Raw genomic sequence first — 144179 nt, forward strand, 5'->3', positions numbered from 1 at the left:
TTAATTCCTTTGTTTTTCAGATAAAAAAACAACAAAGAACATAAGTGTAATAAGGTAATTTGCCTGCTTTTGTAAAGCCAGGTGGTGTCAGGGAAAGAAGGAGGACTTATATTTATTAATTCTCCATCCTAGTTGTAAGAAATACTCTTTGATATTCCCTGTGATATGCACCCAAATTCTTCACTTAATATACTTGTAGAAAATTTAGTGTGAACTGTCTCAGGCAAGACTCCAAAAGAGGGAATTCCAGCAGGCCACTGGAGTTTTGCAATTCAACTTCATAATGGTTTATTTATCAAATAAGTTTTCATCAGGAACTAGCTATAGATTTAGTCACCAAAAGGTCTTTCCTACAGAGTTTCTAATAAGGTCATAAAAATCCATGTGTTTTATTTCACGTGTTGAATTGAATCAACTTTATTGAAAATTACACTTCAGTCTCTTATTCTGCAGAAAGCAAGATCTCATCAATAGGCTTATCACAAAAAAGAAAATCTATTTCTTAAGATATCTCCACAATTGAAGTCTCTGCCTTGCTACTCTTTTCAAAATGGTCTACATATACTTAGGATGAACTCTGTTTTCTCTTCTGTTTTCTAATTTCAATACCAAATGTACTTCCCAAGTAATGTACTGGTCTCACCATTAAGATACGAAGTTGATAGCATGGACCAGTGGTTGCCAGTGCAGGTTGATGATCAGTATGACCAAGACGACATTTACAAATACACATTTCAGAGCTCTAAAGTCAGGTCTGCTATATCAGAATTCTCAGGGGATGTGATTTAAGGAAAAAAAATATATATCTTTAAAATGTATCCACCACCACCACCTCCCAGGATTTCTGAACATAAACTAGATTTGGCAAACATGGATAAGAACTTACTCTGTTCTTCTCCAGAGAACAAAACTAGAGAGATTGTTATATGTTGATAGATTAAGCTTAAACTCTAGAGAAAAAACAGAAAGAAAATTTTCTAGTAGAAATGTAATGAAGTGGGTTCTGTTTAATGTCTCTAAACTCTAACAAAATATATTGTTAGAAACTGGATTGTTTAATCAATGTTTGGAGAACAATCCTCTAGATCTTCTATAGCAAAAAATTCCCTTAATTTAATTATAAGAGTTTATGATTTTAATCAAAGTATTAGAATTAATTATATTAAGTACCATTGAAAGAAATTAATAGTATCCATTAATACTTTGTTTTACAAATCCATACTTCATTAATAATTCATTTTGCTAAAAATTATTTTTATAAAATATAGTTCCTAAATAAACTCCTAAGGATTTATTTCCTAAAATATGAAAATTCAAGGTGATAAAATTTATAGTAAAACCTGGATATGCTATGAATATTTCCAGTATGAAGAACTATTTTGCTCATTTTTTATATAGCAGACATTTATTTATCATTTCTAGATACCAGATACTAAGCTGGGCACTGGAAATACAAAGAAAGCTAATTTTTTTGTAGCTTTAGGAGCCTTCAGATTAGCAATTTGTATTCATCTTTTAAATTTTTTCTCCGTGATCTGGTTTTCTATTTATATGTTACTAATTTTTTCAGTATAACTTATGGTAGGCATATCAAATCCCCAAACTTTTGTAGGGGGAAGGATATAAAGTGTAATAAAATGCTTTAAAGGATTATAGATTACAAAATAAAATACTTAGCATATAAATTCTATATTTAATTGTTAATTCATTATTTGTGCTGCTCAAGCAGACAGTGTGGTAATTTGTCTATAAAAAATATGTTGATCAATTTTGTGAAAAAGCCTGGCATACAATTTGTTTAAATTTTATGACACTATAAACTGATTTAGGATTTAAAAAAATGAGTTGAGGAATAAATGTGATAAGCATGAACAACTCTGACTGGTAAAGACCGCCTCACATCACAGTAAGAATAGTAAAAGTTGGAAGATACCAAGATTGCTGAGAAGCCCTGTGTGAGACGGAGTTTTAGGAAAATCATTAAGAAAAACACATAGTCGACACAGTAGGTTTACAGTCTTGTTTGGAGTTAGAAGAACAAGGATGGTACATTTCCATGTGACTGGAGTTGATGGTGCAATATTAACTAATAGAACCCCCAGCACTTCACTTGTGTTTCTTTTAGGTTCCTCATTCTAAGCAAAGTCAAATAAAGTTTTTATCTATTATCATTAAAAAAGTTAGTTTGCATTGTTTACCTTAAGTAATGGTCAAGATCCAAAACAGTCTGGACAGAATGAAAGAGTAAGTGAAAATCAGTGGAACTTGATATAGAGTCCGGAAATCAGTTTTAAAAAAATCACCTGTGAGAGTTGCCTGGTATTTAGTTGGTTTGTACAGAGGTGAGTTTACTGGTTCTTTATGGCAGGATTCCAGTTTCACTGGTGAGGCATCTTTTTTGATTGATAAGTGCTTCTGACCTCCCCACTGTTAAATGTTTTGACTATCTCCTCTGTAGGGAAGTATAAATGAGGATTGTTAGTTATTATAAAATTAGTGTTTGTCTCTGGAACTCCGTTTCTTTCAAGAGCTCTACAAGCATAGAGTACATGCAATAAATATAGTAGCAGAGCAAATGGAAATGATTGGGTATTTTCTTGTCTTCCAGTTTGATATGACTGAACAGTTTGATAAGGCTTCTGAAAAGGGTCATATGATTTCAGGTTCCATATAGAGTTTGGAACAAAGAAGATTAAAGTACCATCATACTTCAGAGTGTATTTTCCCCAGCTCACACTGAATCTGGAGAATTTGTTTACTAGTGTCTCTACTGGCACACTGCTGGGAGAGGCTAAAAGCTATGACATAGGAGTATTTGAGTATTCAGGAAGGAAAAAGAGGAATTCCCCTCCGCCCATAAGAATAAGAAGACTTAACAGAAATAAAACAGAAATATAAAAGGTAAAATTTTCCCCAGAGAAGTGGATGTAAGATAATACTAAACAATAGATGGTGTGAAATTTGAGGGTGAGAAAGTGAGTTCTTAGTCACAGATACAATTCAAGGGGGTGCTAGATGAACACTGATTCATCTAGTAATAAGGAGAATATGTGTTAAGAACTGAACTATGTGATTTCTCAGCTGTCATTCAAACCTGAGATTGTTTCATTCTCTAATTGGTTAAAGCAGTGGTTCTCAACTGGGGGTAGTTTTTCCCCTCTAGGGGACACTTGGCAAGTCTAGAATACATTTTTGTTTGTCGTAAGTAGGGTGGTTCTAGTGGCATCTAGTGGGTACAAAATAAGTATGCTGCTAAATATCCTACATTGCACAAAATGGTGTTCCACAACAAAGAATTATCCAATCAAAAATGTCAATATGGCTGGGTTGGGAAATACTAAGCTAAATTAACAGAAAACTGTTTGCATTTAGTAAAGTATAACCTATTCCATGTTTATGGGATACTGAAGTCTCAGAAATGTCAGTATTGGTTACAAAAAAAAGAGATATACTCTCAACTTACTGCTTTTGTAACACAGTGTTGTTTTTCATATTTTCTAAGACAAATTAATTTATATACAAATTATGGGCTTCACTTTGTATCATTTTTTCTCCTTTATACCTTACTTGGCATATGTTCCTTATATTTCTTGGCTGTCCTGTTTTGTCCTTCTGTTTAAGTTCCATTTCTACCACTGAATTAAGAGTTTTCCAATTCTCCTTCCTATAGTGACAGTGGTACTTTGCTTTCCCCACAATGCTGGCCATATTCCAATTGAGTAATTATATTTTACATTTCAGGGTTTATCTTGTAGTTTTCTGAACTGTTGGGCAATTTTCTTACATGTTTGAAGTATGTAATCTTTAGTTATGGCAACATTTCAAGTGACAGAAACAAAAAGGAAGACCAATGCTCATGTGGTGCATCTACTATTACTATTTTCTCTTTTAATTTCTGAGGCATTGGGGTTTTTTTTAAAGGAGGGGTATTGATAGCAGAGATTTATCATTTCTGTATATCACTCTTTACCTTCCTTATTGATAATATTTTGGTGTTACTTATATCAATTTAACAAATGAATATACAGCTTTTTACGTGACAGATGTTTTAGGCACTTTAAAAACATTAACTTATTTAACCTTTATAACAAAACATGATGTGTAGGTATTATTATTATCTCATTCTACCAATGACGAAATAAAGGCACAAAGAAATTAAATAACTTGTCCAAAGACATTCAGCCAATAAGTTAGATAGCTGATTTCAAACCCAGGTAGTCTAGTTCCACAATCCACATTTTTAAACACTAAGCTATGCTGCTTCTCCAAATTATATATATATATGATATGCGTAATATATTTCATATATAATATACTTACAATAGTATAGTATAGTATACATACAGTATACTCACAAATAGATATATACACACGTGTATATACACATATATACACATTACTGTAAATAAAATACTTAGAACAGAATTGTACAAATTTCAAATTATAGTTATGAGCTTATTTTTTATGCACAATATTAGATGATAAGTGCAGTTATTATTTCCCTCTTTGGAGTTGAAATAATAGGTTCAGAGCAGTTAAAAAACTTTCCTCAAATGACACAACCAATCAGTGGAAGAAATGTGATGTGAACCCATGAGTTTGGCTCTAGTCTACAATCTGAAGCAGTGCAGTTCCCTACTAAACACTTATTAAATGTCTTTCCCACACTGAGTAATTTTTTAGTGTAATCTCTAATTGGGTATCGTTCTTAGGCATCATAAATTGTTTTCCAGTTTCCCACTCCACTTCAAGTACTAAGTATGAAAGGTGTATACAGGTAGGTTTCTTAGCCTTACAGCATATATACCCTTCTTATGTTAGCTGAGGATGTGTTTCTTTTTTGGACATTATTCCATGTCTCTTTGAATTCCAGGTAAAATTCCAGCAATGCAAACATATCTGAAAAATATTTTTTAAATCATCTTGCTATTTTAGCCATGGTTTCTCTGTCTTGTTAGGTCTTCAGTGTTATCCTATCAATTGCGGCTTGTGTAAAAATTGAAGGTCCTATTTCTAATAATTTAAGATTTAAAATAATGTTTTTAACTTTTTAATACAACAATATCTGTTGCACTCTTCTTCAAAATATCTACTATAGGAAAAGTAAAACTCAATGTCAACAAAAAGTGTAACTAAGTCAATTATTCTATACCAATAGGATGGATTAGACTGCTACTGTTAAGATATTTATGAAGAATATCTAGTGGCATGGGAAACATGTATGTTACATTACCACCTAAAAGATAAAATATAATATCTACTCTTTAAAAATAAGCAAAGCAGAAAAGAATAAAAGAAAATATATTAAAATGTACTTTCTAAACATGTTACTGGAAAACTTGGTTATTTTTCGTTGTAGATCTTAATGCTTCATTTTCGGAGTTGAAACATTTTTCTCTCTAGTTGACTAAGTTTTTAGATTAATTCTGATTTTTAAAAATTCTTAGAAGATATTTATTTGATTGTTTATGGATAGAATCTATTATGTTTTCTAAGTATATTTACTTTTATGCAAAAGAACAAGTACAAAATATTTTAATTTACTGAAAAATTATTGAGAAATTGGTATATGTGCAAACCCTATACTGGGGATAAAATAATAGCAAGATATGGTCTCTGCTCTCTAGGAACTCAAAGAAAGATGTAAATGGCTCCAGAACTTGGTAGCTTGTTAGAGTTTTATGGAAGAGGTACAAATAAAAGACTATAGGAGCTTAGGTAAATATAGTTCTGGACTATGGGGATCTGAGGAGCCTTCCATGAAATATGACATTTAGGCAGAACTTTGATGATGAGGACCTTACATACAGAGAAGAGGATTTTAAAAAGTAACAAGGGGGGAGGAGCTTCAAGATGGTGGAGGAGTAAGACGTGGAGATCACCTTCCTCCCCACAAATACCTCAGAAATACATCTACATGTGGAACAACTCCTACAGAACACCTACTGAACGCTGTCAGAAGACCTCAGACCTCCCAAAAGGCAAGAAACTCCCCACGTACCTGGGTAGGGTAAAAGAAAAAAGAAAAAACAGAGACAAAAGCATAGGGATGGGACCTGCACCTCTGGGAGGCAGCTGTGAAGGAGGAAAGGTTTCCACACACTAGGAAGGCCCTTCACGGGCAGAGACTGCAGGTGGCGGAGGGGGGAAGCTTCGGAGCCACGGAGGAGAGCGCAGCCACAGGGGTGCGGAGGGCAAAGCGGAGAGATTCCCACACGGAGGATCGGTGCCGAGCAGCACTCATCAGCCCAAGAGGCTTGTCTGCTCACCCGCCGGGGCGGGCGGGGGCTGGGAGCTGAGGCTCGGGCTTCGGTCGGATCGCAGGGAGAGGACTGGGGTTGGCGGCGTGAACACAGCCTGAAGGGGGCTAGTGCGCCACGGCTAGCCGGGAGGGAGTCCGGGAAAAAGTCTGGAGCTGCTGAAGAGGCAAGAGACTTTTTCTTGCCTCTTTGTTTCCTGGTGCGTGAGGAGAGGGGATTAAGAGCGCTGCTTAAAGGAGCTCCAGAGACGGGCGCGAGCCGCGGCTATCAGCGTGGACCCGAGAAACGGGCATGAGACGCTAAGGCTGCTGCTGCCGCCACCAAGAAGCCTGTGTGCGAGCACAGGGCACTCTCCACACCGCCCCTCCCGGGAGCCTGTGCAGCCCGCCACTGCCAGGGTCCCATGATGCAGGGACAACATCCCCGGGAGAACACACGGCGCGCCTCAGGCTGTTGCAATGTCATGCTGGCCTCTGCCACCGCAGGCTCGCCCCGCATCCGTACCCCTCCCTCCCCCCGCCCGAGTGAGCCAGAGCCCCCAAATCAGCTGCTCCTTTAACCCCGTCCTGTCTGAGTGAAGAACAGACACCCTCAGGCGACCTACACACAGAGATGGGGCCAAATCCAAAGTGGAACCCCAGGAGCTGTGTGAACAAAGAAGAGAAAGGGAAATCTCTCCCAGCAGCCTCAGGAGCAGCAGATTAAATCTCCACAATCAACTTGATGTAACCTGCATCTGTGGAATACCTGAATAGGCAACGAATCATCCCAAATTGAGGAGACATTAGCAGAGAGGCTAATGTCTCCTCAATTTAGCCCCACCCATTAGCAGAGAGGCTGCCTAAAATCATAATAAGGTCACAAACACCCCAAAACACACCACCAGATGTGGACTTGCCCACCAGAAAGACAAGATCCAAGCTCATCCACCAGAATACAGGAACTAGTCCCCTCCACCAGGAAGCCTACACAACCCACTGAAACAACCTTAGCCACTGGGGACAGACACCAAAAACAACAGGAACTACGAACCTGCAGTCTGCAAAAAGGAGACCCCAAACACAGTATGTTAAGCAAAATGAGAAGAAAGACAAATACACAGCAGATGAAGGAGCAGGGTAAAAACCCACCAGACCAAACAAATGAAGAGGAAATGGGCAGTCTACCTGAAAAAGAATTCAGAATAATGATAGTAAAGATGATGTAAAATCTTGGAAACAGAATGGAGAAAATACAAAAAGCGTTTAACAAGGACCTAGAAGAACTAAAGAGCAAACAAACAGTGATGAACAGCACAATAAATGAAATTAAAAATTCTCTAGAAGGGATCAATAGCAGAATAAATGAGGCAGAAGAACGGATAAGTGACCTGGAAAGTAAAATAGTGGAAATAACTACTGCAGAGCAGAATAAAGAAAAAAGAATGAAAGAATTGAAGACATTCTCAGAGACATCTGGGACAACATTAAACACACCAACATTCGAATTATAAAGGTCTCAGAAGAAAAAGAGAAAAAGAAAGGGGCTGAGAAAATATTTGAAGAGATTATAGTTGAAAACTTCCCTAATATGGGAAAGGAAATAGTTAATCAAGTCCAGGAAGCACAGAGAGTCCCATACAGGAAAATCCAAGGAGAAACACGCCAAAACACATATTAATCAAGCTATCAAAAATTAAATACAAAGAAAAAATATTAAAAGCAGCAAGGGAAACAAATAACATACAAGGGAATCCCCATAAGGTTAACAGCTGATCTTTCAGCAGAAACTCTGCAAGCTAGACGGGAGTGGCAGGACATATTTAAAGTGATGAAAGGGAAAAACCTAAAACCAAGATTCCTCTACCCAGCAAGGATCTCATTCAGATTTGACGGAGAAAATAAAACCTTTACAGACAAGCAAAAGCTAAGAGAATTCAGCACCACCAAACCAGCTTTACAATAAATGCTAAAGGAAGGAACTTCTCTAGGCAGGAAACACAAGAGAAGGAAAAGGCCTACAAAAACAACCCCAAAACATTTAAGAAAATGGTAATAGGAACATACATATCAATAATTACCTTAAATGTAAATGGATTAAATGCTCCAAACAAAAGACAGAGACTGGCTGAATGGATACAAAAAAACGACCCATATATATGCTGCCTACAAGAGACCCACTTCAGACCTAGGGACACATACAGACTGAAAGTGAGGGGATGGAAAAAGATATTCCATGCAAATGGAAATCAAAAGAAAGCTGGAGTAGCAATTCTCATATCACCCAAAATAGACTTTAAAACAAAGACTATTACAAGACACAAAGAAGGACACTACATAATGATCAAGGGATCAATCCAAGAAGAAGATACAACAATTATAAATGTATATGCACCCAACACAGAAGCACCTCAACACTTAAGGCAAATGTTAACAGCTATAAAAGAGGAAATCGACAGTAACACAGTAATAGTGGGAGACTTTAACAGCTCACTTACACCAAAGGACAGATCATCCAGACAGAAAATTAATAAGGAAACACAAGCTTTAAATGACACAATAGAATAGATAGATTTAATTGATATTTATAGGACATTCTATCTGAAAACAGCATATTACACTTTCTTCTCAAGTGCTCATGGAACATTCTCCAGGATAGATCATATCTTGGGTCACAAATCAAGCCTTGGTAAATTTAAGAAAATTGAAATCATATCAAGTATCTTTTCCAACCACAATGCTATGAGACTAGATATCAATTACAGGAAAAAAATCTGTAAAAAATACAAACACATGGAGGCTAAACATTACACTACTTAATAACCAAGAGATCACTGAGGAAATCAAAGAGGAAATCAAAAAATACCTGGAAACAAATGACAATGAAAACACGACGACCCAAAACCTATGGGATGCAACAAAAGCAGTTCTAAGAGGGAAGTTTATAGCAATACAATCCTACCTTAAGAAACAAGAATCATCTCAAATAAACAACCTAACCTTACACCTAAAGCAAGTAGAGAAAGTAGAACAAAAAAAAAAAACAACCCAAAGTTAGCAGAAGGAAAGAAATCATAGAGATCAGATCAGAAATAAATGAAAAATAAATGAAGGAAACGATAGCAAAGATCAATAAAACTAAATGCTGGTTCTTTGAGGAGATAAACAAAATTGATAAACCATTACCAGACTCATCAAGAAAAAAAGGAAGAAGACTCAAATCAATAAAATTAGAAATGAAAAAGGAGAAGTAAAAACTGACACTGCAGAAATACAAAGGATTATGAGAGATTACTACAAGCAACTCTATGCCAATAAAATGGGCAACTTGGAAGAAATGGACAAATTCTTAGAAATGCACAACCTTCCAAGACTGAACCAGGAATAAATAGAAAATATGAACAGACCAACCACAAGCACTGAAATTGAAACTGTGATTAAAAATCTTCCAACAAACAAAAGCCCAGGACCAGATGGCTTCACAGGCGAATTCTATCAAATATTTAGAGAAGAACTAACACCTATCCTTCTCAAACTCTTCCAAAATATAGCAGAGGGAGGAACACTCCCCACCTCATTCTATGAGGCCTCCATCACCCTGATACCAAAATGGGACAAAGATGTCACAAGAAAGAAAACTACAGGCCAATATCACTGATGAACATAGATGCAAAAATCCTCAACAAAATACTAGCAAACAGAATCCAACAGCACATTAAAAGTATCATACACCATGATCAAGTGGGGTTTATCCCAGGAATGCAAGGATTCTTCAATATATGCAAATCAATCCATATTATACACCATATTAACAAATTGAAGGAGAAAAAACATATGATCATTTCAATAGATGCAGAGAAAGCTTTTGACAATATTCAATACCCATTTATGAAAAAAACCCTCCAGAAAGTAGGCATAGAGGGAACTTTCCTCAACATAATAAAGGCCATATATGACAAACCCACAGCCAACATCATCCACAATGGTGAAAAACTGAAATCATTTCCACTAAGATCAGGAACAAGACAAGGTTGCCTACTCTCAGCACTATTATTCAACATAGTTTTGGAAGTCTTAGCCACAGCAATCAGAGAAGAAAAAGAAATAAAAGGAAACCAAATGGCAAAAGAAGAAGTAAAGCTGTCACTGTTTGCAGATGAGATGATACTATACATAGAGAATCCTAAAGATGCTACCAGAAAACTAGTAGAGCTAATCAAAGAATTTGGTAAAGTAGCAGGATACAAAATTAATGCACAGAAATCTCTTGCATTCCTATACACTAATGATGAAAAATCTGAAAGAGAAATTAAGGAAATACTCCCATTTACCATTGAAACAAAAGGAATGAAATACCTAGGAATAAACCTACCTAAGGAGACAAAAGACCTGTATGCAGAAAATTATAAGACACTGATGAAAGAAATTAAAGATGATACAAATAGATGGAGAGATATACCATGTTCTTCGATTGGAAGAATCAAGATTGTGAAAATGACTATACTACCCAAAGCAATCTACAGATTCAATGCAATCCCTATCAAATTACCAATGGCATTTTTCACAGAACTAGAGCAAAAAGTTTCACAGTTTGTATGGAAACACAAAAGACCCCAAATAGCCAAAGCAATCCTGAGAAAGAAAAACGGAGCTGGAGGAATCAGGCTCCTGGACTTCAGACTATACTACAAAGCTACAGTTATCAAGACAGTATGGTCCTGGCACAAAAACAGAAATATAGATTAATGGAACAGGATAGAAAGCCCAGAGATAAACCCACACACATATGGTCACCTTATCTTTGATAAAGGAGGCAAGAATATACAATGGAGAAAAGACAGCCTCTTCAATAAGTGGTGCTGGGAAAACTGAACAGCTACATGTAAAGAATGAATTTAGAACACTCACTAACACCATACACAAAAATAAACTCAAAATGGATTAAAGACCTAAATGTAAGGGAGACACTGTAAAACTCTTAGAGGAAAACATAGGCAGAACACTCTATGACATAAATCACAGAAAGATCCTTTTTGATCCCCCTCTAGAGAAATGGAAATAAAAACAAAAATAAACAAATGGGACCTAATGAAACTTAAAAACTTTTGCACAGCAAAGGAAACCATAAAGAAGACAAAAAGACAACCCTCAGAATGGGAGAAAATATTTGCAAATGAAGGAACTGGTAAAGGATTAATCTCCAAAATTTAGAAGTAGCTCCTGCAGCTCAATATCAAAAAACAAACAACCCAATCCAAAAATGGGCAGAAGACCTACATAGACATTTCTCCAAAGAAGGTATACAGATTGCCAACAAACACATGAAAGAATGCTCAACATCATTATTCATTAGAGAAATGCAAACCAAAACTACAATGAGATATCATCTCACGCCAGTCAGAATGGCCATCATCAAAAAGTCTACAAAGAATAAATGCTGGCGAGGGTGTGGAGGTAAGGGAACCCTCTTGCACTGTTGGTGGGAATGTACGTTGATACAGCCACTATGGAGAATAGTATGGAGGTTCCTTATAAAACTAAAAATAGAAGTACCATACGACCCAGCAATCCCACTACTGGGCATAAACCCAGAGAAAACCATAATTCAAAAAGAGTCACGTACCACTATGTTCATTGCAGCACTATTTACAGTAGCCAGAATATGGAAGCAACCTAAGTGTCCATCGACAGATGAATGGATAAAAAAGATGTGGCACATACATACAATGGAATATTACTCAGTCATAAAAAGAAATGAAATTGAGTTATTTGTAGTGAGGTGGATGGACCTAGAGTCTGTCATACAGAGTGAAGTAAGTGAGAAAGAGCAAAACAAATACCGTAGGCTAACACATACATATGGAATCTAAAAAAATAAATGGTTCTGATGAACCTAGGGGCAGGATACGAATAAAGACACAGACGTAAAGAACAAACTCGAGGACACTGGCAGGGGGGGCGGGGGGAGGGGAAGCTGGGATGAAGTGAGAGAGTGGCATGGACATATACACACTACCAAATGTAAAATAGCTAGCTAGTGGGAAGCAGCCGCATAGCACAGGGAGATCAGCTCGGTGCTTTGTGACCACCTAGAGGGGTGGGATAGGGAGGGTTGGAGGGAGGGAGATGCAAGAGGGAAGAGATATGGGGATATATGTATATGTATAACTGATTCACTTTGTTATAAAGCAGAAACTAACACACCATTGTAAAGCAATTATACTCCAATAAAGATGTTAAAAAAAAAAAAGTAACAAGAAATCTAACTTATTATAGTTTGAAAATTTTCATATACCAAACACCAAAGAGCCATTTTCAATGTCAACTCTACATAACTCTTCTAACATCTTGGTACCTTTTTATTTTGCTGTATAGGTACTGTTTGAAAAATTACTGTATTTTGTCCCACTACTTTCCATGTAAGCCTGAGTGACAGGATAGGAACATAGTCCTCATATCCATGAGCTACTCATTCTTCAACTCTCATTATTCTCTGAACCTGGAATTTTTATTTGCTAGTGAGGGACCCAAAAGGTGAAAGGGGGTCTAAGTAATAATAATATGGTTTTTGGAAAACTCCTCATCCAGTGTTATTAGTCACTTCTATTAGTCTTCTTTGCTATAAATTAGTAATAACAATAAGTGAAAAGTTCATCTTGCTACAACTCCAAAATTGGTTAGAGTTCAAGATAATGTCTTTGTTTAAATGTGCCAGTTATACTAAAGCAAACAACAATAGCAGAATGTGTACTGGATGAATGAACTAAAGAAGAACTAAAATGAATGCATTGTGGATTTGGACTTGAGTTCTATTTTTGAACTGTTTCCCTAAAATCTTCTTCCCTTAGAAATCCTAATTAAGCATTTCCACTTAAGTTGGTCTTTGACAGCATGGTTATTAGGAGAAGGGTTCTTAATTCTTCTTATGAGTTACATCTAAAATAGTTTCCCTTGAAGATGAAATCAGAGCATGAAATGAACTGCTTAGGTTACTGATATCTGCCATCACCTAAATCTCAGAGCAGCACAACCTAAATCTTCAAAGGCTCAGCTGACATTTTCATGCCATTTTTATTTCAGCCAGACCAGATTTGAAAGTATTTCAAGAGCAAATGCAGTCTAGTCATATTCCTATTTCTCTCAAAAAATACCACAGAATTGGAACAGTAATTCACATACCCTCTCTCAAAGTGTTTAAAACTTGAAGATAGTCCACCACCTAAATCACTGGGCAGTTTTTACCAGTTTTTATTGCAGTCATATTCCTTTAAACTTCTTTGCTGGATGTTCATTCTGTTCATATACTTACTGCCTTGTCATTTTGACTGCTCCTGGCTAATGTTCTCTATCTCAAAAAACATGGTCTGGAGGAAATTGGCTTCTGGCTTTTATCATAATAGCACAAATGGCAAGTCTCCAGGTGCCTTAAAGTGCCATAACACAGAGAATATTTGCATATTTAGTCTTACATGGTAAGCAACAAGGGTACCTGCCATTGTTAGAACACAGCTCAGAAAGCTGGCAAGAGAATTGCCCATTCTGAAATGTTCATGATATTAAATTACTCGATCTAATATATGGTTGAATTATTTTCTAAGAAATAGGAAAGTGTTAGTCTAAATTATGGAAATATTCTACATATTCACTTGGTATACTTGTTTAAAGCAAAATTATTCCCTTTGGTGTCATTTAGCAATGTTTTAATTTATCTTTTCCTCATACATTTTTTTTTACCCCTAGAAATCCATACACTACCTATAATGCAATACTGTGCTATGTCATATAATATGTTAGAACAGTTGTTTCTGAAAATACAGAGAAGACAGGAAATAGACAATTGTATGAAATATATATGATTATCAAAATCATCTTTATGAATAACCATGCAATTAAAATGTGTAGAGTTTCTGTAAGTATTCTGATTGCTAATATGCTCTATGGTAAAGTCCCCTCACATGAGAAGGTAAAAATAAAATCATTTTTCTCTAAGAAGAGACGCTTTAAAATCTCCTGTTTCTAAGATCAAGGCTACTCTATCATTTATAAAACCACTACAACTTTTTCCATTTCCAACATCAGTAGAAACAAGATAGTCAAAGCAAAAGAAACTGATTTCACAGTTATTGTTTTTCTCTGATTTGATTTAGCTTGTGGTTTTCATACCTATAATTTTAAGAACTACAGGATTTAAAAATTGTAGGCACACACAAGAAATGTAACATTGAACATCAGTAAATGACAGTCTTATGTTCATACGTTTTTGCCATATCATTGTCTACCTGCTACATTAAAGACAATTCCAGAATTTTTAATATAGTAATAAGTCAATCATAGCTTTTGGACTTAGAAATGAAAATACCATGCTGGAGAAAAATTTCCAACTCTTTCAGTAAGAATTAATATAAATGAGGAAATCTTATGTCCTTTGTCAATGATGATTTTTAGGTTTAAATAGCCATGTTAAATGTATTTTGAAAGTAAATTTACTGAACTTAAGAATATTTTCGAATCTTCCAGTTTATAATAAAATTCTGGCATATTATTTAGACAGCTAAAATAAAGAATGAGAAGTTTCTAACAAATATCTCAAAACTCTTATATATAGTTGCTTCCCTTTTTTCTATTATCTTCCTTTAATAGCCTTTTCCCCTTAGATCTGAAATTCAGAGCATGGAGCTAGAAGGAAATTCACTGTGGTCTTAGTATGAGAACCAAAGGACTTGCTGAAACCCTGAGGTAATATTGGGAAGTGAATCACTGTGCACTGATTTCAGGCTGAATGGCATATGTCTTTGTGCAGAGTGCTTATATAAACCTTACCTTAAGAGGCAAAGAAATCAGGATTATGTGAGTTGGGCCTTCAGAAGAGAGACTAAATGGAGCTTATTCAAATCCTCAGGTTTGATTTGTACTGGAAGCATCTGATGGAAGGAAAAAAAAGCAGACATTGTGAATGAGAGTAGGACTGGAAACTAATGGTTGTAACTATGAGAACCATTTATCTTGATATTTTAGTGTTTAAATTTTATAGCAATAAATAAAGTAAAAACATAAAAAAAAAAAGACTGTACTTTTTTATTGACTTGAATACCAATCAGGGAAAATAAAATGTCTCTGAGTTTAAAAAGAAAGTGGATTTGGTTTTGCTGATCACTGCTGGTAGTAAGCAACCAGCTAGATGTCTCAAATCTCACTTTCAAAAAGCCTATTTTCTATTGGTGATGATAAATTTGTCCCTTGCTTATACTTATCAGTGGGTGTTCAGTTGTTATAGCAGATTGGAAGTGATTCAGTTCATTTCTTGGATATTTTCAAAAGCAGGGAAGGATTTCACACTCTGTAGAGTGCTGCTTCACCACCAGTAAAGAATATCACAGTTTATGGGAGTGATAATTAAAGCCAATAATAACCTACAAGTCTCCTTGCCTCTACAGTGTTGGAAGTAATACTTTGTCATTGTGTACCTGTCTGGCTGAGGATGCTCTCACTGCCTCCTGAATCACGCTGAAATTGCAATTCAAATGGGAACTGCTAAAATCATATCGCTAAGCTTTCATGTGGAGAGTTAAAATATGCAAATACATGTTGCAATGATGAAGGTAGTGTATAAAGGTAATATATTATACAGGAAAAATAATGAGAGCTTATTTCAAGGTATGATATATCATCTTGTGTACAAGCGAGTAAAAAAAAAGTATTTGTAATCAATAGATGAAAGAGAAAAAACTCACAAAGAAAAATGCCTAGTATACTCCAAATATTGTGGAAATAATGTATAACCCATGCCAAATAGATAGTCTTTGACTGTGATGGGTATTTACTCTTCATTTCCCTTATAAATAAGTGAAAGAACCATGCTTTGTGTTATTAAGAAAAAAACTAGATGAGGTATTCCAAATATGATTCAGAGAAAAGAATAGCATTGTCCAAACAGTAAGTGGGCAGAGAAGTCGTGATGGTTTGGAATGCTTCAGTCATAGAAATAATAGAATCAGAATCCATCAGGAAGTTAACTCCATGTGGTCAGTTGATATGTTTTTGACTCTCATGTATTCAATCTCAAATTTCACACTTTTGTAAAGAAGGGATCAGAAATGTTTCCAGAAGAAAGTATTTTTTATTTTGTACTGTGCAATGGGTTTGAAATGACTGTGTGAGGGAGGTGAGGTAAGAGGAGAGTGGATCAATTTATAAAGCTTTGAGCAGATTGGATTGTAAAAGTTATCTTGATAATTTCTTGTCTCTGAAAGTGCAGCCTTTGAGAGAAACATACATTGGGATTGATCAAACTTCTACATAAATCTTTGTGTTAAAACGGTCATTTACCCAAATATGGTATGCTACTTAAATATTATCCTCGGAATGAATTAATATTAATATAGTGGGGTTCAAATTCAGTATCCACCATAAATATCTGTTCAACCTTGGGAAAGTCACAACTTCTTAGCCTCAATTTCCACATTTGTAAATGAACATCATAATAATAATCATCATAATTTCTAAAACAAAGGATGATTATAAGCATTATATTATTTAGTATATATAACAAGGCCTTGTAATGCTAAGTGTTACACCAAATATTACCTTTACATAACAATTATTATAATTGAGTAAAAACCTCACTTAAATAACCATACCAATGTATTTCTCATGCAGTTATGACAACAGTCATTTATTAATTTGAGAAGCACTTATTGTGTATTTATATGCCAATCATCATCCCAGCCTACTGAGATATTAAAATGAATAAAAATATAGTTCCATCTTTTATTATTTAGCCTAAGCCTAGGCTATCACAATGCAGAAAGCCAAGTTAAAGAAGCTTAAAGAAGATGGAAGCTTGTTTCTCTCTTGTGTAACAATTCTAAGATAGCAGAGAGATCTGTTCCACATTGTTATTCAGAAACCCAGTTTCTTTTCATTTTTTTCGCCATCCCCAACTACATTAGGGGTAGCCACCACATCTAGATTGTAGCTGTGGGAAGTCAAGAGAGATTATGTAAGAGGCATGCCCATTCTCTTAAGGGACCTTGAGTGAAGTGCACTCTTCATATCTGCTTGCCTCCCATCTGCGAAAACTTAGCAAACATGACAACTCTAGTTGCAAGGGAGACTGGAAATGTAATATAGATAGGCAGCCAAGTTTCTAGCTATTGCCAAGGAAGATGGGAAAAAGGGATTTTGTCTGACAGCTAGCAGTCTCTAACAAATAACCTTCTGAAACTCACTGTCTGCTGGAGGAGAACGATAATTACAATGCAGTGTGAAACAGTGGATACAATTATATGCATATAGTTAATTTAAGCAAGTCAGAGAAAGCCTTAATCATCTAAGTATTTTGTTAAATCTCAGTTTTTCTAAATTTGGTCCTTGGCCCAATGGGAACCTCTGACAACGTTTTCACCTGTGTGCAGTGAGATGAAGAAAATACAATTCATGAAAAAAACACTCTCAAATATAAACTATTTTTATTAAAAAGCTATTTTTATCTTAAATTTATACTCTTCTTAAATTTTGCTGCTAAAATACCCTCTCATGAAATAAGATCAGAAACAACTTTTGTTCGATTTTGAATGTCTTTAACTTTCAGCCTTCCCTTTCCACCAACATCCCCCTTCACCCAAAGTGCATTTGTATATTGAGCTTCAGACTGTGAAATACAGGGAAAATACAGTGTTCTGTGAATGTCTGAGAACCACTTGTCTTTTCTGTATCACTTTATAAAATATTGTATTTTTGACTGATTGAAAGAAAATATATATTTTGGCACAATATTACTAGAAAATAATTTTTAAAACATTATATCATGTGTCTCATAAAAATATAAAATAAACACTCATCAACAATTCATTTAGCTCATTAATTAGTGAGGAAACCAATATGATGTTAAAACCAATGCAAAGGAGAATTCAAAGAACACACATGTTCAGGCAATCCAGAATGCTGAAATGAATTTATGAGTAGACACAAAATTGGTCAATATCCACAAGGCAATGATCAGTTGCATCTTCACAGACACAATAACATTTATGTATGTTTCTATGGACAATAATAATTTGCATTACAAACATATTTTTATAATTTATAAAACTGCAAATAGCTTAAAAGACAATGGAAAGTGGAGAACTCAGAAGAGCACTGTGGACAAGACACCTAGTGATCATTCTTGCCCATTTGCAAGTTATTCACAATATTGCTTGACAATATTAAGGAGTTTTGATGCTTTTTTTCTTCTTGTTTTGACATATATCATGTCAAAATTTAATAATGTAAACTTATTGTGAAAACATTTGAATCCCTGTTTGAGGAGTAAATAACTACATGTTGTTTATTACAATATTCAGTATATTGTTGATGCCCACAAATTACTATTATCAGTAGTATTTGTTGTACATATACACATTTTTAAATTAGAATAAGACTAGTATTCTAGTATGATTCAGTAATTAATCAATACAAAGCTTGTGAAATAGCACTTTTATGAGAAATAAGTGTATTTTTGAAAGCAAAAACTTAGTAATGAGTGACATTATTTCCATTTTTGCAAATATCTTCTTAATGTATGCCTTAGTAAAAGACAGTCAGATTCTCATATCATCTTCTGTGTTATTGTTTGGTTCAATCATATGAAGAAAACTCCACCACACATTATTATGCAGTTAGAAAAGGGAGGATCTCTGAAACCCTGAAGAAGTCTTGGGACTGTTCCCACTGGGGTTATTGAATCTCATTTTTAGAACTGCTACACTAGTCCATATGCTCACACTCTTCTAGACAATACTAGCTTCTGTCTTCACCCTCAGCTAAAGATCTTTATTCCTATTTTATTGAAATTTACCTGCACTTTTCCCCGTATACTCTTCCTCTCCCCCTTTCCTTCACATGAAGTATCTGTGCTCCTTCATAATGGCGGTCTGCTTGCTTGGGCCCTTATTTTCACATCTGCTCACTATTCAAGGACATTGCTGCAGCAGTTCTCCTCTCTATGTCTAGCATCATCAATTATTTCCTCTAATACCTCACTCTCATCAACATATAGTCATAGTGTTGATCTTCCAGTAAAGTCAAATGAAACGAAATGAAGTAAATCTGTCTTGAGTCTACATTCCTGTCTACTTACTGTTCTATTTCTTTGTTAATTCTTAGAGCAAAGACTAGAACTTGTAGAACTTGCTTATATTCACTACCTCCAATTCCTCTCCTTTTATTTTCATGTGAACCCCCTGCAATAAATCATTTTTTCCTACTTCTCCACAAAAATGCTACTGTCATGGTCAACAGTGACCTCCTCTTTGCTAAATTTGATGTTGATTCTCTATACCATCTTACTTGACTTAGAAACAACATTTGATGGTTGGCCACTTGCAACTCCTTCAATCATTTTCTTCATTTGGATTTCAGGATTCCCTTCTGGTATTTTTCTTCTTGACTTGCCACTTATACCCAGTCTCTTTGCTGACTCTCATCATCTCTCCTACTTACATATTTAGAGAAATATGTAAAGAAACCTCAGTTCTCAGATTTCTTCTGTTCTGAATTTATATCCACGCCCCTGGTAATATCAAATTTTATCTCCTCTGAACCTCAGAATCAAATATCCAAATATAATCCACAAATCTACTGGATTGCCTAATAAGTATCTAAAAATTTCACATATCAAAAACCATACTAATAATTCCCCCTCCAATTATTCTTTCTGATTTTCCCCATCTTGAGAAATGCCACTTCATCTTTCAGTTATTCAGACCAAAATCTGTACCTTACTGTAAGGTTGCAAATAAGAATCTAGAATATGAGATATCAGAGAAGTCAAAAGTATAACCAAAGGAAAAAAATCAATAATGCCCAAAATATTATTCCATGTATTAGTTTTCTAGGTTGCATAACGAAGTGCCAAAAATTAGGTGGTTTAAAAAATAGAAAGTTACTATTCACAGTTTTGAAGCCAGAAGACTAAAATCAGGGTATCAGCAGGGTCATACTCCCTTAGAAGATTCTAAGGAAGTATCTATATTAGGCCTCTCTTCTAGCTTCTGGTAGCCTTTGTCATTCCTCCCTTGTAAATTTGGCTGTCTTTTGCATCTCCTCACATGGCATTCTCTCTGTGTATGCATGTCTGTGTCTAACTTTCTCATCAGTCATAAAAGGACATCAGTCATATTGGAGTAGTTTCAACCCTACTCCAGTACAACCTCTTCTTAATTAATTACATCTGTAATGACTCTATTTCTAAATAAGGTCACATTTGAGGTACTGGTGATTAGGACTTCAGCATATGAATTTTGAGGAGGAAACGATTCAACCTTTAACATCCTACAAAGTAGAATTCAAGAAAGATATAAAATTATGAGAAAATAAATTTGTATTCATAATCCATAATGAATCAGTGATAATTATGTGTCAATATAGCTGCAACATAAATAAAACAAAATATTTTAGCATACAAGAAAAATTCAAAGAAATATAAATTAATTGGGAGATTTTTAGCAAATATCTTTCAGTCTATGACAAATCAGGCAATCAAAATAAATAGAGAAATATACTTAGATAATATAAAAATAAAGTTAAGTAGTAGATATATAGCAAATTACTTCACTAACAAATGAAATAAACTTATTTTGTTTTTAGGATCTACTGAATATTTTAAAAACATAGATCATATATTTGGCCAAATAATAATATGTATATGATGCTAGTATGTTCTAGGCTCTGTTCAAGTAATAATTCTGTGCTATTCACAATGTTACATAGAGCAAGAAGTTTACAAAAGTTTAAAGTTTAAAAACTGCCATCAGTATATTTTTAAAAAATAGGTTGAAGGGAAGTAGGTTGAAGGGTAAAAACATATGAGCTATGAATTCACAAATGAACTCATATCTTAAAATTGCAGTACTTTATTATTCACCAATAAAATAGACACAATCTAAGCATTAAACTCAAGAAGTAAATAATAAATGTAACTGCAAAAATATGTAATACAAATAATTAACCAGAAAGCAGACAATATATAGAACAAAGGCATAAAGTAAAATGGACTAATACCTGGAAATATGCTTTAAAAGAAAAGAAACAGATAAAAAGTAAATTTGTGAACAAATATTGACTATATTTAAATAATTATTTTAAACATTTTGCGTTTATTATCTTTCTAATTGATCTTGAATAAATTCAATTTATCAATCTAAACTTCTCATTATACTCATCGTTTATTCATTCACAAATTAAATTCAATGAGTCCTCTGGAAAACATAAATAACTAAAATAGACTCTGTATTCAACTTAAAGGGACCTATAATCTTGAAGAAAATTACTTCTACAAAAGACCGTGGATGCAGAGGATTCTTTAGGTGAGTTTTTTCACACTTTCAAACATGATTATCAGCCTATAACATGTTTCAGGGAATGAAGAAAATAAGGAAAGACAGACAGAGAGCCCTCTATTTAGCTATATTAATCTTTATACAAAGTTTGAAAACATAGAACCAAAAATATCAGTGACTAATGTCACTCAATGTAAATGTGGACGTTCTAAATAAACTATCAGCAAGCCAAAGTCTGCATTATATTTAATATACATGTAACTTTGTCCTACATTTTTTTTAAAAATTTTGCCTGCCTTGTATCCCTTACCACTACCTCTGTTAACAGTACTCTGTTTTTGTTTTATAAAAAAAATCTTTTACATTGTCATGTGTACTTTTTTGAAGCTGTAGACCAGAACTCCCTACTCTTTTGTCACAAGAGTGAAAAAATGAAGAAATCTGGCTTATCAGTCTATTTTATTCTTCCCAGTTATACATTTTCATTACATGTCAATAAATTTCCTTCCCTTTTTAATAATCTCTTACATGTGAGTTTCTGTTACATGAAACCAAAGCTAAAAATATATAAAACAATTAAAATCCACCACAAAAAAATAAGATTTATCTAGGAATTTAATGATAGTTTATTAATTAATCATTATTAATCATTTATCATATCAATAAGAAAATATTACCTCAAGAGAACCTGAATGCCATTTAATAATCCTTAATAATATTAACAAATAAAAAAAAACCATAAATGCAGGTGAATTTCCTAAAATTGTGTAAAATAATGTACTTTAAATCAAGAGCCAACATGAAACTTAATGATGATACACAAAAAAATCATACTCATTAAAACCAGGAGGAAAGCAAAGATGTCTGCAATTGCTCTTATTCATTAATATGATTCTGGATATTTCTGGCCAATGCATGAATAAATGAAACAGAAATAAGAGATAAAACTCTTAAAAAGGAAAGTATAAAAATTTTCAAATGACACAGTTATATATCTAGAAGCCCTAGAGAATCAACTGAGAACTATCAGATTTAATAAGAAAGTTTATTAACAGCTAGTTATATGATAAATATACTTGTCATAATATCTCTAATCATCTGAATTGGTAATAGATGTCTGTGGAAGGTAGTAGTGGGGTGTGTGTGGACAAAGCCTTCACTTTAATATCCAAATAATATGCCATGAGAAACCATCATTCATGTTGAAGGGAGTCAACTCCACCACCCCAGTATTCCTGAGAATTCCCCAGGATGGGTGTCTTTACATCCCACAAAACTATCCTTCTGAAGTGTCTCCACTTAACTCTTTTGTTTCTGTAAGTAGTTATCCAAGTTGCTGCAGCTCTTCCTACTCTATTATGCTTCAAAATATTCTCTTAATTCCCCAAATTACACCTAAAACAAACCTATCTTGTTTAAAAAAAATTATCAGATGTTTGAAGACAACATAAAGGAATTACAATCCATAGAATGAAATCTAAAAAGCAGATAACCAGGTCTCATTTTTCCTGTAGTCCACTGGCTAGAACCCACCTAGAGGTCCCTTTTCCTTGGATTTAGCCTGAACAATATTCTCCTTTTTAAAATCTGTCTCTATAGAGTCATAGATTAGAAGAACTCAACTTCCAACAAGGTGCCCTGTCTCCGGACAAATGAAAAAGAATGAAGGAAAAGAAAAGAAAAAACATATATAGCTAATAACCTTATCAGAGATGCCCCTGTGTCTTGAATGAATATCTAGTTCATTATTAAACAAAATGCTTAATATCTCAGTCCAGAAGCATCACTCTTTGGACACCATCCCCATATTCAGACTTCCTTTATATTTTCATGAATAAAAAGGCTTGATAGTATGGTTACTGAAAAGAAGAAGGGAGAAGATGCCTTAAAAAAAAAAAAAAAAAAAGGCTAGTTTCTACCTTCAAAGCCACGGGAAAAGAAAGTGCAGGCAATTTCAGAATAGCATTTTGCCTTGACTACTATCCATCAAGTAAGTATTCAGAGCTGTTGGGTTTAATCTCAGGTTACTCAAACTTAACATTTTGAAACAGCAAAATTCTATCATCCTCCCTAACCTATAAATGCAAATTCTATCCTTCCATTAGTTCTGGAAAAATACTATGGAGTTATTTTTGACTCCACTCTATAGTTTACCACCACATCTAATTCATTATCAAAACTTGTTGCTTCTATATTCAATATATCCAGAATCAATCATTTGCCACCACAACTACTACTATATCACAGATCCAAGCTGCAATTAGCTCTTGACTGCATTATTGCAATAGCCCCTAACTGATATTCATTCATTTAGGCGTGTACCCACAGCACTGATGACTGCTTACAAGAAAGGTTATATATCTCTTTTAATCAAACAATCAAATAAATGGTTTTCTATGTCACTTAAAATAAAAGCCAAGTTCCATACAATGGTCTAAAAGTCCTATAATATGTGGCACCATCTTCACTTCTCTGATGTCATCTTCTACCATTTCCCTTCTTATACAAGCCCTCTTTTCATTTCTTATATACACTGAATCTGCTTTTCCTGGAACATCTTTCCCTTACATATCTGCAGGCTCATTCTAGCACTTCCATGATCAGTAGCACTCCTTCTCCCCTTTAGCCTGTTCCTCACCATTTTCTTTATCCATTTATCACCATTTTACAGAGTATATATATATATTATTTTTTTGTTTGTTTTGTTTACTTTTAGTATTAGGTTGTCTTGTCCCTACTAGAATATAAGCTCTATGAGGACTGAAATACTAGGGTGTAGTGCAGTATCTAATGTTTTATCCTCAGTGATCATTTGTGTATAAATGAATAAATATATCACACATGTCACATTAGTATACAATACAAGCCAAAAAAATCAGTTGTAAAAATTCTACAAGGAGAAATGAAGTTCAAAAACTAATAATATAGCAGTGTGTACATGTCAGTCCCAAAACTCCCAATCGATCCTCCCACCCTCCCCCACCCCAAAACCATAAGTTTGTTCTCTAAGTCTGTGAGAGTTTCTGTTTTGTAAATAAGTTCTTTTGTATCATTTTTTTCAGATTCTGCATATAAGTGATATCATATGATATATGTCTTTCTCTGTCTGACTTAACTTCACTAGTATGATAGTCTCCATGTCCATCCATGTTGCTGTAGATGGCATTTGTTTTCACGTCTTTTTAATGGCTGAGTAATATTCCATTGTATATATGTACCATATCTTCTTTATCCATTCATCTGTTGATGGACATTTAGGTTGTTTCCATGTCTTGGCTATTGTAAACAGCATTGCAATGAACATTGGGGTGCAAGTATCTTTTGGAATTATGGTTTTCTCCAGGTATATGCCCAGGAGTGGGATTGCTGGGTCATATGGTAGTTCTATGTTTAGTTTTTTAAGGAACCTCCATACTGTTCTCCATAGTGGCTGTACCAGTTTATATTCCCACCAACAGTGTAGAAGGGTTTCCTTTTCTCCACACCCCCTCCAGCATTTATTGTTTGTGGATTTTTTGATGATAGCCATTCTGACTGGTGTGAGGTTGTATCTCATTGTAGTTTTGATATGCATTCTCCAATAATTAGCAATGTTGAGCATCTTTTCATATGCCTCTTGGCCATCTGTATATCTTCTTTGGAGAAATGCCTATTTAGGTCTTCTGCCCATTTTCTGACTGGGTTTTTTATTTTTTGATATTGAGCTGCTTGAGCTCTTTGTAAATGTTGGAGATTAATCCCTTGTTGGTTGCAATTGTTTGCAAATATTTTCTCCCATTCTATGGGTTGTCTTTTCATTTTGTTTATGGTTTCCTTTGCTGTGCAAAAGCTTTTGAGTTTAATTAGGTCCCATTTGTTTATTTTTGGTTTTATTTCCATTATTCTAGGAGACGGATGGAAAAAGATATTGCTGCAATTTATGTCAGAGTGTTCTGCCTATATTTTCCTCTGAGAGTTTTATAGTATCTGGTCTTACCTTTAGGTCTTTAAGCAATTTTGAGTTTATTTTTGACATGTACACACTGCTATATTTAAAATAGATAACCAGAAAGGACCTACTGTATAGCACAGGGAACTCTGCTCAGTACTCTGTAATAACCTAAATGGGAAAAGAATTTGAAAAAGAATAGATACATGTATATGTATAACTAAATCACTCTGCTGTACACCTAAAACCAATACAACATTGTTAATCAACTATACTCCAATGTAAAATAAAAATTAAAATTAAATAAATGAATTAAAGAAAGTAAGCAAAAAAGGAAAAAAGGGAAGAACAAAACAATCCAGAAATAAGTAAGGGACACCTTAATCAGAATACAAATCAAAATCAGTATTCTAGAATATAGCCTCAGCAACAAATAAAGTAACAGGAAAAGTATAGATCTGATCAACAAAAACACAATCTGGTTCATTGAAATCTCATAAAATAGTCAAATAATTGGCAATTCACAAAGAGGAGAGTCACAAATAAATATTAGGAATGAGAAAGTGAATCTCACTATAGAAATAGTAGAAATTTTTAAACTTAAATACTATATGCAAGTATATACAAAAATTTTGAAAAATCTAGATTAAAGGATGATTTTCATATAGATATGCAAGAGATATAGGAAAATAATAAGTGAAGAGGTTTGAATGCTGTCAAAGAAAATGAGAATGTAGACTGAGAGCTATTCTGCAGTCAGAGGGGTAGAAACTCCAGAGGGGAGTGCTCGTCAGCTTTACTGTCAGGGAAAATTCAAGTAAGCAAGGGTTCCATGAATGACTGGATTTGGCAGTTTGGAGTTATTTGATCGTAATATCTAATACCCCTCTGTGTTGTCAGTAATTGTGGGTTTCTGAGGGTGTACAAACTTAAGCCTAAGTAGACCCCTGCTGTGCCTTAGGAGGAATTGCCTTACAAAATGTGTGGCCTTAGTGCTACTGGTGGTGGTGTCTGGCTGTAAGGTCACTGACCTCAAATTTTTTTAAAAAATGCTTTATAGAAAAAAAAGCAATAACTGCTATATAGTTTATATCAATCTAGGTTAAAGAATAAAATGCTAATAAAGTATCTCATAAACACGTAAAAGCATTCAAAAGATTCACACCTGAGTATCCACACTGCATAAGTTCCAATAAAATCCACTCTTCCTCATTCTCAGAAATATACTAGTGGGCATTATATTTCTTACCATCTTACAATGAAGATGTAATCCTTATGAATATAAGGATTATTTTCAGTTCATCAAAAATTAACACCTCCTCTGAAAGTATAAATTCAGTGACAGCATCAAAAGCTCCTTAAAAATGTGATATAACTACTCTATTTAAAAAGTTCTATTTTACTTTAAATATTTCCAATCCTTATTATTGATTTCATTTCCAGCTGTCGTTTCATATTCGATATCTGTTTATTTTTTTCAGATTTATAAAATTGTGTTGCAAAATGCATCTTTATCCTAAATAAATTGTTGAAGATCCAATTATTTTAGAATTAATACTACCCTAAATCAACAGTTTATAAAGGCAAAATCCAAACATTAGAAATATAATTACATATAGACAAATAATTGACACACTGTATTGTATTGGGTTCACACGTGTGAATATAAGTCATATTGGAAGAAAGACTTCTCCGTTAGTAGACTTTTTATTTTACTAGATCTTTTTCCTGGAAATCACCCATGACTATGGTACAATCCTTATCCTCTTGGAAATTCCACCACAATGTCTTTTATTATTTTTATTTTTTTAGGTATATCTAGAGGAATGTATTTAGAAGGATTCTTTCTATTACCTATATCCATTCCCTAGACATCTAACATGAGTGTCTTCAATCTTTTAGGATTTGTGCTATTCACCTAGTTTACAAAATCATTATGTTAGCTTCTTTGAAACGATTCTTTCAGATTACCTCAGACGAAAAGAGTTCAAAGTAAAAATACATTAGATTATAAAGAATATCAGAAAATTGCAAGAGAGTGAAAGCCAACATTCAGTATGAATCAGGATCTAATAGGAAATCTAGTGGTTGGACAGTGGTAACCCAACAGCATTTCTGACAGTTGGCCTTGAAAGATGGAATTTCAACAGATGTTACTGAGATGGAGAAGGCATCCCACATATTAGGTATAATTGACCTTGGGACACACATAAGAAGAGAAAATAAAATCACTTCTGAGCTCTTGGACCTTGGGACTGGGTAGTATTTCCAAACATGAAAGTCAAAAAGAAAGAATACAGTTTTGAACAGAATGTAGTGAGACTGGATTTGATCATGCAGCATTTTTTTTCCTTTGATGTGGGGAAAAAGTGGAATTCCTGCAAGAAATCAGCATAATCTGTTAGTAACAGAACACTAGAATTCCTTTACAAGGAGTACAGCCGTCCTACACACTTACATTTACTCCCATTTCCTTCCCTTTGGTGCTTTTTCTCTGCACGGGGAAATTCATACCTTTTCTTCGTGAGCTTTTCACGCAATATTCTTTAGGATATGCTTCTGAAGACTTTCAAAATTATATTATCCTCTTGATGGAAACTATAAATCTGTGAACTCATAGATTGAGGAAGAGCTAAAATATTCTCAAAATCTAAATATTTTCTTCTCCTATAATTTCTCTGTTTTTTTCCAATTTATCAGTAGCTATTTCTAGAGCCAATACAACTTCTTATTTTTAAATCTGTACTACTTTAGCAAGAACCATATCTTATTTTATTTATTGACATCTTGAAATAAGAGGACAATAAGCATTCTTTCCTTGAATTAACTCAAGTTCTTAATCTATATATTATTTTCTTAAAGAACTCTAACTTCAGTCTTCCTTAAATATTTGATCATGTTCAAAAACAGTACCTATCATTTACTGAGTGGTTTCTGTTACAGGGATATTATGAGCTAAATTGTGGACACCCCAAATTCATATCTTATAGCCCTAACTGCTAGACCTGAGAAAGTGACCTTATTTGGAAATAGGGTTGTTGCAGATGTAATTAGTTTAGAAAGGGTCATTAAGATGGGCCTTAATTCCAATGTAAATGTGTTCTTATAAAAATAAAATAGGATACAGAGAGAATGCCAGGTGAAGAGGAAAGCAGAGAAGTACATGCCAAGGAATACTAAAAATTGCCAGAAAACCAGCAGAATCTAGGGGAGAGGAATGGAACAGATTCTCCCTCAGCACCCTCAGAAGGGACTGTCTTTATGACTATAACACAGAAACTCTGCCTAGTTTCCAGCTTGCTGCCCTGCAAAATTCAGACTCAAGACTGCAACATCAACTCTTACCACAGTCTCCAGCCTGCCAGCCAGCCCTACATATTTTGAACGGCTAGCCTTTAGAACTGTGTGAGTGAATTCCTCAAAATAAGTATTATCTCTTCGATAGATAAATAGATTCTAGACAGATAGCAATATATCTGTATCTATATCTATCTATATCTATATCCATGTATCTATATGAGAGAGGTCCTGTTGGTTCTGTTTCTCTGGAGAACCCAGAGTAATACAAAGAAATTATGCAATAGCCTAATAAGGAAGTTATAATTACTCTCATTTTACATATAATTCTACTGATAAATTTAGTAACTTGCTCATCACATAGCTTACAGGTGACAAACCCAAGTCTCTGACTCCATAGGGCATTATTTTAAGCATTGTGATATTCAGTAATATCTTAATTCAAATTGTTCTCTGTTTCTTCATGTGACGTTAGGGAGGATATTTCCCTGTTATTCTTTTAGTATATTGAGAAAAAACTGTAACTGCATCTTTCAGAACGCATACATACACTTCCAAGAATGTAGAAATTGAGAAGATGTAGTGCCTTGAAAAATATTTCAGATATTTGGTCAAACCACTAAGATCATTAAAGTTAGCCCTACTGTGAACTCCTACCTGATCCTCACACATGCAAAGAAATGCTCCTGTTGAATGTATGAAATTTAATCACAAACTCATTTCAGAAATTCTACAGACTAGCCACATACCTCCAGGTGAGTCTCATAACTTTAGTGGTTTCTGTTTCTTACATTCAATTTAGAAATATTCTCCCTTTTATATACCTAAAATATACACTTATGCTCTGTACAGCCTTTGTAACTGCAAATAACATCATAAGATCACCTTGGCCTTCCAGGGCTAATGTATGTAGAAATGCTAAGAGGCAGTTCTTCTGAGGATGAACTGGCAAAAATTCCAGATGCACAAGATGGTATTACTGTCTTGAGAATAAGTCACTGGAGCATTCACAAAGTGATAGCTAGTGCTAACAAAGCAATTTGAAAGAAACTTTAAAATAAATGTTTGAAATATTCAAAGATAAAAATGAAGAACTAAATCCATAACATAAGAAGAGAGCACTTTGAAAATTGTTGCTTTAAAAAACCCCAACAAAACAGATTTTAGAAACTGAATGAATATAATTTAAAATAAAATTATATAAAATGAAAAACAGTTGTATCATGATGATACTTTTGAGGCTTCTCTCCAATAATAACTGGTACAAAAGCTCCAGGATTCTGAATATGTAATTGTATGTGTGTGTGTGTGTGTGTGTGATTGAAAATTATACTTTGAGTAGCATAGTTTAGTTAAATAAGGGTAATCACTTTAAAAATCATTAATTTCCATCTCCCTTCTAAAGTGAGGAAAAATGTAATTTCAGGTTGCAGAAACTATGTAAGACATAAACGCTGACTAAAATTTAGTGTGGATATAATTATTAAAGATAACCACCTATTTTGATTTCCAGATTTTTAGTTTTGGGATTATGATTTCCATAAAGAGATACATTTTGAGGAAGCTTGCTGAGCTATGATTCACTATTTGGAAGTAGTAGTCACGTTGTCTTTATAAATGGAAGATATGTTTTTTGACCTTAGGCTTATTAGATAGATATCAAGGCCTAACCTGGTCACACTCTTCCCTCCTGTGGATCTCTGTTGCCTGGAAATAATTCTGGTAATCACCTTGATTTACAGCAAGCTACTCAGCCTACTAAATATACATCTTACTTCTTTATGTACATCCTACTATCTAGAATAAAGCCTTGTTAGTTTTTTCCTACTTAATATATGTGATTTTCATTTTATTTATTGAACATTTAAACATATTATACATGAAAATAAAATGGAGAAAATCACACTACCTCTGCTTAATAATTTCTAGTGAAATATATTTGCAGCATCTAAGAAAAGCATTGATTACAAAATGTAGCAAGGATTAAATGATTTTTCCCTAGATTTATTTTCTACCCTCGGTCGCTGATCATATTTCCTTCAGTGATTTTAATTAGTCTTTTCCTTAGGCATGTGGCTAGGAAAGCTTTCTATAAAATAAAAGAAGTAACACCTATAGAATAAGTTAGTAGAAATAACTTGGGCTGCATTCTGTTCTTCAAATCTCTAAGGATCACTTCAAGGGAGAATTGCTAACTAACAATACCGTAATCACTAATGGAGTGACAGACTGGGTACCCCAGGCTAATCAGTAGATCAGAATATAATCACATGATTTTAAATACTACATCAGATACTTTTCTGATACTTAAATGATCTTTGTGGCTTTGGCTTGAAAGCTATTTAGATGTATGATGAAGACTATCCTCTAAAGAAATAAAAATTAAAATTGGGAATCATTAGTACCATGCCTTAGACTGTCATTGCTGTCTATACTTTCTTATTCGTTTCCCATCTTATATCCCTCCTCCCACATAATGGCTTCACTTTAATTCTCAGATCTACAAATTTCTAGCAAGGAGTCATGTTAAACAAAAATGAATGAATTATATGTCCATGCTTCATCTTGATTGATTTTTCACTTAATGAGTGGAATTTAAAGATAATTTGAAAAAAAAAAAAAAACAAAACAGGAGAGTGTTAACAGTTGTAACATTTTTTAGTTCTACTTGCAGCTTTTAAGTTTCATCTTTCAAATAAAACTTAAGAATGCTATTTATTTAAATACCAGCCATCTTTTGAACATTTAGGTAGACTATAAACTTGATGCCCAGCAGAACTTCTTAGGAGATCTCTCTCTGTATATATCGTTTTCTCTCTCTCTCTCATTTTCAATAATTTATTAGATGCCAACCTTAAACAACTAAGGCTAAGTCCATGTAAAAATTTCAGGAATTTTGGTGGAACAAGACAGGCAGAAGGTTGCACCATTATTACTGAGATATATGGTCACCAACAGCTGTCTTCTTTTGAAACTCAATCTATTTGGGGGTTTTCTGTATGGTAACTAACTAACTAACTATATATAAAAATCATATATAATATCATATACTTATACATAAATATATACTATATAAATAAAATATTATATATGTATACATATATATGTATAAAATGAGTTTGATGAGAAACATATATAAACCTTACAATATAAAATACATTGTACTCTATAGGCAACCATAATATTACTTTTATTTTTACTTACATACTTTATATTTTATCAAGTGCATTCAATATTTTTGAAAGCAATTCTTCCCTTCTTTTAAGATGTCCAGCATTTCGAGCTCAAGATTTAACTGATTGTACTATTTCTGTTTGCATATTTTTGTGGAAAGGGTCAAAAATTATTAATGCACTTCTCAGTCTTTTCTCCTCTCTTTGCTCACATGAGGTTCTGAGTGAGCAGAACCAACCAAGTTGGTTCCCCATACTTGCAGGATGAGGATTGTGGTAGGGCAAAATGGTAGAAAGAACAAAGGCAACTCAGATTATCACAGGAAAATGGACAGAGTGAAGGATGAACCGTTTTCCCTCCAGCATAGCAGAGGGCATAGCATAAGTTAGAGAAAGAAATTGCGAAGAGATATGGGAAAGTGAGCTCAACTGAGGGTGAGAGGCTCTCAGCAACTTTAGAAAAGACAGAGTTTTTAATAAGAATTTCTCTGGACAGTATGCTTAGATGTCCTCCAATGTTATTGAGATAAGGTGCAATGATTGACATTTCTTCAGCTCTAAGCATGGCTCACATGGGCCACGGTTTTGATAAAGTGACATATTCTACTCAGGTAGAGTGGTTAGATTACCAGCCACCCCAGCCCTCCCCAAGACAGTAAACAGGTCTTGTAAGGTATGGCAATATAAATTTGAAATAGTACATCAAAACTACATTATAATAACTTATTTGCAAAAGAAAAAGATGACAGTTCTAGAAATAATTTTAATACTTGGTATTGTTTATTAATTTTTATTAAATGATATTGTTTATATTTTAGCATTTGCTGGCTCTATTAAATAATTCTCAAGACAAGAATAGGGGAGCATGCCTCAGGAAGAAATTAATAATATAATGTAGCAAAATTTTGGATATGGAGATGGATTTAAAGCAATTCAGGATATACTGAGTAATACTTAAATCCCCTCACCTTGCAAATTATACAGTTTTAATATGAGTATATTGGTTTCCTTCAGGTATGTTAGGTCAGAAAAGAACATGAAATCTTTTTTTATTATTTATTGAGTAATTCGAGGGAAGAAAGCAGGCAGAATTGTTGGTATTGTTGGTGTGGCAAGCACCACCAAACTAGGCTTTTTTTTTTTTTTTTTTGGCTGTGTTGGGTCTTCATTGCTGCGTGCGGGCTTTCTCTAGTTGTGGCGAGAGGGGGCTACTCTTCGTTGCCGAGCATGGGTTTCTCATTGTGGTGGCTTCTCTTGTTGCGGAGCACAGGCTCTAGGCACACAGGCTTCAGCAGTTGTGGCACGCAGGCTCAGTAGTTATGGCTCGCAGGCTCTAGAGCACAGGCTCAGCAGTTGTGGCGCACAGGCTTAGTTGCTCCATGGCATGTGGGATCTTCCCAGACCAGGGCTTGAACCTGTGTCTCCTGCATTGGCAGGCAGATTCTTAACAACTGTGCTACCAGGGAAGCCCCAAACTAGGCATTTTAATTTTGCTGATGGGACCACCAGAAAGCTAATTTATGATGAAATGAAACTTGCTTTTTAGGTCTAAGTAAATTTGCTTTTCAAATCATTAGTGACCAAAATATACAAGTCACATTAATTTATTTATGACTTTAGGTTTAAAATATCATTGCAGAGGTGAGTGCATATTTTTATTTAAGTTATAATAAGGTCAGATTTTAATGACTGAAAAAAAATCATATTATACCATTATTGATGCCCTATGCATTGAAATCTCTCCTTTTCATTTAATAATTGGTAGAATAATATTTAGTATATTTTGAATTATAAGCCAAATTCACTTGAACTTGGAGATGTTTATTTGTTCACCCCCTTTGGCAAAAGAAATCCAGCATGCTGAGTTTGTCTGGTGATCATGTGGGGAGAATTGCCACCGAAACTTAGGCTGTTCAAACTACCTCCCAACAGCATTTAGAGTAATCATTGCTAGCAAGGTATTGAAACAGATCTTAGTCCTATAAACAGTGTTCAAAGCCAATGCCTTGCTCTGGAACGCAGTTTCTGCCACATAAATCATAGATGCCATAAAAATCACTTGACAGGAGAGGTGAAATTGATAGGTGATTACTACTGAAAGTGATTGACAGCAAGACAATGCAAAACATCTCTGACTGAGGGAAATGTGGCCCATAGGGGACTGCTTTTTCAACCCACAAGAAACGGTTTCTACTAGAATAAATAGGAAAATGCTCTTAGGTTAGACATTTCTCCTAAAATGACTGATTATGAGAAAGAAAAAAGAAGCAGAACTCCACATATTGAGGAATAAAGGTGACCTGACTTTTGCTTCCTATAAGGTAATGATTCCCAGACTTGTACATACATCACAGTGATTAGTGATGCTTATGAAAAATGGAGATTCCTCATCCTCACTGCAGACCTAGAGAATTATAACCTCAAGGATGGAGCTGTGGTCTCAGCACTTTTAAAAAAGTCTCACAGATGATTATCATAAAGAGTCAAGTTTGGGAACCACAACTAAGGAATAATTTTACCATAGTCCCTTAAAAATATTTAGCTTCTACCCAACATAAAGTCTATTTTTATCATCTTCATGTCCTGTATACCACTGATTTTACATTACTATATATTTACACTGTACTAAATTGTTTTTTATATTATCATGATTAAAACTTTCTAATCTCTAGAACAGATTGAGCAATATCACTGCCTTTTTCTTGTAACTTCAAATAGTATCTATTATCTAAAGACTGAGATTCAATCTCTTTCGATCAAATTCGAAGTATTTGATGATTTCACCCCATTCTTTATTTCAACACTTATTTATTGTAGCAGATTCTCAGCACTCCATGACCATGCCAAGCATTTCCAGACAATGAGGCTGGGATGGCAAGAGTATCAGTTTCATTATTTTTGTAAACAATAGTATTCCAGAAAGAGGAGTCAACAGAGATATTTAAAGTTATCCAGGGATTTAAACTAGCAAGATAGGAACAGACAAACAAACAACAACAAAAAAGTCAAGGAATTAAGAGTATCCAGTATGCTGGGGAGTGGATATTTGGAACAGTGGATCAAAATAGTTAGGATTAATTGAAAGGATTATAAAACTAGGAGGGAATGATAGGCTGCAGTGACAGGAAACAAATAGAGGGACCAGAGGACCGATGAGGAAACAATGCAAGTTCACTGGAAGAATGGAAACAACTGAACATCTGGATGGACAAAAACACCAAAGAGAGATATTATCAATTTTGTTATAGAAAATTTCTGGAATTGTCCAAAATCAGCCTAAATCGGTGGGTTCTTGCTATGGTGGAAATAAAGATCATTGGCTTTGAAATGATACAACTACTCTTAGATAAAAATGTTGAATTATTTATACATCAGGATGTTACCAAGAGTTTGGGTAATAGGGTAAACAGTGAATAAGGGACTAAAATGTTCTTGAGAAAATTGGGGAGTGTGTGGAAGAAAGTGACAAAAATAGAGAAGGAGGTATAAAAATCACATTATATGGACTTCAAATAAGTAGAAATTTTTGAATGTGGTAGAATGATTTTCTGGAATGAAAAGAGGCAATGAAGATAATTCCAGCATTTTGTCCTGGCCCTAACATGGTATGAGTGCAAAAGCTAATTCCTTATAATTAATAAGGTTTAATATGTCAACAAATATAAACTAATCATTTATTACATGTTTAAAACTATGATATATTTTTTAAGTGAAGTGGGGTGGGTAGGTACACAGATTAATAAAATGCACTTCTTACCCTTAAGATGAGCTAACAATCTAGTAAGGGAGACAGATCTGCACACACAATTATGTATGAACAAGAGAAGGAGATCAAAGCAGTTAAAAATATTGAATGAATTCTAAATAAGGACAATTTTGCATCAGGATTTCAAATATTGAATCTGCTCATTATGGTGTAAAGAACTCATTTTTAAATCCAGTTCAGGGGCTTCCCTGGTGGCGCGGTGGTTGAGAGTCTGCCTGCCAATGCAGGGGACACGGGTTCGTGCCCCGGTCTGGGCAGATCCCACATGCCGCAGAGCAACTAGGCCCGTGAGCCACAACTACTGAGCCTGCGCGTCTGGAGCTTGTACTCCGCAACAAGAGAGGCCGCGATAGTGAGAGGCCCGCACACCGCAATGAAGAGTGGCCCCCGCTCGCCGCAACTAGAGAAAGCCCTCGCACAGAAACGAAGACCCAACACAGCCACAAATAAATAAATAAATAAATAAAAAATTTTAAATCCAGTTCATTGATATAGGGAATGATTTGGTCCCCTGGGCTGGAATGTGAGAAGAAAAACTATAAATTTGTAACTCACTTCTATTATTATTTAAATGAAAATACTAAAGCCTTAAGTTGATGCTGGAAGTGAAGTTAGTATTTTTCTTGATAGAAAGTGAATCATCTCATGGGAGAACACCAAAGAAGTGCAGAGCAAGAGGCTGAATGGATCCTCAACTTGCCTGATTTATTGTATTAAAGAGAAGTTCATGAAGAAATGTATAATTTTTACTTGTTTAGAGTTAAGAGAAAAAGATAACTCTGCATTTGTCAAAATTATTTTATACTACTTATAATTTGTTTTACTACATATGTAACTATTTGCCAAAAAAAAAAAAAAAAAAAACTTTGTTGATGCTATGGGCTAGCAAGTGTCCAAAAATGTAATTAATGTGACATCTGAATGTGACTCATCAGGCTTGGATCCCCTCTTTCATTAATTACTTCATTCAACACTTAAACAGTCCTGTTTTTATTAAAGTTCAGTGGTAGAAACAAACTACAAAATCACACAAACAAAAGTCAAATAGTAATTATGTCAAGCTAATCCTGAAGAATTAGTGCTTGAGCTGATATTCTGAAGGATGAGAAGGAACTAAGTAAAAAAAGGAGAAGAAACATAACAAGGTGTAAGTTTCTGTAGTATGAGAACTTATTGGCAAGTTCACAGAACTGGAAGAAGACCACCATTACTGGACACAGGGAGAGAGAGGGACCTTAGTATGAAAGGAAGATAAACATGAAGTAGTGGGACAAACTACACAGGATTTTTTGGCCATGTTTAAGACATTTTACTGCATATTTGGAAAGAAAAGAAACCATAAATATCAGTTAGCACTGACCTCAATAAATATGCATAACAAACAAGCACAAAGATCTCAGCAGCATACAATGGTTAAGATTCTTTAGCTCACAAAACAAAAACAAAAAAAAAACAAAAATTTGAGGTGGGAGCGGGGCTTGAGGGGGGCAGTTTAGATCTGCTCCTCATGTATCTTATTCTCCTTTTAGCCATGGGCTAGCCTGGACAACTATTTTTAGTGATGGCAGAGGCACTAAAAGTCAGGTGGAAAATCCCGAGGCCTCTGAAGACCTGGTCTTGGAACTGGATCCCTTCCACTTCCAGTTTCACCTATTGGCCAAAGCAAGTCATATGGCTGGATCTAAAGTCAAGGAGTGGGGAAATATATTCCAATCCTCTACTGGGGATGGAAAAACAGTGAAAAATTCTGAGTATTAATCTAATGTACCTTATTATGGAACTAAGGAAAAGGTTAAGTGTGCACACACATGTGTGTGTGTGTGTGTGTGTGTGTGTGTAAGAGAAAGAAGGTAGAGAGAGGAGAGAAAGATAAGGTAAATAATATTACCTTTTAAAAAGATTTTTATTTAATATGGAGAAATAAGGTCTATCTATGTATCTATGCAAGTACGTATGTTGTGTGTATCTATCACTTGTCTATTCCTGACTATCTCTATCTATCTATCTATTTATCTATCTATCTACCTACCTATCTACCTATTTATCTACCTATCTATCTATATATCCATCTATGTAGAGAGGTCTCTGTAGTATTCCTTGTAAGAAACAATGGTTCCTTAGACTTGGATGAGAGAGGTGGTGAAAAAGAACAGTGGATAAATTTGGAAGGTATTTAAGAGACACAATCAAAAAGACAATGATGCCTTGATTACAGGGATAGAGTGAGAGAGGTTAGTGAAGACAGTGGTAAGGTTTCTGGATTGATAAATTGAATGCATGATGATGCCATTCATTGGAAAGGAAGCAGCAGAAAGGACCGGATTTAAAAACCTGGATCATGGTTTGGGAATATACAATCAAAGGTGGTTTTGACACATCCAAAAAGAGATATTCATCAGAAAATTGAACTTTTAAGATCTGACTCTTAGAGGGAGATCCCTCTAAGATTAGATGACATTACCTAGGAGGAACATCGAGAAACACTGATGACCTCGGTCTTCATAAAAAGTCCAAGTAGAGGAAGGTCAGTCTGCCTGGGGAGTGCCAAGAAGTAGATAGAAAGGTAAGAGGAAACCCAGGGAATGGTTGTGTCATGGAGCCAAGTGAGGAGTGTGCTTCAAACAAGAAGCAAGTAAACAAGAGTCAAATGCTGCTTTGAGATCCAATAAAATGAACATGGAAAAGTTTCCATTCAATACACTCATTTCTGACATAAAGTATTTTAACAAAAAATGTGATTTGGTTTAAAATTGGGATGTAGGGTGGTAGCTTTTAGGTGAAAAGTATTCACGCAAGGGTTTGTGTGCTTTTACTTTTACATGGTACTTAATTTTTCTAGAAAAATCACCAATGACCCCCTCACACACCCCCCCACACACGCCAAAACAACCAACCAACACCAACTACAAAAATAAACAAATATATGGTTATAGGACTATGCATCTCATATCCCTGGGATTTTGTCCTTCTTGCCTCTCTAATTCCTTCCTATGTAAAAGTAAACACTCTTCAAACTCTTGCTAGAGCTAAAAATAATATGTGCACATAAAAAGTGCAGGGTAATGTCTTAAGGGAATGTGGTACTTCTCTAAGAGCAATTATAGCAAATAGCAGCATGCCAACAGGAGCTGTTGAAAGTTATGTTGCTGATCTGCTCTTGGACGGCAGCGTATTGGATATCACTTGTGTGTGTGGCAAAAATAATACCTTAATAAAACACATCAGGCACATGTGAAGCACTAGGCTGAAGTGTGATATGTTTAAAATTATATATTTTAAGTTTTTTGTGTACTGAGTGTGGGGAGTACTACAATTAATTCAGGGGTCAACTTTCTGTTTGGAATGTCTCTACTTCACATTATGTCTTAAACAGACTGCTGCCAAATTAATGTTTGAAGTAAGAAATATGTTGAAATTCAAATGAATGTGAAACCTTTGTTTTTGACTACAGAGAAGCTACCCTGATCCATTTAATACTAATGACGTTAAGTGCTGATTATGAGTACCAGAAATGTTCAGTAGAGTGATTTTTATGTTCTTGTATGATTTAGATTCACATTGAATACTAAAACAGGGAAATGGGGTGCCAGCTTTTTCCTCAGGAGAAACTGTTATCAAAGTCAACACTTCTCAGAAAATAGTAAGTACACTGGCAAACAAGCTGACACAAACCTTTACAATTGTTTTAGAAACTGATATATTTGAATGCTCAAAACTTTGTGTGATAGAACATATGGAGCAATTCAAAGAAATTGGTAAAAAAAAAAAAAAAAGCCCACAAAACTGTATTTTTACACCTATGATAGTAGCATATTGTATTGTGAAATATAAATTAGATTCTTTAAAATGATATCCAAGGACATTCAAGATGGCTGAGGTGTAGGTGGACATGGAGTTCATCTCTCTCCATGGATGTATCAGGAATACATCTACAGATGCAACAATTCTCACAGAACACCAGATGAAAACTAGAAGAAGACCTTGGACACCAGGTAAAAAGGACACCTTGGACACCAGGTATAAATATCCCTGCATAACTGGGTAGGATGGAAAAAAGAAGGGAGAAGAGAAGGAGAGGAAGCAGGATGGGATCTGCACCCTGGGGCGGGGGAGCTGAAGCAGAGGAGAGATTCCCAAATTCAGGGAAACCCCCTCTCTGATGGGGAAATCGATTGGAACAGAAGGAAGCATTTGAGGCTGTCAGAAGAGGGTGAAGCAGCCGATCTGTGGCAGACAGGACAGAATGAGAAATACACAGACGGTCCATACTGCGGCCCTACGTGCTCCGGACCGAGACGTGTGTTCTCAGGTGTGCGAGGGGGGCTGGGGGCTGGTGAGTGTGGAATGGAGAACTGGCTCGAGCAAGAACTGCTGTTGGCTGTGGGGAGACGGACTGAGTGGATGGGAGGGAGGAAAACTGCAGCAGGGAGTGCCTATGGAGGAAGACCGGACTGCCATGGAAGCAGGGCTCTACTGCTGAGTCACACACAGGGGGAGGAACCACTATTGTAACCTCTCTCTCCCCACACACTGGCGCCTGCCGACAACAATAAAAGAAGCCTGCTCTGGGCTGGCTCTCGCGTGCTGGTTGCCAGATGCCAGAAAAGGCCCTCACTAGGGCCGTATCTCTTGCGCCCATGGCTGCCGGCTTCCCTGTGCATCTGGCGCCACCGGGGCTCCCACAAAACAAGTAGTCATACCACCTCTGCACCTGGTCCTCACAGGGGCGACCCAAGAGCTCCAAGGCAGCCTCAGGACCAGACTCCTGTGGGTGGACCACATGCAGAGGTGGGGATAAAACCAAAGCTGAACCCCAGGGACGGGACGACTAAGGAAGAAGCCCAGAAAATATTTCCATCAGCTGTACAAGCTGCAGATTAAATCCCCACGATCAGCTAGGTAGACCCTGTGTCTATGGAACATCTGAGTAGACACTGAGTGTACCCACAAATGAAAACGGTCTAGCTCTGGTGGCTGTGGACTTTGGGGGCAGCATACACAGCAATTGGGTTAGATCAGAGTCTGAGTGGACCCCACAGGGACCACGGCAGGTCCAGAGACCACTCCAGAGGCAGAGGAGGGCCTCTTGAGGAGGTGGAAGTGGCCTGTGGCTCATGGTGTGTGCAACGACACTTAAAGCAGAGACTGCAGGGAAACATAATTATTACTATTATTATATTATGTAATTATTACTACTCTGTTTTGATTGAATCAGTTGTTGGTTCTGGCTTTTTTTTTTTTTGCTTTCTTTTTCTTTCTTTTTTGTTTGTTTTTTGTTGTTGTTTTAGTTTTTTTTATGTAGTCGTTTGGGATCTGTGTTTTATAACATGTTTTTAATTTTTTTAATATATTTCCATTTCTACTTTGCTTTTCTGTTGTCCTGTGTCTTTTCCCTTTTTATTTTATTTTTATTATTTTTAAATCATTTTTATCGGTTTGTTCTGTTTCCTTCCATTATTCTTCAGTTGGCACACTGCTTTGGTTTTGTTTTTAGGTTATGTGTTTTTGTTAATTTTAATCCTAATTGTTTGATTTCGTTTTTGAGGTCTTCTATTTGTCTGGTTGTTCTCTTGCTTTTTGTTTTATTTGGTTGTGTTTTTGTTTCTTTTACATGTGTGTGTATTTCCTTGTTTCTGTTTTTGTTTGTTTGATTTTGTTTTTATGATTTCTCTGGGGTTTTGTTTGTCTTTTTTTCCCTTAATATATTTTATATTTTACTATTTTTTTTTACATTTCTATTTCTACATTCTTTTCTGTTGTTCTTTCTTCGACCCCCTTTTACCTTTTTTTTGGGGGGGGTTGTTTTGTTTCTTTGCTTCATTCTTCATTTGGCACTCTGCTTTCGTTTTGTTTTTTGGTTTTGTGTTTTTGTCAGCTTTCTTTTTAACTGCTGGATTTCGTTCTTGGGTTCTTTCATTTTTCTGGTTGTCCTCTTGCTTTTTGATTTATTTGGCTCTGCTTTTGTTTCTTTTGTGTGTGTGCATGTTTCCTTGTTCCTGTTTCTGTTTGTTTGATTTTACTTTTTGCCATTTGTCTGGGGTTTTGTTAGTCTTTTTCTTTTTTTTTCTTTTTTTTTTTTAACTCCCCTTTATTGCAGGGATGAGTGACTTACGGGGTCTTAGTCCCTCGACCAGAAGTTGGGCCTGAGGCTCTGGGGTGGGAGCACTGAGTCCAGGACTCTGGATTACTAGAGAATTCCTGGCCTAAGGGAAGAATAATTGCTGAGAGCTCTCACAGAGGCCTCTATCTGAATCTGAGACCCGGCTCTACCCAACTGCCAGCAGCTCCAGGTGCTGGACGCCTCACACCAAACAACAAAAAAGACAGGAACACAAACCTACCCATCAGCACACAGACAATCTAAAGTCATACTAAGCTCACAGACACCCCAAAACACACCACATGACATGGTCCTGCTCATCAGAGGGAAAAGACTCAGCTCCACCCACCAGAATGCAGGTACCAGTCCCTCTGATCAGGAAGCCTACGAAAGCCACTGGACAAACATCACTAGCTGGGGCAGAGAACAGAAGCAAGAGGAACTACGACCCTGCAGCCTGGGAAAAGGAGACCTCAAATACGGTAAATTAGACAAAATGAGAAGAGAGAGAAATATCTTGCAGGCAAAGGAGCAAGATAAAAACATAAAAGACAAAGTAAATGAAGAGGAAAAAGGCAAACTACTCGAAAAAGAATTCAGAGTAATGATAGTAAAGAAGTTCCAAAATCTTGAAAATAGAATAGAGATAATACAAGAAACTTTTAACAAGGACCTACAAGAATTAAAGAGCAAACAAACAGTAATGAAAAACAAAATAACTGAAATTAAAAATACTCTAGAAGGAATCAAGAGCAGAATAACTAAGGCAGAAGAACGGATATGTGAGCTGGAAGATAGAATGTTGGGAAAAAAATACCACAGAGCAGAATAAAGAAAAAAGAATGAAAAGAATGGAAGACAGTCTCAGAGAACTATGGGACAACATTAAGTGCACCAACATTTGAATTACAGGCGTCCCAGAAAAAGAAGAAAAGAGAAAGCTTTGAGAAAATATTTGAAGAGACTATACTCGAAAACTTCCCCAACATGGAAAAGGATATACTCAATCAAATCCAGGAAGTGCAGAGAGTCCCATACAGGATAAACCAAAGGAGAAACACACCAAGACACATAATAATCAAACTAACAAAAATTAAATACAAAGAAAAAATATTAAAAGCAGGAAGGGAAAAGCAACAAATAACATAAAAGGGAATCCCCATAAGGTTAAGAGAGGATCTTTCAGCAGGAACTCTACAGGCCAGAAGGGAGGGGCAAGATATATTTAAAGTGATGAAAAGGAAAAATCTACAACCAAGATTCCTCTACCCAGCAAGGATCTCATTAAGATTCGACAGAGAAATCAAAACATTTACAGACAAGCAAAAGTTAAGAGAATTCAGCACCACCAAACCAGCTTTACAACAAATGCTAAAGGAACTTCTCTAGACAGGAAACACAAAAGAAGGAAAAGACTTACAAAAACAAAAACAATACAATTAAGAAAATGGTAATAGGAACACACATATCAATAATTACCTTAAATGTAAATGGATTAAATGCCCCAAACAGAAGAAAAAGACTGGTGGAATGGATAAAAAACAAGACCCATGTACATGCTGTCTAAAAGAGACCCACTTCAGACCTAGGGACACATACAGACTGAAAGTGAGGGGATGGAAAAAGATATTCCATGAAAATGGAAATCAAAAGAAAGCTGGAGTAGGAATACTTATATCAGACAAAACAGACTTTAAAATAAAGACTACTACAAGAGACAAGGAAGGACACTATATAATGATCAAGGGATCAATCTAAGAAGAAGATGCAACAATTGTAAATATCCATGCATCAAACATAGGAGCACCTCAATACATAAGGCAAATGCTAATAGCCATAAAAGGGGAAATCGACAGTAACACAAAAATAGTTGGTGACTTTAACACTCCACTTACACCAATGGACAAATCACCCAAAATGAAAATAAATAAGTTAACACAAGCTTTAAATGCCACATTAGATGAGATGGACTTAATTGATATTTATAGGACATTCCATCCCAAAACAACAGAATACAATTTCTTCTCAAGTGCACACGGAATATTGTCCAGGATAGATCACATCTTGGGTCACAAATCAAGCCTTAGTAAATTTAAGAAAATTGAAATCATATCAAGCAACATTTCCGACCACAATGCTATGAGACTAGATATCAATTACAGGAAAAAATCTGTAAAAAATACAAACACATGGAGGCTAAACAATACGCTACTAAACAACCCAGAGATCACTGAAGAAATCAAAGAGGAAATCAGAATATACTGAGAGACAAATGACAACAAAAACACAACGTTCCAAAACCTATGGGATGCAGCAAAGCAGTTCTAAGAGGGAAGTTTATAGCAATACAAGCCTATTTCAAGAAACAAGAAAAATCTCAAATAAACAACCTAACCTTACACCTAAAGCAATTAGAGAAAGAAGAACAAAAAACACCCCAAAGTTAGCAAAAGGAAGAAAATCATAAAGATCAGCTCAGAAATAAATGGAAAAGAAATGAAGAAAACAATAGCAAAGATCAATAAAATTAAAAGCTGGTTCTTTGAGAAGATAAACAAAATTGATAAACTATTAGCCAGACTTATCAGGTAAAAAAGGGGAAATCAACAGAATTAGAAATGAAAAAGGAGAAGTAACAACTGACACCACAGAAATACAAAGGAACATGGGAGATTACTACAAGCAACTATATGCCAATAAAATGGACAAACTGGAAGAAATGGACAAATCCTCAGAAAAGCACAACCGTCCAAGAGTGAACCAAGAAGAAATAGAAAATATAAACAGACCAATCACAAGCACTGACATTGAAACTGTGATTAAAAATATTCCAACAAAAAAAAGCCCAGGACCAGATGTCTTCAGAGGTTAATTCTATCAAACATCTAGAGAAGAGCTAACACCTAAGCTTCTCAAACTCTTCCAAAATATAGCAGAGGGAGGAACACTCCCAAACTCATTCTATGAGGCCACCATTAACCTGATACCAAAACCAGACAAAGATGTCACAAAAAAAGAAAATTACAGGCCAATATCTCTGATGAACATAGATGCAAAAATCCTCAACAAAATACCACTAAACAGAAACCAAGAGCACATTAAAAAAAGGATCATACACCATGATCAAGTGGGGTTTATCCCAGGAATGCAAGGATTCTTCAATATACGCAAATCAATTAATGTGATACACCACAGTAACAAACTGAAGAATAAAAACCATATGATCATCTCAATAGATGTAGAAAAAGCTTTTGACAAAATTCAACACCGATTTATGATAAAAACTCTACAGAAAGTGCGCAGAGAGGGAATCTACCTCAACATAATAAAAGCTATATATGACAAACCCATGGCCAACATCATTCTCAATGGTGAAAAACTGAAAGCATTTCCTCTAAGATATTATTCAACATAGTTTTGGAAGTTTTAGCCATGGCAATCAGAGAAGAAAAAGAAATAAAATGAATCCAAATTGGAAAAGAAGAAGTAAAACTGTCGCTGTTTGCAGAAGACATGGTACTATACATAGAAAATCCTAAAGATGCCAAGAGAAAACTACTATAGCTAATCAATGAATTTGGTAAAGTTGCAGGATACAAAATTAATGCACAGAAATCTCTTGCATTCCTATACAATGATGATGAAAACCCAGAAAGAGAAATTAAGGAAACACTCCCATTTTCCATTGCAACAAAAAGAATAAAATACCTAGGAATAAACCTACTTAAGGAGTCAAAAGACCTGCATGCAGAAAACTGTAAGACACAGATGAAAGAAATCAAAGATAATACAAAGAGATGGAAAGATATCCCATGTTCTTGGATTGGAAGAATCAACATTGTGAAAATAACTCTACTACCCAAAGCAATGTACAGATTAAATGCAATCCCTATCAAACTATCAATGGCATTTTTCACAGAACTAGAACAAAAAATTTCACAATTTGTATGGAAACACAAAAGACCCCTAATAGCCAAAGCAACATTGAGAAGGAAAAAAGGAGCTGGAGGAATCAAGCTCCCTGACTTCAGACTATATTACAAAGCTACAGTAATCAAGAGAGTATGGTATTGGCACAAAAACGGAAATATAGATCAATGGAACAGGATAGAAAATCCAGAGATAAATCCCCACACATAGTGTCACCTTATGTTTGACAAAGGAGGCAAGAATATACAATGGAGAAAAGACAGCCTCTTCAATAACTGGTGCTGGGAAAACTGGACAGCTACATGTAAAAAATGAAATTAGAACCCTTCCTAACACCATACACAAAAATAAACTCAAAATGGATTAAAGACCTAAATGTAAGGCCAGACACTATAAAACTCTTAGAGGAAAACATAGCCAGAACACTCTATGACATATATCACAGCAAGATCCTTTTTGTCCCACCTCCTAGAGAAATGGAAATAAAATAAAACATAAACAAATGGAACCTAATGAAACTTAAAATCTTTTGCACAGCAAAGGAAACTATAAACAAGATGAAAAGAGAACCCTCAGAATGGGAGAAAGTATCTGCAAACGAAACAACTGACAAAGGATTAATCTCCAAAATATACAAGCCCCTCATGCAGCTCAATATCAAAAAGAGCAGGCAACCCAATCCAAAAACGGGCTGAAGACCTAAACACACATTTCTCCAAAGAAGACATACAGATTCCCAACAAATACATGAAAGGTTGCTCAACACCACTAGAGAAATGCAAGTCAAAACCACACTGAGGTATCACCTCACACCATCAGAACGGCCATCATCAAAAAACGTACAAACAATTAATGCTGGAGAGGGTGTGGAGAAAAGGGAACCTTTCTGCACTGTTGGTGGGAATGTAAATTGATACAGCCACTATGGAGAATAGTATGGAGGTTCCTTAAAAAGCTAAAAATAGAACTGCCATACTACCCAGCAATCCCACTACTGGGCATATACCCTGAGAAAACCGTAATTCAAAAAGAGTCATGTACCACAATGTTCACTGCAGCAGTATTTACAGTAGCCAGGACATGGAAGGAGCCTAAGTTTCCATCAACAGATGAATGGATAAAGAAGGTGTGGCACATATATACAATGGAATATTACTCAGCCATAAAAAGGAACGAAACTGAGTTATTTGCAATGAGGTGGATGGATCGAGAGTCTGTCATACACACTGAAGTATGTCAGAAAGAGAAAAGCAAATACTGTATGTTAATGCACATATATGGAATCTAAAAAAACGGTACTGATGAACCTAGTGGCAGGGCAGCAATAAGGACACAGATGTAGAGAATGGACTTGAGGATGCAGTGGGGGAAGGGGAAGCTGGGATGAAGTGAGAAAGTAGCACTGACATATACACACTACCAAATGTAAAATGGACGGCTAGTGGGAAGCTGCTGTGTAGCACAGGGAGATCAGCTCGCTTTGTGATGACCTAGAAGGGTGGGATAGGGAGGGTGGGAGGGAGGCTCAAGAGAGAGGGGATATGGGGACATATGTATACATATAGCTCATTCACTTTGTTGTACAGTAGAATCTAACACAACATCATAAAGCAGTCATACTCCAATAAAGATATAAAAAGTAAATAAGTAAAAATAAAAATGAAAGTTAAAAAGATATCCACAATAAAAAAGAGCTACGTTTGAGTACTAAAAGACATTTTTTTCACACTACTGCCCCAGAATCTATATTACTGACTATAATAAAATAAGTGACAAGTAAGTTGTTGCTGAATAAATTTCACAAAATTATTTCCCAACACAGAGAAAATAAAACAAGAGACTTCAGTGTTTCATTCCATGTTCATTTAAACCTGCCTCATGGCAGGTAGACAATACTTTAGTCACGAACATTGATCAGTAACATGCTTAGAAGCTGAAGAACTTCCGTTCCACTTATGGAGAGTCTGCAGACAATGTTTTCAGGTAAATTTTTAATTTTGAACTTTAATCTCTTAAAATGCTTCAACCATATAGACTTGTTTTAGGTGACTAATAATTGCAGCAGTTTACCATATAATCTGTTGTGATTTTCTTTATTTTTGTTGCTGTTTCCATTTCATGTGTAGGGTAGAAAGGAACTTGATTATATAATTCTATTATAACAGATGGGTACAATTGCTAATTTTAATATGAAGTGCCTTCTTTAAGGTAGTTATGTGGTTCCCTGGTTCAGCAGTCAATTCAGAAACCTGAATAAGAGCATTTATAACATTGTTATATTTATGTCATCTTTGGCCATTTTCTTCCATTCTCTCAATCTATATGTTTTGCATTTGCATCATGATAATAAACGATGGCTTCAGATTCTTTCTTCTCACAACCTAAGAAGTGTTAAAAAATCTGTCATGTAAAACACTAATTCTGATTACACTAGGAGAACCTAAAGTTATTGGTATGTTAATTGAATGTGGTTTGGGGAAAAGTGTCATCTGCATTACAGCATTCATTTGCATATTAATAACAAAACTTTGTTCAGCAGAGACATTTTCTGATTAAAGCACTAACGTAAGAGCTTGCTTAGAGATTATAGGATCTCAAATTGTGAACTGAAATAGTCATAATTTCTAAAGAAAAGGACTTCTTAGACAAGCTATTTTCATAAAGGAGCAAGGAAACAGATTGAAACTACTGATACCATATCTATATGCACCAAAGAGCAAAGAAAGCAATGTTCTAAGGCATGTCACTGAAAATTTCTGGTTCTTTTGAAAAAAAATTCTCCTAATGATATTTTAAAGCTTTATGGTGGCCAGGTGAAGTTTTCAGAGCACTGTATGGAGGGCTCTTATGAGAGCTTTTATCTCAAGAGATTGGCATTAGGTTGGGAATCTTGGAACACATACCCAGTCTGGTCAGCACTGACTCTGAGACTTTGAATCAGTGATATCAAATACTTGGAAATACATAAACTGCTTCATATGTCTGGAAATCTTACCAATCCATATGTCTGGAGCCTACTGACAGTCTTTCCTCTAGATTCTATTTTGGAGAGCTCCATTTCCAATTTTCTTAGTCAACTTTGTTTAACTTAGATTTTAAAATAAATGTGTAAAGTTATGTAGACTACCAATAACTTCTGCAAAACTTTTACGAAAGCTGTTTTCTAAAAAGATTGCCTTTTTTAAGAAAGACCATTATTTAATCCAGCTGATTCAGACTCCGCTTTGCAATTATGTTGATTCTTTGGCTGAATACAAACTCATCTTATCTCATGAAGATCATAATTTTGTATAACTACACTGTAGTTTTGTAATTTGTATTACATAACGTTCCTTGTGCCTTGATATCCATTCATTTTTTATATTCATTATTTGATTTTTCTTTCAGGAAAAGGGAAAAAGGTTGAACTCAATTTACAAAAGTTTGTAATGGTAAATATAATATATGGTCAACAGCAGAAACTATTTACTAGTACCCTGTGAGGTTTTGTTAGGTGTCATTTTATTTGTGGCTTAGATTTTTCTACTCAAGTTACCTTTCTTTCAACACAGGCATAAGATATAAAAAGCTAAATTGTCACTTTCTCCAATTCATAATTAGGTTCTAAAAAAGATGATACTACTGACCAACAATTAGTTATGGCAATGTATTTGCCCTTAATCTTTTGGTCTCTCTTACTATTCTTACTTGTCACTGGCAGAATTCTACCAGTTAAGTCAAGAAGAAGAAATTAAACTGAGACACTTAACTTGACTTCATTAAAGCACTGAGCTAAGTAGTCATAGAAATAGATAATACATTAGACTTGGAACCATATTATACTACACTTAAAAATTATATCCAGAGAGGACCTTCAAGATGGCAAGAGACCATTGTTTTGGGGTGCGCGAGGAGGGGGGATTCAGAGCACTGCCTAAACAAGCTTCAGAGATGGGCGTGAGCCACGGCTATCAGCACGGACAACAGAAATGGGCATGAAATGCTAAGGCTGCTGCTGCAGCCACCAAGGAGCCTGTGTGCAAGCACAGGTCACTTTCCACACCTCCCCTCCCGGGAGCCTGTGCAGCCCGCCACTGCCAGGGTCCCATGATCCAGGGACAACTTCCCTGGGAGAACACACGGTGCGCCTCAGGCTGTTACAAAGTCACACCAGACTCTGCTCCACAGGCTCACTTGGCATTCCGTACCCCTCCCTCCCCCTGGCCTGAGTGAGCCAGAGCCCCCTAATCAGCTGCTCCTTTAACCCCGTCCTGTCTGGGCGGGGAACAGACGCCCTCAGGCGACCTACACGCAGAGGCGGGGCCAAATCCAAAGCTGAACCCCAGGAGCTGAGCGAACAAAGAAGAGAAAGGGAAATTTCTCCCAGCAGCCTCAGGAGCAGCGGATTAAATCTCCACAATCAACTTGATGTACCCTGCATCTCTGGAATACCTGAATAGACAACGAATCATCCCAAAATTGAGGCAGTGGACTTTGGGAGCAACTGTAGACTTGGGGTTTGCTATCTGCATCTAATTTGTTTCTGGTTTTATGTTTGTCGTAGTTTAGTATTTAGAGTTTATTATCATTGGTAGATTTCTTTATTGACTAGGTTGCTCTCTTCCTTTTTTTTATGTTTTTATGTTTTCATTTTAATAATATTTTAAAATTTTTATTTTAATAACTTTATTCTATTCTATTTATTTATTTATTTATTTATTTATTTATTTATTTAATTTATTTATTTTCTCCCTTTTCTTCTGAGTCATGTAGCTGACAGAGTCTTGGTGCTCCAGCCAGGTGTCAGGCCTGAGCCTCTGAGGTGGGAGAGCCGAGTTCAGGACACTGGACCACTAGAGACATCACAGCCCCAATTAATATTATTGGGTGAGAGTTCTCCCAGAGATCTCCATGTCAACGCTAAGACCCAGCTCCACTCAATGACCAGCAAGCACTAGTGCTGGATGCCCCATGCCAAGAAACTAGCAAGACAGGAACAAAACCCCACCCATTAGCAGAGAGGCTGCCTAAAATCATAACAAGTTCACAGACACCCCAAAACACACCACCAGATGCGATCCTGCCCACCAGAAAGGGAAGATCCAGCCTCATCCACCAGAACATAGGCACCAGTCCCCTCCACCAGGAAGCCTACACAACTCGCTGAACCAACCTCACCCACTGGGGGCAGACACTAAAAACAATGGGAACTACGAACCTGCAGCCTGTGAAAAGGAGACTCCCAAGCACAGTAAGTTAAGGAAAATGAGAAGAGAGAGAAATATGCAGCAGATGATGGAGAAAAACAAAAACCCACCAGACCAAACAAATGCAGAGGAAATAGGCAGTCTACCTGAAAAAGAATTCAGAGTAATGATAGTAAAGATGATCCAAAATCTTAGACATAGAATGAAGAAAATAGAAGAAACATTAAACAAAGACCTAGAAGAACTAAAGAACAAACAAACAATGATGAACAACACAATAAATGAAATTAAAAATTCTCTAGAAGGAATCAATAGCAGAATAAGTGAGGCAGATGAATGGATAAGTGACCTGGAAGATAAAATAGTGGAAATAACTACTGCAGAGTAGAATAAAGAAAAAAAGAATGAAAAGAATGGAGGACAGTACCAGATACCTCTGGGACAACATTAAATTCACCAACATTCAAATTATAGGGGTCCCAGAAGAAGAAGAGGAAAAGAAAGGGACTGAGAAAATATTTGAAGAGATTATAGTTGAAAACTTCCCTAATATGGGAAAAGAAATAGTCAATCAAGTCCAGGAAATGCAGAGAGTCCCATACAGGATAAATCCAAGGAGAAACATGCCAAGACACATATTAATCACACTATCGAAAATTAAATACAAAGAAAAAATATTAAAAGCAGAAAGGGAAAAGCAACATATACCATACAAGGGAATCCCCATAAGATTAACAGCTGATCTTTCAGCAGAAACTCTGCAAGCCAGAAGGGAGTGGCAGGACATATATAAAGTGATGAAAGGGAAAAACCTACATCCAACATTCCTCTACCCAGCAAGGATCTCATTCAAATTCAATGGAGAAATTAAAAGCTTTACAGACAAGCAAAAGCTAAGAGAATTCAGCACCACCTAACCAGCTTTACAACAAATTCTAAAGGAACTTCTCTAGGCAGGAAACACAAGAGAAGGAAAAGACCTACAAAAACAAACCCAAAACAATTAATAAAATGGTAATAGGAACATACATATCGATAACAACCTTGAATGTAAATGGATTAAATGTTCCAACCAAAACACACAGAATGACTGAATGGATACAAAAACAAGATCCATATATATGCTGTCTACAAGAGACCCACTACAGACCTAGGGACACATACAGACTGAAAGTGAGGGGATGGAAAAAGATATTCCATGCAAATGGAAATCAAAAGAAAGATGGAGTAGCAAATCTCATGTCAGACAAAATAGACTTTAAAATAAAGACTATTACAAGAGATAAAGAAGGACACTACCTAATGATCAAGGGATCAATCCAAGAGGAAGATATAACAACTGTAAGTATTTATGCACCCAACATAGGAGCACCTCAACATAAGGCAAATGCTAACAGCAATAAAAGGGGAAATCGATGGTAACACATTAATAGTAGGGGACTTTAACACCCCACTCACACCAATGGACAGGTCATCCAAAAAGAAAATAAATAATGAAAGACAAGCTTTAAATGATATGTTACACAAGATGGGCTTAATTGATATTTATAGGAAATCTCATCCAAACACAATAGAATACACTTTCCTTTCAAGTGCTCATGGAACATTGTCCAGGATAGATCATATCTTGGGTCACAAATCAAGCCTTGGTAAATTTAAGAAAATTGAAATGATATCAAGTATATTTTCTGACCACAATGCTATGAGACTAGATATGAATTACAGGAAAAAAAATGTAAAAAATACAAACACATGGAGGCTAAACAGTACACTATTAAATAACCAAGATATCACTGAAGAAATCAAAGAGGAAATTAAAAACACTTAGAAACAAATGACAGTGAAAACACGATAACTCAAAACCTATGGGATGCAGCAAAAGCAGTTGTAAGAGGGAAGTTTATCGAAATAAACTCCTACCTCAAGAAACAAGAAAAATATCAAATAAACAACCTGACCTTAAACCTAAAGCAATTAGAGAAAGAAGAACAAGAAAATCCCAAAGTTAGCAGAAGGAAAGTAATCATGAAAATCAGATCAGAAATAAATGAAAAAGAAATGAAGGAAACAATAGCAAAGATCAATAAAACTAAAAGCTGGTTCTTTGAGAAGATAAACAAAGCTGACAAACCGTTAGCCAGACTCATCAAGAAAAAAAAGGAAAAGACTCAAATCAACAGAATTAGAAATGAAAAGAAATGACAAGTGACACTGCAGAAATACAAAGGGTCATGAGAGATTACTACAAGCAACTATATGCCAAAAAAATGGACAATCTGGAAGAAATGGACAAATTCTTAGAAAAACACAACCTTCCGTGACTGAACCAGGAAGAAATAGTAAATGTGAACAGACAAATCACAAGCACTGAAATCTAAACTGTGATTAAAAATCTTCCAACAAACAAAAGCCCAGGACCAGATGGTTTCATAGGCAAATTCTATCAAACATTTAGAGAAGAGCTAACACCTGTCCTTCTCAAACTCTTCCAAAATATAGCAGAGGGAGGAACACTGAAACTCATTCTACAAGGCCACGATCACCCCAATACCAAAACCAGACAAAGATGTCACAAAAAAAAAGGAAAATTACAGGCCACTATCTCTTATAAACATAGATGCAAAAATCCTCACCAAAATACTAGCAAACAGAATCCAACAGCACATTAAAAGGATCATACACCATGATCAAGTGAGGTCTACCCTAGGAATGCAAGGATTCTTCAATATACGCAAATCAGTCAATGTGAAACACCATATTAACAAAGTGAAGGATAAAAACCATGTGATAATCTCAATAATGCAAAGAAGCTTGTGACATAATTTAACCTCCATTTATGATAAAAACCCTCCAGAAAGTAGGCATAAAGGGAACTTACCTCAACATAATAAAGGCCATATATGACAAACCCACAGCCGACATCATTGTCAATGGTGAAAAACTGAAACCGTTTCCTCTAAGATCAGGAACAAGACAAGGTTGCCAACTCTCACCACTATTATTCAACATAATTTTGGAAGCTTTAGTCATAGCAATCAGAGAAGGAAAAGAAATAAAAGGAAACGAAATCAGAAAAAGAGGAAGTAAAACAGTCACTGTTTGCAGATGACATGATACAGTACAGTGATAGTCCTAAAGATGCCACCAGAAAATTACTAGAGCTAATCAATGGATTTGGTAAAGTAGTAGGATACAAAATTAATGCACAGAAATCTCTTGCATTCCTATACACTAATGATGAAAAATCTGAAAAATAAAATAAGGAAACACTCCCATTTATCATTGCAACATAAAGAATAAAATACCTAGGAATAAACCTACCTAAGGAAACAAAAGACCTGTATGCAGAAAACTATAAGACACTGATGAAAGAAATTAAAGATGATACAAACAGATGGAGAGATATACCATGGTCTTGGATTAGAAGAATCAACATTGTGAAAACGACTATACTACCCAAAGCAATGTACAGATTCAATGCAATCCCTATCAAACTACCAATGGCATTTTTCACAGAACTAGAACAAAAAATTTCACAATTTGTATGGAAACACAAAAGACCCCGAATAGCCAAAGCAATCCTGAGAAAGAAAAACGGAGCTGGAGGAATCATGTTCCCTGAATTTAGACTATATTACAAAGCTACAGTAATCAAGACAGTATGGTACTGGCACAAAAACAGAAATATAGATCAATGGAACAGGAAAGAAAATCCAGAGATAAACCCCCACACATAGAGTCACCTTATCTTTGATAAAGGAGGCAAGAATATACAATGGAGAAAAGACAGCCTCTTCAATAAGTGGTGCTGGGAAAACTGGACAGGTACATGTAAAAAATGAAATTAGGACACTTCCTAACACCATACACAAAAATAAACTCAAAACGGATTAAAGACCTAAATGTAAGGCCAGACAGTATAAAACTCTTAGAGGAAAACATAGGCAGAACACTATGACATAAATCACAGCAAGATCCTTTTTGATCCACCTCCCAGAGGAATGGAAATAAAATAAAATACAAACAAATGGGACCTAATGAAACTTAAAAGCTTTTGCACAGCAAAGGAAAGTATAAGCAAGATGAAAAGACAACCCTTAGAATGGGAGAAAGTACTTGCAAATGAAGCAACTGACAAATGATTAATCTCCAAAATATAGAAGCAGCTCATGCAGCTCAATATCAGAAAAACAAACAACTCAATCCAAAAATGGGCAGAAGACCTAAATAGACATTTCTCCAAAGAAGATATACAGATTGCCAACAAACACATGAAAGGATGCTCAACATCACTAATCATTAGAGAAATGCAAATCAAAACTACAGTGAGGTATCACCTCACACCAGCCAGAATGGCCATCATCAAAAAAAATCTACAAACAATAAATGCTGGAGAGGGTGTGGAGTAATGGTAACCCTCTTGCTCTGTTGCTGGGAATGTAAATTGATATAGCCACTATGGAGAACAGTATGGAGGTTCCTTAAAACACTAAAAATAGAACTACCATACGACCCAGCAATCCCACTACTGGGCATATACCCTGAAAAAACCATAATTCAAAAAGAGTCATGTACCACAATATTCATTGCAGCTCTATTTACAGTAGCCAGGACATGGAAGCAACCTAAGTGTCCATTGACAGATGAATGGATAAAGATGTGGCACATATATGCAATAGAATATTACTCAGCCATAAAAAGAAATGAAATTGAGTTTTTTTGTAGTGAGGTGGATGGACCTAGAGTCTGTCATACAGAGTAAAGTAAGTCAGAAAGAGAAAAACAAATACTGTATGCTAACACATATATATGGAAACAAAAAAAAAAAAAAAAAATGGTTCTGAGGAACCTAGGGGTAGGAGGAAAAAAGACGTAGAGAATGGCCTTGAGGACATGGGTAGGGGGAAGGGTAAGCTGGGACGAAGTGAGAGAGTGGCATAGACATATATACACTACCAAATGTAAAATAGATAGCTAGTGGGAAGCAGCTGTATCGCAGGGGGAGATCAGCTCTGTGCTTTGTGACCACCTAGAGGGGTGGGATAGGGAGGGTGAGAGGGAGATGCAAGAGGGAGGGGATATGGGGATAAGTATACGTATAGCTGATTCACTTTGTTATACAGCAGAAACTAACACAACAGTGTAAAGCAGTTATACTCTAATAAAGATGTTAAAAATATATATATCCAGCTTCTTCCTGGATATCTTCGCTTGAATGCTTCAGAGATACTTGTATGTTCAAAAGTAAGTTTACTTTCTTCCTGCTTCACCAGACCTGCGCTCATCTTTTCATTTTTCCCTATCTTTTTGAATAGCACCATCAGATACCTAATTACTTAAATCAGAAAGCTGAGATTATCCTCATTCTTCCATCTCATTTAGCCTTTAATCTCACTGGGGATAAAATCTATCCATTTTTTCACTTTAACATTCTTGAATTCCCCCTCCTCTCCATCCTCATTGCAGTGGCTTTATTTCAGACCACTATCACCTCTCTGCTAGAGTTCTCCAAAAGCCCCATGATGGGTTCCCATGCCTCTGATCTTATTTTTATCCAATCCACTCTTATGCTGTTGTAAGAATGACTTTCATAATGCATAAATGTGACCATGCCATTTCTCTGCTAAGAAGTGGCTTTTTAACTTTCAAGCTGAAATCTTCAAAAGGCTTTGGCATGTAAGAATCTTTCATATCCTAGCAACTTTGACCTCCCAAGTCCTATCACTTGCCAGACTTTCTTCAGTTCTCAGGCCATACTCACCTTCCAGCTATCTTTAATCATGGCATTCTCTGTTTTCTTTCTGAGCCTATGTACATGTTCTTCCTTCAGTCTGAATATATCTTCTTTTTCTGCTTAGCTAATTCTTATCCTTCCTTCAAACTATTATGAAGATTTTTTTTTACCCTTTCTGCTACACTTCTGGGTTTTCATACACGTTCTAAGAATTGCCATAACATCCCATGTTTGCTTTTATTTAGCATTGATTAAGCTGAATCACAATTGTCTTCCACTAGACTTAACCCAGAGATTGTGTCTTTTACATTGTTTCCTTGAATTTCCAGCACAGTGCATAGCATACAAGTTTGTAATCCAAATGTATTTGTTGAGTAAATGGTTAAATGAAATAAACTAGATTAATTTGCAACTCATTTAATTTTTCTTGGTTTTATAGCAATGCAAGCAAGCCCATATGCAGCATAATCAATGTATCTGCCTAGTTGACAAAGGACTCCTATGTAAAGCTGTTCTATACATGTAGAGAAGTCACTTCTACATTATAATCCTTACTACCTACCACACACATTGTGCCCTAAGCTTAAAATCTCAGAAATATCCTTGACCCTTTTTCTCCTTAACTGTTCATACCCAATATTCAAGAAATCCTTTTGATTCTATGCCCCAAATATCTCTTGGAGGATTTACCTACATTTTCTCTTAATTCCTACAGCCATTGTGTTAGCTTCTGCTCTAATCATTTCTCGTGTAAATGGTTCCCCCTAAATAGCTTCCCCTTCTCTGGTCTCACCCTGTGTAGACCACAGAATAGACTTTATTCTGAAATATCACTGCAGTCATGATTGTAAAATAGAAATTTACTAATATCATTCCATACTTTAAATAATTCAATAGTTCCCTCTTTCACATAAAAGTCAAGATTTTAAAATAAAGTATGACAGAGAAAATGCCCTATTTATTCCAAATCTACTTTATTTTCCTCTTGGGCACACAACTAAACTCCATTTCTCAGATTCCATTACTGATAAACAACATTTCAACTGCATTGGATTTCAGACCATAACATGAGTAAACAATGCAACCTTTAATTTTGCTAATCTGATGAGATTCTGGAGTTAAAGCCTCTAGACTTATAGTGACTAATATATTTGATAACTATAACACTGTGGTGAAGAGCATGAGTTCTTAAATTACAAATGAGTCATGGATCCAACCTCACTATATATGGGAATTTAGGCAAATCACTATCTCACTCTAAATTTAGGTTTTCTCCTCTAGAAAACGGTAACAATTTCATTGGAATGTTGCCAATTGAACATATAATTAGAAGCCAGTAAACACTAGCTATTATTAGCTGTAAAACAGAGATAATAATGTTATGTTAAGATTATCTATTTACTCATTGAAGAGTAAATGAGATAATTTGTGAAAAATATTTAATGCAGTACTTGGCACATTTTATGTGCTTAATTAAGTTAATAGATGTGGCTATTATTATTATAGTATTATTATTAACACTAATATGAATTGTACCATTCAAATTCCTGACAAGATAGTGGATGATATTGACCCTAATCTTATTAACACTTCAAGCAATTCTAAATCTTAAATCATGGTAATCTCTCAGCTATTCAACAAGATGGTGCTTATACAAACATTATCTCCTTTTAGTTTGGATGAAAAAGGAATACAGAGACAGCACTGACCATTTACACCTTTAAATATCATCTCCTCCCCCACAAGAAATTTGTGAATAATTAACAAAATGCACGTTACTTTTTCGCTATGGGCCAAGAGGTAGGAGGAAGAGTTAGTCCAAATAATGAAAAAGTTGACAATTGTTACTTGAATGAATGAAATTTGCTCTGTATGTTGTATGTCTCCATTTTAGTTTGGCAGTGGCTTTAAAATTTCAGTTATGTTTGGCCTATATGCCACTGGTGTTTAATATCATCTCAAAAAGCTATAATCTAAAATATAACTATATATGGAGAAAATGGAAGAAATTGATAATATGCTATTTAAGTATATATAAGAAGATATTTTAAATCTACTTCAGAGTCAGATATTTTTAATTTTATGAGTCAAGAAAGTTAAATACTGTCACAAGTACATGATTTTCACATACAGGTACATTATAGCATACTCAAAACTACAATTGCATTGTGAATAATAGCTGTGATTTTAGAAGCTGTGAATGAAAATGAAACAGTATGATATTTACATCTCCTTAGAGTATAGTTAGTCTAGTTAAAACATGCTGGTATAGATTTGAGCAGGTAATAATTGACTGTATTTTAAGGCTGGAGGCAAAGCCCAAGGTGCTAACTCAAGCAGGTCATTAGCACCCTGGTAAAAGTGCTCACAGGGTATATTATGCCTTTCTATTTGTGCATTTTATACATTATATTCATTATTGAAAATGCTAAAACTATTTGGGTTAAATAATGCATGTTAGCATAACTTGATAATTTATTAATTTTACCTTGTAAACTGACCATTTTTCTGTTATTCTTTCATACTTAATTTTCCTCTTTCTATCCACCTTATTTCTCTCAATAATAATGAATAATTACAGAGTTGTTTTCACACCTTGGTATTTATGATGCTATAAAGTCCATTAGGCAAAAATATAATATTACATCTCCCAAAAAGTTTAGAAATTTATGTCTGCACTTGGTAAATACTTACTAAATGTTTATTGTTGATGAATTACAAATCAAGAATTTGGCATTTTGATAGGCAGACCAATATTTTAAAGATTTTTAAGAAATTAGAGAGTTGTAGCTCTTAAATATGAAAGTCTTATCTGTGAAATTCAATTTATTAAATACTTATTGAAAATAAATCTTTCCCATGGCTACTCTACTTTCCTTTCCACACTATTGAATGGGACCATTTCTTATCCTCTGTCGTCTTTGCTGGAGCTTATTAGATATTTTTAACTTCTTTCATCTTCTCCTGGCACTTACGTTTTTTTTTTTTTCCCTGTCTATGAAATCAAGCCTTGCTCATTTGAAGACTCTGCCTTCCACTTATTCCTGCACACCTGTACACTTCACTGTAATCTGCTCAGCACCTTCAAGCTTTCCTATCTTCTTCAGACACTTTAGCACTTGGCTTAATTTTCCTCTAAGAGGTCACAAACAAATATTTTCAGGGGCCAGATATCTAATGTAAATATGTGAGGTGGAAACTATCATTAAAAGGGAGTTGTGGAGCCTGTGGCAAAGATATAGAGTACATTCTACTTAAACACATTCAAACTTAAAACATAGAATTTACTGCTGGATACCAGGCTGTAAACCCTGGCCATGCGATGAAGCACAAACTCCTTAGCATGCCCTATGCTATCCTTCAACATCTGGCCCTTGCCCTTAAACTCAGCCCATCTTCCTGCCATTCTGTGATATGCACACAAGATTCCAGGTGCCCTGAAATACTTGCATCCACCTCTCTCCATCCTTTTTATCAGCCTTTGTATCTTTGCACAGACTGATCTCTCTGCCTGGTTTCCCTTTCCCAGTGATCCCTTTCATATCTCTCTAAGACTGCTTGGAAAATTTCTTCTCAATCTTCAAGTCATTGTTCAAGTATTACCTCCTTTGAAAAACATTCACTGAAATCAAGTCAGTGACCTGTAACACAATGGCTGCATAACTATTACAGAATTTAACTTGTAAAAGTTTAATTATTTATCTCTGACACACCCAATAAGGCTGGCAGTTTTTAAGAATGTGAATGTCTAGCTATAACCTTAGAATATCTTGTTCTCATTTCTTCTTACCTAGATATTGGCATGAGTATCCTGTATCAATTAGTAATTGCTTTCTACTATGAAGTTTTATTTGCCTCACATAATGAGACTGGAAAAGTTAACCACAATGCCATTAGTGACCTTATTCCTATTTTTTCAATTAACCTTTGTTAGCTTATACATAATACCTCAAGGTTGCAAGATAGCTGCTCCACTTACAGCATCACAGCCATATTCTAGGCGAGAAGAGTCAGAATGGCAGAAGGTAAAAGGGCATGTGCTGGCTGGGTTAGTTCTGTTTAGAATTTTTTAATTATTTATTTATTTTATAAGATTATTTCTTAATGAATTTATTTATTTATTATTTATTCATTTATTTATTTTTGGCTGTGTTGGGTCTTTGGGTCTTTGTTGCTGCACGCGGGCTTTCTCTAGTTGCAGTGAGCGGGGGCTACTCTTCGTTGTGGTGCACAGACTTCTCATTGTGGTGGCTTCTCTTGTTGCGGAGCATGGGCTTTAGGTGCACGGGCTGCAGTAGTTGTGGCTCATGGGCTCTAGAGAGCAGGCTCAGTAGTTGTGGCACACGGGCTTAGTTGCTCCGTGGCATGTGGGATCTTCCCGGACCAGGGCTGTACCTGTGTCCCCTGCATTGGCAGGCGGATTCTTAACCACTGCGCCGCCAGGGAAGTCCTAGAATTTTTTTCTTAAATAATCAGTTACTCCTAATAATATACATTGGGACAAAATTTACGTTATGTGGACACTAGGGGGAGAGCTGGGAAATAACACATTTTTAGTTGGATCCATTTGCACCATGAATAAAATCAGGCTTTTTTAGTAAGGATGAGAATGACTGTTGCTTTCCTTCTATGTTTCCTGCTCGTTATCATTTAACATTTCTTTGTTGCCTTCACAGGGCCTTTCCACACAATAAATTTGAATAAATGTCTGTAAATCAATAGACTGTTTTGGAGAGGAAAATCATGGGAAAACAATAAGAAATCACCAGGACACATAAAAAAATAAATGTAGAAGGATAGTGTTGCCTCAAAAAAATGTACAACCTAAAAGTTGAGAATTATGTTTTATTCAGGAACAATACAGAGGACTATAGCCTGGGATACCTCTGAGAAATTGTTCCAAAGAGGTAAGGGAGAAGCCAGGATACATAGGAGTTTTTGCTGAAAAAAACCACGTAGTGAAGCATCAAAAGATGTGCTTTTCTATGCTTGGGAAGATGCAAGAGTCTGGGCTCACTGAAATTATTCCTTTGATATGCATCTTAACTATCTAGAGTGAAAATCCTGTTTCTCTCCATCCTGAATTCTTCTCAGGGCATACTGTCGGGAGGTGGCTACAGTGGCTGATGGCTTGATTGCAGGCAACATTTGTTGTTTAAGAAATGGCAGGCTGCATTCTTTTGTCCACAATAGTTTCACTTCTGGAGTTCATTTAGAGTATATAGAAGTATAAGCTTATCTTTGAAAGAAATGGCACACAAAATAGGAATGCAAATATGTAGTATACTTGTACATGTCATGACTGAGAAAGTCGCCTTCTGGAGTCCCCGCTGGGCTCAGTTCAGGATTCTTGGTAGTGTTGTTGCTCAGGATCATCCCATCCAAACTTGTTTGGCCTGTTTCTCATTTTCTCATAGGTGTCTTCTTTTCTTGTTGACATCTGACTAATGTGCTACTGGCCAATAGGTGATAATGGATTAATACTATGCCTTGTCTCAGTAACATATTAACATTTTAACAGAGATATCTGAGAAAGTAGGCTTTAAAACAAGGAAATGAGTAAATCTCAATTCCTGGACAGGTCCGTGGCAGAAATAATTGTGGATGGGTATGATTTTTAGCAACCTCAATTCAGAAGAAAAGGTAATATTCACACTGGGTCAACTTATTTTGCTCCCTGAGATATTTAGGATGATCGACTTTATCTAAATTCTCTCCTCCTCCAGGTAGCCCCACCTTTAGGTGCACTCTTCACCAGCGCTAGACTTTTATCTGCTGTGTGCAACCATTTATAAATCACAACTGCATAACTTCTCTTTCACTTTCTTCTCTTATGCTCTTATGCATAGAGTTCCTAGAAAATATACATAAACAAAATCTCTCTTTTTCCACGTACAACCTGTTCCATAGACCACCAGTCAAATGGGATAAAGGTTTCCTGATGGTCTTGCTCTTCACTGGGAACCCCTCTCCAAGTCCAGGCTGTTGAAGACAATTCACATCACAAAGAAAGTTGCCTGTTCTGAATGTGCATGAACTGAGCGCTGCCAAGCCCTAACCATGAGTTCTTTGCCTCATCATCCACACCTGGATTATTACAACACTCTCATAACCAGTCTCCTAATGTCCAGTCTCTCATCTTTAATCTCTCATCCCAGGCTATCAGAACCTTCTGAAACAAGCATCTGAAATACATTATTCTCCTCCTTTACTCTATTTAATGATCTCTAATTTTCAAATATTTAAGCGTGGTATCAAATCTAACCTCTAAAATCCATAGAGATACTAAATAGATTAGTGGTGGCCTTGGGAGGGAGGCAGGATGGGGATTAACACTAGATGTCTATGAGGGACCATATTGGGTGATAAAAATGTTCTAGAACTGACTTACGGTGATGCACAGCTTGGTAAATTTACTTTAAAAATCATTGAATTGTTCACTTGAAACGGGTGAATTTTATGATATGTAAACTATGCACCAATAAAACTATTTCTTTTTATATATGCATCACACCTTTCTTGTTAAGGTGATTACTCGGCAACTGCTCCTTTCTGCTCCTTTGGATATGGACAAGTCCTTGGGAATCCACATGGAAACTGATGCAGATGCATTTGATTGAGGTTTCTTTCAAATCCATGACTTGAAGCAAAGGTGTGTCCAAATAAACACAAGGGCATTATTAATAATGGCCATGCCGAGATAAGGGTATAGTCACCTCTCCCCCATCAAGTTTCCACCAACATACCTACGCATAGCTTCTTCAGATTGTTGGTCTTTACCAGGGAAATTTTCCCAAGACACACTCTGCAAAATGTAAGGCAAATATAGAATAGTGGCAGAGATACTTCAGGGACATAGTAACTACCTCCCCTCTCCCCCCACCTCCCACAGCTTTAGGGTTAGAAGTTTGAAAAAAAACATAGTCTTGAGACAAAATGGGGATTATGACCAACAGGGGAGTGTTTTCCCCATATTCCCTTGACCTCAGTGCCCAGTATAAATTCTCACCAAGAATCCAGGGTCTGAATTAGATATCACTAAACCAACCTCCTCTTTTTAGGAGCATTAATTGCCCTTGAGATCCCAAGGTTACACAAGCAGTAAGTCCTAGACTTAATAAGTAAACACAGGTATTTTAACACCAAATGGTGTGTTTTTTGTAGAAAAATAGATTCAAACAGTATCAGAACAAATTGAGTTGTTGAATATGAATTCCTCCAATCAGCCCATCCATTCTGTTTTTTTTTTTTATAAATTTTATTTTTATTTATTTATTTATTTTTGGCTGTGTTGGGTCTTCGTTTCTGTGTGAGGGCTTTCTCTAGTTGTGGCGAGCAGGGGCCACTCTTCATCGCGGTGAACGGGCCTTTCACTGTCGCGGCCTCTCTTGTTGCAGGGCACAGGCTCCAGACGCGCAGGCTCAGTAGTTGTGGCTCACGGGCCCAGTTGCACCATGGCATGTGGGATCTTCCCAGACCAGGGCTCGAACCCGTGTCCCCTGCATTAGCAGGCAGATTCTCAACCACTGTGCCACCAGGGAAGCCCCAGCCCATCCATTCTTGATGAACAAAGAGGTAGTCCTGGAGAAAAGCTTGTCTTACTGATGAATGAAGTCCATGGTCTTGACTAAGAACTTGCCCTTGAACTTCTTGGCCTCCAGACCTTGCAGGTCATGAATGACAAAGGCCATAGGTCCTTAAGTCCTGTTTCTCACTGATGATACCTTGGTTCTCAGTAATGACAAGTCAATGAACATGCAGGGGCCAAAAGGTTCAGTTCCAGTGATGAGACACTGAAACATTCAGCTACTGTTAAGGTAGAGGGTGTCCACTTGAGATTTCTAGAGAGAAGCTTCACAATCTTATAACCACCTGTCTCAGTTGGAGATCAGACAGAAATGATAGGCAGAGTGACCTGCTAGGGGGTCATGACCATTTTTCTCTATTTATTTAGCTTATATAAAACTCTCAGAAGTCAATCTTGCATATATACATGGTCGAAAATTATCTTTGTTTTGCAGTTCTGTGGCACGTTCTCACACAGATTCTCATTGTCTTTTTATCAAGAAAAATAAAATATTTTGCTAAGTAATATTTGCACTAGCCACGTGTGATGCTTTTACACTTGCTTTTGTTTCTTATTCTACCTGAATTTTTTTTTTTCCTTTTGGCATTTCAGAGTGTAAAAACACGTTCCATAGTGCTATGAAATGATAAATATCATCTCCATTCCTCTCAATCCTCATTTCTTTGTTAAACCTGTGTGAAAGTATAGGGTACCATTTTACACTGGCACTCTATGTATTGCTGGCTCTGACACATCTTCCCTGTTTCTGAGAGATACACAGGAAAATAACAGGGCATCTTCAGGGACCATTATATGTCTGGGGGAAAAATATCCAGAGATTGTCTGTAATCCCTAACAGAGCATTGTCCATAAGCATGGGGTGTTTGAAGAGCTACCTTTCTTGATTAGGAGGTATTTTCATTTGAGTGCTCTCCTATGTCCTCTTATATACACGGGTGGCACTTATATTCCATCATGACAGCGACTACTGGGCGGTAACAATAAATATGGTTTTATTTTGTTGAACAGTTTTTATCATTGCCAATATTGAGTCTCTTTGACAGTATATAACTGTACAATATTAGATATTTGGAAGAGGGAGGGTAGTTAAATAGACATACAATCTTTTGACTATTATGTTCCCTTCTTGAAAAAAAAAGTAAAAGTGATAAGATACAAAAAAGTGCAAGTAAAAATATGAAGATGAACACAGTATGAGATATTTCCAATGTTGAATTAAGTTCAAAAGAAGAATATTTTAAATGATCCCTCTCATTTTAATTCATGATGTAAATACTGAGGTGATTACTATTTTACTTCTTAGAGATGTTATGAGGGTTAAATTAGACTATCCGAAATGTCTATCAAAGATATTTCTTTAACCTCTAGAAAAAAAAGCACTGTTTCTCATTTATAAATTTTCCAATATTTTCTTGTCACCTAATCTAATAACAAGAAACTAGGACTGATTTTATTATTATAATTGCAAAAATACTATTAGAAAAGATGATAGCATAATTTTGTGAGAATGTGTGCTCCACCAGGCAGTGGTATAAAATGTCATAGTGGATAAAGGCCATTCCATTTGAGAGAGGCATGGTTTTTTTATGAAAGCATAGAACTACTCAACTTTATTGCTTTCATAAGTATAATTCCATTGTAAACTTGATTAGAGGATATTATGCTGTGAAAACTTTGGAAAACCTGTGTCTATATCTTTGAGCACATTTGTCAGAGGTGCGTTCACTTGACATTTTCTATTCTTATTTTCTACATTTTATTTTTACTACTTTTACACATCATTTTGGAAGTGCCACTGAGTTTCGTGGGTTAGATTGTTTAATAGAAGCTCACTGGATACATCCCCAAATCTATTTACTTGGCTTAAATAAAAGACTTTTAGATTTGCACTCAGTGGCATTTTCTTACTCCATAGATAATAGTTCTGTTTTTCTCTTCCAAATAAACTATGTCCCCAAACCAAGCACACACCGACAACAAGTAGTTGAGCTGTGACTACCTCCTGCTTATAATCACCAGCAAAATAGAGAAAAATCACAGATTCTTTCTTTCCAGCAGTGTTGCTAAAGAACACCTCAGTATTAGATAGACAAAAAATATGTTTGCTGGAATCTGAACTAATGAATTGTCAAGATGCCATAAATGAAGTGAAAGTAAGTTTCTATTTTACTTCAAAATATGTAAGCACTTTTTGAGAGGCTTGTTCAGAGTGATAGTTTAAAAATATTTCCTGTAAACAAATATGGAACATTGTCATTTGACATTTAATGTAGCATATGTAATTGCATATATTCTCTAAAAGAGGAAAAAGGAAAACAACCCTTCTGGTCATGTACAGTACTCCATTTTTGGCTTGAAACTCTATATTTTACATTAAAAAGAAACATGAAGCTGTAAATTATCACTTAAGAATATGGCAATGGAGAAAACTGTAAAAAACATATTCCGTTGAATAACTGCAAAAACTAAACATACAGGCCAATACGAATAAAACAAAATTTACTCAGGACTTGCTATAATATGGGTGCCACTGTTAATTTTACAAACTATGTCTTTTAAGTTTCCTAAGAACTTTTTAAGATTGTAGTAACCAGCATCTTAATAGCTGAAGAAACGTGAAGCTCAGAAAGTTCAGAATCATGTCTACTTAAAAGCTTTAAGGGTCAGAGTCAAGTCTATAGTGGTTTAAAGTTTATGTTCTTTTCACTACATTACATCAAAATTTGGTCAAAATTTAATCTATGCAATAACATGGATCAACATGTCCTCTAATTGAGGCTAGGAGGTCTTAGGTATTATTGCCCAATTACCACATTGAGAGTTTGGGAGAAACTCTCTTATCACACACAATCAAGACTGAAAGTTTGTTGTGTATTTGAAAAAGTTGGTTGCATGGGGACTCATAAAATGCAATATATGCATAAATTAAATGTTTAGTTTAAAATAAAAACATATAAATGACAATTAATTTTTGTAAGTCCAGAGCCTCTTTTTTGAGTGCAGATCAAAAAAGCTTTATGATCTCTTTTTTTGCATAAACCACATGCATTAATACATTGTGTAAAATTTCAAATATTTATTTCTTCAAAATGGAGAGAATTAAGAATATTTGATAAGCAAATTAAAGATATAATCCTTTACAAATCTTGTGATTTTTTTCCCCAATACTTTTCAGTTGTCTTACCCACACCAAATTTGGCAGCATAATTTTTTAGCAACTACATTTATTTAAAACTTTCAAAGCTATTCATTTAAATTTAACTGGAACAATCTTTTTTTAAAGCTATATTTCACTAATTTAACTTCTAAGGTTTATTTAGTATTTAATTATTATGTAATGTAATAACAAGGCAATTTGCATATAGATATATAAAGAAAAACTAATGACTCTTGTTAAGCATGCAAATTTAATTGTCAGAAGAAAAAAATGCAAAATTATATGAGAGTGTTAACCATGAGCTTTTAGTCTACCCCGGTTATCAATTGTTATACTTTTATATAGGTATAGGGAGAGATGATGTGTCAGTTAATCCAGTGAACCAGTTAACTAGAGGTCAATTAATTGAAATATGTAAAATACAGCAATATGAAAAAATTAGCCCATTAGCCTAATGCATTTTAAAGTGTTAATTCTATTATCTATAATAGATAATTATAGTCATGATTATATAATAATGATTAGCGCTAACAGGTGCAATAAATAATATGATGGAGTTAATATATGCAATAGTTTAAAAAAAAGAAGATTATTAGCAAATGTTGAGCACCTTCTATAAGTCAGTCTTTTTTATACTTTATCTAATTTTACACTTGTGATATCTTCAGAGGAAATATCATTACCTTTAGTTTGCCTGTGAGCAAATGGAGGCTTGGAAATGAAAGTATTTATCAAAAGTCATAGAGTTAGTAAGTTCAGAATGGGAGTATATCTTTCTTTTGTACCAAAGGAACTAAAAATTCAGCAAGAGTTTATCTTATTTTGTTCTGAGTATTTCTCTAGGTGATGGGTTGTTAGTAGTAAGAATGATCAGCAAAGTCTTTACTTGATGGAAATTGTTTCTAGACTAAAATCAGAAATTAAACAAGTTAAAGAAATATAATTTTAGATAGTGATAAATGTAAGGAAAAAAATTACAGTGCAATATAATAAGTAAGATAGGTAATATTACATAAGATAGATTTTAAGAATTTGAAACAAAGTGTTAAAAATAATTAAAATAATATTTATGGTATAGGAATTTTTGTTTTGAAAATATTATTAGGGTTATTAATAACATTTACAAAACTTTACTACTTAAATGTATTTTAATATGTGTTACTCTACCAGTTAACAAGTATAAAACAAGTGACATCAAACTTATTAATATAGAATAATCAAATAAGCACTTTTAATTCGTGTCAAAGTTGGAAGCTTTATTTCCTTGTAATATTGTGTTTTATAACAAAAAATCATATATTTGGTCTTCATCCCTGTTTCTGGCACAGAGCTCTTAAAACCCTTCAAATTTCCTAAGTGATGAGAGATATGAAGGTATCTTTTTTATGTTAATGAGGTGACTTTTGTACCTCATCTCAGGATAGGGGCTGACTGCCAGGAGAAATAACCATGTGATTGGTTGGTTGGCACTTTCAGTCCCACCTCAACCTCTGGGAAGGGAAGAGGGGAGAGGACATGGAGGTTGAATCAATCCAGTGGCCAAAAATTTAATCAATCAAGCCTATGTAAAAAAGACTCCATAAAACCCCAAAAGGACAGGGTTTGAAGAGCTTCTGGGTTGAAGATGCAGGGAAAATGGTGCCTGGAGAGAGCATGGAAACTGACTTTTCCCCATATCTTGTCCTATACATTTCTTCCATCTGGCTGATCCTGAGTTATATCTTTTCATAATAAACCAGTAATTTAGTGAGTAAATGGGTTTCCTGAGTTCATAAGTACAGGTAACAACCTGGCATCCTGAATGGGAAGCAGTTGTTGCAACCTCCGATCTATATAGCCTGTTGGTCAGAAGCACCTGTGATGACCTGGGATTGTGACTGGTGCTTAAAGGGGATCAGGGGCAGTCTTGTGAGGCTAAACCCTTGACCTGTTGGATCTAATGGTATCTCCGGTTGGATAGTGTCAGAATTGAGTTGAATTGTAGGACACTCAGCTGATATCTGGAGCCTTGCTTGTTGGCAGTGTTGTGGGCAAAGCCCCTTCTCACACACACCCACATGTTGGAAAATGGTCTCAGAACACCTAAAGGTCCTTATATTGACATTTGTGATTGATGATTTCAGATTGAAGTTATGATTCTGATAACTTTAGGTATTTGCAGGATGCTTTAATAGATAACTAGGAAATTAAGTGTCAAGCAAATTACTAACCACATTTCTTAGGGTACCATATGGAACTTAAAATATTTTCTCTAGTGTTAGTCAGTGTCTTTTATTGATATTATAGAGCACTGATTCTGAACAACCTTCCCTATTATTATGAAAAAATTATAATAAAAATTTTAACCGTGCAAAATAATCCTGGATTTAATCCCATAATAACTGAAGTGAGGTGAGAGATTAATAATGGCAATAGAATAATTTATTTTTTCTTTGTTGAATGTTTATGTAAGATCTACTCTATAATCTATTTATTAGAGTTCAATTACATAGTAGCAAATTCAAAATGCATCTTGATTGCCATATTAAAATTTTTACTTATTATTATTCATAATAACACAATACATTTATGTGACAGCATTCTGAGAATTATTAATAGAGCTTAATATTATTGATATCTACTGTACTAGTCAGATACAGACACTGGTTAACTTATACCGAAAGAAACATCTCAGAAGTCTAATTAGGTGGGTCACAGAATTAACAGGAAGGCTGGGTTCAGGAAGGAGCCAGAAGAACAAGGCAGAGAGAAGAGAGTACTCACGAGCACAGGATTTAGAATAGTAATGATTGTTGTTGCTGGTGCTGGTGTTGCTGCCATGGCCCTGATAACTATGGTCTTTTATTACCATACCACTGGAGTTTTAGTTCTAATCCAGTTGAAATGGAAAACAAAACAAAACAAAACATTGAAAAATGTGTTTGTCTTACATTGACCCAGCACCCTCAGAATTCATCCTCAATTATATCTCATGGAATTTTATCAAGTTATTAAAATATCATAGTTACTTTAGGGTTACAGGACTTCTCCTTCTATGTTTTTGTTTGTTTGTTTTAATGTGTCTCCTGGTAAAATGTGGAGTTATCAGCTAGAGACAAAAAGGGTGAAAAGTGGGAGGCATTAGGAGACACAGCTGCTCTTTTCAAAGAAACTTCATCAGCCAAGGTTGCCACAGAATCTTCAAGCCAGCAGAACAATCTTTCAGACAGTGGAGATAAACTGATTTGGGTTTCAGAATACTCTGAGTCTCCTTAATCTCCTCTGTATCCCCTTTCCAATTATCAGTGTTCAACTCCTTCTCCACAAATGTCTTAAATTTCACGTAAGAGACCGAATGAGGCTGGGAAATATTTCCTTTTGTAATCTGACAACCTCGTGGAGAAAATGTTAGCTTCTTTTATGGAGACTCCTTGGGTCTAGGAGGGGCTTGAATTTCAATCTTTACCTTGAGCTGAGAACTTAGAAATCGGATCTTGCCATTCTCTTTCTTATTAAGTGTGAAGGAAATGATCATTTTATTTACCTCATGCCCTTCATATTGGTTACAGCAGTTGCCACTCAGACCCCAGTGACTGTTTTTCAGTGGGTACTTTATTTCAGGTGACCACAGAAATAGATTAGATAGCTTGTTCTCTGCTGTATGCTGTGGAATCACAAATCTCTTTTAATGCTAAGTTGAATCTTGATTATCTTCAGCCCCAAATATGCCAGAGACAAAGCCCAGGTTTCTCTATGTCCCTGAAGATCTGTTCTTAGAAACCACTCCAACTTCTATACAGTGCTAGTCATGGTTTGCAGCTACAAATAACAGAAACAAATTAAGCAGAAACAGATTTTTTTGGAAGGGTTTCAGGTGAACCATAGATAGAATAAGTAGGAAAGCTAGAGAACCAATCTTCAGCAATAGCCAAGGCAGGCAAGGCACAGACAATCTAGTACCACAGGGACAGTGTGCATCCCATGGAGCTGTGAGCCAGCTGGACCTTGGCCATTGCCTCTGGCATTGCTGCCACTGCAACTCAGCCTTTCTTATACTCTTATATGGTCTCATGATTTGTTTCAAGTACATAGACTTGTCAATTATAAAAGATAGCACTTAACCATGGCTTGCTATGTACTATGTGCCAGATATTTGGTAGCTTTTTATATTTATATCTAATCTAAATACTATTCCCAAGATTGAATTGTCCTCATTTTGAACATGAGGATGCTTGACTCAGAATCTAGTAATTTTCAAAAAAAAAAAAAAATCACACAACTGTTATGAATGTAGCTGTGCTTGCACTTCAGTTCTGTGAGACTCCTAAATTCATGGTCCCTCATCTCACCTCCTCCACCACTAGCTCTATTTCCTGGTTTCATTTAATTTTTGTTTTTGGAAGTAAATTGGCTTTTCCAGTCTTTTTGTCCTAAAACCCAAGGAAATGCTTGGGTTTCCTGGGGTTTTAGGCCACCCTGTTTGGGTCTACTGCTCTATTATAGATGATACTATGTTGCCTCCCACCTGAAAAATTTCAGGAAAAACTGGTTTAAAAAGTAAGCAAAACAGGCACGAACAGGAATGTGTATTAGAGAAATTATACAAAGCCCAACTTTTAATCACATGCTAGATTCTGGGAAAGGTGGTTGGGTTTTACTCTTTGCCTTGCTTTCTAGCCAGGAAATATTGTGGGATATAAATAAATGCAGTTTTGGTCCCATGGAAAAAAAAAGTGTTAAATTAGTAGGATGAAGGGGAAGATTAAGGCTTGAATATTTGCAAAAGTAGAACCCTAAAATAACTCTCATACAAAATAAAACAAGGGCAGGACTTTAAGTGACCTTGTAGTGTAATCAAAATACAGGTGGTGGTCAAATGTACAACGGCCCACAGGCAAGGCAATGAACTCAGCTCAAAGGTTATGGACTTCATCTACCTCAAAGGTTTATAACCCTGTTTTGTGGAAGTGTAATTTAAGTGAGACAGAGAAACACAGGGAAAAAAGAAAAGAAATAGTGAAAAAGGGATAGAAAGTTCAACTAATCTTGCTCTTGTTTTAAAAAATAATCTATTTACCCTTTATTATATGCTATTTGAATTGTTAACATTTTAGTGTACTTAAATCTACCTGCTTTGATATTTGATTCACTACCCTAATAATAAGTTTTGGACCTTTTAAAAATATTATTAGATAAATAGCATAGTAAATATTTAAGTAAGAATGTGAATTATTTGTATTCATACAGACCAAGTTTAAGTTCCACCTCACCACTGACTAGCTAAGTAATCCTGGTCAATCCTCAAAATTCTTAGTTTCTGCATTATGCCATTGGCAGGTTAGAAAAATGAAGTGAGATAATGCATGTAAAATACTTATATTGGTATATGACATATTGTTAGGATTCTCTATAAATGTTATCTGTTGTCATCATCGTCATCATCATCATCATCATCATCATTGTATTATAAAAATGACTAAATCATCTTAAGCCAATTACCAACAACATTATTTAATGACAAATTACTAAAACAGGAGATGGAACAAGGATGGGGTCTACCTGCATTCTCATTAACAAAGACTTGAGGCATGAAACAAATATAAAAGTGTTAATACACTGAGAAAAAGTATCATTATTAATAGAGAATAAGATTATATACCTAGAAATAGGGAATCAAAAAGAGCGAGATACTTTTGTAAAGTAGCCATATATAAATATAAAAATCCATATTTTATATATTAGTTTTTAGAATTTAGTCATCAATTTTGAAAAACAACTTCTTGTTTAAATTGATTAAATGTTCAGTATATTAATAGATTCATTTTAAGAGAAAATATTCATAGGCCCTGGGGGGCGGGCAACTATTGGAGAAATAGATGGTTCTGGAAGAATTTTGCCTTATGTGTATGGTTTATTTTCTTTTTCACGATAAGAATTTAATTGTAAATTTATAATTTTCTTCAGAACTCTATGAGGAGAATAGAGGGAAATTCTAATCAGTGAATAATGGAAATAACAGAAATTCATTAACAATAATTTAGTGTGACTCTAGACGAGGTTAAATAAAGACAATAACAACATTCCAGGATAAATGAAGATAACAAAATAACAAGTCAACACAAAACATGGAATACCAACAATAACCTGAAAGTAAATGGGTAAAACTTAGTATACAAAGAGTTTTGGAAAGAGTGTATGTTTAAAAAATTACTTTGGAAAAACTGAAACCATTTTAGATATCATCCACTTTATGCTTTCAGAGAAATTAGAGATGCAACAATAAAGTAGGATAAAAAAGAATGAGATAATGGAATAAAGGGAAAGGGAATTTCCTGAGTTAAAGTTAAAGGTGGAAAAAACTATGACCAGCTTGCCAGATGTCAAAATATATCAAAATCACGTAGTTCATGGGAGTCTTGATGTAAAGGAGAAAAAAGATCTTAATGTACTAGAAATATATTTATATCAAAAATTTTAAGAAATAAAATAGAAAAGATTATAAGTGGCATAGGTCCAATATGAAGAAAAATAATAAAATTGACATTTCTATGTTTCAACCAAGATAAACACAAAATAATCAGAGTCTTCAGGGCTGCTCATGGGTCCTTCTCTGGTTATATCTGCCTTCCTGCCAGACTATCATTCTGAATTTTGTGAAAATTAACTCCCACTTTTTTTTGTTTTTACTGCTTTAGCACATATATATGTATCAATAAACCATCTTTGATTTAGTTTTGCTTGTTTTTTTTTACATTGCTATAAATGAAATTGTATTTTGTGTATATTTTAATGACATATATTTTCACTCAAACTTGTGAGTTTGAAATTCACCCATAATGATGTATGTAGCTGCAATTTGCCGTTTTTCATTTCTTTATGTGTTCCATTTTATGAATGCACCACAATTTATTCATCCATTCGTTTGTTGAATGGAAATTCAGGTTGTTTCTAGGTTTCTTTTTGTTGTTGCTGTTATTCACACACACACACACACACACACACACACACACACACACACTTGAAATTACTGGGTGAAAGGAAGAATATATACTCCCTAGATAGTGCAATTTACCGCCTTTCTCTTGCCCAGTAGATCCATTAATTCTCCTCTCAATCTCCTACATCATCAAATCCCTGCCTCCAACAGATTATGCCCATCACCATACAAATATACTATATTCTCTCCCATCTTAAAACTATCTTTTTTTTAAAAACCTCATAATCTTTCAGTTCAGATACTGCTCCATTATCCTGGTTTCTTCTAAGGAAAATCTTTTGGAAAGAGTTATCTATACTCACTATTCTCTAGTTTCTCTTCTATCTTGATTTCTTTGACCTAGTCTAGTCTCATTGTGCCAATGAAACTGCGTATCAGCCACTATAGCACTATGCCCAGTGTTTTACTTTATGTCAAATTTTATTTTACTTGACCTACTGGTGGCATTTGATACAGTTGATCATTCCCTCATTTATAAAACACCATCTTCATTTTTCTTCCATGTCAGACTTTCTTGTCTGTGCAATTTCACTTTGCTTTATTTCACTTTATTCTCAGTCACCTTCAATATCTCTCAAACCACTAAATGGTGGTGGCATCCTAGGATTCAGTCCTTGCCCCACCTCTCTCCTTTATCTATTTTTATTCTCTCTATGTTTTTATACAGGCTGATGGTTTTCATTGTCATTGATATACTAAAGGTCTCCAACTGTGTATCTTCAGTCTAGACTACCTCCCACTGACTTTCAGACTCACATATTTAAATGACTTGATGATATTTCCATTTCATGTCTAATAGGCATTAGTATGTAATATGCCTAAATCCAAAATTTTCTTCCCATACTTGCTTTTACCACTTTCTTTCTTATTAAAAATGGTGATTCTATCCCTTCAGTTGCTTAGACCAAAGAATGTAGTTATCCTTGATTCTCTCTTTCTTTCATTACTCATATCCTTATCCACTTGTCAACAAATCTCATTAGCCTACCTTTTTTTTTTTTTTTTTTTTTAGCCTACCTTTAAACACACCAAAATATGAACACTTCTCACCATTTCTGTTATTATTGTACTGGATCAAGCCACCAGACCCCTTAAATCTCTGTTCGAATGTCATAACATCTGTGAGTCTTCTCTAACCATCTATGTTAAATTTCAACAACGCTACACATCCAAGCATTTCCCTTCCATGCTGCATTTTTCTCTTTTGTACTTATCAATCACTAACATAATATATTTCGCTTATTCTTTTTTTTAAACACTCCCTTTGTATAGTGTAAGTTCCATAAAGACGGGGGTTTATGTTGTTTTTGTTTGTGGCTGGGTATATAGGACCTAGAAATTTTAGTTGAAAGAATGGATGAGATGCATAAAAATGTGTTCAATCTCACAAATAATCATAACAGTGCAAATTAAAATAAGCACGATATATCATAAGTCTTAAATTGAGACAAAAATTAACAAAGACTAAACACTGTAGAAGGAAGGAAGCCATATAAATCAAAGTATTTGTAATGTGCAGTTCCCTGACTCAACAGTGAATTTATCTTAGATATAGGTATGTTCATTGCAGTGCACACATATGTACACCAATAAAATGCATTTGTTTAACTAAACTAAACTGTTGTTAAATATTATAATAATTATTCAACATGTGTTTATTGAACACAGGATGATCTTTCATTTCCTCTCTCTCTCTCTATGTGTGTGTATATATATGTATATGTTTATATAAATAGACTTTACTTTTGAGAGCAGTTTTATGTTCACAGAAAAACTGAGTTAAAAGTATACAGTTACCATATACTCTCTGTCCCCACACATGCATGGCCTCTCCCACTATCTACATCCTGAGTGGTGCATTTATTATAGTAGACGAACCTACACTGACACATCATTATCACCTCAAGTTCATAGTTTACACTAGGGATTACTCTTGGTATTGTACATTCTATGTCAATTATTTTTTAAGGGAAAACATGTTACAAAACAGTATAAAGCATACTATCCCTTGCTCATTAAAAATATGATTATTTAGAAACATTTTTGATCTATGAAACAAAATGTTAATGTTGGTTATCTCAAAACATTAGTAATGAAGGTGATATTTTAGTGATCTGTACTTCATATACTTTATGTATAAGGGCATTTTATAGTCTTCTAAACATATGCTAGCATTTGCTCCTAGATTTCTATTTTAAGTAATTAATCCAATTACACATATCATTTAAAGAAAAAGGATAAACTCAGTAAATTTACAAAATTTTTAAAACTGTCTCTAAATTCTTGTAACAGAGTGATTTAATGCAATTATTAATGGGTCTACTTTTCCCCACATTGTGCTTTGAATGTACCTTAAATTAGATATTTACTATGAATTAAGGTACATTTTCAAACAATTAGATTGTCAAGTGAAAATCTAAAGTCACCAATGATCTTAAACAGATCCAATGTCTGGAAAATAGGAGTTAAACTGCATTCCAAAAAGAAAAAATATCGAATCTATTAATCCACCCTCACTCTTGAATGCAGTGCTGTAAACAGGTTTCTCAGGTCAGTGGAGAGGATAACGGGTTTTTAAAATATCACTTCTCAATGGAGAAATGTTTAAGACACCATGCTACTTTGTTTGCCTCAAGATATCAATCCCCATAAGTTGCAAGAAACTAATCAGAAGTTTCTAAAAGTATTAGTTCCAAACATGTGAACTAAATTTTAAAATCTAAAAGAATATAAAGCCTCTAATATTTTTATTAATGTAAGCATTAATGGGACTATGGTGATTACACCTTTGGGTAAAAAGAAAATGAATTAATATAGATAAATATACTGATTGCTTTGTTTTGTGATTTCAGGATTTATACATAAAACTATCTTGAAAATTGTGAATGGTCTTGCTTCCTGATTACAAAAATCAGATTATCACATAATTTTAGAAGTTTGTTCTTAGAGGATGAAGTGTAAATTCTCAATGTGCTTGATGCTAGCTTAGAGAAGATGGAACAGAATATAAATGACCCTTTAGAATAAATGTTCAATATAGTATTTTTTACTGCTTCTGAGGAACTGTTAACCTATCTCAAAATTACTCATTTTGCATTAAAGTATAGGAGATAAATATTTTCCAAATATCTTAGGGATTTGGGCAGAATGAAATAAACAGTTGTAGAAGTGCCATCATGTTAGTGAAATTGCAGACAGCTGCATGCTTGAAGATGTGAGTTTTAGGTATAGTGCTGCCATTGAATAGCTGGTCCACTTGGTTAACCCAACTAACCAGTACTCTGACCAGATTTCTTTGAAGGAAAATTAGTGCTCTAATATTGTATAACTCCATGAGATGTTATCTCTGTCTGAGTTTTATTTTTATAAGGAAAGCACATAAGCTTTCTAGGTTAGTTTTATGCCCACGTGCCAGTAAATTATATCTTTTGTAAGCTTCCTTGATTTTTTGGTTGGACGCTTGAAGAAAGACAATTTATTGTCATAATGATCTGGAGATAAATTCTGATGGCTGCATTGAAAAATGACAATCCTAAGAAATAACATAAGAAGTATTTATTTCCTGCTATCTGTGTGTGTTTATAGTGCAGAATGAATTAAACTTTGATCTTAGCTAGAAAAGTAGCATCTAGAATAATTTAAATATATCATCCTTAAGATGATCTTTGGAAGATCTGGTTGCTACATAATTGAAAGGAAGCAGTATGAATTGCAGTAGGATTGGTTTGTTATATCTGTATTTGGTAGCCTTCACATTTTATGCTTCTACATAAACACACATAAAACTAGTAATTCCAGAAATCTTTAGTTTTAGTTTTTGTTTTGCAACCAGAAGACATGATGCTTTTTCACGTCTACTTGAGGAGAACAAGGGATAACTTTTTTGTATTTTCAGTCAATAAGAAAAACACCTAACATTTTAACGATAAGTTTATGCCTCTAATTGTGTGAATCACTGCTAATTAATATACCTTCCCCAATGGAATAAATAACTAATGAGCTAAGGAGAAGTAAACACAAAGTTTGTAGTACAATTGTATTATTCAACTGGTATCATAGTCATATAAATATTTTAAAAACTAGTGTTTTGAGCAACTATACCATGTAATAATGCATAGAATAGAGTATGTGGTGTGTCTGTAAAGATTTTGCAAAAAACTTCATTATTCAGAATTATTACACACAAAAATAGATGAAATATTAAAGCAACAACTCTAACAGAGCATCTAATTTATGCTGAAATTATTGGCTGTTATCATTCACACTGTACTGTGAGCTCATTGAGGTGTGGGACTCAGTTTTAATTATTTGTTGGTTTATTATTTTGTATCCTGAGCAGTGGGCACATACCTAACATAATTGATTGAGTTGCTATTATGTTTCAGGCACCCTTTTAGGTGCTAAGAATATGAAAGTAAGCAAAAAGACAAGGTTACTAATACTTCACTCTTATAGCCTGCAGTCCACTCAAGGAAATACGCAACAAAGGTAACTGATGGTTGAAACAAAGGTAACTGATGGTCATGACCAATGCTATGACAACCAAAGTTTTCTATATAGAGGAATTTAACCTGATCATTAAGGTAGCAAACCCTCCCTGTGGTAGTATTGATTGACCTGCAATCTGGAAAAGAGTCCATCTCAGGCAAGGGGAACAGCGTGTTCTCTTCCTCCTGTGACAGGAAGAGCATGCTCAGCACAAGAGATTGAAAGCAGTCAGATTTGATTAAAACGAAGAGATATTCCCACCAACAGTGTAAGAGTGTTCCCTTTTCTCCACACCCTCTCCATCATTTACTGTTTGTAGATTTTTTTGATGATGGCCATTCTGATGGCCAAACTACATACCTCATTGTAGTTTTGATTTGCATTTCTCAAATGATTAGTGATGTTGAGCATCCTTTCATGTGTGTGTTGGCAATCTGTATATCTTCTTTGGAGAAATGTCTATTTAGGTCTTCTGCCCATTTTTGGATTGGGTTGTTTGGTTTTTTGATATTGAGCTGCATGAGCTGTTGGTGGGAATGTAAATTGATACAGCCACTATGGAGAACAGTATGGAGGTTCCTTAAAAAACTAAAAATAGAGCTACCATACGACCCAGCAATCCCACTACTGGGCATATACCCTGAGAAAACCGTAATTCAAAAAGAGTCATGTACCCCAATGTTCATTGCAGCTCTATTTACAATAGCCAGGACATGGAAACAACCTAGATATCCATCGACAGATGAATGGATAAAGAAGATGTGGCATATATATATAATGGAATATTACTCAGCCATAAAAAGAAATGAAATTGAGTTATTTGTAGTGAGGTGGATGGACATAGAGACTGTCATACAGAGTGAAGTTGAGTCAGGAAGATAAAAACAAATACCATATGCTAGCACATGTATATGGAATCTAAAAAAAAAAAAAAAAGGTTATGAAGAACCTAGGGGCAGGACAGGAATAATGATGCAGATGTAGAGAATGGACTTGATGACACAGGGAGGGGGAGGCATAAGCTGGGACGAAGTGAGAGAGTGGCATGGACTAATATATACTACCAAATGTAAAATAGATAGCTAGTGGGAAGCAGCCTCATAGCACAGGGAGATCAGCTTGGTGCTTTGTGACCACCTAGAGGGGATAGGGAGGGTGGGAGGGAGACTCAAGAGGGAGGAGATATGGGGATATATGTGTATGTATAGCTGATTCACTTTGTTATAAAGCAGAAACTAACACACCATTGTAAAGCAATTATACTCCAATAAAGATGTTTAAAAAAAAGAGATAAAAGGAGATCTAGACCATGTCAAACGGCCACTGAATGTGATTTTGCACACATTACTATGCATTATACTCCTGATATATTTTCATTACAGCATTTATCAATTCCCATCCAAAGTCATTTTGCTCATTTGTGTACTTTTTGTTTATTTTCTATTTTCCATCATGATACATGCTCCATAAAAGCAGGGACCTTGCATTTCTTGTTTTATCTATGCTATAACTCCCACACCTTTAATAATGCCAGAATATTGCTGATGTTGAATAAATAATTCACTCAATGAAAAAATGATAAAAATTGCCATTATCTATTATTACATTGGTAAAATATTATGGGACAGGACATGTGCAAAAGAAAGCTTCTCAACCAAGAAACACATGCCATTCTTTAAAAGACGGAGTTAGAGAAAACACAAGCATGAAGGCAGACAGGTGGGCTTTCCAGAAAAGTCTTTGCCCAATGAATTAACAGTTCATTCTTTCTTAACTCTTCTTCTTTCCCTTCATTCTTGACTCAGTTTAAGTTTGTCTAGTGGGATGTTGCTGCTTGGGTACAGTATTACTATCCTTGGGCCTTCATGTTCTGATTGGCAAGACGGAGGTTATAATAATTTATTTGACATGTTGTGAAGAAAGTGAGATGAAAATAATGTAGCTTAGAATATGAACGTGACCTATGGTTGATAATCAACGTATAGAATTTATGAAGCTCTTGCTGCTCCTGCTGAGGCTCTCGCTACTGTTGCTATCTTGGTCTTGGAGGGTGAGTTCTTTGAAAAGATGATTGCAATGGAGTACAGTCAGCAGAATGACTGGAGGGAGTGTCTTTGGAATCAATGCCTGTGGAAGGAAAGTGAAGGAAGCAGGGTTGGGCAAAGGGAGTAGAATTGTAAGAAGGCTAATGACAGCCTTAGCTGACCCCACAAGTAGCTGCAAAGCTAAAATGATTCTTCAGAATTTCTCTCCATTGGGCTTACATGGTCACACCTTTATTCTTCTGTCTTTTTCACTCTTTGGATGTAGGCATCCACAGGAGAGGTGTGACCTTGTGGGAAGGAGCTCTTTGCATCTGAGACATCCATGGAGGGACTGACAGTTGGTGTAACAAGTCCTTTGATAGGGGAACTGGGTACATATCACTGTGCCCAGTACACCTGTCTTCGTGTTTCAGATGCCAAACTTGTTAGATCTCTGACTTTCCCAAGATTTAACAGAGAGGTCATTGATCTAACCGAGGAGCAAGAGAGCTCTAGCCCTAGTTCTTCCACACATTGGTTGGGAAAAATTTTTATTCTATTAATTTATTCTATTCTATTCAGTACTCCATTGCATCCTCCAATGTATACTGTGTGATAATTATGGTGATATACATACATAACACATCCTCTTTGATTCTTATAAAAATACCATTTTTTGTTTCCTTATTAACTTTCTGTCTGAATGATCTGTCCATTGGTGTAAGTGAGGTGTTAACGTCCCCCACTATTACTGTGTTACTGTCGATTTCCTCTTTTATAGCTGTTAGCATTTGCCTTATGTATTGATGTGCTCCTATGTTGGCTACATATATATTTATAATTGTTATATCTTCTTCTTGGATTGATCCCTTGATCATCATGTACTGTCCTTCCTTGTCTCTTGTAACATTCTTTATCTTAAAGTCTATTTTATCTGATGTGAGCATTGCTACTCCAGCTTTTTTTGATTTCCATTTGCATGGAATATCTTTTTCCATCCCCTCACTTTCAGTCTGCATGTGTCCCTAGGTGTGAAGTGGGTCTCTTGTAGACAGCATATATATGGGTCTTGTTTTTGTATCCATTCAGCAAGCCTGTGTCTTTTGGTTGGAGCATTTAATCCATTCACATTTAAGGTAATTATCGATATGTATGTTCCTATTAATATTTTCTTAATTGTTTTGGGTTTGTTTTTGTAGGTCCTTTTCTTCTCTTGTGTTTCCCGCTAATACCATTTTTTAATGTGATTAAAAAAAACACATTACATAAAACTTATCATTTTTTAACTATCTCTAAGTATACTGTTAAGTAGCGTTAAGTATTTTCACATTGGTGTGAGACGTGTCTCCAGAACCTTTTATCTTGCAAATCTGAAACTCTACACTCATTAAATAACAATTCCTCTTTTCCCCCTTGACCCAGACCCTGATAACTACCATCTATTTTCTCTTTCTATAAATTTGACTACTTTAAGTAATTCATATAAGTGGAATCATACAGTCTTTTTGTGACTGGCTTATTTTACTTAACACACTGTCTTCAATATTCATCCTATTGTAGCGTGTAATAAGATTTTCTTCCTTTTTTAAGGCTGAATACTATTCCATTGTATGTGTATACACATTTTATTCATCTATTTGTTCATCCATTGACAAAAATACTATTTTTACAAACAAATAAAATGAGGTTCAGAGAGGTTAAACATTATCCTAGGATAAGCAGTAAATGAGCAAAAAGGTCAAGACTAAACTCTTATAATTTATAATCTTATAATCTTATAATTTCTAATTCAGGTTTCTTGAACTAACTGATATCTAAGGTGATTTCACTTTCAAAATTCCAAGTCTCTCAATGCACTGAAATATGCCATGCCACAACAAGAATCTATACACTTTACTTAAAAAATGCATTCCTGATATAACATCAATCAGTCAGGTCTTAAAAAAGGGAGATGTTCAAAGAAGGCTTACATACATGTTGACATAAACTGATTCATTCTGAAGTGTTGTGATCTTAAGTTCCTGTTTAGGAAGTTTACAGTTTTTAAGGAATTATTACTGAAAATATTTAAAATGATGTTACTGACATTATTTCATACATGTAAAAAATAGAGGATAAGTAGATTACTATTACTAGATATGACTGATTCTACTCATTGAATATATGAAAAGGATGTATTTTGGCTTATGGTTACATTGATGAAACAAGCCTAAATTTAATTCAATAATTTTTGTTTGATTTGTTATAATTGCTTTACATTACAAATTTAAGCATCCATATAATTTTCACCTTAAAGCAATGCCTAAAGGAATCTGAAAATTCAATTAACAAGAAGTTTGTTTAAAGTTGTGCTTCTCCTCTCCTAGGGAAATGCTCTAATATTCTAAAGCAGTGGCTCTTGATGTGTGAGCCTGGGGCTAGTAGTATTAGCATCACTTGTAAGCTTGTTAGAAATGCAAACTCTCAGCTACCATCTCAAACCTGCTGAATCAGAAATTCTGGGTGAGGGGCCAATCAAGCTGAATTCCAACAAGCCTACTATATTGATGCATGTTGAAGTATGAGAACTACTGAGAATCACTACTGATCTAGACCATTTCAGACTGGAGAGAGGTTTATGTATTGATACTTAGATATAGAAAACTGGCGTGAGTGGTCACAGACCTTGGAGGAGGGAGAGAGAGACTGACTGAAAGAAACTGACTCCTGGCTGGGAAAAATAAGGACATTTATAAGAAAGATAAAATGTTTCCTTGCATTAGTATTTAACGAGGTGAAAATAAAATTATTATCCAGAAAAGGGTCAAACCTAGAGAGAAATGAAAAAGCAAAAAAAAGGAAATAGAATTCATAGATTTTTCTACAGTACCTAGGTCTACAAACACCTGGGAGTGTTTAAAAATACAAATGTCTAGACTTTACCAGCATTCTCCCCTCCAGAGTTTATTTAAGGGCCAGATTTCCATTTTGTAAAAACTCCCCAGGTTGAGAAACATAGTTTTAGTGTGACTAACCCTGCAATAAACATGCTTATTGACGTGATAGCAGCATGTACCAGTATCCAATGATTCCCAGCATGGGACTGGGAGGGAGGAAGAAATTTAATTAATTTATTAATTTACTTTTTTCAATTCAGATAACTCTGGTGTTTATTCTGGCTTGAGAGTTGCTGCTTATTCCAACATTTCAGCAATTTCCAAGTCGAGAAAAATTAGCAATTTCCTTTTACATTTATTTTTGTTTGTCCAAAATAGCTGTTTCAACAGTAGCTATATCTTTAGTAACTAAACAATTCATAAGACTAAAATATAATAAACTTTAGTGATAAACTTTAGAAACACAAATAAAACTTTTTTTTTCATTTGTTTCCCAATATGGTATTATAGTCTTTTTACCATTCTAACCTCTGTTAACCCAGTTTTAGGTATGAGCTTATTGTCACACTTGCAATTAAGATCATCTACATTTTTACATTTTCATCTGAATTCATTGGACTCTCTTTTTTTTAATTTTAAAAGCAGAATGGGGAATTCCCTGGCGGTCCAGTTGTTAAGACAGTGCTTTCACTGCCATGGACCCGGTTCAATCCCTGGTCGGGGAACTAAGATTCATACAAGCCATGGCCAAAAAAAAAAAAAAAAAAAAAAAAAGTGGAATTTCCTATAGCTGCTACCATCTTTGGAGTAAAATACCCATAGGATATAGATGTGTGCTCTAGTTAAACAGTCTTTAGCACTTACTATATGTATTATATTACTATATATAAAATATATCTATATCTTTACCTATCATACTATATATAATATTTACATATAAATGTGGCATCTTACTATGTATATTAACTTAGGGATAAATATATGCAACATGCAATATGTATGGATACCATGCAGAGAGGTGTCTGTTGATCTTTAGGTAATATAATTAGGCTACACAGCATTTTCCCAGGCTATGGCTATTTAATTACTTCCTCTTGTAAGTGATTCCATTTGAAAGTGACTTTTTTCCTCATGCTCTTATAGATACAAAAAAAGTGATGAAAAGAATTTATATATCTATTTATCTCTCTCTACTTTTTGGTGTAGGGAGGTCATGGTGAGCTTATGAAATTAGCAGTCCCTAAAATTTTCCCCCTTTGGTGACAACCTAGTCACTGAAAACAAATAAGTTCACACTGTTACCTCTGTGTTCCAGGGAAAGCTTTGATCAATGTTTTACAATGTGTCATTATCAGGTAACACATTCTTCACAGTAGGAAATTAGCAGGTGATAATGAGAATCAAGTCCAATATTTCACATATGCCCCTAAAAGCTGTAATTCCAGCAGGAGGAAGGAGCTGAGAAATTGAGTTACAAAATGGTTTTCCACATGTTGCTTCACTAAACAGAAAGGTAAATTCTTTTTAAAATCAGAAAGCTGGACAAACGTTAGGAAATCAGAATCTGCAAGCAACCGGATAACACTACTGATAATTAACTGTGGATTATCTATTGCATGCAGTGTGTTTTGGTTGAACTAATTTTTAAAATAACAGAGACTATTTTCATGTATCACTGACTCCCAAACAAATATCTTGGCTCATTTACAATTAACAACAAAAGTTAAAAGTTATTAAAAATTGAGCACCAGCTGAATTTGCTGGGCAACACCCAATGTAATGTATGGCACAATTTTGTGTGAAAGATCTGCCTGTCTTAGAATCTCCATCACCAGATTGCCAAGGCAATGGAGATGTCCAATTATGACCATTCTTGGGGTTAAAACAGGGAAGAATTATAACATGGTGGCTAAATTCTAAAGCTCTGGAATCAAAAGTTTCAGGTTTTCATTGAGTCCTATGTGGTCAAACTGTGTGAATTTCGACAAGTTGCGAAACTATCCAAACTTCTTTTGCTTTTCCGGTGAGGTTGATGGAGGGAATAAAAGTGAATCTTTCATAGGTAGATGTGAGAAATATAGGTGAGCATAACAATAAAGTCCTTAGAGTACTTGGGAATGAGGGCTACATAATTTTTAGCTATAATTACGATGATGATGATGACTTCTACTATTATCATTGTGTGCCTAGCAGAGCTCTGATAACATTTCCCAAGATATTGCCCAGGAAGAGGTAGACTATTAAGCTGTCATCAGCCATTAATAAAACCTGGAATAGTCTATGAACTTAGATAAACTTCCACCTAACATGGAAACATGTTTTGAGGAAATGAACACATGTCAGGTTGGTTTTAAGAAAGCATAGTGGTAGTAGGAGGAGATAGAGGGAAAACTTCAGTGCATACAAGAACTGTTGCCTCAGGAAGGCTCAAATGGGTCCTGGGAATTAAGTACCTCACTACTGCATGATGACATTGGACTGTCAGTAACAGCATGCAGCAGAAGAAGAATGCAATGTTTTCTTAAATACAGTGTGAAGACTTTAGGGAGCAAAACTGAAATTATGCAGGAGGAAAACTTTGATAATTTAAATGGACATTTATTAACAGGCATGTGCCAGGGACTGTGTTAGGAGGGGTGACAAAGTCATGCTTCTCCTAAATAACATTGTTGCTTAGACCTTCAATGTGTCTATTAAAGACAGCCATCTCAATTTAACTTCTAGAGCAATTTAAAAATGTGCAAACACATATAATTGATATATATATATCAATGTGTATATTTATATATATATATACACATATACATCAATCTGAGTTATGATATAGTATTTTTAAAAATTAATTAATTAATTAATTAATTTTTGGCTGCATCATTGGGTCTTGGTAGCTGCGCACGGGCTTTCTCTAGTTGCGGTGAGTGGGGGCTACTCATTGCGGTGGCTTCTCTTTCTGCGAAGCATGGGCTCTAAGCACACAGGCTTCAGTAGTTGTGGCACATGGGCTCAGTAGTTGTGGCTCGCGGGCTCTAGAGTGCAGGCTCAGTAGTTGTGGCGCACGGGCTTAGTTGATCCGTGGCATGTGGGAAACTTCCCAGACCAGGGATCGAACCCGTGTCCCCTGCATTGGCAGGAGGATTCTCAACCACTGCACCACCAGGGAAGCACTGATATAGTATTTATATGTTTCATTTGTGCCTATTTTTTGCAGGATTACACAGATTATTTCACCATACAACAGCTTGCTTTTTTTTTAAACCAACATTTTAAAGCCTGTTAATGAAACAATTTCCTTCCAGACAACTCTTATTACCTGTGATATAATAGATTATGATATACCCAATACATTTCTGGATAAGATAAAACAAAGTGACCTTCCACAAGATTCTATAGTAAATCTGTGTAAGTTATAGGTCTATATTTCCCTTAATTGACCCAATATAATTATAATAAAAAAGAAATAATTAGCTTTTTTAGCCAGTCTGAGATTGCTCACTATGACTCTACAGTTGTTATAGTAATTGGCTACTGAGAAAATGCCAAGGCATTCACAGAAATCCAGAGTTCATCAAAAGGTTCTGCTTTATTAGTCTTTTCTGTTGAGAAAAATCATGCTTAATGAAAGGGGAAACAAGGCAGGGGAGAAAGGTAGAGAGGCAGTGCTGTGTTTTGGATAACTATGGAAACGGTTGCTAGGAAGCACACATCTGCAAATTCTTTCCCTGGACCTACTTCCTCAGCCCCTAACCCTTGTCCCATTTCTGGGATTTATATTGCCATTTATCACCGCAATTGGTCAGTGAATATTTTAGAGTAGATGGGCTAATAATGGCCGTTCTTACACTATCTTTGAATCTGAAAAATAGCATATATCATTGGGATGACACAGAACTGCTAATGAGAGAAGAAATAGATGTTAATGTCTACTGAGAAGATTGCTTTCTTGTGTTGAATTAACTATTCCTATTGCTTAGCACATTCCCAGCACCTCTGATGAGACATGATATTAAACTTTTTGGATAAAGAATGCCAAATTTATTTACTCCTAGCCCCATGTCACCTTTTTTGGTAACCTGGAGGACACACGCTAAATTTATTTTTAAGAATAGTGGAAATCCACCCCAACAAATTATTACAAATTGTATGATGTTTGATGATCCTCTTTGTGATGGGTTGTTTTTTTGTGTTTGTTCATTTAAAAGATGCCTCTGCAATGGGAAACACATACTCTGACAGTGTTACAGGCCAATAAACAAATCCCTATTATTAATTACCACTGTCAGAAAGTGTATTGGTATTTGATTACTGGCAATGGTTCCTGCTGAACAGATTCTTGGTAATAAGATCCTTGATTCTCTGCCAAGGCAGCCTGACAGATTAACCAACCTGTGATTTATCCAATCAAGGACACTCTCAGGAAGATTTGAGTGTTTCCCTCCCTTTCAATCATAATAATGAGGCTAGCTAGCCCAAGATCAAGATAGGAATGTTTCTCCTATGAACTTTTAGAAAAAGAATCAAGCCCTGCTCATTAGTTCTTATTACATTGAGATAGTTCTCTAGGAACATGAAATTGTGAAAAAAATATTGATTTGATGAAACTCAACAAATGTTTACTAATTATTAGCATCATTCTTTCTGAAAATAGGAAGAGTTAGTTGAGAGATTATATTAGTTTTCTATTGCTACTGTAACAAATTACCACAGACATTGGCTGTGGTATCAAAAACATAAATGTATTATCTTACAGTTCTGGAGGGCAGAAATCTGAATTGGTCTGTCTGGGATAAAATCAGGGTGTCGGCAGGGCTGTGTGGCTTCTAGAGGTTCTAGGGGATAATCTGTTTTCTTGCCTTTTCCATATTCTAGAGGCTGCTGCATTCCTTGGCTAGTGATCTTTTTTCAACTTCAAAGTCAACAATAGCCAGTTGAGTTTTTTTTTTTTTTACATTATATCACTCTGACACTAACTCCTCTCTTTCACTTATAAGACATTTTGTAATTCTATTGTTCATACCCAGGTAATCAAAGACCACCTCTACATCTCAATTTCAGCCGATTAAAAATCTTATATTCATCTGCAACATTAATTCCCCTTTACCATGTACCGTAACATATTCACAGGCTCCAGGGATTAGGACATGGACATATTTAAGAGGACATTATTTTGCCTACCTCAGTATATAAACTGATTTTTCAAAATTTATGTTGAAAAGGATGTAACTATATCTACTATGGCAACTAAATATTTTGGAATACAATGTTGGAGTTTGATATTTTATTATTTTATGTTCTTACAGATTGTGTCAGTTAAAAAATATTTACCACTTAAGAAATCTCTACCCTGTTACTACAATTAGATTCCTTAAAGCCTGGGAGATGAGAGAAAAACTATAGGAAAATAAATTTAGTGGAGAAAATTAATAGAAGGACTTCCAAATATAAATATATATATTAACGTTAACTGAAACAAAATACATCAACCAAAGAACAATCATTTATATTCTATTTTACTGGCATAATATGTTTATGGATACTAAGATTCAAATTTTGTTATATTAACTTTTCTGAATTTGGGATTAATCTTTCAACTGCTATTGTTCAAGGGGGAGTTATAAAGCACTTCTTTTGCATGTACATTGCATCAAAACTTGCAGAATGAATGTAACTAGCTTGGAAGAAAATTCCAGATACAAAGAGGGAGCACTCTTTTAAGAAATGCTGCAATAACAAAACTCTCCCTGGCAGAGAAGATAATGTGTGAAAACACACACAGTCATAGACAGACACATACACTCTCTCTCACACACATACACACACACATTCTAAGTTGAAGAGTTTCAGAAGAGTTGAACACTGAATGTGAAAATGTTTTAATGGCACTTTAACCAATATATTTCACTTATATTTTCTTTTTAAAGTCAACAAAAGCATAACATTATTATGTCTAAAGAATCTCAATAAATATAAAAGCATGTGATAAGAAACTATTGTAGGGCTTCCCTGGTGGCGCAGTGGTTAAGAATCCACCTGCCAATGCAGGAGACATGGGTTTGAGCCCTAGCCCAGGAAGATCCCACATGCCGTGGAGCAACTAAGCCCGTGTGCCACAACTACTGAAGCTGCACTCTAGAGCCCATGAACCACAACTACTGAGCCCGTGTGCCACAGCTACTGAAGCCCGCATGCCTAGAGCTCGTGCTCCACAACAAGAGAAGCCACCGCAATGAGAAGCCTGTGCATAGCAATGAAGAGTAGCCCCCACTCGCCGCAACTAGAGAAAAGCCTGCCTGCTGCAACAAAGACCCAATGCAACCAAAAAAAATAAAAATAAAAAAAAATAAACTATTGTAACATAGTTTCACTAGCAGCATCTTCTTTCTTAGCGTTACATAAATAGTAGTGTTTCTTATCACTGATGACATCCTAGCTTGAATGACATAGTGTATGCCCTTTTTATTTATTTATTTATTTTTTGCATTTTATTATTGTTTTCGCATTACTTTTTTTTTAAACATCTTTATTGGAGTATAATTGCTTTACAATGGTGTGTTAGTTTCTGCTTTATAACAAAGTGAATCAGTTATACATATACATATATTCCCATATCTCTGCCTTTTTTATATCTAGTATTCTTGCCTCTAGAAACCTATCACCACAACACCATGTTGGAAGGTCACTAGCAGTACCCTATATTTAACACAAGGGTGAATGGTGCCCCAAGGGAGCCAGTCAGAATATTACCACCCCTTCATCACTGGGGATGTCACTCATGGTACACCCATCCTCATCAAAAAAGATGAGTAGTGATACAAGTCAGCCACTTAGAATATTTAAACCCCTGGTTATGATATATTTCTGAATTGGGGTCAATCAGTCTTTCCTGAGATATGATATACTGGTCTTAAAAGAGTTTATTCTGCTGGAATCAGAATCAGTTTGAATGACTTTTGCTGGAACTGATTAAGACAATCTTCCTTGAAGATATGGAGACATATAATGAGAAAAAAAAAGTTAAATGTATATAAAAGCATATATGAGAGATGGAGAAAAGTAAGAGTCTATATAAGGTCCACTGGGGTCTTGGATCTAGCCATGCCTATAGCAGTGTGATTATGATGTCTCTGGTTGATTTCATATGCTTAATTTTCAAATATAATTTAATATCTGTTTTGAATTAAAAAATATTTTTGTATTTTAATTGAGATCACATCAATTTATAGCTAAATTCAAATCGTATTGACATTTTTGTAATATTGACTTCTTTTCAGAAATGCAGTATTTAAATTTCCTTGTATTGTTCCTATTTGCTATATTGTTTCATAGGGTAAGTTCTTCCTGTAAAGGTCCTGCCAGGATTAGAACCAAACTTGAAAATATATAATTAGATATTAAAGTGGACATACATTTAAAGTCTACACAAGAAATCAGAACAAATCTCATACTCTAAAGGCTGAAAAACACCACATGCATCACAAAATCCGGAAACACAATATAACTCTTTTTGGTTTTTATTAACTGCTGAATGTACTCCTGTAATACATTTTCCCAGCATTTTTTGGATCAAGCATTCTTTGATCACCTCTTCATATAATGATAATTTTGCAAATTTTTTTTAGCGAGAAGAAAGTATCAATTTGTATTTCTTTAGCATGGTTGATTTGAATTAATTTTTTGCTGTTAATATTTGTAACAAAAAGTAAATGTGAACCAAATTCTTCAGTAACAATTTCACAAATTTAATGATTAGAAGAAACTTCCATTGCCCCAAACATTTCAAATCATGTTTCTCCTCCACTAAACCACGTATGTCCAAGATTGAGTGCCATTGAGTAGGAGTTTTTCTGGAAGTCATCCTTACACCAGAATGGCTAGCAATAACTTAACTATACAGAGATATGGCTGCAATTCATATGAATAGATCCTAATAAACCCAAACAAAATGTGCCCCAATCCTAACAGTCCCTTAGCCAGTTCCTAAAATGAGCATGCTCATTCCAATGGTACTAGTTAAAGGGGTAGAGAGATGGAGGAGGGGAAGTAGGATTAATCGTTGAGATACTATCCTCAATTATTGAATAAAAATATCTTATTTTGGGCTTCCGTGGTGGCGCAGTGGTTGAGAATCTGCCTGCCAATGCAGGGGACACGGGTTCGAGCCCTGGTCTGGGAAGATCCCACATGCCACGGAGCAGCTGGGCCCGTGAGCCACAATTACTGAGCCTGCGCGTCTGGAGCCTGTGCTCCACAACAAGAGAGGCCGCGATAGTGAGAGGCCCGCGCACTGCGATGAAGAGTGGCCCCCGCTTGCCGCAACTAGAGAAAGCCCTCGCACAGAAATTAAGACCCAACACAGCCATAACATTAAAAAAAAAAAAAAATTCTTATTTTTACAAATTCTAAAAAAATGTGTAACTATGTGATCACATTGTTGAGTTTCCTCCTAGGACCCTGAAATTATCCCATACAAGTGAGGATCCTCAAGTTCAAGCTTCATTACCTTTCCAGTAAATTTACCTCTAGGTCTTGCAAATAATTTTTAAGTGTCTCATCTTTTATTTTAAATGTTTATGTATATGTATATATATGTATATATATGGCTATTTATATTTTGTAAGAAGCCATCCTAGTCCTAAATTGTCTATAATATTAATAGATGGGATAGAATCACATTCTTGATCAGTTGGTAGTGTTGTATTCCTTCATTGTGCCTATCTCTTCATAATAGTTGCTTCTCGCCCCATCACATCTCTGTGACCATGAAGTTTTTCACCAGAACACTCACAGTCCATGTGCCAGGCCAGATGGGAGGGTCGGCTTCAACTAAGTTCTTATGGCTCCTTTATTTCAGTATTTTTTCTTTTGTCTTAAGTTCCACAAAATTTCTATTATTGGGGCAACATCTCTGTATCGTTATGATTATTTTACTTTTCATTTTGTTTTCCTCCTAATATGCACAGAAATAAATGGTAAACAACTAAAATTATTTCTCTGTTCCCTGAGATAGTTTGGTGGAACAGAAGTGCGCCACTTTAGCAGATTTTGCCAGCACTTATCCAACACCTCAGGGTGCTTACGGAACTGCTTATCTGCTTTTCTCCAAATTTGAGAATTATATTGAGCACGGCTAGTGCCCTGCCTAGATCCCCTTGGATCCTTTTTATAAGTTCTGTGCATCTATCCTCAGCTTCTTTGTGCTTTGTTTTTTACAGTTTTATAAAGAGTTATGACTTTTCTGCAAAACTGACAGAATCAATAGCTATCTCTTTGGAAAGACCAAGAGCTTCAACTCCTAGACTAAAGCACTCATTTTTTTTTTCCCCTTGTTAAACCCAAAACCAGGGAATGTACTTTTCCAGATTTCCTCACTCTTAGCCTGTCTGTTTCTGAGAATGGATAGTGGAACATTTGCTTTGTCCCACACACGTTCTTGTTTCCATGTTTCTTTGTCTTGTGACCAACCTAAGTACCTGAAACTTATAAAATTTATGCTAATGGGTAGGAGCAATTTCACCTACTGAATTTTTCCTTTTTTCTATTTTATGGTGCTCTTACTTTGGGACCATTGATAGATCAGGAGACTACCCTTAGAAATTCAAGAAAGATGGAAGTGGCTGAGAGGTTTTTTTTTGTATCCCTTGAGGCAGCCCATAGTCACTGATTGACTGGTGCAGGAGTATGAATGCTAAATTCCATTGCCTTAAGGGGGGTGGGGGGAAGTGAAATGTAATTTATACTTCAGGGCTCCTCAGCTGTATTAACCTGAGAACTAGAATTGGTATGATCAGGAATCACATCCATGCTTGACTTCCCCTTCTATGTCTTACTTCCCCCCCTCTTACTGGTTTCCCCTGGGAACACTTCCTTAGTAAATCATTGCACATTAGTCCCCATCTCATAGTCTGTTTTTAGGGAACTTGAATTAAGAAAGTGGTATTACTGAAAATTTACTAGCATTCTGTCCTTAACCAAATTCAGAATTTAATGTTTCTTTTCATGGTTGCAATTTTTCAAAATTTTTTCCTGGAATTTCATGTGCTTCTTTGTTGTTATAGACAATACACACACACACACACACACACACACACACACATACACATACACATATACACATACACATATACATATACATGCATGCACACACACAAAGCAACTATTCTGAGGCCAGGATGAAAAATCTGGACTTGTGAGTATGTATTATCTCTGGTTAGTTTCCTATTGTCAATTCAATTTTGAGCCCAGTGTATTGGAATATTATGAGCACTCAAGAAATGTTAGGAATCAATGAATGTAGTTTTTCATATTATTAATTGTGAGAATACAAATATAGTTACTAAGGAAGGGAGGCTCCTACTGGGAGATTTTCTTTTCATTTTCATTTTTCTATCTCTATCTATCTATCATTTATCATTATCTATTGCAGATAGGCAGATTGCTTGTGTGATATATGTCTCTCAAGTTATAGAATGAAAGGACTAATTGGCCTATGGACATTTTATTTTTTCTCATTCTTTTAGGTTCTTAATTGAGAAATCAATAATATCACCAGTGGTTGACTTGGTTCAGTAGTTCAGCTAGCTGAAGTCAGCAACTTGGTCAACCATATTGTTACCAGATTAAAAGGCCTAAATGCAATGAGATCTCTCTATATACTTTTAATCTATTTTTTAAAAATTCTTATATTTCAGTACTTTCTAAAGTGAGTGGTTGATAAGTGACAAGTTGAAAAATAGGTTGAAGTAACTGTGTTAAAGAAAAACATCTGAAGGCACTCTATTTTGTAGAGACAGCTAGTAAAATAACAGTTACTTATTTTGAGTTTTGCTGTCCAGAGGAAAAATGTGCTAGGTAACAGAAACTGGGAGAAGATATAACAGAAATGTTGATGCTTTCTTCTCAGGAGAAACCCGAACTCTAGTTGAGTGGTTCCTGATCTTTTTTTCTCTTCCTCTCTGACATCTATTTTCAGATACATCACATTCCAATAAGTGGACACAAATTTGGATTGTCATTCTCTGTCACTGTTCTTCAAGCTATTTAATTCATGTCTACTTTTAATAAACATAAAAATCTTTCCTCCATTTTTGATACAGCTTGCCCTCCAAACTATTTCATTACTTTAAAGAAAATCACTGCTCTGTTGTAAATTTTCCAGTATTATTTTCTATTTTCACCAAAAACTTTTCATCAAATCCTAGAAAATTCAAACATTATTCTGTTTCAGAAGAAAATCCAATGCTTGTACTATCAGAAGGGGACAACTGATAGTTCTTGCCAGTTTTATATTAGGAATACTAATAATTAAAGTAGTAGGGTTGGCCATATATTTTTTCTTGCTGTTAATAGAAGAACAATCTCTATTGTGATAACTTCTATAAAGTTAAAATTAGAAAATTAAATGAAAAATTCTAATTGCTAAGAAAAGACATAACAGTACTCTTCCAAAAAAAGAATTAGGCCAATTATCGCTGGACATCATGAGTCATCAAAGAAATGCCAAAGAAATTCATAATGAAATACTACTACACACCCAATGGAAGGACTAAAATTAAAAATGCTCTAGTATCAAGTGTTGACAAGCATGTGGAACAACCATGCTTTCATACATTGCTGGGGCCAGTGTAAAATGGTACAACCACTGTGAAAAACTGGCAAAGTCCTACAAAGTCAAACCTTATGACTCAGCAATTCCATTCCTAGGTATTTGCACAAGACAAATAAAAATATTTGTTCACAAAAGTCTTTTACAAGAATGTACATAGAAAGAAGCCTTACTCATAATAGCTCCAAATTGGAAACAACTTAGATGTTCATCAGAATTAGAAGCACAAACAAAGGTCAAAACTATTGATACAATATTCAATAACATTTATGGATCTCAAAACACATGATCAGTGAAAGAAGATAGATGGTAAAGTGTATGTACTGAATGATTACATTTACATGAAGTTCTAGAAGAATCAAGGCTAATGGATGGTGATAATCAGAACACTTGTTACCTTGGAGGAGGTACTGACTGGACACAGTTATTAGGAAACCTTCAAGGATGATAGAAAAGTCCTCTATCTTGAGCCACATGATGGTTACACAAGTGTATATGTTTGTTAAAAATCATAAAAAGGTACACTGAAGATCTTAACTTTTCTGTGTATGTAAAATACACTAAATTTTTTAAAAAGTAATGGAGATTAAAAAGAGAAGAAAAGAAAAAAATAAATAAATTAAAAAAAAAGAGAAGAAAAGAATTGAAATAACTGTGTGCAGTCGCTATGCTAGGCACTTTGTGTATGTTATATACTTTATCCTTACAGCAATCCAGTGAAATATATGTTCTATTTTCTAACATATAGATAAAGATATCATATTATCAGAGACATTAATTTATTTGACCAACCTATTAGAGCAAATGGAGAAGTCAGTATTCAATCTAAACTCATGACTTTTAAAGCTATTGCTTTTTCCATTACAATCATGGACTAGCTAATTAAGTCTTGTATGAAAGTAAAAATTGCAAATAGGTTGAAAAGAATATGGAAGAGGCTGTAAAAGGCTTATAAAATTACAAATAAACACAAAAATAGGATAAGCCAAAAACAAGTACTGAGAAATGGAAAGTGTAAAATTAACAGAAAACATATTATTAAAAGAAAGAAATTCACCCTTCATTGTAAGAGATTGAAATATGAATAAATAAAATGTACAATATCAAATAAATACATTATAGCAGAGACCACCAGAAAGAAGATACCAAATGGAAGATGCAGGAGCAATGTGATTGATCAGAGGAGTCTCAGTACAGGCTACAACACACTTTTTGTGATTTTTTTGTAAGCTATTTAACTTGCCTTATTTTTCTTCACGTGTAAAAGTAGAAAATCTAATAATGAATTTTCTTACAAGACTCTAAGGATTGTGGGGAGGATTAATTAGGTAACGTTCTCAGGAGCTTCGAAGATTAAAAGCATCAAATAAGTGCTAAGTATACAATAGGAAACCAAAGAGGCACAATCAAAAAATACTCAAGTCAGAGAGATGAAAGGAGAAAAACAGGCTTAGAAAAGAGATGGAAGTTAAAGTTTGGAATGATATGGAAGGAGAGCAGGAGTGAAGATTTTGGATAAAATTAACTCTAAACACAAATACATGAAACCAAATATGTTTAAAATAATGTTGATATATATTAATTCATTAAGACTATGACTTTCTGAAAATACGCATCAATGTTATTTGTATTGCAACAGAAACTGAGTATTTTCTTTGCAAGGTCCTATCTATCACTTCCAAAAGCTGTCTCCTTTCATTTTTGTCAAATCTTCTTTTAGGTGTCACATGCCTATCCAGCGTGAGGCCTTTGTTCCCAGATTCTACTTATCCCTCTTGTCTATTCTAAATGTGCGAGATTCACAAAGTCAACCCAAAATAAGATGGATGGGACTCAGTGACCACAAAGGGCTTCAGTGATCTGTGAAACAGGGAAATGAGCCAATCTCCAGAAAAACAACTGGATGGACTAAGAAACTCTAAAACCAGTTACTGTATTCAGCTTTACTCTGTAATTTCTTCCAACCAAGCGAAAATTTCAAGGAGAAAACAACAAACAAACAAACTATTGTGACTTCATCAGAGGGACAGTGGTTCTTTAAAAAGTTTTGGGTTTTTTGCATGAAAAATTGTTTAAATATGAATTTGGAATAGAACCAGAATATTTATCAGGAGGTACTACATAAACCACAGGTATTTTGTGAGTTTGAAGTAGAACCAGAATTTTAATGCCCAGAGTTATAAGTCCTGAGGAGGACCAGTGATAAGCAAAACCATGAGGTTGGCTTCATTTTCCAGGACTTACTTTTTTCCCCCTTCAAATGACCTTTTCGCCTAAGTTTTGAATACCTGGTGCCTGACTAGTAATTCTATCACCTTCAAATTTCCAACTAGCCTTTTATGTTCACTCAGTGCATCATCTTCCTGATCTTGACTCTGGGAGCTACATTATATTTTGGCATCTTTATGCTATCAAAATTTCAATTTCTTCTCCTCTTAAGTTACTTTTATGGAAAAATGTGATCTGATAAACTAATTTACACTAAGATATTATAAAAGTGCATTGGTGAGCCACATTTTTTCCTGATCCATTACAAACTACACTCAAATAGCCCAAATGCTGCTGAAGTACTCTGAGATAATTCAATAGGTTTCGTCTCTACAAGCAAAACAGGAAATTTTGTAGCTTTTTAGCAGGTACTTTTGGGGTGGTAGATTAACTTAGAATCCTTCAAATCAAAAGTTCTTTTCAAGCCAGACACACAAAAATTATTTACTAAATGATTCCATTTATTAAATTTCAAAGATACATAGAACTCACCTATGGTGTTGTAAGAAGTCAGGATATTGGTTACCCTTGATTAGAAGGGGGGACAAGAGGGCTTCTGGGGTAATGGTCTGTTTCTTGATCTAGTGCTGACTACATAAATGTGCTCACTTTGTGAACATTTATTGACTTATACATTTATAATTTGTGTACTTTTCTGTATTAGTATTATATTTCAATTAAAAAAAAGTTATTTTCTATATATGTCTAATTAAGATAACCTGTAAAATAAATCTTAAAAAGCCATAACTTATTTGAGTCCAATGTTTAGGCTACCTTTTCATGAATCTTTCCCTGATCCTCTACCTCTGTTGAACGTTACCCTGTAGTTATTTATGTACTTTCTTACCCTGTCTTCTGAACTATGAATGATAGTATTATATCTGATTCATCTTTGTATATACCATGGTGATGCATACAGTATATCTGTCAGATTAGGAAACTGATACTATCTTACTAAAACAGCTTTAAGTGCCTAATAAATGTTTTTTGAATGTTTGAATGATGCAATGAATGAAGGATGGGTGAGTGAAGCAAATATGGCCACTATTCAGGGAACTATCCCTTGATGTTTCCAAAGACAAATTAGGATGTCAATGGATTATCTCCCGCATCACAGTTCTGAACATGTATCTTTCCAGCTTGAATACCTCTAAGACTCCCATTGCATACTAAAATGCAAACTTCCCAGACAGGAATTAAAAGTTTTCCAGAATCTGGGTTCAAATACACTGTTCACCTCAACTGGTTATTGTATACACATAAGTGCCCAGGGAAGGCATTTTAGCTGAACTAGATTGTGGCCATTTCTTCATGATGCCATTAAGTCGCTCATCCTTCACTGTATTTTAAATGCAGTTACCTTATTCTCCTTCTCACATACCTGTCCAAATTTATAATGTTTAGTAGTGCTTCTGTGAAATATTTTTTCTCCCCTTCTTAACGCACCTTTCACATCTATTTCACGTTATTTGTGGTTTATTTCTATTGAGGATGAGGATCATGTCATATCCATCTCTGTACATGCTATTTCTTTCAGTGCAGTACCTGTGATGTGGCTTCCCCTGAGGGATCATAGTGGACTCATCCCAGTAACACTGGTCACCAAATTTCAAGGAGCTAAAGAACCTGAGCCGAGCCCTGCCTTGTATAAATGACCGCATACACAATCACCCTGAGATCAACAGTCTCCTGAAATTACTTCAAAGCCAAGAAGTAATATAAAGCTGGTAAGCCTGTAATAAATTTGGAGGAGACGTATATCATAAATTATTTTTCGTGGCTGAGAAAATTATAGGTGTATTCAAAAGCTGACTGAAAAAGCTAAAAGAAATATTTAAAGAGGGCTTTGAAACAAGGTATAACTGTGCCAAGGGATTCTGTGTATGATTACAGAATCAACACTCAATTAATATATTTATCTAAACAGCTAATTTCCTCCCAGAAGAAAAATGGCACTTAATTAATTTGGCTGAATAGGATTCCTAACTGTGAATTCTCAGCTATGCTGCTTAATGGGGTCGCCTAGAAGACCAACTAGAAGTACAGAAGTTACTGAAGAGAAGAATTGGAAAAACTATGTATACTAAGAACCTTCTAATTAGAGGCAATTATTTGTAAAGTTATTGTCCTGTTTTAAATGTATTATTAGAGATACCTATCTAGAGGGGAAGTGGTACAAAGGGAGTTGGATTAAATGTAAGAAGGTAGTTCAAGTTCTATTGCTTTGGAAGGAACCTGCTAGCTAACTCCTGGCTGTCTCTGGCCCCATCCCACATTCCCCTGCCAGCAGTGCAAAGTGGGTCACCACGGAATTTTATCCTTTCTATCTTATATAAAATGAAGATAGTTAGGTTGATAAAAATATATGAAAGGATAGAAAAACTTCTAGCCATGCCCAGGAGCCATTGAAATCATTTTTTTCTGAATGTAATATTTTAGAAAGCTTCAGAAGAATATTTTCAATAGCAATAGCAAAAGCCTTGCTTTGATGTTAGATCAGAGATACCCAACTTTAGTGGTCAAAGTCATAGAGTATCTAGATAAAACTCAAAATATTAAAGGACACTAAATACAAATGTAGGTAAATTCCAATGACTAATTTACGTTGGATCTGCATTTTGGGCTTTTCTGCTAAAGGAACTTGGGTCAACTATGTTGTTAAATTAAACTTGTGTTTGGATAGGCTTTGGAAAGGGGCATAAGTATTTACAGAGTGACAAATTAACTTATCAAGATCACCAAATATTTTCTTTTTGACACTGTTTTGTGTCTGTGCCAGATAAACATATTTGTTTGGCATGTAGTTAGGAATTTATGACGTTTAAGGAAAGTCTGATCTATAGTACTAGGAAAGCCAGAGGGCTACTTGTATAAAGGGAGGCTCTAGGGCGATAGAAATATGCATCAACAAACAAAAAAGAAAACACTTTGCATATCTTGCAAATATCGTCTGAGGCAACAAATAATAGTGCACTGATCTATTATGTTGCTAAGTGTTTCTGCTTTATATTCTCCCTTCACTGAAGCAAGTCTTAAGGTGCTTATAGAAACAATGAAGAGAAAAGAAAAGTCTTGGACAGCATAAAAAGGTCCCAAACTGAAGGAAACACTTTCAAGAGAGATTTTTGTTTGTTTGTTTTAGGAGAATAAAAGATGTTAGTCACAGCTTCCATGACAGTTTATTCAATACTTGTAAATTCTAACAATCTAAGCAGGAGATGTGACATACTAATTACCTAAGGCTACTTTCTTCCTACAGTGCTTAACTCTAAATAATCAACTCACTATAGTGAAAATCTGACCTGAATTCTGAGAGCATTTTCATTTCCCTCACAGACGGTCATGTTGGAGGTACAGGATAACAACTATGATTTGGCAAATATTTCCTATGTGTAGTTATAGTTTGATTTTGAAATCATATATAACCCATATCACTATGGGATCCAGTTGACGACAAAGATAGATATACATTGTGAAATATTATGTTTGAGATATTAATTACCAATGCGTGTATGTGGTAGTTAATATCCATCAAAAGTTTAAAAACATAAGTAGGCAGTACTTTCGTTGAAATTTAAACAAACTCGTTTCAAATGCATCTGTCTCTAAGGCACTTGTAGAAGAGCAAAATATTCTTGTATAGAATGCTGACTCTGCCAGGCACTGTTCTACACTGATAATCTATTGAAACATTTTTTTTTCATATTATTGGGTACATTTTTAAACAAATCATTTTTTTTTCCAGCTAATTCTATTGTATGGTTGTAACATATGTCATTTAACAATTTTCCTCTTTTGAAAAGTTATGTAGGTGGTTTCTAATTTTATCATATTGTAACAATGCCATTTTGAGTATTCGCAAGAGGAAAAACATGCCATTTTTTTCCTGGTTTTTTTGGGGGGAGGGGGAGGGGGGCTCCTAGATGTAAATTTGCTATAGTAAATGTACATTTAAGAGTTGATAGGTATTATACAATTTCCCTTCAAAAACTTTCATCCCTTGTCTAGCTATCCCGTGTCTGGTGAAGGGTCTCTCCAGAAAAGGATTTAATCATAAACTTTCCATTTTACCCTTGCCATACCTAATAGAATTGTCTACTCACAATCTGCTGAGTTGTGATGTTGAATAAATTGGGTTCTAGCATGGTCATTGATACTCTGTCCTCCTCTTTTCCTCCCCACTGCCTCATATCAATCTCATTTCCTATGTATGTATGTGACAGTCTTCTCTACTAGAAAATAATATCGCTTCCTTTTTGAGTGTTTTATTCATGTTTATTTTCCTTCAGCTCATAGCACAATGTTTTGAAAATTCTAAATATTCAGCAAATGCTTGCTGAATAAAAATTAGCCATGGAAAATATGTCCTAGTGCATATACATACACCAAAATATATACTTATATACATGTAGACATATAAATTGATATAAAAGTTTATATATTTATATAAATATTTATATATAATTTCATATAATACTAGAATAATATTTCTTTTCTAAGTCACATAGTTAATATTTTAAGCAGATATTGAGTTGCAAATCTCAGAAGCCTAAACAGAAATGACATTTTTAAGAGATTCTCTCTGTATTTGCAAAGACAACCAGTGCCTCCTTAGATGTTTCTATCTGCAAAGGAGCCATATTTAGATAAAGAGAAGTAAAAAACCTTAGAGTGTTTCATTAAATAAAATAAGTTAGATCAAAATAATTTCACTGGAAGTGTGATGCAAACTTGTTCATGCCAAACACCCAACAGAGATTTCTGCCTCTTTGTAAAGTTTTCTGGCTCTGCATACCTGGATAGAACCTGATAGTAACTTCCTGGCATCATCTTCTGGGCTTGCTCAGAGTAGAGCTGTGATTTTTCTAGTATTACAGCTGATGGTTGACAGCTAATCCTAATGGAAAAGCAATGCCACATTTGCTAATCCTAACAGAGAAGCTAAAATCACTTTCACTTTCAATCTGGAAATACAAAATCGGATGAGTTTTTTAAAACAAGATGCCACTCTAAATTCTATCCCAGTAAATAAAGATTGTGTATATTTATCTACAAACATAAATATTTCAAGTCACTTGCTATGTTTAAGAATGTACTTGAAGTCACTTTTCTCCCATGTTATAAAAAAGACAGCAATTTTCACAACTCTATTTAAAAGGTTCAATAAAATTTATCACAAACTATTAAAGGACTGACGACTATTTCTTAACCATAGACTAAGCACTTTATTCTTTTTTCCTTAAATTTTCAGATTAAATTGTGAATCTTAAAATTTATAGGATAAATATAAATTCATATATTGTTTTCAAAATTTCTTTTTTGGAACAAGCTAGTATAAGGAACCATATAGCTAATTTATATAATTATTAAATAAAAGTCATTGACAGCTAAGATCTGTACAATATTTCACACATTAGGAAAAATTTTCTCATACATATATTAGAGCAATCTACAAATGAGGAATATTTTATTAGAGTATACATTTTGGCATTGCAGGTGAAATCACCCACATCATGAAAGGGTTGGCCCCTGGTGTAGTGTAGTGGAAGTTACTCATACTGGATCACTAGACCCAATTATTAAATTTTCAAGAATTTTACTGGCTAGTTGGCAGCATGTTGGTAGCCAAAAACGGGCCATGTTGCGGGTATTTACACCATGGAAATTGGCAAAAAGTAGAGCCCACTCCACTCCACCCCAATCCATAACATTTTAAACATTTACCAGCACATCAGTGGGTTAGTCTATACTCTATGATCCTTGCTATTAACAAAATTCTAAAATTGCTTTACTTCCCATTTTTTCATGCACAAAATGGAAGCCTTAATAATCTATTTATAAAACAGTGACTATCTAAGAACTAATAAATGGTGAAGTTAAGATTAAAATGCAAGATTCTTTATTAAAAAATAGTCATTTATATTACACTTTTACTTATACTAGTGGAGAATAAGTTTTAAAGGTGCTGGACTACTGGATGGAAAAGGGGTTTCTGTTCTCACGGATTTTTTAGTCTAAATATCTTCATATTTTTCTCCTTTATATTATGCAGAAATTAAATTAGAAATCAATAACAAAGTGAAAATACTTTTTATTAAATGTTTGATTGAGAACATAAAATCTTGGTAAAATCAATGGTACATGGCCCAGATATCACACCTCTGGGATTTAATTTCAAAACTCATTTGTAAAATAAGAAAATTTGAAATAAATTATATATAAGGTCTGTTATGACAGCAAAAAATCTATGATTCTTTTGGTCAAATAGATATTTATAATAATACCCTGCATATATTTTCAACATTCCCATATATTTTGGATGCCTTACTAATAATGCCCATGTCTTGCTTCTGCATATAATGAGTCATTGTCGGTGGGGAAGATAATTTTTAGGTGCATTATGGAAAGTTAGGGGCATCTTATAATACATACAGTTATGCCCTCTTCCATCAAAAATTATTTAGATAAAATATCACCTTGTTGTAAGGCTTTCTTATAGCCATCATGCTGAACTTAAGTAAGTGGTTTATAAGATATTCATAATTAAATACCCAAATAAGCTTTTATCAAATGGTAAGAAAAAACTCTGATCTGATACTTTTTAGATTAGCTAGAATCATGGCTTAGGTGGAGCTAAATGGATAGGGTACTCATTAGATCTCAGATGCAGCATAACATAGGAAAATGTTGAGTTCAACTGAGGTATATTTTTGATAATAAAAAGCTAAAATTATGCATTTTAAGTATGTGGCACAGTTTTTTTTCCTACACTCAAAAATATATATAAAAATCGAAGAACTAAACAAATGGAGAAATATTCCATGTTCATGAATAGGAAGACTCAACACTGTCAAGATGTCAGTTCTTTTTAACATATCGATAGATTTAATGCTATCTCAATTGAAATCCCATTAAGTTATTTTGTGGATATTGGCAAACAGATTCTAAAGTTTATATGGGGAGCAAAACATCCAGAATAACCAATACAATATTGAAGAAAAAGAACAAAGTTGGAGGTGTGACACTACCTAAATTCAAGACTTACTATAAAGCTACAGTAATCAGGAGAGCATGACATTGGCAAAAGAATAGGCAAATAGATCCATGGAACAGAATAGAGAGCCTAGATATAGACTATATAAATATAGTCAATGCATCTTTGACAAAGGAGCAAAGCTAATACAAAAGGGGTAGAGATAGTCTTCTCAGCAAATAGTACTAGAACAGCTGGACATCCACATGCAAAAAATGAATCTAGACACAGTCCTTACACCTTTCACAAAGCTTAACTCAAAATGGATCATAGACTTAATTGTAAAACATAAAACTATAAAACTCTGTTTTGTGCCAGTCTCAGCCTATCATTAGTGATGCTATTGGCTAGAAATGCCTATGTGCCCTTGCCTGGGGCCTTTGGTGAGTCTCACAGACATTTCCCGTTTCAAAACCAATCTGGTGGCTGGACTGGCCCTTGTGGTTCTTATTATGATTGCCAGAGACCCTCAGCAATAACCATCAGGGAACTCTGAAAAAAAAGCAAAGTTTATTACTGATAGGTCCTGGAGAATACACAGCACACAGTATGGGAACACAGCAAGATCACAGCGGGGCCGGGGGGGGGCAGAGAGAGAGAGAGAGAGAGAATGCACTAGTACAGGCCTGGGGTTCTATTTCTACTGGGGTTAAGGGTGGGGGGTCAGAGTTTTGCGGGTTCACTCTTTACTGGTGAATTTGAAACACAAGAGCAGGAATTAAAGCATGAGAAGGGAAAAACAAACGGCCAGTTTGTTATCTAAGTCATCTAGAGATCACTAAAACAAAGAAAACTTCTGGGTGGGGCAGCCTGGCTCTTTATCTAGTCCTGTAGCTGGCAATGTGTTTATCTGAGATAGCTATCTTTGAAGTGAATGCCTTGGCAATCAAAAGCTTAAGGTCAGGGCTTCCCTGGTGGCGAAGTGGTTGAGAATCTGCCTGCCAATGCAGGGGACATGGGTTCGAGCCCTGGTCTGGGAAGATCCCACATGCCACAGAGCAACTGGGCCCGTAAACCAGAACTACTGAGCCTGCGTGTCTGGAGCTTGCGCTCCGCGACAGTGAGAGGCCCACACACTGCGATGAAGTGTGGTCCTCACCGCAACTAGAGAAAGCCCTTGCACAGAAATGAAGACCCAACACAGCCAAATAAATAAATAAATTTATAAAAAAAAAAAAAAAAAGCTTAAGGTCAGACACTTACATTACAATTAAAGAAAACAAAACAAAACTCTCAGGCACTTACACTACAAACTGCTAGAAAATAACATAAGAGAAAACCTAGATGGGTATGGCAGTACCTTTTTAGATACAACACTAAAGGTACAATCCATGAAAGAAGTAATTGGTAAGTTGCACTTTCTTAAACTTAAAAACGTCTGCTCTCTGAAAGACACTGTCAAGACAATGAGAAGGTAAGTCATGGAGTGAGAGAAAATATTTGCAAAAGACATATCTAACAAAGGACTGTTATTTAAAATAACGAAGACCTCTTAGAAGTCAACAATAAGAAAACAAACAACCCAATTAACAAATGGGCCAAAGACTAACAGACAGCTCACCAAAGAAGATATACATATGGCAAATAAGCATATGGAAAGATGGTGGGAGAGATAAATCGGCAGAATACGGAGAATTTTCAGGGTAGTGAAAGTACTATGTGTAATACTGTAATGACAGATACATGACATTGCAAGCTCGTCTAAACCCATAGAATGTATAATGCCAAGGGGGAGCCATAATGCAAACTATGGACTTTGGGTTATTACGATATGCCAATGTAGGTTTATCAGTTGTAACAAATGTTCTACTCTGGTGTGGGATGCTGATAATGGGGGAAGGTTATGCATGTGTCGGGGCTGGGAGTATGCAGGAGATCTCTGTTCCTTCCCTCAATTTTGCTGTGAACCTAAAACTGCTCTAAAGAAGTCTTAATATAAAAAAAATTGATAAAAACTGATCTCTATTCAGCAATATCCTGTAATATCTGAGATTCAAATATCTTTAAGAAATTTTTTAAGGAGATAAAATTAATATTTCACATAACATTTCTCCCCTTAAACCAGGGCAACGTGGTCTCACTTTGTACCTTAATTTTAGATGGTCTTGTCCTGGCTCTCTCTCTGAGTCTCTCCACAGGGTAAGAAATTTTCAGAGACAAGAGCTCATGCCCATTTAGAAAGTGCATTCTTACTCCTAGACTTCACTTTAGGTACTAGAACCACAGAATCCCCTGCCCTAACAGCCATGAAACAGATTTAGGTCCCACACAGTTTCAGTCTTGCATCTTAACTTGCAAGTGTGGACCATTTACTGGTGTACACACCCCTAAATCCAAGGGTTGGCCTGTAGATATTTGTAGAGGGTGTAGATGAAGATTGCACCTGTGACCTGGAGTATCCAATGCATGATGGTGAGACCATTCATGGTGGAGAAAAAGGGAGGCTGTTAGTGAAGGGAAAAAAAATACATAGGTGATGAAGGTGGAACATAATGTGGGTAGAAGCCCAGAGTTGCACTGTCTGGAAGGCCAGATGCTGGCACAGAATTCCAAGGAGATTTTCAAACCTGGTCTTCCAGAACATATGAAGGTATTTGTATCAAAGTAAGAAGATAGAATAACTTTTACTTAACAGTTTTTCAGCTTGATATATAACTTTTTGACATTTAGACTTACAATTTGTGAGCCTCCATTTTCACTTTTGTTCTGGGATGCACAGATGTTAGGGATATGCTTGCCATGAATATTGTTAAGAACATTTTGTCTCCTCCAGTCTTCCTTACATACAGGCCTATGGGAAGAAGTGAGGAAGGTATGATTGTTTTGAATCTACTTGTTCAATAAGTTGCAAAATTCTTTTCTGACTCTCTCATACAACCTGTCTACTTAGTGTTCATTTCCTGTGCAGCTCTCCATATCACTGGAATCTGTTTGGAAATACAGTTGATGGAAATATAGCACATGGACACGTCCCAGCTGCCTCAACAACTACAATCTAGTATCATAAATGTATGTAACTTCTACTATCTAGAATTACCATTTCTTGAATTTCTGAAATCACACAAATAGCAAGTAAAAATTTAGACAGCCAGTCTGTGATATGTGTGCTTCAGTTTGGAATGGTTATGCCTTCAGAAAAATAAAACCAGGAAATTATCCAGGCAAGTTAATTAAAAATAACATAGTGAATTTTATATTTCTTTGTCTTTTGAAGGTAGTTTTCCCAAAATTCATATAGAAAATTCTGTCAAACTATCTCTCAGAAGAATAAAATTTAAACTATGTTATGTTTGCTGTCGAGAAATAGGATTAAATCGCCTCGGTACCTTTCTAGAACCAAATTTCTTATGGGTACAAAAAGAACAGTGTTTGTTTTGTTCTGATTAGAATCAAAATATGTCTCCAATTTTGTTGGTTAATGATTGTCTTGGTTCACACACTTTGTGTCTACTTCCAGATATTGTGTTCCCATACAATGGCAGAGTTTAGAAACAAATATTTTACATCTAACATTACCATCTTTTCCTATTGCTTTCATTTCACAACTATAGTGTTCATTGAAAAAAAAAGTTGGTGTAGAAGTACAATGTTTTGGGAAAAGAAAATCCCTCAACAAGGTGAAATAAATGTTAAAGAAAATAATATGGGGTTAAAATGGGTCCTCATTTTAGGTAAATAACCTCAGAGCCACAGGTACATGTTAAATTTGAAATATATATTGTTACATCTTAAATACTGCTTAAAGATTTTAATGTTGTATATAATAGAATGACAATGAGTGTTACTATGTAACCTCAGATATCTTGTTGGCTTACAAGACTGGGAAACTAATGACCATTTACTAAGATTATGACTTGAGTGTTGAGAATTTGAGGGATTTTTGAACAAGTGAAACAGAATTCAGGAAACACAATACATATATTTGTAAAGAACTAGGCAGTAGATTGTTTTTATGTCTCTCTGTTTTCTTTGCCCAGTCTTCAGATCTATGAAGAGGCTGATCAACCACATTGGACTAGAACAAATGCCCCTAGGTAGTCCAATAAATCAGTCATGGAACCAGTATGGGAGCTATTTTGCCCCTAAGTCAGGCAAGGAATATCACCATTGTTAGTAATTCCACATCAAGGGCCATGCAAACTCCATTAATGAAAGTATGACTGAGTGAGCAGAGAAGTTCCTATTAACCAAGACTGTGGAGATGAGTCAGTGAGATCAGTCAGATTTCTTGTGTGACCATCTTACTGTCTTGATATAGCAATGCCTACATTTGAAATGCATTGACAATTTCACATGAGATTGTAATATTTCAATATAAAAAAATCATATGGTGGGAACATTATTTTGTATTGTTTTGAAAAACATATTTAGAATAAACTTTTTGAAGTCTTATGAGTGTATAATGGTTTTGAAATGTTTTCAGTAATAAAAAGATTTTCTAATTATCATTTATATAACTTTTCTGAAGATCTCAGAGCAATACAATTATGCAAGGTCTTTGTAATTTGTGAGTTTTATATCATAATGTAGGAACAAAAAAAAGTCCTTGTGAGCTTAAGTAACTGTTAAATTGAAAACAGTGAGTTAAATTTAAAGAGGTATGTATTCATGTTTGATAAAACTACATGATATATTACTTTGAATGTTGAGACCCATAGAAAATCACTTCAATAGATTAAAAAAAATGTGCAAAGGCTCTGAAGTTAATACCACTTCAAAGTTGAAAAGCTATATGCCTTAAATGGTATAGGATTTTTCTGCAACATGCCATTAAATTTTTAATTTTACAACTATGTACAAACTTTAGGATGATCTCACATTTGGAAACATACCAAAAATTAGGAGATGCTGTTTTTGAAAGTATGGTAGGAAAATATACATTGCTTTTCCATGGTGTGATTTTTAAAAAAATCTAAAACCTGAATTTGGAGAGTGAAAAAAAAGTTGTCAGGAACTATTTTCCACTCTATCAACTATATGTGCTATTGGAAAGCCTTTTAAGTCCATTTCAAGCTTTCAAAGTTATTTTAAATTATTTTAAATTTAACTCCCACATTAAATATCAATCTTATGAAAATATATAGGAATAATTACAGATTTAAATAAAAATAGTTCTTGGATGTAAAATCAAATTTTGCCCCTTCTGCCCATCCCAAAAAATGACTCAAAGCCGGCAGCCCACTTACTGTGGAGTGTGATATCATTCACTTCTGCCACTCTCCAGAACATTTGCCCTTTAGGTCACTTCACTGCTCAATTTTAGGGTCTGACCAGCCCAGCCTGATTCTTTTCTTCAAGAACAAAGCTATATTTTTTCAAATGTTACATATTTATTTTTATTTACAGTTTATTCATTTATCTCTTTGTTTATTTAACTTAAATTTAGCTCTGTCTCCCCCTGCCCTTTTTCTTGGTAATTGATGTAACACTACTGTCCCTCCTACCGTGTTTTCCAAGAAGTAAGGGAAGTCATTAACATACTGTCATACTGTTGTTTCCATATAAAGGAGCATTGCCCACTGGTGAGAGTCAATCATGTATTTGCTTATCAGGTAACTTTTCTATTTACTTTTAAGGTCGGTTTAGAATATTTGTCACTCTGTAAGGGAACCCTTTGAGTACTTAGGGTACTCAGTACCTGTGCTTGTTCAGATCTTGTAATGATATGAAAAAGCTCAAAAAAAGCCTTCAAAAGAGTTGGGTGCTGCCATTCTTACTGATCAGTAGAGTTGCTATAAGATTAATGTAAATCCATATTCAAAATATGTAGTCATCTGCACATACATTCCAGCTAATTCTTCATAATGCTAAAAATATGTTAAATGCTTTATTTACTTTGGTTAAAATGGAACATGTCTTAACAGTATAATAATTTTTTAAAAATGGACTTTGGGATGAGCATCGCAATCACACCAAAGCTGAGGATGCAGAACTGATCTAAGATACATGGTCATTCTCTTGGTAAATACATTAAGCATATAATATAGCTATGATATGTATTTTACCAAGAAAATGACCTGATTGATATTTTAATATTTAATTGTAATATGATAGTCTTGTTGATAAAAAGTTATATTTTTATCTCAAGTAATATTTGATTTCATAAGTTAGTTAACTGGGCAGGTTGAATACATATTGCACAAGGGCATACTAATGCAATTAAAAATTAGCTTCGGCAAAAATTGTCATGAAAAATTTATAACATGCTACCAGCAAAGATTATTTCTGTATTTACTATGCTTAATATTGATTCTTCAAAGACATGTTTCATAACCAAGTTCTTTTTTAACTTAATTCTTTTCTGGTATAAAATATTATTTGAATTCAAAGATAACTCTATATTTAACAAAAAAGGCTCATATGTCAACATTTACTGAAGTGGTTAACTTTCATATCATTATTTAAAACTTAAGGAAAAAGAGGTTTAGGTTTTTTTAAAGATTCATTTGTAACTAGGCACATCTTAAAAAAAAGTTTTAGTAGCCCACCAGCAGAGATCTGATTTATTAGATGTTGGTTAGACCAAAGATGTACATTTTACCAAGCAATTCACATGGTTCTGATGAAGATAGTTTCTATACCACATGCGATAAAATAAAGTTCAAACAATAGAACATGATTTTTAGGACCAAAAAGGAAACAAAAAAATGTATTTGTATTCTCTGATATCTCTCTCTGCAAATAGGCTTTTAATAAAAATTCAGCTAGGAGTCCTCCATTGTCTTTGCAGATCATCAATGCTCATAAGCTATCTCCTTCCACTCCCCATTTATTGACTTCGTTCTGTTTTCAGTGAGAAAATTAATTGCATTACATCAGGCAACCATTATTAGCACCTTTAAGTTTCCCATCCCCGTCTCTCTCATTTCAGGAGTGGTTACCAATGAAACAATAGGTTTGATTGGGAGGATGTACCCTAAGTCTTATTTTTGAATCTAGGCTGACTGTGTCTGACCAGGAAAGGCTCTGAGTGACAATCTTATCTCCTGCTGTTTAGAAAACAGAGAAGTTGGCTTTTCCATCTCTCTGAGTCTGCTGATTCTCAGTAATTTAGATTACAGGCCACAGGCAGAAAGACTCTTGCTTCCACCTCTGCCTGAAAAGTGACAGATTCTTGCCTGGGCTTATCTCTTTTTTATAGAATTTTGCATTTTTCCATCAGAATTCTGTGTTTTTCCATCCTCCTTCCCTACAGCTACAAGTTCAAAGGCATTTGGTGTGACTCCCAATTATTACAGGTTATAGTTCACCAAATGTTTTTCCTCAGGACAAGTGTCACAAGCATATCAGCATATAATATATCCTTTCTTCTACCAGATGTCACATACCAAGACAATGTTTTTAATTTTTATTGGGGCACAGCCCCTCTTCCAGGTACCAATTTTGAAAGTAGAATTCAGACTATATTGCTAGAACAAGAAACCCCACATTTAGTGGTTTGAATGATGTAGGAGTTTACCTCACACAAAACAGTACAAAAATGAATTTTCCAGGACTGGTGGAAATGACCTGTTCCAAGAAAACGTTTAGGGATGCAGATTTCTTTCATCTTGCTCTATCATCTTCAAGTACTCTGTACTTGGTCATATCATCACTGTTGGCTAGCATTCATATCTCTGCCCAGACCAGAAGAAAGTGAATGAGGAAATCCACTGTTGGTGGCTTTATAGTTAAGGTGATGATCCCAAAGTTGCTCATCTAATTTCATCACATATACCAGTGGCCCAAAGAGAGTATATGGGTGTACCTATGCTAAAAGAGGCTAAGAAATATATCTTTCTGGGTTATTATGTGGTAACTAAAACTTGGGAGCCCCATCGTTGAAGGGAGTAAAGGGGGGAATAAATGCAAGAAGACAATTGCACTCAATGCCAAAAAATGGTAGTTGTGATGGATACTGAGAAAATTGAATTTAAAAAATGCTATTTGCTATGCAAAGGCTAGTTTTAAAAATATATATATAATATCCATTATTACTGAAAAACTCTTTTCAGATCTATTTTCATTGTGTGGTCAATATTCCTGCTATAGAAACTACGGCTTGGCTTTAGTATTTCCTAGTCTATCAAATACAAGGCCTTCTGAATAGCTTTCTAGCTCCCAATGCTTGCTTTATTACTTGTCTATCCTCACCTCTGGAATAGTTTTACTAAGTTCTTAGTAACACTCATTCCTCCCTTTGTGTTTTTAATCATGGATTTTTTTTTTTCTAATACCTCCACTCATTCATCTTCAACATCTTCAAAACCTGATTTGAAATTTGTCTTCTCCACAAAGTACCTGATTACACTGCATAATTTCCCATTTCTCACATCATCACTTTTTCCTATGTTTATTTCCACTTATGAAGATGTTACTTTAATAATTTTAACTCATTTCACATTTAGATGCCATCTTCCAGCTAGACTGTAAACACTTCAAGGACAAGGATAAAGTGCTTCTTTTGAAAACACCAATAACATGAAGAAGTGAGGTAAATGTTCCTTGCTGGAAAAGCATCCCTCCTATAACAGAAATTTTTGGAAGAAAAGCACAGTGTTTGAGAATGAGAATGCCTTTACTATTTTTGCTATTTAACCAGCTGTGTGATCTTGGACAAGTAACCTGATATTCTGTACTGTTATTGTTATCCTAATGATGAAGTCTAATAGCTTTGACAGCAGAGTTCTTTATGACTAAGTTTGGTGACTATGGCATACTGGTTATTCAGTTTTATCATTTACCATGCTTAATAATATCAATTTTTATGTAGAAGCTCATATTGTTTATAACTAATTTACATGCATTTTGTTTTTCATGATATCAGGCAACATTGGTACAAATATCAATGTGTGCTACTGTCAGTGTACTAGCTTCTAATGATAATGCTCAACTGCTTTTGCTATGAAACTCTAGAGTCATATAAAAAATTCACATTTATCTGTTAAAAATAAATTTACTGGGGCTTCCCTGGTGGCGCAGTGGTTGAGAATCTGCCTGCCAATGCAGGGGACACGGGTTCGAGCCCTGGTCTGGGAAGATCCCACATGCCGCGGAGTGGCTACGCCCGTGAGCCACAACTACTGAGCCTGCGCGTCTGGAGCCTGTGCCCCGCAACAAGAGAGGCAGTGACAGTGAAAGGCCCGCGCACCGCGATGAAGAGTGGCTCCCGCTTGCCACAACTAGAGAAAGCCCTCGCATAGAAACAAAGACCCAACACAGCAAAAAAATAAAAATAAAAATAAAAATAATAATAATAAAGTAAATAAATAAATAAATAAGTCAGGAGCTCTTTAAAAAAGAAAAAAAAAGATTCAAACGTGGCCGACCTGACTCTAGAGTCTAAGCTCTAAGCACCCGCATTTAAAAATAAATAAATAAATAAATAAATAAATTTACTATTTATTTACTAAATGAGAAACCATCTGATTAAACAAATAGGTCGTCTACTGTGATCTAAGGCCCAACAAGTCAGAATTTGTAAAACCAAAAGTGAACCAATTCTATACACAGTTCATGCTGACTCAGCACTTTTACACAGAATAATTAATGTAAAATGATATGCTAAGGTTATTTGATCTCTAATGTCCCTTCTAGCAATAACATTCCATGATTCATACTGCAAAAAGTGAAAGTTTCTTTATACTTTTAAATATTAGTGTGATATATTCACATTATTATTTTTCTAGTTGATTAACTTAAAACTATCATATAAAGAACTGAACAGTTTTTGAGTAAAATATCTCTGATGTTACAGATAAAACTTCTCACATACATCAAAGCCATAAAATTCTGGATCCTAGCAAGTCATCCAGAAATATTAAATATAACTAGCCATCCTGGAAATAAGTCTGAGCCTTATATTGGCTTCACATAATAGGTATTTTATTTTCTGTTTTAAAGCCCTGAATGCACAATGGTTCACTATGCACAATAACATTTGTATAATGAGATAATAAAAGGAAATATTAATATTTGTGCTTTTCTCTTCTACTTATTTATAAAGAACTCCCTAGTCAATCAGAAACCAAATTTACGTGCCTTCCACGTATATTCTCAGAGGTTCTATATTCTCCTGCCAAACTTTTTATTAACTGATCCCAACTCATAAAACTGGGCTTTTTTTTTTTCTTCTCAATATCAGAAATTGGTATCTTATATAAAGTGAAACAAAATTTTTAAAATGAGGAATGGTATTTTAGTTGATTCATGTCAAGACACTTTAATCAGATAGTTAAATAGTTGCTAATATTCATCCACTCAGTACTAACCTAACTTATGGGATATTGCTTATCTTTTGTTGCAGACCTAGTCCTTCATCTGTCCTTTATTCCATATTTTTATTAAGTTAGTTAGAATTGGGCTTTGTGATATGCAGCATAAGAACCCAAACTAATCCAGGAATAGTTTTGTAATTTTCAAATAGAAGGATAAAAAAATAGCTGGGGAAGCCCTAGAGCAAAGTAGTAGGCAAATCTGAGGCAGATGAAGATTTTTCAAAATTCCTACCAAGGTTTAATCTATTTTAGTTCTAGACTGAATTAAGGAAATGAGCCCCCACTATGGGCTAGAACACAGAGAGAACACATTCTGGATAAAGATAATATTTTAAGGAGACTTTATATTTTTCACTTTAATACTGGTGATTTCCCCTGCATAGAAACAGGAGTATACTACCATATGACAATAAAAACTGACCCTAAGTTAATCCTAGTAAGAAGTTAGAAGAGAAGTTCTTTAAAACAACTATGATTAATATATTTAATAAGCTAGAGAAATATAGAAAGGTGAAAATGGAAAATATCACTAGAAAACTTGAATCTAAAAAAATCAAATTGAAATTCTAGATCTTAACAATACAATAACTAAAATTACTAAAAGCAAAATATATACAAGACAAGACTGAACTGGTGCAATGAAAGATAGCAAAACATATGCTAAATCCAAAAATCTGGGGAAAATATAAATACACTAAATAATTTGAGTCATGTGAGAAACAGTGAAAATATATTCTTTATCTCATAGTGAAAAGAATCCTGGAAGAACAGGAAATATGAAGCAGAAGCAATATTTGAAGAGTTGAATGTCCAAAAATTGTCCAAAACTGGTAAAAGACATGAACCTTTAGATTCAAGAAGACCTATAAACGATGTGCAGCATGAAAGAAGAAAGAAGAAGAAGAAGGAGAAGGAGAAGGAGAAGGAGAAGGAGAAGAAGAGGAAGGGGAAGGGGAAAAGGGAGGAGAGGGGGAGGAGGGAGGAGGGGAGGGAGGGAGAGGGGGAGAAAGGGTGAAGGCGGAGGGGAAGAGAAAGGAAAATCACAGGGAGTCACATCATAATAAAACAAAAAGAAATAAAATCTTGTAAGCAGCCAGAGGAAGAAAGAGACATTAATTTCAAAAGAATAAAAGAATAACACTGACAGATAATTTGCCAAATAAATGATGAAAGCTAAAAGCAGTGGGATTACATTGTTAAAGTTTGAAAGAAAATACCTGTTACACTTGAATTCTACTTTCAGTGAAAATAATCATCAAAAGTGAAGATAAACTTTCTGATTCTGACTAGGATATAGAGAGTTGCAAGAAACTATTGATCTCACTCTAACACAGATGATATAAGCTACAGCATCATAGCTGTCTTGAATATGTGAGAAAGCTGAGGACAATAAGAAATCCATGTGAATTAAAATGCAGAATGTGGAAACTCCTTTTAGGAGGGAGAAATCATGACTTGCTTGCATTCTTGGTGAAGCAGCAGGGAGGAGAAAAATTTACCACAGAATGGGATAGGGAAAAAACAGCCAAAAATTTAGAATTTATTGACTGAGTGTGACCTTGTTCATGTTTTGAAATTCCAAGGACCTGTAGCCATAGAGAAAAATTACATTAACTGCCATTTCTTACACTCAGGACTTCACTGAATGCTTGGGAATAATATGCTGAAAATAGAGTGAGGGAACAAGGTAGGAAAACTAGAAAATTACTCCCAGGAATTCTGGACACTTACCAAATGTAAGACAGTTAGCAGCTTGGTAATAATGCTAAGACATAAGAATCACAGCTCTATTTTTGCCTCTGTAGAATTTACTTATAAAAGGTATACTGCTATTTTTATATTATATTTATGAATTATATTGATAAAAATAAGAATTTATTAAAAAATGATTTCTAAGCACTGTCATGAACTTGAAAGTGTACTATGTCTTTCTATGAAAAGTAACACATGATAAGCCATACTACTTTCCACTTAAACTGAATATGCAAACAAAGATATTCTTTTAGTGTTTTTTTGTTTTAGGTGGAGTTACATTCATTAGATCAGATTGTTTTTTTCTTTTTCCTGAATTGAAACTTCTTTTTTAATTTTGAAAGTCATGTTACCAAGTTGTAGGGAATGTTAAAATATGGCTCTATTTATGTTGGGGCAAGTTAAAACATCTATTTCTTCACATTCTATTCACTTGTCAAATCTTGACTACTGAAATGGGGATTCTTAAATTGATATGATTCTTCATAAAGAATTCTTTCCACTTAGAATGAAGTGAGAAGTTTATAACAATCCTTAAGACTAACCCTTTCCAGTTTCTTATTCATTCATTCATTCATTTGAAAATGTGCTATGGTAAAAGCCTTTGTCGTAGAATTAGGAGCCCTGCTGGGTATATTGACCTCTTAGGTTAGTGAAAAAGTAGTACTGAATTTCCAAACATTCAAAAAATGTTAGAATGATGAGCTAAAATATTATAAAATAGAGACAATACAAAGCTCTATACCTTCATTTGATTATTGGATCATCATCTGTATCGTCATTCCTAAGTCTTTTTAAGGTGGAAGTAAACTGTGAATATGCTAAAAAGCAATGTTGAACATATACAGCTGTGATGTATGAATGTCTTCACAGTATCTATCCATGAGATAGATAATATTATCTCCATTTTTTGGCTGAGTAAACGTAAACTCGTGATTAAATAAGTAGGTCAATATCACAGAGAAATCCTAGTTTCCCTGACAGCAAAACCTATAGCCTTGCTGTTACACTGTGCCTCTGTCTTTCCTGCTCTGAAGTTGGCTGATTTCACCCAAGACTCTTGGATTTATTTTTGGTTGGGTTAAGTGAGCTTGCTCACCAAGGGGTATGTAATGCATGGGTCAGAAATCAAGAAAAAATTATAGTAAACATGGACTGTACCCTTGCCAGCCTAAGAAAGGTTTACTACATGTGTTTGCATTTGAATGTTGTCCAAAGTGAAAATACACCTTATGCTTACATTGATGCACATAATAATGATAGAGCTAAAAGTGAGAGTTGTCAGAGGTCTCTTGGATTAGTAGGAAAATAATTCATTTTACATTCTGAAATAACAGACACTCATTTCTTTTAATAATGACACTTGACAATTCATTAAAGCAACGAGTCCATATTGATTGACAGTTTTGATTACCGAACACAGCACTCTCTGTGCCATCCTTTCATTTGTTCTCTTGCTTTGTTCTCTTATCTTTGCCTCAATGTAAGTTCTATTTCAATATGTCTGTCCTTTGAAGATGAAAAAGAAGAGTTTTACAGCATATATTTTTTCTCTTTAAGGGAAAAGTTTAGGGTGGGAGCACTGGTAACATTGTCAATATTTTATTTTTATATTTTGTTTCCCTTTAATTATAGGTTTGCCATTTAGACCAAGTCAGAGTCTAGTAAATGAATTGGCTGTGGCACGGCTGGTCCACAAATGTCAGTAGGGATGTGTTGGGGGATATATTTCCACATTATTAACTGCACCACTGACTTAGCCATGGTAACTGATATTATTTCAAGAGTTGGGAAAGAATAGATCAACTCAGCTATAGCTCTAACAGACACAACCTCAGTTCTTTCAACAATGGCATAAGACTCATTAATTTTAATAAAAACTCTTTTCTTCACCTCAAGAAATGTTTCCAATTTCTGTCACAATTTGAATCCAGTCAGATTTGTGATCTCAGGTTTCTTACCTCTGATTAATTCATACAAGAACGTCTTTCCTACCAGTATCTTTGTTTCACCATTAATGAATAACATCAAATCTGAGAAACATGCATTTACTATGTGTTTGAACATCTGTTTGAAAATCTCATCCTTTAAAGCCAAAGGTGGAATATTTTTGCACTTCCCAGTCCTCTGGAGATTCTATGTCTACAATATGCTGACAAGTTAACATTCTCTCAAGCAAACCTAATTTCCTTTCTTCCAAAGTAACTCCAAATGTTTGCATTATTCCTTTCACATTTTTGTATGGAGTCAGTGAGAGGAAAGAGATAAGGGGTTCAGGACACTGCTCAATTTTATGCCTTACTATGAAAATTTTTGGTTATAATTTTTATACTATTGAAATATCTGTTGTAATATAACTGCTTTTAGAGTAGCATAATGGTTATAATTTGTACTGCCTGGGTTCTAATCTTAGCTTTGTCACTTAATAGCTGTGTGACCTTGAGCAAGATAATGAATCCTTCTGCGTCTCAGTTTCCTTATGAATAACGCATACATAGGCATACAGGACTTCGAGGACTCTTTGGCACATATTTAGGGTTCAATAAATGTTAGCCATTTTTATAATCATTTTGTTGCTGCTGCTCTTGTTATTATTTGGGCACTCAGTGTCCACGTGCCATGGGTTAATAAGAGGAATTCCTTAAGACTATGTAGAAAATCTTCTGAGTCATCTAGAAAAATATCTACCATCCCCCTGCAGAGCTGAAGCAGATCTTTGCAGCTAAATTCCTTTTCCACTCTACTTAATGAATTTTCAAATGGTAATGTAATTCCTATTTTTTTCTACACTTTTCTTTATGCCACTTAAATGTACACAAGGAAGTATTGGAACCGTGTGTGTATAAGATTTTACTATGTGCATTTCAACAATTCTAAGTTTACTTGACAAAAAAATTCAAAATTATATTTTGGCAAATGTCACAATCCGTGGCTCAACCTGGATTTGAGGATCTGTCAGGAGGAATATTTTCATTTGTGAGAAAGAATATATTTTCTCCTTGATGAGTCTGAATAAAAAGTAATTTGTGTTTGATACTAATGCCTATAATTCTCAGTATTTCCCAGTTTCAAATTCTTATAATATATAATCTCCCCAAAAAGCCTTAGGTGGAATTTAAATAGCTTCATTCAAGGTTGGATGGGTTGTAATGCCAGAAAGAAAAGAAACACAGTTTAATATGGCTCTTTGGGGGGAGAAGTGGGACCAGTTGGTAGACATGTTAACATTGTCTATCTGGCAATAAAATAGACTTATGAGACAACATAATCCAAGTCTCTGAGCTTTTCAAACATTTGCTAAGGGTGTGCAGAGGAAGTAAAGGATAGGAATATACAACTTCTAAGTTTTCTCTCGCTGTTTATATTTTAACCTCCTTATTGCACCCAAATATTTAGAAAACGACTTGAATATATTTTCTTTTCCCTCCTACCAAATGAATTGGTGACATCCTTTGAGATAACCAGAGATAATTTTGGTGATACTTAACATCATTGAAAATCACTGGGTGATGGTGATTTAGCTAAAAGGAAGGAAATCAAGGCCCTTATTTTTTAAATCCCCAAATCAAGAAAAACCTCTTCATTTGTTTTAAAGAGGAACTTTGACAATTGGGGTAAAATTCTAGCTAGTTTTCAAATTACTGCTAAAAGTGACCCAAAATAGCCCAGATATGCTCTTTATACACTCTTTTTGCTGTTTCTACCATCCAAATGGATGATACCTTTTTGGCTCAATTTTATTATCACACTGTAGTAAAAGGAAATATCAATAAATTCATGAAACAAGACAAAGAGAAAGAGAGATGTTTAGCTTTGTATCATGTAAATGTTTAGTATGTTTTTTCACCTGTAAATTCTCATTATAATAGGGATTCTTTTTCTGTTTTGTAAATAAGTTCATTTGTACCATTTTTTTAGATTCCACATATAAGCGACATCATATGATATATGTCTTTCTCTGTCTGACTTACTTCACTCAGTATGGCAATCTCTAGGCCCATCCATGTTGCTGCAAATGGCATTTACAAAACAGAAATAGAGTTACAGATGTAGAAAACAAACTTATGGTTACCAGGGGGAAAGGGGGGGAGGGATAAATTAGGAGATTGGGATTGACATATACACACTACTATATATAAAATAGATAACTAATAGGACCTACTGTATAGCACAGGGAACTCTACTCAATACTCTGTAATGAACTAAATGGGAAAAGAATCTAAAAAAAAAGTGGATATATGTATATGTATAACTGATTCGCTTTATGGTACACCTGAAACTAACACAACATTGTAAATCAACTATACTCCAATAAAAATTTTTTTTTAAAATAGAGATTTTTCCTCTTTTGAAGTTTTTAGATTAGGGGATGCTTTAATTTGTGTTCCTGAGAAGCAGATGCTGAAGTGATGATTTGAGGGAAAGTGGTGGCTTCTTTGGGAGATGCAAGAAACACTGAAGTAATGTGGTAATTGAGACAAGAAAGAGAAGACAGTGAATAAAGATGTCTTTTCAAGTGAGTAACCATTATGAGTGACTAGAGCTTAGATCTGCAGAACACTTTGGGAAATGTTATAAATACACACTTCAGTTATTCCATAGGAGAGGCAAGTGAACTGGGGTCTTTAGCCTTTAATCCCTGTTAGACATTGATTGAGGTTTGCTTCTTGGGGAATGGGGGGAAGCGTTGTTAACTCCTTGATATTCTTAGCCTGCCAGGATCTTGCCACAGTGGTTTTTGTCCCCTCATGCGAAAGACTTCTTGCAAAGAGATTCAGATACTGTTAGTTGCAAGTCTAACAGCAAGCATTAAAGTGATGTAAGTCAGGGTACCAACTGCATTTGTTAGAAATGACCTCCTCTGTGTCTTTAAAATGCAAGCTATCTTATTCTAGCTACTCTTCATATATGCTCACATATCACACTTGTATTTTCATTATCTCATTACATTGCAATTGCTTATTTATTTCTATACCTCATATTGTTCACCAATGAAATTCTAGCACACTGCTCAGTAATTGCTCAATAAATATTTCTTAAATAAATAAAGAAGAATCTCCTCACAATTAAGAATGACACTTTACAATCCACTATTATTGATTTTTCTTACTTACCTCATGCTAGTCCAGACCGCTTACATACTTCTGATTTACCGGGAAGATTATTCTAGTATTTTCAACACACTTTACAGTCACCTGTACTTAGAAGTACTTTTCCAGTCACTCTTATTGTCTCAACCCATTACCATTTAATTAGAAATCTGAGTGAAGGAAATGAAATGCCATACACATGTCTTGGTATACCCAGATTTGAAGGATAAGTACATTAAACACCAAAAGAAAGGTAGTGCAATTACATGAGTAAATATGCATTGCCAGGTAAGTGAACTTTACAGGTATGCGTTAAAATTCAAGAGGTTGCGTCCCAGAGAAAAGGGAACAATGGGTTGTCAATGAGATTTTAAATGAACAAGAAGTATTCCCGTCAATTTGAGAGTGATCTAAGAACACGTGTTCAGTAGAAGTGCTGGCCAGTGGAGATGTGGACAAGTTTACATGGAGGAGTTAAAGACTCTTCCATCAACTTTATACTTCTTTGCTGCCAGTACTTACATTTTCTCACATGTAATAAAATACTCAAGTTAATTGAGGTTTGAATAATATCTTTTCAGTAGTGTTATTTCTTTGGTTGTTCTTACTCTTATGGTTTATGTTCTCTCTTTGTGTAATGGCTTATATTCTAAAACATATAATCTATGGATGTATCAATTTCTCAGCTGCCATCCATATTTGCAGTGCTAAAGAATTTTAACTTTCTTTTGAATAGGGACACATTCTAAGATATCCAAAAGTATTCAATTTATACTTATAACAAATGAATTTAAATCCCTAGAGATGTTGTGTGTGTTTGTGCGTGTGCATATACACATTATCTATCTATCTTTCTATTATCTATCTACCTATCTATCTATCTATCTATCATCTATCTATCATTTATCTAGAGACAGGGAAGATGAAAGGGATGTATTTGGCGAGAGTTGCTTTACTCCTGGGGAAGCAGTGATGATCTCTTTATAGCTTCCTCTTCTACCATGTCATGTAAGGGTAAGGCATGTCTCTAACCTATAATGTTTGAAATTTCCCAAGACTGCAAATTGATAAGCAAGGCGTGAACTCTTTGTTAAATACAAAGGCAAAGATTTTATAGCTTTGAAATGTGAAGGCTTCTAAGTTGAGGTGATGTTTAAAGAAGAGAACTATGAAAAAATGACCCCTTCAAATGACTTTCAGACCCTATTTGCTAGTCATTTCAAACTTTAGATTTAGTAAGCAAGGAATTGGTAAACAGGGAATAATAATGGCCAACACTTGCTGTCATCACTATTTAATAGGTGCTGTTGTAAGCATTTTATATAAAATTTCTCATTTAGTCATAACAATAACCCTATGCATAAATATATTATTATCCTCCACATTTTAGGAAAGGTAAGATTTGAAAACTTAAGTAACGCGCCCAAGGTCACGTAGCTAATAAATGTCCAGGCAGGACTCAGACTCATTAGGTCAGACTCCAAACATCACACTCTTAGTAAAATTCCGTGTATAATTTAAAGAGAAGAGGAAGCTAGGGGTTACCTTGAGATAAATTATAGAGATCCAGGCTTTACATGCCCCTCAAAAAATTAAGGGCTCTAGTATAACTGACTGAAACACTCAACTTAGGGACATTGAGAAGTCATCACTAGGTGATGTGGACTTTATTTGCATAGATGTTGTTCAGTTTGTGAGTGGAAATCTCTAAGGCTTTAAGAGATTGAGGTGACATTATTTGTATAATTATAGTAGTCACCTTGGTAATTTATTACTAATTGGCCAGATAGAAGGGAATGGAAAAGACTGGGGTAGGATGTGCTCAACTTCCTAAGAAATAAGTATATTTACGTATATGTGTAGTTGCCAAGCTTTTTGCAGTTTAACTCATCTGCTCACAATTTGGTCTATAATTATTGGTAAACAAGTGACAGACAGATGGCAGAAAAAAGTGGAGGGACACCATACAAACACCATCACTTATCATTAGACATTTGTCTTCAGAGACCAATATTGTTGAGAAAAAGTTTGTTTTTTGACTTCAGAATATATTTGCAGTAATGGCATAATTTCTGACTGCGTATTGGGAGAGCCTGGATTCCTTGATATGGTGAGTGATACCTATGAAGTCATAACTAAGGACTTCAAGAGGGAGTGATAGTGAGTGTTTCAGGTATATCACTGATAAATGGCTAACCTTCAAAGCAGCAAAACAATGAGTTTTATCTCGAGTTACCCTGATCAGGCAAGACTAATTTTGAGTCTCAGACTACGTAAATCAGTAAATAAACTCTATGTGTCAGTGAAGGCCAATATTTCTAGGTGAAAAGTCACCTAAAGTAGTGGTTCTCAATGGGAGGGTCTATTTGCCCCTGAGAAACTTTTGGCATTATCTGGGGACATTTTTGGTTGTCACAACTTTAGGGGATGCTACTGGCACTTATGGTGAGAGGCCAGAGATGCTTCAAACATTCTACAATGCACAGGAGAGACCCTAACAATAAAGAATTATCTGGCCCAAAATGCCAATGGTGTCAAAGTGGACAAACACTGACCTATGAGTAGAGACTTACTTGGGGCAATTTCAGCCACAGAGCCTTGAAGCCTTCAAGTAACGATCTGTTAAAAACGGACAGCAACTGTTGGGATGATGAAGGCTTGTTCTCCTGTGTTTTCTGACTGCACGGGCTAATAATTATCTCTAAGAGGAGTGAGCAGGGAGTTTTGGATTATTGGGAATCTTGGCTAGGTTGATTGAACACTAGCTTTTTTATGAGAGCTTGAGTACTAAAAACAATAAAAATTCTGAATTTTATATCAATCAGTTCAGGCAAATAAAAGAGAAACTATAAGTATATAGACACATCATGTAAATATTTAAAAATTATATTATAGAACAATGTCTATACAGTTCTCTCAAAAATGTATTTTCAATACTAATGAAGTATAAAGGCAAATGGCAGAGGGAGTGACACATAGAGATGTTCTTTTAAAATGATATTTTCTCCACATTTTCCAATGAAAATTTAAATATGAGAAATCTCAATGAATTATATTATTGCAAGGCAGTCTTGCTTCCAGCTCACAAAACTACAGTAGGATGTAACAATAATAATGGTTTTCCACATAATTCTGGAAAAAATCATCATATGATTTCTAAAAAATTAACAAATATTAATAAGAATGCCTCTAGATTTTAATAAGAAAAATTACTGTTCACAATTCACTGTTGCTTTGTAGAATGCACTTTCCACTTGCTTTAAAAAAAGTGATAATCGCAAGAAAGCTCTAAGTTTGATTTACACTATTGATTTCCTAGTCAAACACTAAATGTCTTTTTTTCTGAGATTTTAATCTCACGAAGCATTATTTAGCATATTTTAGTAAATGTGCATCAACTAGTACTGTTTGTGAAAGAATGTACTTGAAGATGGATAGGCTCTAGATTAGGCATTCTGAACCTGGGGTCTGAGAATGGGCTTTGGGGTCTTTGGCTCAAAAATTAAATGCAAAATTCTGTATTTGAGTGTACTTTTATCCCCTGTGGAAGCAGGCTATAGTTTTTATAGGATTGTGACGAGGTCCATGGACCAAGTATTTAAAACTATTACCCCAGAGGAAAGTTCGAAAGGGCTTAGAGCAGTCACAAAGTCTAATTTTCTCCCTTTTCTACAGGGAAATATAAAATTAAAGCTGTCATACTCCCTATTGGAGCAGAGAACAAGAAAGGTGAAAATCTTTTGTCACTCTAGGCTCATAAGGAATATTCATTTTTCAAAAAACTCACATTTTCAAATACACTGGATTCTTTTTTAAATGCAAATCAACAAAAACTATACTCTTAAGATATCTCTACCTACTGCTCCCAAAGATTTGAGAATACACTCACACACACACACACACACACACACACAGACCAAATTTTTAAAAGTCCAATTTTAAAAATAAAATACTATAAAACAACCTTTTTAGGTACAGTCTATGTCATCTAAACACTGCAGTTGTAATCACTTGCAATTAACCTATTGTAGTCTCTACCTCTGCAATAACTTTTAAAAAGATAATAAAAATATTGATTTTATGATTCTTTTTTCAATTCTTATTTAAGAATGTTCAATCTATTTCCTTTAAAGTATTCCTGTAGCAATCTGTTTGGATTTCTGTTATGTTGGCCATGTCATTCTGTATTTCACTATGATTAATTGCAAACATGTGTCTTTATTCCATAAGAGACTACTCTCCTGAAAACAGGTATGTTTTCTTATTCATGTTTTTTTTTTTCTATCAGAGTACCTTTCAAATATAAAGTGCTCAAAAAGTATTGAATTTGTATACTCTAATAGTGCTTCAAATTTTGTCAAAATAATTATATAAAAAAACAACAAAGAACACAAAATTCACTTTGTCAGATATTAAAAAGGGCCAACTTGGTTAAAGATGTAAATTTATAATCCAGTATGGAGAAATAGTCAGATCCTCAAATATCTGATATACAAATACATAGGAAGGATAGGTAGAGTTCAAACTAAGGTCTCCTTACACTAGTTTAGTTAAGATTTCAGCTCAAACATGAAGATACATGTGGGAAAAGGGAATATTGTGACAAGTATCTGATTTGTAATCACATAAATGACCATGTTACTTAGAAAACTTTTACTTCTTCTGGCCCAGATTGGTTATAACTGGAAAAGTGGTAAATTCTATTTCAGTTTTCTCTTTTCCTGACTCCTCTCTTTTTGCAGTGATAATTGTGGATTGCAAGTACAAGTGTAAAAATATCCAGATATTGCAGACCAATGAGTTAAATTAATGACATGCTTATTTAGTCAATTTTGCTTCCACAGCACATTCATTTGAACTGTAATTTGTAATACTGAGATTTTGCAAACGTAAATTAGAGCCAAATCTCAATGTAAATTTCTTTTCCCATGTGCAAACCTTTACTGGGGTGAAACAAAGATTCATCATGCAAAATGTCCATGTGCCAACTACAGATTTATAGAACTAAGGAGGACTAAATCAAAAACCAATTTATATAATTCTTTGATAACTATTCCAGAGCCTGCCCAGGCACTGCATTTTATTAGCAGGTGTTACATTACCCCAGCCAGCTGTCAATACCTGCTGTCACCAATGTAGATGCAAAATATACACAGAAATACAGCAAATATATTCCCCCAATGTCCTTCACCATCATGTTTTGAAGTTAGGAAATATAAACTTTGTTTACCTATCATCTTCATTCTGCTTCATTATTCTAAATGGAGTTACACAAAATGCATATTTTTTACAGTTGATTTTTCCAATCGTTATTGCTAATAAAACTGTAAAAATTAATTTTAAGATAGCTAGAAATATGATCACTGATATGTAAGCAAAACTTTTAATGGGTTTTTGCACAAGTTCAATTATGGGGAAAATTTCCATGAAATTGCATTTATTTTCACAGTATGGTTTCCTCTTTTCAGTTACACACTTTTCTTTGATCTCTATGTCATTTACAAGACCACAAGTCAACTCTATTCACCTTTGTCTTTTGTGAATTCTCTATACTGAATATCCATGGCATAGATATACTAAGAAATAATTGAATTTAAAACTCTGATGAATTCTTTGCCCCTCTAGCAAGTTAAGGTGCAAAAAAAAAAAAAAAAATTCAAGATCTTAAACTTTCTAGATTTTATTTCTTTAAATTGACTCACATATTGTTCAACCGGCTTATTTTCCCGAAGCTATTTTCATCTTAGATCTCCCATGAGGTGTTTCTCTTGGAGTTTTCTTTTCAATTGACATATGCACAACCTTTCCAAATTCCTTACTCAACAGTTCAAGCAAACATTATGTTTATTCTTACTCATTTGATCAATTTTCCCCCAATCATATCTTTCAATTCATGTCTACCACAAGAACAGATTTGAAAGCGATATTCCTGGAAGTGGTGGCTTCATCTCAAAGTCAATTTCTTTACACAAATTATGCTTCATGAGAGTCAAGTCCTGTCTGGTCACATACAGCACAGAGGTTCAACAAAGATACTTGAACAGAATGCATTTGAGGGCACAATCTTCTTAACAAATAATCCATTCTACTTCCAAGGTCAGTCTTTTCAGTGTCAGAACTTTTCCCTGAGGGGTTTTATTGAATCAGACAGTTGCCAATGGGAACAAAAAATCATCTTTTAAGTATTTTGAGTTCTATCGCATTCTCCTTCTATCTGATAATCAGATATTAGAGATTTATGTAATAATAATCTGGAAGAGATTTGAAACTACTTTTTCCTTTTTGTCATTTTTTTTTTTCCTCCCTGGTGCTTGAAAAATAAGTAGACTTTCAAATGACAATTTACTTCTTTCTAGATAAAAATAATTAACAGATAAACATAATACATTCAGATCCCTCCCTATAAATTGGGGTTTCAAGTTCTGAGATTCAGTGTTTGGAATGAGAGAAAGTTTTAAAAATCCTCCTTTTCCATTTTAGTCAGGTAAAAAATGTCATCTTATATTTAATGATTGATTTGATTTGTTCTCTAGGTATAACTGCATAGATTTAGCTTTCTTGTTTTCAACCAAGGAACAGGAGGAATTTAATAATCTCCTATACATATGCCAACTTAAAAAAAAAGTCTTGCTTCTATTTTAAAAATTACTATTAGGTAAATATTATTAACTCCACATTTCTTAGAATTGAGGCCAAGATATTTAAATAACTTGGCAAGCTTTCAAATTTTTTTAAAAAGGGGAAAAAAAGTATTGCAATAAGGCTTCCAATATAGGTTAATTTTGATTGCCTAGTTGCAAAGCCCATACTTACGTCATGTCACAGATGGAACTCTTGGCCTGAACTAATATAGAGGGAGTGCATGGATAAAACTAAAGTTATATTGGCACTTTCAGGCACTGCCTTGGAGAAGTTCATGGCTTCCAGTGTTCTGAGTCATGGAAGAGATGAGATAGAAATAATATTAAAAATATTAGTTCTATTAGAAGCACTAAATTTGAGAATTGTATTAGTAATATAGTGATGTAAAATTACAACATTATAGGCACCTGGGTAAAATTCTGTATATCTTGTTTAAATAATACTGCTCATGTCACAAATTTGCATCAAATACAATCTCATTATCTTAAGTGTAAGGTACTTTTTGATACCATTCAACATTAAAAATTCTTTTGTATGAGAAACTGGGTTTATAAATTTTGCAGTTATGTCAATTTATACAGTACTTGTCTTAATGTGATTTTTTTTAAGCATTAGCAGGAAAATAACTTTTCTTTGTTTTTGTTCAAAGGGTGACAAGTGATTTGCTTTCAACACATAATTTCTACTTTCAGTTTTGCTCTGATGTGAGGTCAGATTAATGTAGTCACTTGTTCTGGAACTGTCTTCACACTGTTTTACCATAGAAGTATCTTTATACTATTTTAGCATACATGTAAATTATTTTACCTCCAGTAATACACCTTTACATTATTTAGTTTGCTAAAGTACTACACATACTCATGCATGCTTATAAAACCCTGGTACCTGGATATTCAATGATGCCTATATATTTATTATGTATTATTTTATTTATAAGTCACCACTTTGGGGCAATGTTACCCCATTAAGGAATGATAGAATCCATATTGTTATAGTTTCTACATGATTGTATTGATTTTTAGTAAGATTTCCATAAAAATAAAACTCCATCAGAAGTTCTAATAGTTGTAATATGAGAAGATCAGGTGATCCCCCTCTGCAGAAAACAAGTATATTGAAAAACTTGCCCCCCAAAGTCATAATCATTTCAGAGTCCTAAAAATCAACCAAATGCAGACAACAAATTGAGAAGCAATTATTCTTCAAAACTCCAGTGTTACTGGTTGAGAACAGTAGTAAATCTGTAGCCTTCTTTTTGAGCCTTCCCATCAGCTTGATCAGAGAAAGTTTTAGTTTTAACGGTTTATGGCTGACTGCAAAACCCAGCAGCTCTGAACTAAGACATTTAAGATTCAAGTGAAGGTTGAGAGTCAGTACAGAGTAGCAAAAACCTGTGGTTTTGTTTTCTAAATGTGGCTGACATGGTTAGTAGTTACAGGGAAAACAAAGTTTTCCAATCCTGAGGTAATAGGCTGAGTCTATGGTAAGAGGAACAGCAGCCAGAACTTAACAGGGAGATTCTAGAAGTGAGAAGATAGAAATGTTGATATGAGGTCTCCAAATATTTCTAGTTGATTTCTAAACTATGCAAGTGTAAAGCAACCTGGAAGGAACCTGGAAGAATAGAGGCCAAGGGAGATTTAAAACTGGCTTTGACCTTGTAGATATTTCTCAAGTCACACATAGCTTGGGTTGCTAAAGGTAGAAACATCCCAGACTTGAGGTTTATGAGCACAATATCCACCTGAATCATTGGCTGATCAGTAAACTATGCAGAAATAGGTCCTCCTGCCCCCCCCCAGAAAAAGAGAAAAAAGGGGAAAGCTGAGCAAAGATAACTATAGCTGCACACCATGAGGGAATCTGGTTACATCATTTAATTCCTGACAAGAGACTAAAATAAAGATCAAGAACACTCAGAAAAATAAAATAGAATTCAGAGTTCCCATAATATGCCACCTAAAATATCCAGGTTTAAGTAAAACTGTGAGATATACAAAGAAAAAGGAAGATGAAAAACAAAACAAAACAAAGCAAAAACAACCTTAAAACATAACTCAAAATAATCCCATCTGTCCATATGTTGGAATTACTAAATGAAGACTTCAAAGTAACTATTTATTTAAAGGAAAATATGATAACAATGAGACTGGAAATAGAGACTCTCAAGAGAGAAATGGAAAGTATAAAAAAACCAAGTGGAAGTTTTAGAGATAAAAATTATAATAACTAAAATGAAACATTCAATAGATGACTTCATCCATGAATTTGAAATGGAACATGGAAAACATGAACTTGAAGGTAAATTAATGAAAATTATCCATTCCAAAGACAGAGAGAACAAAGATTGAAAGAAAATGAATAGTTCCTCAGAGATCTTTGGAACAATTTCATGCATTTCAACATGCACATGATGAGTGTCTCAGAAAGGAGGAAAGAGAAAGGGGAAAAAAATAAAGAAATAATGGCCAAAAATTGTTTTTCATATTTGATGAAAACTCTAACTTACAGACCCACACAGAGACACACAATAGTCAACTGCTCAAATTCAAAGGCAATGAAAAGTCCTTCATGTAGTAAGAAAAAAATGACTGATAGCAGACAGGGGAAAATGGAAACACTGACTTCTCACCAGAATAATAGAGGCTGGTAGGCACTGGAATAAAATATTTAATGTGCTGATAGTTAAAGAAGAAATAAAACTATCTCCTTGGTGGACAAAATATTCTTCTATGTAGAAAATCATAATTAACGTACAAAAAAGTCATTAGAGCAAATAAATAAGTTTAGCAATGTTGCAGGATTATAAGACCAATACCCCTAATTCAATTGTATTTCTGCATATTAGCAAAATAAACTTGATAATGAATTTAAAAATAATTCCTTTGAAAACAGTACCAAAAGGGAATAAAATATTAGGAATATATTTAGTGAAAGTAGAGTAAGACCTATACACTGAGAAGTACAAAACGTTGCTGACAGAACTTTAAAAAGTCAAATAACTGGATATATATACCATGTTCATGAATTGGAAGATCCAAAATGCTAAAGAGTTAATTCTTCCCTAATTGATCTATAGATTTAATACAAACCCAAAGAAAATTCCAGTAGCCTTTTTTTTTTGGGTGGGAGGAAGGCGTAGAAATTTGCAAGCTGAGCTTAAAACTTATACAAAAATATAAAGAACCTAAAATAACCAATTTGGAGAATAAAATATCATTGTGGAGGGCATACACTCCCTGATTTCTCAGTTTCCTATAAAAGCTAAAGTCATCAAAAAATTTCAGTACTGGCTTAAGGATAGACATATAGTTGAATGGAACAGAGTAAAGAGTCCAAAATGACCCTCACACATATGGTTAATTGGTTTTCGACAAAAGAGCCTTAGTAATTAAATGAGGAAAGAATATTCTTTTCAACAAAAGCTGTAGTAATATAGGTATATATTGAATGAAAATCAATCCTTCCTTAACGCCATATAGAACAATCAATTTGAAATTAATTATAGACTTAAATGTAAGAAGTATGAATTTTTTTAGAAGGAAACATGAAAGAAAAATATTTGTGACTTTGCCATAGGCAAAGATTTCTTAGGTATGACAGAGAAAGTAAAAAAAAGAAAAAAAAAAGGATAAGCAACAGACTGGAAGAAAATATTTGTAAAACCTATCTATATCTTATGTATCCAAACTATGTAAAGAAAACTTGAGACTCAAAAATACAAATTCAAAAATTCTCGAAAAGTGAACAAAATGTTTAATTGACAATTTCCCCCCAAAAGATAATTGAATGGCAAGAAGCACATGAAAAGATATTCAACATAATTAATCATTAGGAAAACACAAATTACAATCACAATGAGATACCACAAAACACACACTAGAATTCATTTTACAAAAAGAAGAGAGAATAAATACTAACTGTTGGTAAGAATGTGGAGAAACTGGAACTCTAAAGCTTTGATGCTGGGAAAGTAAAATGACATAGCCACTTGGAAAAAGAGTTTGTTATTTTTTTTAAGTTAAGTATACGCTTGTCATATAATCCAGCCACCCTATTCTTCATAGTCTACTCTAGGGAAATAAAAATATGTTACATTTTATAATTTCCACTAAATTCTTTTACACAAAATAAATAGTAGCATCATTTATAGTAACAGAAAATCTGGAAACAACCCAAACATCCACCAGCTGGTAAGCAATATATGGTATTTTAACATAATGGAGTACTATTCAGTAAAAAAGGAGAAGAAACTACTAATGCATGCAATAACATAGATCAATCTTAATAAGGTAAAATTATAGAGCCAGAATCCAATATACGGTTGCCTGGGATTAGGTGTGGGAGTGAAGATTTATTGCAAAGAGCACAAGGGGATGTTGTGGGTATAATAGTATTCTAAAATTGAATTGTAGTGATGGCTGCACACCTGTATAAATTTACTGAACTTATTAAACTGTACACTTAAAATAGTTGAATATTATGGTATGTAAATTATACCTTAACAAAGCTGTGAAAAAATTCTTTGTAAAAACAAAGAGAAAAAGAGAGAGAAAAAATGAAATTAAGGTTTGGTGTTTTTGTTACTGCATCATATTGCAATGATTTATGTACATATAATTTAACATTTATTGATTTTCTACAATGTTCTAGGTTCCTTGAGGATATTAAAAAAAAATCTATGCCCTCAAGTCACAATAATGACCTAGGGAGACAGAACTGAGTAACTGAGAAAAAATGAGATAAAAAGTTAAAATTGAGATACAAATTCCTATGAAAATAAAGAATTAATTGATTTTAATTGAGGGTTCTGTAAAACACTTCAGAAAGAAGAGTATGCCTAAGTTGGTAGTTAAATAATTTTATAGGATTTTAAAATGCAAAGTTGATTTTGAAAATATATTTCTGAAAGAGGAAGCAGCATGAGTAAAGGCATGTAGGCTCTAAACATATCATATCATGTTGCTATAAAAAAAATAATAGGAATGTCTCACCAGTAAAGAGCCTGCGATTTTCTTTTAGAAACAATCTTATTAAGAGGTATATACATTAGAAGTATTTTTTTTATTAAAATAAATGAGCAATATAAACTTACACTAAACTTATAATGTCAAAAATTGAATTACCCTGATATTGTTTATAACCCCACTTGGGTTTTAAATATCTTTTTAAATTTCCCAACCAAGCACTTGTAAATCATAGTTTTAGACCATATGTGATTTTCTCTAAGAACTCATAATATAGGTGACCTTTGCATTGGAAAATTATGATTGCGTAAGTAACAGAAAATCAAAGAGATATAATTAAATTAGGCTAAGTTATATGTAGATGTACTTCTTTTTTAGGAAATCAAGGACATAGGAATATAGATTAAGAAAACAAACAAAAAGCATCCATTCATGTAGGAATATTATTTTTAACAAAATATTTACAATAGGATTCTCCTAAGGTATTACATTCAACATTGCACTACCAATAAGCAATTAAAATGAATTTAGTTAATTTAGAGAGTGATGTTTATATGTACTTAGATAATCTCAAGAATGAGTAAATCTGGTTAGAGCAATGGAGGACATAGAAAAAGTATTTGAGAGATTGCCTAATAGAGTTATTGCTCCAGCTAATTCTCCACATTCCTAGCCTTTTATGTTCTACTCCATTATGCAGCTTCTGAGTGTTTCACTCTGAAAGTCACTCTGAGGTTAAGTTCCGATCACACATTTTTCAGGTGACCTGCAAATGGTAATTAGGGTCCAAAATTTTGGAAATGTTGGTTTTAAAATTTGATTTATCTTTTTATAAATATAATCACTTTGTTGATCAGAATCAACATTGTCATACAATATAAATGGGCAAGGTGTGTAAAAAATATATATTTTAAGTCCAAGAGTTTACTACATTGATTGCATAGGTTCACAATTTAAAAGTAAGTTTGAATATTTCCTTTAGTTTCATCTTATGAACACAATGTGAACTTATATAAAAGTCTACTTTAGAAGACCCTGAGGCTTACAGAAGGCTAAAGGGAAATTTAAGGTGCTTATTTATAAGTTATAGCAAATCTTTTAGAATATTTAATATTGCTCTGAATAAGATGGATAGGATTGGCAGAAATAAACTGGAGATAATAGAGTCTCAAGAAATTTCTGGATCTTTTACTGCATATCTCTTGGCACCGATCCAGAAATAAAGAGGCAGGTAAAAATGAAAATTAATTTCAAAACATTACCATGATGAAAAATAATAAGAATATGATATTAATGTTAGTTTTTATAAATCACATAACAGACTAATTTTAGCTGCACTTACTCCCAAGGTTTAATTTTTACTCTTTTGCTAATAATGAACGCCTATTTACACTGAATAAACCATACCATTTACATACTACTGCACTATATTTTCCCACTAGTCATTGTTGAAGGCTTAGGAAAAACTGCTAAGTCTTCAATGGTAACATAAAACTTTCAGCATTTTTTTTTTTTTTTTTTAGTCCACTACTTTTATTTTTTATTTTCTTTGTGACCACCTAGAGGAGTAGGATAGAGAGGGTCAGCAATCATTTTTTAAGTGAAAAGACAATAGTAGGTTTTAGAATGGGATCACCATTTTTGAGAGTTAAAATCAGGCAAGTATTGAGACAGAATATGTAAAGTATACTAAAATATCTCAAAGGTATCTATATGAAAGCCGAAGAAAAGTACATATAAGCAGATGATTCGAAATATGCTATATACATATTAAATGGTGCTACAGAGCAGGTGCTTTTCATTATGCTGTGACTCATTTTGGAATCTACATGTTTTAAGTTTGAAGTATAATAATAAGTCAAAAACATTTAATGCTCCTAATGAATAGATGTGTAATATACATTCTTCTTTAAAATAATTGTGATATGAAACCTACTATATGTATTCTGCATGTAGAACCATATATTAAAAGTAAAATAATGGAAAAGTGTTAAGAGTATTGATCTCATAGACCTTTACCTGCCTACTTATGGCATACTTTGACACAGAATGCCAGTGGGATGTTCAAATGGAAAATGTGTAACTCTCTTCAGATTGGAATGCAAAAATTGTACTTTTAAAAATACAATTGCATTATTGTATGAAATCCTTTGCTATAGATCAAACCATGCTCCCAACTCCACTCTCCCAAAATAAAAATCAAACTTCAGTGGCCAAAATCTTGGTGAAATTCTGTAAACCTGTGTCAGATATCAAACCTGAATCCTTACTACTTCATCGAGAAATCTTTCATTTAGGGACTTCCCTGGTGGTCCAGTGGTTAAGACTCCACGCTCCAAATGCAGAGGGCCTGGGTTCAATCCCTGATCCGGGAACTAGATCCCCCATGCCACAACTAAGAGCCTGCGTGCTGCAACTAAAGATTCCGCATGCTGCAATGAAGATCCCACACACGGAAATGAAGATGCTGCGTGCCAAGTAAGACCCGGCACAGCCAAACAAATAAATAAATTTTGTTTCTTTTAAAGAAATCTTTCATTTAAAAATCATTTTTTGGGATTATTTTATAATTTACACCCCAGTATTGGCTCGTGTAAATTATGGCAAATTAGATGAAGTATTACTACTGCAAGTAACATGATAAGAATAAAAAGTATAATACCAATAATAAAAATAAATTTAACTTATTGATCACATGTGCTAAATGGTTGACATACCATATTGGATACAATTCTAAGATAGCTACTATTATTCACTCCCTCCTTAAGAGATGAAAAAATTACATCTTTGTGAGATTGAAGAACTTACCAAATTCATACAACTAAAAATATAAAATTCCTAACACACTTCTATCATGGTCAGTATATGCTAGACATTGATCTAAGTGATTTATATATTAATGTGATTAATCATTATAATAATACTAGAAGGTAAGTAACAATACTATAATGTTTCCTTGATGAAGAAACTGTAGCAAAGAGAGGTTAAGTAACTTGGCCAAGGTCGCATAGCAACTAAGTGACAGACAGGTTCATACTTACCTGGTTTGGCCATAGTGTTCATCCATTTAATAGCTACACTTAAAATTTGTTTACTGAGAAAAGAATATTAATTAACATTAATTTATCTCAAAGTGATCAAAAATTATCCATTCTAAGAAAACCAGCAAATAAAAAATAAAATAATACAAGTGAAGTTCTTTTCTCAGCAGGGAACAAACTGCAAATGTGTTCTTGCAATTCTCACTGAAGGTGATAAACCTAAGTCTGATTCTAGACCCAAGCCAAGGTCAGTGGAAGTGCTAACTCTGAAGAAATATGATGAAAAAAGATCATATTTGATAGAAGTGTCAGGTACAGCATAAAATACCTGAGACTTTTGTTTAATTTTAATTTAATTTTAAGACCAAAAAGAAAGCTAACATGTCCTCTCACATTTCTATTCAACAATTTACTGAAGATTCTAGAGAGTACAATCAGTGAAGAATAAGGAATGTATGATATCCATATTGAAATGGAAGAAAAAAATCCACTTCATATGAGAACATGATCATCTATGTAGAAAACCCTTAAAAATCTACAAAATATTTGAGTAGAACCATTAAGTACTTTTAGGAAATTTTTAGGATAAAATATGAATATACAAAAATCACTTACATTTTTATATGTGACCAACAAACATTCAGAATTTTAAATTATAAAAAATGTCAAAATACCAACTGCAATAACAACCAAAATATGAAGTACTTAGGGAATATTTAACAAACGTGTGCATGACATGTATAGTGAAAACAAACAAAAAACATTGCTGAGATAAGTTAGACAAAACTTAAATAAATGTAGAATTATATTACCTTTATGGATATAAAAAATCAATATTAAGATGTCATTTTTTCCCAAATTTATCTTTAAGCTGAACACAGTGCCAGTCAATATCCAAGAAGGCCTTTTATTTTTCTTGGGAAATTTGTAGGCTAATTCTAAAACTTATATGGAAATGCAAAGAAACGAAAATGACCAAAACAAATCAAAAAAAGAAAAAGAAAAAAATGTGGGGGAGTTAAACTATCTTATATTCACATTCATTATAAAACTACTGTAATCAAGACAGTGTGGAATTGGTACAAAGATAGTCATATAGATCCTGTAGAACACAGAGACCAGAGAGACCATACGTGTATGGTCAATTAAATTTTCAAAAAGTTGTCAAGGCAAGTCACTGAGGAAATTATCTTCATTTAAAAAAATATCGTACTAGAATAATTGGAAAAATTTCTGAAAAATGGGAATGTCAACTACTTTCACCAGATAAAAAATTAACTTGAAATGGAGCATATACCTAAATGTGTGTTAAAATTATAAAACTTCTAAAAGAAAATATGAGCAAAACATCTTAGTAAACTTGAGCATGGCAAAGATATCTTAAATAGGGCAAAATACCACAAGAAGAAAAATATGGTAAATGATATGTCACCAAAATTAAAAATGTTTGCTTTTCAAAAATAAAAAGGAAATTCAGTAAATGGGAGAAAATATTTGCAAAATAAATACACAAATTATTGAATTTAGAATATATATATAGAATTTTCAAATCTTAAGAATTAAAAATTAAAAAAACAAGGGGTTTGAATGAGCACTTCAACAACAGAGCTATAAGAATGACAAATAAGCATATGAAATTATGTTCAACATCATTCATTATTGGGGAAATGAAAGATATAAACTACAATGAGATAGCACTAAACACTGACTAGAATGGTAAAATTAAAGCAACAGATCATACCAACTATTGGTAAGGATATGAAACGATTTGACTGAGATTCACTGTTGGTAAGAATGTAAAATGTCACAACTACAGATGACTCTTGAACAACAGGAGGGTTGGGGCGCCCATCCCCTGCACTGTTGAAAATCTGCATATAACTTTACAGTGGGCCCTCTGTATCAGCAGTTCCATATCTGCTGATTCAACCAACCTGTAGATCGTGTAGTACTATAGTAGGTATTTATTGAAAAAAATCCATGATAAGAGAACCTGCACAGTTCAAACCTATGCTGTTCAATGTCAACTGTTCTTTTTAAAACAGTTTGGCTTTTTTTTTTTTTCAAAACAAACTAGTTTTTAATACCTATCTTATAACACAGCCTAGGTATGTATCCAACTGAAATACCTAGAATTGAAAGCATATGCTCATACAAAGAGTTGCACACAGATGCTCACAGCAGCTTTAATTGTAATAGCTAAAAACTGGAAACAACCCTACTGGCCACCAACAGGTGAATGGATAAACAAATTGTGGTATACTCATATAATGGAATTCTACTCAACAATAAAAAGGAATTAACTAGCAATACTTGCAACAACATGGAAACATTTCAAAATAATTTCATGAAGTGAAAGATACCAGACAGAAAGAGTACACAAGAAATGGATTCAATATATTTGAAATTCTAGAAAAAGCACACCAAGTTTACAGTTATAAAAATCAGATCAATGTTTGTTTGGGGACAGAGGAAGTGGGGAGGGAAGAATAGATACCAAAGTGGCATAAGGAAACTTGTAGGTGACCTCTATACTCATTATCTTGATTGTGGTGATGATTTGTTAGATGTATATAAAAATAGAACATTTTATATGTAAGATATGTGTAGTGTAATGCACAGCAATTATAACTTTATAAACTTGTGGAAAAGAAGCAGGATGACGAGGATGACAAGGATGATGAGGAATCGTTGCAGGAACAGCAATCACTGAATCACTGGCTTTATCCTTTTAAAAAAGAAAAAAACTTCCTCCACGTAAACTTTCTTACATGGATAGCCTGAAACTCATTCACAAACCACACTAGCTAAAGTTAACAAAATGCTTCTAAAATGTCCACTAGGCTGAAATATCACTGATTTATGGACAGGTCATGGCCAATTGCAAATGACTGGTTAAGGGTAATGTGGGTGTCGTTTGGGTCCAGGGTAAGGCTGGAAACTAAACTCTTTATGCTATATGGTTTTATAAAGCATCTCTATTTGAATCATCATATTTCATCACACTAAATATCCTGTGAATTAAGATCATGTTATAATTTCTGTTATTAACATTTTGGTGACAAGAAGAAATGTCTCAGTTATAATAAATGACTTGGACAATATTACTTAACTTTGGCTTTTATCTTCTTATCCTAAATACTATGCTCCTTTCTTCATAAAATTCTGTGTGTATGCATTAGGAACAATAGACATCCATAATACTCAGTGCAAAATTATAGTAACATGACACTCCGGAATGGTCAGGGTGAGGAAAGAATAAAAGATGTTACATATTGCTTCCTAGAGAAAGCAAGGCTTTTGGCTTGCTTCAAGGATCTTGCCTTCCTAGCCAAATCTTGAAGGAATAAACTAGGATAGATTTGTTAATAGGAGTTGCACCGTGTCTGGATCATTAAATAGGATCTCATTAAATACGACCTGAATGGAAGATGTTTCAGTAGTCTGAGAATCCTATGAGCAAAGTCATAAGATGGGGAGAAAGAATATTTAAATTTTTTTATGGAGGTGCTAGTAAGAAACCTGGCTAAATTAAAGAGAACCGTTAAGTGCGGACAGTGAAGCACCACTTCAGAGATGTGGGAAAAGGAGAGAGAGGGAAGTTTACCAAAAAAGGTTCAGAAATACACATATTACTCTTTAAATAGAGTTAGGGTAGACAAGGGGTTAATAGCCTAGATACCAGAGCTGACTGTATACAGGTCATATTTTGTAATAGCTGTTGTTAACAGTGAAGAATTTTGTTACCTCTCCAAGTCTCAGTTTCTTCACAGTAAAATGAGAGTAGTAACAAGACTTTCTTCATTTTAAGAATAAAGGTGTTATTACATACAACGCTTATAAAGCAATGACTGGAGTATAGGTAGCATCATATAATGGTTTACATGAATGAATAGGAAAGAAATGGAGTTCTGTAATGCCTGGTGTACTGACTGCACACAGTACGTTGTCATGAAATCGTTTGACACATCAACATTTGATCTTTCTTTTAGCTAATGTACTTACAGTAAACATTGGCTTCTCTAAAGTTATTTCATTTATGGGTTCCTTTTAACTCTAAAGGGGTTATTGGCATTGCTTATACTTCTGGTGCCTATTATTGTATGGAAGCACATATTACTGCTGCCAAACTGGTTTCAAAGTAAAAATATAATTTTTCACTAAAGGCTCTATAATTTAATATTGTCTAAGGTGTAAAAGCTAGTGGTGTATGGCAGTGACTTTAAAGGTATTTTACAATTTAATTGGCCTTTTCCTCTCTTTTTCTGAATTCACTGCAGATTAAAGTAGGCATTATGGTTTCAATGGAACAAAGAGTTATCTTCAAAACATGTCACAACTGCCTGGGAAAGCTGGTAATAAGAAGCTGCTAACAAGGACCTGCTAATAAGCAGCTCAAAGGTACCTCAAAATAACCCTACCATGAGCTTCTCCATCCCCCAATCCAACCTGCTTACATCAAAGGGAAAGAATACAGAACAGAATTACATATTGATTATAACCTGCATTTCTGTTATATCTGGGGATCTTTTGCTGTGCACAGTTTGAGAAGCTTAATATGTATAATATAAAAGAAGGAAAATAGCTTAAGAGTAATGAAATGTGAGTCCAGTTATTAATCGAATGTTTCTAACTTCATGGGCTGTAAGAGTTGAAGTAATGCTTTTATTCTTGTCCTTTTTCTTTCTTTCTTTTTCTTTTTTTTTAAATAGAAACCTGAATTTGGTAGACTTTTACTTGTAGAATCCATGGTGTGACAATGCATTTCAACTAAAATCACATCTGTAATAGGGTTGATCATAAACCTTTCCAGATGGGGGCCAAAGTTGAAAAACACTAGATTGATTTGACTGTTCATTGGGTATTAGTTATAATGCCGCCCAGTAAATAGTTTTCTCACCATTTTCATTCAAGAAAATCATGCTTGTACCCATTCTCAGTTGTGTATTTTGGATGAAGTTTCACACGCCTTTTGACAAGAAAGGTTTATATAAACAGTGTCTCTTACAATCAAACCATTATTTTTGACTTCTAGGACTAGAAAGACGCTTATGTGACCAATAAGAGTTAATTAGAAACAATGACTTTTGCTTGAAATTTAGGAGGGATTTTTCCTTTTGCTACTGGAAAAAATATGAGATTTTGAGATCTGGTGCTTTTGTAGCCATCTTGCAACAATGAAAAGAGAACCTGTATGAGTATTTAGTCAACTTGGATAGATATTAGGAAGAAACTTTCCTTAACTAAGTTACTACTTTTCATACTTCTTTTGAGACCTTGCAAGAGGAAAAATGTTGATATTTGATAAAATGGTTACTGCATGAACAAATATAACTATCTTCAACCATTTGTTTCCTTAAGATTAAAAGAAAAAAACTTAAAGTATCCAAAACAAGTACTTTTTGGATGCTAAATTGTAAGACCCACATTTTTCTTTGCTACTGAAAGGTAAACATGTATTACAAGTTTATAGGTATTACTGAAGTTTAACAATCCTACTGTGGTTAGCAGACTTATTTCTGGTGAGTTGTTATTGCTTTTTTTTTTTTTTTTCTTTAATATTAACCCATTCTCCTAAGATCATTTCTGGTTGTGTTGTGAACATATGGAGCCGAGTATATAGAAAGAACAAATATCCTGTAAGTTGCAAAACAAGCTGTCATCTTTTTGCGGTCTTTTAAAATTTAGATCTCAAGTCACTAAATTTAAAAAAGTGAGTAGTACTAAAATATAAATTGGTCATTTTTAGTTAGTTTTTAAAAAGAATTGACAATGAATTCAGCTATACATATGTCACATAGCAATTGAATGCATCATTACTAAACTTTTTTTGAGTATTTTCTTGAAATTCAACCCTTAATATTTGTTCCCTGTGGTTTATCAATGTCTAAATGTTTGGTAAAAATCTGAATTAGAAACAAAGTAAGTGAATGATATAGTCATGCCTATACACTGCGCTTTTAAAATACATTAGTGAATCCCAGCAGAGTAGCTTACATTGGAATAACTTGTCCAAAGACAATAGCTATTAATTCTGGTGGGGGCGGGGACTATTATAAAAAAGCACTGGAGAGCTATCCAACTAAGGAAAAAACTTCAGGGATTCAATCATCCACAACATAAGTTAACTGGATGAGATCCAAGTATACATATCTTTCCCCTGGAGGTATTACCTTGCCCATGTGAGTACAGAGGCTAAAGCTCAAACAGAAAGTTATAGTCCTATCAGATTAAGATTTCACAAGATAGAATTTTAGGCAACCAGAATGTCTAGAAATAAAGGAGATAAACCTCAGAGAAGCTGAAATCAAAGCAGGGCCTGCCCCCAAAACATCTATAAACTTCTTTAAAGCCATGGTTTACCTCTGAACTAAACATGCATGTGGGACATTTCAAAAGCCAAGTGGAAGAAAACAAAATAAAGCAAAATCTGTAGGACTAAAAGACTAAGAAGAGAGTTCGTCTTCTGCCTAAAGGAGAGAGGGCAGAGTTGGAGTTTGAGTCTGGTCTATCTAGAGGAGTTTGAGTCTGGTCAAGCTAGAGGTGTTTGCTAAAATCCTTGCATTTTCCAGGGTCTGCCCTAATAGAGTATTAGAACAAGCCTCCACAAGTTCAAGATGAATTTCAGCAAGTTAACTATCTGCTTAAACAAACAAACACTATCAGAAGATAATAGAATCCAGGAACTCTATGAAGTGCTATTTATAATGTCCAGTATCCAAGAGAAACTTACAAAATGTGCTGATAAGTAAGAATAATGTGACCAACTGTTCTAAAAAAAAGTCCCTAGAAACAGACTAAGGGGTAACCCAGATGTGAAAATAGCAGACAAGGTCTAAAGAAGATATTACAAATACTGATATGTTCAAGAACTTACTTAAATGAAAACTTGATTAAATTAACTGAATATAAATGGAAAAAAAATCAATAGCAGCAAACCAAATGGAAATTCTAGAATTTAAAATTGCAATATCTAACATAAGAAATAAAATTACTGGATAGACTTACTAGCAGAAATAAAGAAAGGGCAGAAAAAAATGGGTTGATTTTGAAGATAAATATCTAGAGAAAAATGCCTTAAAGAATAAAGTGAATCCCAGTGACTTGCAGAGTGATATCAAATGTTCTAAGATATGTAGAACCGAGTCCAAGAAAGAGAGGAGTGGAAAAATTGGGACAGATTTTCCAAATGTGATGAAAACCATCAAATTACAATTCTAAAAAACTCTGCAAACCCCAAGCAAGATAAATTTTAAAGAGTCACACCACTTAAAATAGCTAAAGTGCAAAAATAAAAAGAAATTTTGAAAGAAATGAGAGAAAAGTAATACATTACAAACAAAAGAACAATGTTATGAATAAAGGCTACATTTTCTTTGTTTTTGTTTAAAAACAGAACTTTAAAGCACATCAAGCAAAATCTGAGAGAAAGAAGCTCAGGTATCCAAATAAAAAAGGCACTAGTAATTATAATACATTGCCTCTAGCAATTGGTAGAATACCAAGACAAAAAAATCAGTAATAAAGAGTTTCAACCAACTTTATCTAATCAGCATTTACAAAATATTATCCCCATAATGCCCGTTCATAATATGTCTCAATGAACTCAAAAATTAAAGTATTACAAAATATGTTTTCATTATAACATAATGAATATGTTAATGCAAATAATTCCATAAATATTGGTAAATAAAATACTTCTAAATAACCAATTTATATTAAAAATGAAATTACAAGGGAAATTAGAAAA

The sequence above is a fragment of the Balaenoptera musculus genome, chromosome 10 (assembly GCF_009873245.2).
Source record: "Balaenoptera musculus isolate JJ_BM4_2016_0621 chromosome 10, mBalMus1.pri.v3, whole genome shotgun sequence".
Classification (NCBI taxonomy): Eukaryota; Metazoa; Chordata; class Mammalia; order Artiodactyla; family Balaenopteridae; genus Balaenoptera; species Balaenoptera musculus.